The sequence below is a fragment of the Macaca thibetana genome, chromosome 11, assembly GCF_024542745.1.
Source record: "Macaca thibetana thibetana isolate TM-01 chromosome 11, ASM2454274v1, whole genome shotgun sequence".
Classification (NCBI taxonomy): domain Eukaryota; kingdom Metazoa; phylum Chordata; class Mammalia; order Primates; family Cercopithecidae; genus Macaca; species Macaca thibetana.
In genome coordinates, this window is record NC_065588.1 from 65,622,718 (window position 1) to 65,734,923 (window position 112,206).

Sequence of the window (112,206 nt, forward strand, 5' to 3'; positions counted from 1 at the left end):
TAAAAAGAGATGTCGGTGAGTCCTGCCAACCTACGCTGTTTTTTACTTCTTCACACCCTGAGGCACAAAAGGTTGCTTGAATTTGAGTGTTACAGAAATATTTGCAAACACTTCTGCGATCATTAAAATAAAATAAATAAGACAGCCCTGTAAATAAAGCCAAGAGCAATGGCATTGTTTGCATCTTAAATTTGTAGTAATGGGTTTTCACATTTTTTCATTTCCCCTGCCTTTCATAGTAGAAAAATTTAAAAATCTCGTCCCCCCCGCCGTATCAAGAGATGTTAGTACATTTGTTTTGCAGATAGTATGCATGTTAAGAGGCTTTTTTTTTTTCTTTCCCTGCATCCCAGATACAGAATCTGCCTCAGTTATCTGGTGCCTTTCTCATTTTGTGGCTGAGGAATCCTCCCCTCCTCCTTTCCGTCCCCTTTCCCTGTCTGATATGTAACTCTGTGGGACCTCATGCTATCACTGCACGGCGTTTCCCAAGCACCTGCATTTTTCCCGTTGTAAAAACCTCTACTCTTTCTTATTTCCTTAACTAATCTTTTCTATTGCCTATTGCTAATGAGGTATAAGAATCGTTGACTTTTATCCAGTGCCAGACACTGAAATGTTTATCATGCATTATCATTTTGGATTCCTACAATACAGAGATGATTTTGTAACTTGCCAGGGTGAAAAAATAAAAGCAAATAAAAGGAGACAAGCGAAAAGACTCCAGGTCCCCACCCCAACCCCTCCACCCTAGCTCTAGCCTCTGTTGAACTCGCCAGTGATGACAGAATATAGGAATATAGTTTGAGTCCTGTCTTAAATAATTTAAAAATCTTGTTATAGGTAGGTGAGATTTATACACACATGAATTAAAATCAAGCAGCCAACGTTTGTGATGTTGGGTTTGGTATCTTTGACCGTTTTTCTCCCCTGCAAGATGTAGATAACAGCACCAACCCCAAGGAGTTTGGGGATGATTAAATAAGTTAATGCACCCGAAGGGACTTAATAGTGCCTACCACGTAGTAAGCGTTCAATAAGTGTTAACTATTATCATTATTTTTTAAAGGAGGCAGATTGGAGCGTAGAATACACTGAAGGGAGTCGGGAGGCCGGGTGTATGCGCTGGATTCTTGCACGTAAATTCTCAGAGCCTCGGTTTCCTTATTTGTAAAATTAGGTGGCCGGAGTAAAACAACTCGAACAGCAGTTAAAGCAAAGGGTGCAGCAGCAGCCGGGGAACCGAGGAGGCACGGGGCGGAAAGGGTTAGCTAGAGCCCAAAGGCTGATTTCTGGGCGCCGGGCGAGAGAGTCCCCGCCCCGCCTGGAGGCCCTGGCAGCTCCGGGCTGAGAGCAGTTCCGGTGCCAAAACCCTTCCCTCCCCCGCTCCCCCGGAAGTGCTTTTCCAGGATTCAGGCCGGAGAGAGGCCTTGTAGGCACAGCGGCTGAGACTCGATCTGCTCCAAGTAGGGGCTCCAGCCCGGTCGGAGTCTGGGGGTTCGCGCCCGCCGACCCGCGCTCTGCTCCCTCTCAGCACCTGGGCCGACGGTGAGTGGCTAGGGAAACGGACTGGGACGGCCGCGGGCCCGCGTCAGGGCTGGCGTTTTCGTGCCCCTGCTGCCCGCTTCGGGATCCGGGCTGAGGGCTCGGCTGCCGGCGTCCGGGGAAGGGGATTGTCGACCGCCGCGGAGTTCTCCGAGCCAGCTGGACGGGAAGAAGAGGGCTGTGGGTCCATGGGGTGGGCGGGGCGGAGCCAGTAAGGGGGTTCCCAGAGCTGTTGTTGCTGTTGGGACTCGGGAGTGGGGATGGGCTGGGCCTCCGTCCGTCCGACCCCCTCATGTGTGCTCCCCCAAACCTCGCCGCTCCCCAGTTTGGTATTCTGTGTCTGGCCTGGGGTAGTAGCTGGACCTGAGACTCAATCTTGGGCTCAAGTTCCCGACGTTTCGTCTCCTCTGGGTCTGTCCCGGGCTCAGTAATTAACCCGGGTCCCCGGGGTGTCGTCTTTTCACTCCAGGGTGGGGCGCTGCCTCTAAATGCCAGGGATCTTTTGCAGGGCTTTTCGTACAGATTTGCTTCTGGGTTGTCCGGGATCGATTTGGACTGGGCTTGGAAGCGGTTCTGGATACGTAGGTCGCTGTGGCACCAGCATGCTCTGTATCATCTTTACTCACTTGAAAGCTCACTGAAGCTGTTATTGAAGTAAACTTTAAAAAAAAAAAAAAAAAACTTGCTTAAGGAAAATCCGTAGTTTAGACACCCCCCCCCCCCGCCTTTTTTTGCAGACATATTAAAAAAAATAAAGATGCTGTTCTCTTCTCTGCACTGTTAATTCTTTTGGCTATCTGATGTCACAGTTGTATGATGAGTTCATTCAGAGGCTATACGAATTGATTGCAAAGAGTTGGACAATTATTATATCCTTTCTCCCAAAGTTTGTTTACCTTCATATTTGGAACTGTCATATTTCTTAAAGAAAAATTGTTCTTGGATTTTCTTGAGAGATTCCTTACACTGTTAAAATTGTTGCTGCAATGCAGAATTTCACACAGGTGGGCAGAGATGTTTTGTTTGTTTAAACTTACTCCGTGAAGTGTTTACTTCGGATAAACTGAGGATTTCCTAGGGGAGAAAGTGATGTAGGTACGTTTAGTGAACAGAATTTAGGTAATAAACTTTACTGCTGAAAGGTTTATAGGAAATAACGGGTTTTCCACAATAAATGGTGATTTAAGAACTTTTTATAAGGGAATGCAGTTACTGCAGATTATTGCTATTAGCAGATGGCCACTGTTTTTGCAGCGTAAAGTATACACAAATCACCTTCTTGAAACCAGTGACACTATCTGCACCTCTTATCTTGTGTGTAGATTAGGATTTATACTGTAATTTTTTGGGTACTTATGTCATTCTCTTTCCTCCCACCCCTGAAAGGGGAGGTGGTGTCATGAATCAGGAAAAATAGACTGAAGTGACAAGTTCAGTGAGCTTTCCTATGCAAAGGAAAATTTATTTCAAGGTTGTTGATTTTGAAGAGGCAAAGGGTAGATGATTTTTAAAGTCCTTGGAAAAAATTGTGGAGAGATTAGCTGCACAACTTTTCTTTTTCCTTTTCTTTTCTTTACCTTCCTTTTCTTTTTTCTTTTTCGAGACAGCCTCATTCTGCTGCCCAGGCTGCAGCGCAATGGCACCATCATAGCTCACTGCAGCCTCCAACTCCTGGACTCAAGCAATCCTTCTGTCTCAGACTCCTGAGTGGCTAGGGGCACCAACCACCACACCTGGCTAATTTTTTTTTTTTCAGTAGAGCCGAGGTTTCACTATGTTGCCAGGCTGGTCTTGAACTCCTGGGCTCAAGTGACCCTCCCATCTCGGCCTTCCAAAGTGCTGGGGTTACTATTGTGAGCCACCATGCCCAGCCTATTTGCACAACTTTTAAATTTAGATAGAAACTGTAGATTCAACATGTGAAGTACTTAATTATTTAGAGCATAATATTGGAATTGAGAGAATCTGGAAAAATAGTTAAGTTAGGTGTAGTTACAGATTTGCAGGTACGACAGTGTGTTTTGAAGGGAAATATTTCAAGAGATTTAAGAGCAGAGAAAGGTGGGGAAAATCAGATACTGATTGTATTTTTATATTATACAAGTCAATTCAACAGATACTGAGCATTTGCTGTGCATCAAGCTAGTTAGGCAATAAAGGAGCAAATAAAGGTACAGGCATAACAGGTGAGTTTCATGTTTTGGTAATAATTTCTGAAATCATGAAGAGTTGAGTTGTATTCTTTAGGCATACTAAAAATTTTTTTTAAATTGGGACTTAACTTTGGCGATGGGTGTTGAGTGCTTAATGAAAAGTGCTATACTAGGCATTTTAGGATATAAAGATTAAATTTTTGGTTTTTAGAAATTTGAAATCTAGAAGGAGATATGAGATTTGTGTAAACATTTACAACGTAAACATTTGTAAATACTTACGTGGGTGGTTTAAGGTAAAGTTTGGAGTAAATTACACAAAAGAAGAAAGGGTTCATTTTTAGCTTGAGTAATGGAAATTTGTGGAGATAGCTCAGAAGCTACTATTTATTCAGCATTTACTGAACAGACTCAATGCTAGTTGCTGTTTACAACATTTTCTTAGCTTCACAGCAATATGTAAGTAGCTTAATGATGAGGACAGTGAGGCTGAAATATGTTAAGTTACTTGCCTGGGCTATGTGGCTAGCAGTAACAGCCCCAATTTGAATCCAAATCTGTCTGGTGCCAAAACCTGTGTGTTTCTCCTGCATCATGTTGCTTCCCAATAAACTGGTAACCTGAGTTTAATGTTACAGAGAATAAGATTTTTCTAAGACAAAGATTTATGGATTGGGAGTAGGTGGGTGAAGAAGGCCTTTCAAATAAAGAGAATGATGTGAGCAGAAGTGTGGAGGTGGGAAAGTTCGTTGTGTACTTGGAGAAAAGTTAGTGGACCAGATTACCTGGAATATACTGTTCATTTGGGGAATTAGAGATGAGGTTTGAATTTTAAGTTGGGGTGGGATTGTGGAACATGTTTAAGTGCTGCTTTTAGAAGTTTGACATTTGGGGAAAAAAGTTGGACATTTGGGAGGTAATGAGGAGTTACTAAGGTCTAATAGAGTAGTGTGCAGAATTATTTGATGTGGAAAACTGACTCTCAATATAGTATTAATACTGGGCAAGGGCAGTGGTAACAGAATTAGAGCACAGGCTCTGCCGGACTTCAATGTAGTAGGTGGGTGGCGGGGAGGAGGGGATTTTGGGAGCAGGTTTGGAGGAGATGGAAGGTGAAGATTACACTTTCGTTTTTGAGACAGAGTCTCGCTCTATTGCCAGGCTGGAGTGCAGTGGTGTGATCTCGGCTCACTGCAACCTCCGCCTCCTGGGTTCAAGTGATTCTCCTGCCTCAGCTTCCCGAATAGCTAGGACTACAGGTGCTCGCTACCACGCCCAGCTAATTTTTTGTATTTTTAGTAGAGATGGGGTTTCACCATGTTGGCCAGGATGGTCTCGATCTCTTGACCTTGTGATCCGCCCACCTCAGCCTCCCAAAGTGCTGGGATTACAGGTGTGAGCCACCGTGCGTGGCCGAAGATTGCACTTTTTAAGTGTCAGCAATGTTGATGGTGGTACTCTTACTAGAAATATGGGCAAGGAGGTACATAATGAGATCAGTTTTGGATTTGTTGACTTTTTATATACTTGCCAAATGCTGGAAATGTCCAGAGGCTTTTAGAAATGTGGATTTGTGGTTCAGGAGAGAGGTCAGCACTAAGGCATATATTAAACATGGGTTTAGTGAATAATACTAATAGGTGTATTAGTTGAATCTGTGTAAGAAGATGGACGTGCCAAGGGAGAATGTAGAGTGGACAGAAAAAAAAAACCACTTCTGTTTTAAATGGCATGTGTTTTAAACAGAAGGAAATACGCTAAATGATTTATTTTATGCAGTGGGTAAAGAATTTGGTAGTCTGTGTACTGCTTCTTCACACTTTAGGTTCATGTGGAGTAGAAAGAATCTGATCATTAAAAGTCCAATTGAGAAATACAGTTTTCTTGCCCTTGGTAGCAAGAATACTATGCTGTCATTACCCTATTTCAGGGAAGACAAACTACTTCAGACTCATTTCATCCAGAGTGTCAGATTTGGTTACTTAAAAGCTATATTAGGTTGTTTCTTTTGGACATTTGTTTGGCAAGTGGTATATGAGGAGTTGGAAGCAAATCTCTGATACAGTATTTCACTTATTTATGTGTATGCCATTGATTTTAGTTTCAATATCAAGAACCTCTGAATATTCAAAGATAATATTTATATCTCATTAAGGTTGTTAATATTGTTTTTTATAGAAAATGGCATTTAATTACATATTTTTCTTCGAACTCTATTTTAGTTGAGTAGTTTTGGATTATAATGTTTGGATTATATTGGAGGGATAGAATAAGATACTTTTATCCATTATATAATAACACATATGAAAGTTACATATTTTATTTTGGAAACTGTTTAAGAAGTGTAAATTTATAGAATTTCATGTGGTTTTCTGTTTAGGTATTTAAACAGGGGGAACTTGAGTATTAATGTGTGAAAGATTGTAATAGTTTGCGGAATGAGGCTTAGAGTTGTAACTTTTTGAGGGCAAGTTTATTATTTTTAGACTGAGTTACCATGGAAGTGTTTATTTCCTTCTTGAGAATTAATACATTCCTTTTGTTTTTCAGGAATATGTTTTCCACTGTATCACAGGCACTTGGGAATGTCGAAAGAGTCCTGTCTCAGTGTTGTTGGAGGCAGGGGGTTTTGTGTGTGCTTTGTCTGGGCTGTTTGGCTTAGTTTCAGTAAGCCTGGTATTAATGAGGCAAAGGTCAGGAGTTCCATTTAGCTTCGGCCTAAATGATGGCCAGGGAGTACACCCCTCACTCCCTCCAGCTGTCTTGGAAATTCCTTGGTTGTCATTGGTCACAAAGGTGACTAGATGAGGGTGGATCATTATACCATTGGTATCATTGGAAGAATATTAGAGGAAACTTAGAATAATGGCGGGGACCTCTGACTCTAGAATTAGATAGACCCGTGTCAAAATCCTTGGTGTTCGACCTTGGGAGAGTCCCTAAACTTCTCCAAGCTTACATTTCCTCATTATTGAATAGGTTAATATTTGGTTTGGGCATTACGTATCATCACTTCCCTTTTCTAAGTGGGAGCTAGCCACTTAAGCTTGTGGCTCACAAAATGCTGGACTGTGAAGTAGTGTCAGTTCATGACGGAGTTTTCCTTTGAGTGAAAGGAGAATGTAGTTAGCTTTCTTTAAAGCTAAATCTATTGATATTTTTTTTTCTAAAATTGTCTTTTACCATTTTTGATGGACACTTAGTTCTTTTATGAAGTAGTGGTGATTGGTAATTGGTTTTTTAAATGTCGTTGGCAGAATAAAAGTTGGCAATCCTATGCTGGTCACCCTCTCCTTCCTTGTGCCCCTTTTTAAAGATTATGGTTCTGTGAAATCCTAAAATCTTGGCTTAAACAGAATCTGAGGGATTGGAGGAGACTTTTCATCCACATATTTATGCATATTAAAGAAGGTTTGGGGTACATTCTGCCCTTGTGTTAGCCTACAGAGGCTGTATTGTGATTCTCGCCACCATTGAATTTAATTTTGTCAAGATTCACAGTCAATACTTACAACACATTTCAAGGAGCAGTTCAGACTGTTTTCAGTTGAGTTCACACAAGTGGCTCCAAATTACTTGTTTGAGACTGTGTTTCTCAACCAGAGCCTCAGGAGAAAACTGATGAACTGTGGGCGCTGCCTGGGGGTGCTGCTTTAAGTTATTACTCTGTTGATTAGCCAACAAGATAAATAACTCGCCTTTGACATAGTGAAGCTGCAGAAATTGGCTTTCCATTTCACTTCTTCTGCAGGAAAGATAGAGCAAGAAAAGCCTTTTTATTAATATAGCAAGTAAACCTTGTACAAATATCAGTATTCAGAATGCTTTCTAGAGAAAGAATAGTGCAGCACTGTGCATAATGGGTTATGTAAGTGGAGCCACAGAAGTCTTCCTGGGGACACAAACCAATTATTAACATAAGTGCTTATTGAAATTGCATCAGTTTTCTAGATGAGAAGCTTATTGACTCCCTGGTTCACTTGGGTGGGCAGGTGGGTGGGGCATGGGGGTGGGGAACTTAAGATGCAAACCTAGCCTAGGCGACTGTTAAATTAAGGCTTAACATTTGTTTCTTTTGAGTGTTTTTGGTTGGGTAATTTTAAAAGTTGGGAATGCTATAGAAATATTTAAATTCTATTAGAATGCCTAAAGCAAAATGTTCGGATTAAGTTGAAATAGCTTGGACCCTCTGTTAATTTTAAAGAAAACTGAGTTTGCTGCTTTAGATATTAAAATGATATGGGTTTATAGAGTTATGTTGTGTATCATTGTTTCTGGTAAATAAAAAATGTTTAATTCATTTATTTTAACAGTGTTTAAATTTTTCTCTTAAAGTACTTCCAATGGCAGAAATGTGGATGAATAGTACCCTCAGAAGTCTAGGAATGCAGCCCAAAGTGTGCCTGCTGTAAATTGAAGTTTTTGAGGCCTGTAGGGTTTTATATTTTAAAATTTACATAAATGTTGCATTTTGCTATCTTACATGTGTGTAGACAGTATTTTAAAATACTCTCAACTAAAATTGATGCTTCTAAGAGAGAGTGCAGTGTTCATCCTGTGGCTTTTTATATCCCTATGACATGGCTTGTATCACTGGTTAGTAGTACTGTGATTAACTATTTAATAGTAGCCATTTATTCATTTATTTTTAAACCCTGTGTCTGATGGTTTTTGTTGGAACATAGGAGATGGTAAGCAATTTCTGATACTTTCTATGTATTTTTTACAAATAGCAAGCTGTTTTAAATACTACTAAGCAGCTGTAGTTTCATAGAAATAAAATGACTTTTAAGGGGGATTTAATCCATTAAAATTTTTTTTTCTGTGTAAGATTTTAAAATTATCAATGTATTTCTGTCATAATAAAATATGGTAGTACTGTCTAATAGAGCTTTCTGAAATGATGGAAATGTTCTATGTCTATGCTGTTCAATATGGTGGCCCATATATAGCTTCTGAGCACTTAAAATATATCTAGTGTTACAGGAGAACTGAATTTTTAATTGAATTTAATTTTAATTAATTTAAATGTGAATAGCCACATGTGGCTAGTGACTACTGTATTAGTGCAGCTCTGTAAGGTTAGGAAGACAAGAGAGAAGAGAGATCAGACATCTTCATGCCACCTCTCACCTCACATGTAGGCAGATTAGGCACTCAGTAAGTATTTGTTGAATGAAATAATTCATCTTTTTATTGTTTGAATTTTGAAGACCAGTGTTTGTGAAGTATTCTAGATTTTTGGGGAGGAGCAATAGATTTTTGAATTTTTTTCTTCTGTATTGATTTTCAGAATTTACTTTTATTCTTACAAAGACATACATCATTGTGTGTGTGTGTGTGTGTATATATAAAGAATTATATAATGAACTACCATGTATGACCAACCACTTTAAAAAACAGAACACTGCCAGCACCTTTGATGGCCCTTCATGTTTCTCACTACTTGTGATCTCTGACATACTCTTTAAGTAACCACCATCTGAATTTTATATTAATCGTTACCTTGTTTTTCTTTTTAATTTTATATGAATGTCTTTTTTTTTTAACATGTCCCTGTGTTGAAGTTTAGAAGTTAAACTCTATGTAGCTTTATTTTAGTTCTCCCTGACCTTCAACAAATGAGATATTTTTGTTTTAAACACTGTTAACTTTGATTTGCCTATACACTGTATTTACAGATGTCTGCTTATTCTCATTTGCATCTGAGACCTCTGATCTAGGACCATTTTTCTTTGTGTGAAGTACATCTTTTAGAATTTTCCCTAGGGAGGGTGTGTTGGAAAACTTTTTATTTGTTGGAAAATGGCTTTTTCTTAGTCTCATTCCTGAAACTGGTTTTCCTGGATATAGATTCTAGATTAGCAGTTGTTTTTTTCTTTGCTCATTATAGATTTTATTTCATTCTCTTCTGGCTTTTATTGCTGTTGAAAAATATGCAGTGTAATTGACAGTCCTTTATAGTTAATCTGTTGTTTCTTTTTTTCTTTGTTTTGAGACTGAGTCTTGCTCTGTTGCCAGGCTGGAGTGCAGTGGCACGATCTCAGCTCCCTGCAGCCTCTGCCTTCCGGGTTCAAGCGATTCTCCTGTCTCAAGGCCTCCTGAGTAGCTGGGATGACGGGCATGTGCCATCATGCCCAGCTAATTTTTGTATTTTTAGTAGAGACGGGGTTTCACCATGTTGGCCAGGTGGTTTCCATCTCCTGACCTCATCCTCCTCCTGCCTCAGCCTCCCAGAGTGCTGGGATTACAGGTGTGAGCCACCGTGCCCAGCCTAATCTGTTGTTTCTTTATAGCTAGTTTTAGAACCACTTCTTTGTCCTTGGTGATCTGCATTTTCATTTTTATGTTTGGAAGTTGATTTCTTTGTATTTGTCATGCTTGGTATTAACTAGGTTTTGGAATCTGAAGATTAATGTCTTTCAACAATTTTGGAGAAATTTTGGCCTTTTTCTCAAATTTTGTCTTCCACATTTTCTGTCTGGAACTTGTATTTGAAGTATGTTAGATCTTCTTACTCTACTTCTGTGTCTCTTAACATGTCTTTATATTGTCCATTTCTTTATCTTTGTGTATTGTATTGTGTTCTGGATACTTTCCTTGAAGTTAGCTACTTCTCTCTTCAACTATGTTCAACGAGTTTATTGAATTTAAAAATTTTTTGTTTTAACTATTATACCCATTTTTTTCATTAGAGTAAAATACACATAACATAGAATTTACCATTTAACCATTTTTAAGTGTACAGTTCGGTGGCATTAAGTACATTCACATCATTGTGCATCTGTCACCACTACTGATCTCCAGAACTTTTTCATCATCATGAACCAAAATTTGTACCCATTAGACAGTAATTCCTTATTTCCTCTTTTCTCTAGCTCCTGGCAACCACTATTTGAGTTTCTGCCTCTACAGATGTGACTATTCTAAGTACTTCATAGAAGTGGAATCATAAAATATTTGTCTTTTTGTGTCTGCTTTATTTTACTTAGCATGTTTTCTAGGTTAGTCTATGTTATAGCATGTTCATTGAGTTTTATAAATTTATTTATGTTAGAGATGGGGGCTTGCTATATTTCCCAGGCTGGAGTGCAGTGACTCTTCATAGGGGCGATCATAGCACACTACAACCTCAAATTTCTGAACTCAAGTCATCTTCCTGTCTCAGCTTCCCCAGTATCTGGGAGCACAGGCACGTGCCACTGCACCTGGCTGTTGAGTTTCTTAAAATTTCATTTATTATATATTTTTGTTTCTGGATATTTTATTCAGTTCCTTAAGACTATCTAATCATTTTTTTGGGTATTCTTTTTCCTTTTCTTGGTTATATTCTCAGTTTCTTTTATTTCCTAAAAATCTATTAAATATACTTACTTTACATTTTGTGCCTGATAATCCAGTATCTGAAGTCTTTGCAGACGTGATTCTGCTGTTTGTTTCTGCCGGCTGTTGCTTATGGTGCCGTGCCTTCTTGTCTTGTAATTTTTGACTGTGAAGTTCTTAAAATTTTATATTAGTTTTGCAGAGTGATTTTTAGTAGTGCTTAAAAATTTTGTTGTTTAGAGCTTATAAGTAAATGCCTGGAGAATAGTGTGCTATTTTCTTAAACTTTTTATTTTGAAATGATTTCAAACTTACAGGAAAGTTGCAAGAATAGTACAATAGACCTCTGTTATACGCTTTATCCATATTCACTAATTTTTAACATTTTGCCATATTTTTCTTTTTGCATACACACATTTATTTTTTTGTGAACCGTTGAAGAGTAGGTTGTATGCCTTTTACCTCAGGATGTATTTCCTAAGAATAAGGGTATTCTCTTAAGATAATCACAGTACCATCATGAAAGTCCAAATTCCAGAATTTTTTTTTTTTTTTTTGAGATAAGGTCTCTTCCTGTTGTCCAGGCTGGAGTGCAGTGGCATAGTAACAACTCACTGCAACCTCGAACTCCTAGGCTCAAGAGATACTCATGCCTCAGCCTCCTGAGTAGCTGGAACTACAGGCACGCTCAACCATGCCCAGCTAAGTTTTTTAAAGATTTTGTAGAGATGGTGTCTCACTATGTTGACCAGGCTGGTCTCAAACTCTTGGGCTCAAGCTATCCTGTCTCGGCCTCCCAAAGTGCTGGAATTACAGGCATAAGCCACCAAACCTGGCCCAAGAATTTTAACATTGATACAGTACTTTACACTTTACATTCCCATTTTGGTAATTTGATCACGTATTGTATTTTAGTCTCCTTTAATTTGGGAAGAGTTCCTTAGCAGTTCTTTGTCTTTCATGCAATTGAAGAGTATAGGTCATTTATTTTATGGAAGATTTTTCAACTTGGGCTTGTCTGATTTGATCTGATTAGCTTTTTGATTGTAGTCAGGTTATCTTTAGTCAGAATGTTACAAAAGTGATGTTTTCCTCTCAGATTATCACATTTGGAGATACATAATGCCCACTTGCCCTGCCCCTCATTAGTGATTTTAATTTTGGTCAAGATGTTGTCTGGTTCATCTATCTATTCTATAGTTACTATTTTTCCCTTGTAACTAATAAGCAGTCTGCCTAGAGGTATCTTAGTGTTTTATGGTTTTTTTTCCCTTAATGAAAACTTAGTAATAACATACCTTATATTTGTGTAGTGCTGTCTATATATACATGTATAATGTATATGTAATTGTGTATATATAATTGTTGAGAGTTTAAGGCTTGTGTAGAGAGGTTTTTGATACTTTGCATAACTCTAGCTAAGATTTGTCGGATCAAAAAGTCGATAGAGTTGCACATAGCAAAGAAAATTCTGAAGCATTAGGTGACAAAAATTAGGCAGATTTTTTGATACCAGATCATTTCTTTTTATTAAACAATCCTTTAAGATTTGAGTGATTAGAGGAGGTGACTTAAGGTTTTCCTAAGGTAAACTTTTACGTTGATATTATGGGAGTGTTTGTTAATATAATCCTTTGATCTGGTAAATTGGTAGAAGCTGGGCCCGTTTTCCCCTGTAACCCTCTACCTCTCATTCCCAGTTATAGCTGGAGAGACTTGGGCATTGAACCTTGGTTAAAACATGAATTCATCCATTGACTGACTGAGTCAGTAGATAGTTATTGGGAGCCTACTATATATTAGGCATTGTGTTAAAATGTTTAATTAAGACAGATGTGATTGCTGTCATGGAGCACAGTCCAGAGGTAATAAGCTTTTATATCCTTTGTGTGTATAGTCATTTATATATTTAAAGTGAATGTGTGTAAGAAAATATCGTTTATATCTGTTGAAACTGTTTTCTGGCAAGGAAGAAAGTTCCAAGGGCTCTTACTTAATAAATTACATTGTAAGTATAGGCTTTGAGGTTCAAAACTATTCAGTTAAGCATGTTCTGAAAATTGACTGATATTTTCATTTAAATTGAAGCCTTTTATTAAAACCTGACTTAAGTAAATTACATTCAATCTAAAGATGGCCATTTGCTTTCTGTGGGGTTTTGTGAATAGTTAATAGGTTAGTGCCTTGAAAGCTACATGTTACAGGGCTCATTTTACATTCCCACATCTCCCACTCTCAGGAAAGTTTAATGTTATACATGCTAGTGCATGTATTATTTTAATATTTTATTTTGAAATAGACTCACAGGAAGTTGGAAAGTAATAGTCCTGCATACCTTCACTTGGTTTTCCCAATGAAAACATCTTATATAGATGTCATTTATGAACAAAAAAATTGACATCAATACATTACTGTTAATGAGACAACATATGGTATACAGATTTCACCACTTTTCAAACCTGAAGTTCCTTGTGTGTGCATGTGTATATATAGTTCTGTATAATTTTATCCTATGTGTAATTTTATAGAAACAATACCACAATCAAGATACAAAATTGTTGCATCACCATGAAAGAACTCCTTAGCACTACCTCTTTGTAGTTACAATGCCCCGTGCCCCCCAACCACTAGTTTTGTCATTTTGAGAATGTTGCATGAAGTCATGTAGTATGTAATCTTTGGAGATTCATGTTTTAAAAAATGTAATTTGTTTTAATTCAAAAAGTGAAATCTCAGAAAGTTTACAAAAATAGAAAAAAATTCTTAATTCTATCACTAATACAGTCAATTTTGGAGTTTTTATCGCCTTTTTCATATCCATTTTATATCACAGTATATGCTCAATTTTGTTTGCTGCTTTTTACAAACTTTATATTAAGTATTTTCCATGTCACCATCATATTTGGTTTTTGCTATCATAAGAAATGTTGCAAAATATATAAAAAGAAGAAATTAAGCTTAAAAAGAGAAATATTGCAGAAAACACCTTTGAGTATATGGATTTCTTCATATTTCTAGTTATTTCCTTAAGGTAGATTGCCAGGTATGATTTTTGAGTCAAAGGATATGAGAGTTTTTTAGTCTTGAAATGTGGTTAAATTGCTTCTCAAAAGGATAGTATTACTAGTACTGTTTCACTGTATTCTTTTAGATTGGGTATTAGTGCTGCTTTCCCCTTCCCCCAACTTAGTAGGTGAGAAAGGTACTTCACTGTTGTGGTTTTAGAGTGCATTTCTTTAGGTAACAGGTTTTTCATGAAGAGTAAAATTGATTATAATGTCATAATGACATGAACTTTAAAAAATGTGATATTGCTTTTAATTAATTGGAAAAGCTTTTTTTTTTTTTTTTTTTTTTTTTTTTTTGGAGACAGAGTCTCGTTCTGTCGCCCAGGCTAGAGTGCAGTGGCGCGATCTCAGCTCACTGCCAGCCCCGCCTCCCTGGTTCACACCATTCTCTTGCCTCAGCGTCCTAAGTAGCTGGGACTACAGGCGCCTGCCACCACGCCCGGCTGAGTTTTTGTATTTTTAGTAGAGATGGGGTTTCACCATGTTAACCAGGATGGTCTTGATCTCCTGACCTCATGATCCTCCCACCTTGGCCTCCCAGAGTGCTGGGATTACAGGTGTGAGCCACTGCACCCGGCCCGGAAAAGCTTTTTAATATCTGTGCCAGTATTGCACAGTTTTGAGCTAGAGGTTGAATCACCACATCCTTCTCTTTAGCTTACAGGTTTACCTACAAAACGATTGCCAGTTTCTACATTGCTTCTCCATTGCTTTTTATCATTATCTCCTAGTTACTCTCCTCAATTTGGATTCTCGACCTTTCTTCCTGTCTGCTCCCTGTTCAAAGGGCTGCTGCTTCCTCCACTGGTACCACGCCAGCGCCTCATTCATTTTTCCTATGTTGTCAGTTTCAAGTGCCTAGTCATGCTGACATGTTAATACATTACTGTAGCCTTATCTTTATAGTTAAGTATACCCCTGGGAGACTACAGTCTCCTGGAGCTCTCAAGAGTATTGGCCTTGACTTTTTTTGATGGCTGTTTAGGAATTTATATGGCTAATAATGTCTAAAGTCTGTATGTGTAACATACATGAATACAAAAATAACAAAACAATAAGAAAATTGTGCATCTTTTACTTTTCTGTATGTCTTGGGAGACAGCAGTACTGTATTGTTAGAGCAGCAGATCATTATGGTAACAACAGAAGACATTAAAACCTGCCAGGCATGGTGACTTGCACCTGTGGTCCCAGCTACTTGAGAGGCTGAGGTGGAAGGATCACTTGAACCCAGGAGTTCAACACTAGCCTGGGCAACATAGTAAGACCTCATCTTAAACACACACACACACACATACACGCAAACAACTCTTAAAGTAAAACAGAAGGTTTTTTATTTATTTATTTATTTAGAGATGGAGTCTTGCTCTTGTCACCCAGGCTGGAGTGCAGTGGTGCGATCTCGGCTAACTGCAACCTCCACCTCCCAAGTTCAGGCGATTCTCCTGGCTCAGCCTCCTGAGTAGCTGGTATTACAGGTGCCCACCTTCATGCCCGGCTATTTTTTGTATTTTTAGTAGAGATGAGGTTTCACCGTGTTGGCCGGGGTGGTCTGGAGCTCCTGACCTTAGGTAATCCACCCCCCTCGGCCTCCCAAAGTGCTGGGGTTACAGGCATGAGCCACCATGCCTGACCTAAACAGGTTTTAATTGAATACTTACTAAGATTCAGACACTGTACTTAAGTGCATGTTTTCCAGTCTTCACAATAATTCTATAAATTTTGAGGTAACCACATATAAAGATCCTCTATGTGATATATTGAGTAGATACTTGAAAATGTTGGGAATCATAAAAAATAATATTTTTTATTTTAACTAGAATATACATTCCTTCACTTTTTCCCTATAGTGTCAAGGTTTTTGTTTGTGGATGGGTCCTTTGATTAGAGTTCTGGATTGCCTTTTTTGGCATAATCCACTGCCACGCAGCATTATCCATTAAGTATCCTAATAGATTCTCTTTTTTATGGAGAAGAGAGAACATAAGGCACTTTCAGTGTAATACAGGCGTACCTCATTTTTTTTGTGTTTTGCAGATAATTCCTTTTTTTTTTTTTAACAGATTGAAGATTTGTGGCAACCCTGTATTCAGAATTCTGTATCAGTGCCATTTTTCCAGCCAGCATGTACTTACTTCGTGTCTCTGGGTCACATTTTGGTAATTCTCACAGTATTTGAAACTTTTTATCATTATTCTATCTGTTTTGGTGATCTTTGATGTCACTATTGTAATTGTTTTGGAGCACCTCAAACCGTGCCCATATAGGATGGTGAACTTGATCAATAAACGTATGTGTTCTCACTGCTCCACCGAATGGTTGTTTCCGCATCTCTTTCCCTCTCCTCAGGGTTCCCTATTTCCTGTCCTGAGACCCCAAATATTGAAATTAGGCCAGTTAGTCGTATGATGGCCTCTAAGTGTTCAAGTGAAAGGAGGAGTCACACATCTCTCACTTTAAATCAAAAGCTAGAAATGATTAAGGTTAGGGAGGAAGGCATGTTGAAAGAGAAGCATCTTGTGCCAGTTAGGTTGTAAATGCAAAGGCACAAGTTCTTGAAGGAAATGAAAAGTGCTACTCCAGTGAACATCCAGATGATAAGAAGGTGAAAGTCTTATTGCTGGTATGGAGAAAGTTTTAGTGGCCTGAATAGAAGATCAAACCTGCCATAACATTCCCTTAAGCCAAAGCCTCATCCAGAGCAAGGCCCTAATTCTGTTCAATTGTATGCTGAGAGAGGTGAGGAAGCTGCAGAAAAAAGGTCTGAAGCTAGAAGAGGTTGGTTCATGAGGTTTAAGGGAAGAAGCCATCTATATAACATAAAAATGCAAGGGGGAGCAGCAAATGCTGATGTAGAAGCTGCAGCAAGTTACCTAGAATAACTTATTTATTTATCATTTTTCTTAGAATTATGTTTTATTATTATATAGATGAGGGCTTGCTGTATTGCCCAGACTGGTCTCGAACTCCTGGGCTCGCCTCCTTATGCACCAGAACCACAGGCCTGAGCCAACATGCCTCCCCAGAAGAACTAATTTAGATAATTGATGAAGGTGACTACCCTGAACAACAAATTTTTAATGTAGGTGAAACAGATGCCATCTGGCTATTGCAAGATGCCATCTAGGACTTTCATAGCTGGAGAGAAATCTGTGCTTGGTTTGAAAGCTTCAAAGGACAGGCTGACTCTCTACTTAGGGGATAATGCAGCTGGGGACTTGAAGTTAACATTCACCATTCCAGAAGTCCTAGGGCCCCTTAAGAATGATGGTAAATCCAATCTGTGCTTTATAAATAGAACAACAAAGTCTAGATAACAGCACATCTCTTTATAACATGGTTTATTGAATATTTTAAGCCCACTGTTGAGACCTACTGCCCGTAAGAAAAGATTTCTTTGAAAATATTACTACTGACTGACAATGTACATGGTCACTCAAGAGCCGTGATGGGGATGTACAAGATTAATGTTTTCATGCCTACTAACACATCTGTTCTTGTAGTCCATAGATTGAGGAGTAATTTTGACTTTCAAGTCTTACTGTTTAAGAAATACTATTTTGTAACACTATAGGTGCCATAGGTAGTGATTCTTCTGATGGATCTCTGCAAAGTAAATTGAAAACCTTCTGGAAAGGATTCACTATTCCAGATGTCATTAAGAACATCTTAATGTCGACTTTGTGTTTGCCCTTGTGATTTATGGGCGGAGGTAAAAATATCAACAGTAGCAGGCGTTTGGAAGAAATTGATTCCAGCTCTCATAGATGTCTTTGAGAGATTGAAGACTTCGGTGGAGGAAGTAACAGCATATATGGTGAACATTGCAAAAGGATTAGAATTAGAACTGGAGCTTGAGGATGTGACTGAATTGCTGCAATCTCATGGTCAAACTTTAACGGATAAGGAATTGGTTTTTAGGAATGAGCAAATAATAGTTTCTGAGATGGAATCTACTCCTGATGAAGATTTTGGGAACATTGTTAAAGTGGTAACAAAAGATTTAGAATATTATGTAAATTGAGTTGATAAAGCAGTGGCAGGGTTTGAGAGGATTAACGACTCTAATTTTGAAAGAAGTTCTATTGTGGGTAAAACGCAGTAAATTAGCACCACATGCTACAGAGAAACCTTTTGTGAAAGGAAAAGTCATTTGATGCGGCAAGTGATTGTTGCCTTAAGAAATTGCCGCAGCCACCCCAGCCTTTAGCAACCACCACTCTGATCAGTCAGCAGCTGTAACCTTGAGACAAAACCCTACACTAGCAAAAAGATGACCACTTGCTGAAGGCTCAGATGATCATTAGCATTTTTTAGTAATAAAGTATTTTAAAATTTAGGTATGTGTGTTTTTTTTAGCCATAATGCCATTGCACACTTAATGGACTATGGTACAGTGTAAACATAACTTTTGTATGCCCTGGGAAACCAAAAAATTTGTGACTTGCTTTACTGCAAAATTTGCTTTATTGCTGTGGTCTGGAACAGAACCCGCAATATCTTTGAGGTATGCTTGTATATAAAATCCTTCTACGTTTTCATGCTTTTCCTCCTACTTAAAGCTGTTTTGACGTACACCTAATTCCATAATAACTTTAAAAAATACTAGCCGCTGAATCTTTTTGAACTTTTCAACATAATTTTCACAGAAACAACCTCTTTTTCCTCATAATTCAGTTCATATGATCTTACATTACATAATTACAATAACAAGTACAGTTGGTATAAACTGGTTTGGGAACGGACAGCTGGCTCTTATTAAACATTAAGTGCAGAAGGGTAGGGACATGTTAAGAAAGTGGTCTGCTTAGAAGACTACTAGGTATAGGTGATGAGCCTGTGTTGGGCATTAGGGATTGATTTATGGAGGGATTGGAGAGCTTTATTTTTGTAAGTTTGATACAGTAGAAGTCTGTTAAAGAGTTTCTACTGAATTATTATTCCTCTTTCCATTTTATAGATGAAAAAACTGAGGCTTCAGAGAGTTAAGTAACCTTCCCAAGGTCAGGCAGGTGATAATAATGGAGCCCCAGGATTTTTACCTAGATCTGTATAGGTTCAAATATAGCATGTACTCTTAACCTTCTGTGCAGGTGTTTGGTGCCTTTTAGGGAATCTGATTTACTCAGTCAATAGGTAATCTTGAGTGGTCTTCAGGTAGTGTTTGGGATAGAGTTCTGTAAGTTGTCCCACATCTTAGATACTGGCTTCATTTTGCTCCTTGGTTCTTTTTTTGCACCAACTCTGTGTAAGAAAAATGAGGGTACATTCCAGGATAAAAATTAAGCTTATAAGGCTTGGTTAGGTGGCTTCTGCCTATAATCCCAGCCCTTTTGGAGGCTGAGGTGGGAAGATTGCTTGAGCTCACGAGTTCAAGACCAGCCTGGGCAACATGGTGAAATCCCATCTCTACAAAAATACAAAAAATTACCTGGGTGTGGTGGTGTACACCTGTAATTCCAGCTACTCAGGAGGCTAAGGTGGGAGGATTGCATGAGCCCTGGAGGTCAAGGCTGCAGTGAACCATGATCGCACCACTGGATTCCAGCCTGAGTAACCCTGTCTCAGAAAAAAAATTAAGCTTACAATTATTTGTTTTGTATTGACTATGTCTTCGTGAGAGTTATGGCTAAGACCTTTAGTTATAAACTGCTAAGGTCATTCTGAAATGAAAGAATGTAAAGGACAAAAATGGAGTGTGGAGAGCACAGTCATAAACTTTACTCTTCGTCCTGTTAGATTTCCTTAAGTTTGGGATCTGATCAGTCATCTTGATGTCATTACTTATTTCATGAGGTATCAATTGAGCCATTAGGGTTTAAAGAAAAGAAATATATATACACACACATATATAAACATGCATACACACACACACACACACACACATATATTTGTAGTTCTTTGGTATCTTTCTGTCCTTCTCATCTAGCACACACAAATGTTTTTCCTGATTAAACTTAACTGTTTTGTCCGTACTTAGAGCCTGGTGTTTTTAGTTGGCGTTTTGCTTTCCTAGAACATTTGGGAAAAAAATGAAATTACTCTATTTTTCATTAATTTTCAGATGCTGGCATCCAAAAATTTTCTACAAAATAAAATACATTTATTATTATTATTATTATTATTATTATTGAGATGGAGTCTCGCTCTGCCAGCAGGCTGGAGTGCAGTGGCACAATCTCGACTCACTGCAACCTCTGCCTCCTGAGTTCAAGCGATTCTCCTGCCTCAGCCTCCCGAGAAGCTGGGACTACAGGTGCGTGCCACCATGCCCAGCTAATTTTTGTAGTTTTGGTAGAGACAGAGTTTCACCATGTTGGCCAGAAGAGTCTCGATCTCTTGACTTTGTGATCCACCCGCCTCGGCCTCCCAAAGTGCTGGGATTACAGGCGTGAACCACTGCGCCTGGCCAAAATATATTTATTATTTATTGGGTTTTCTGTTTTTATTAATGATGGCTGTAACCCCAACCAGAGCTGCTAATCATCATGTGATAACTGGCATTAGCACATTGAGGTTTTTTTCCCCCCCTATGGCATATCAGACTTTTATATTGTCAAGTAAAACATATTGAGTTTTATTTCCTGTCCAAAAAAGGAATTTGGTTATTTTGGTTGTGTATGAAACTATATTTCAGACAGTATATAAGGGCTGTCAGGCTATTTTTAAATCTCCAAAATAGCTTAAGGAACTACTAGTTCTAACTTAGGTGGTCCTGGACTCACTGTCTTTAAATGAGTTTAAATTTTGTTGTTGTTGTTGTTGTTTATAGTTGTGAATCCTTGACTTTGATATGATTATAATTATCATTAGCAGTACTCATTAATCAAATGTATGAAATACCTAAGTCGCCCTTGAGCTGTAGTAGTTTACCAATAAATATAAAATTACAGTTAAAAATGAAAATTAGCCGGATGTGCTGGCTCACGCCTGTAATCCAGCACTTTGGGAGGCCGAGGCAGGCGGATCATGAGGTCAGGAGTTCGAGACCATCCTGGCCAACATGGTGAAACCCTGTCTCTATTAAAAATACAAAAATTGGCTGGGTGTGTTGGCATGTGCCTGTAGTCCCAGCTACTCAGCAGACTGAGGCAGGAGAATCACTTGAACCTGGGAGGTGGAAATTGCGGTGAGCCGAGACCACGCCATTGCACTCCAGCCTGGGTGACAGAGCAAGACTCCATCTCAAAAAAAAGAAAAGAAAAAGTTGGTGACATTCTTGTCCTTTTTCTTTGTAATTGTCAAGATATGTAAATAACCACATATTCTGAGGTGTTTTTTACATCCTGTTTTCTTAACTATACCTTTTGTGAAGTTTTTGGTTTTTTTTTTTTTTTTTTGGCTTTTTTGGGGGTCATTAGCCTAAATGTTTGAATCTGGCAAATGAATATACTGATTGTTTGATATGCTAGCTAACATCTTTTTTTTGCTGAGGTATGTTCTACACCTCAAGAGATTGTAATTGATTTTGACAACAAACCTTTGGGCTATATAGTTTGATTTTAAAAAAAATAGGTCATCAAGTCTAAAACATACTGATGTAGCAGTATGTTCAGATGGCCAAGTCATAACGTTGTTAACAAGAGACACAGTAAAAGGATTTTAACAAAAAATACACTACTCTTTATAATGTTACCGTTATGTATTTTCCCCATTTCGAGCCGAGATCGCGCCACTACACTCCAGCCTGGGCGACAGAGCGAGACTCCGTCTCAAAAAAAAAAAAAAAAAAAAAAAAAAAAGAATTTGCTTTGTAGTTTTGTAATCAAACAGATTGTTTGAATCTGAGAAAGAAGAGGGGACCTGAGTAGTATTGGCTGCTATCAGATTAATAGTTCTTTATCTAATAGCAAAAATAAAAATCATATTAAATAGCAACATTTAAAAATTAGCTTGAAAAAGAGATGAAGTGTTTCTTTAAATTTCTTGAGTTTTAATGACTAATTGAGGGATTGTAGCATTCAGCTTATTTGGAATTTAAGAGCTAAAAAGAAAAATTCCAATAGAAAAGTACCTTAAAAATGTGTGGGTTTTTTTTTTTTTTTTTTCATTTGAAACTTTTGCCCAAGTTTTTGTCCTCCTTCTCTTGTTTTTAACTGCCTTTTGGATTCAAATGATTTTAGCACTTCTTAGGTTCTTTACAAAATATTTCTGGTGTATGTAGCCATTTGAGATCTAGACCATAACCAGAAATTTCAGCCAGATAGTTTTCTCTTTTGGTGAAGCAGTTTGTAGAGTGCTAACAAAATTGTATTGTATTCAGTGTTATTTCTGTAAACAGATTGCTTAGAGTAAGATACATTCTTCGTTTATTTCTTGACTTCTTATGTTTTGTTTTGGTTGATGCGAAGTTGCCATAGTTATACTTTTCACTAAAGAAGAAATAAGTCCTTTACCTGTGGTTATTGGTAACCTCTAGTAGTCTAGATTTTCAGTCCAAATTAAAAGTGCCTAGAGATAGAAGAGTAGAACTATTTATGGATTAGAAGATCTGAGAGAATGTCCTAAATTCTTTTGCTGTTTTAAAAATTACCCATTTTAACAAAAGTTTAGTATGTGTACATGATCTGAAATTTAAAGATACAAAAGGGCTTATTGTGAAAAGCAAGTCTTTTTTCCTACCTTTCTATCTACTAGGTCCCATACCCCGAGGCAGTTGCTGTTTATAGCACTTTGTCTTCTACATTTATAACCACATTCTTTTTCTTTTTTTTTTTATTTTGAGACAGGATCTCTCTTGCTCTGTCACCCTGGCTGGAGTGCAGTGGTGTAATCTTGGCTCATTGCAGCCTTGACCTCCTGGACTCAAGCGATCCTCCCACCTCAGCCCTTGAAGTAGCTGGGACCACAGGCACAAGCCACCTGCTTGGCTGATTTTTTTGTATTTTTTATGAAGACGAAGTTTTGCCATGTTGCCCAGGCTGCTCTCAAATACCTGAGCTCCAGCAATCTGCCCACCTCGGCCTTTCAAAGTGCTAAGATTAATAGTCGTGAGCCACGACGCCTGGCCCATACATCGCTTTTTAATGGCTATATAGTATCCATCGAACGGAGTGTACTATAAATTCCCTTTTTGGTGGACATTAAGTTTGTTTCTTATTTTTGGTGTGTTTTGGAGACAGGTACCAGGCTAAAGTGCAGTGTCACAATCATAGCTCACCACGGTCTTGAACTCTTGGGCTCAAGCGATCATTCTGACTCAGCCTTCCAAGTACGTAGGACTACAGGTGTACAGGTACATACCTCCATTTAAAATTTTGTTGTAGAGACAGGCACTCACTGTGTTGTCCACGCTGGTCTCAAGCACCTGACCTCAAGGACTCTTATCTTCACTTTCCCAACTGCTGGGTTTACAGGTGTGAGCCACAGTGCTGGGCCTATGTTTGGCTTTTAAAATAATGATTTAATGAATATTGTATACATATTTTGCCCGTGCAAATATATATCAGTACTTTAAAATTAGAAGTAGAATTTCTGTGCCAGTGGATATACATTAGCATTTTTGATAAATATTTCCGAATTGTTCTTCGTGTATTCATTTCTAAAGATAGAATGTTAGTTTTATAAGGTACTCTGCAAAAAATATTACTAGTTTGGTTATATGCTGTTTATAATTAGATTTATTTTCTCTATTTTTATTATGTAGTTGCAAGCACTGATCACTCTTGTACAAACAACTGGCTTTCACTTGTTTACTTCATCAAAAATGTATTATTTTCATTACTAGCAGTCACTGTAATTTTACTTTATGTAGATAACCTGTATCTTGTGAATGAATTGTGTTTAAAAAAGAATTTGGCCAGAGGCTAGGGGTAGAGGAAATGGAGAGTTTAAAACAAGACAGAGAAACAAAAAAAAGTAATTTGGAATTATGAATCTGTATTTCCATTGAGTCATATAAAATGGAGTAACAGGGAAATGGGAAAATAGTTACTAGTTCCACCCAGGGGATCTTGATACCTGTGATTCAGGTGAGTTGAGATGAATCAGGTCTTGAAGGAGATGATGGAAAGGGAAGAAAAGTAGAAATGGCTGTAATTGTCAGGAAGATTTATGGAATCTGAGAAAAGGGAAATGGAATGGAAAAGAAGATTTCTAGGGATAAGACAAAGAACCATCTGTATGTTAAGCATAGTTTATTCCTTTTAAAAAAAATCTCATATTTTTTAGGGGGCAAGTGAGTGGTTACTGTTGAAGTCACTTTAAGGATTGTTTTGGGAGACAGGATAACTTGGCTCCATATGGGTTTTTTTTAGGGATATTCTATTCTTCCCTGAAGTGAAAACATACACGAAAACTCTTACCTTGAAGATAACGTTCTGTTATAGCCCACTTAGTTTAGAGGTATCTAGTGCTGGTCTCACTTGGTAGCAATAATTCTCTATTTGGTTCCATGGTGGAGCAAAACAGACTTGACTGTACAGCCATTGTCCTTCAGATGTGTCTAAATTTCTCAGCCTATTTATGAGCATCAACAAACACTTTGTGCATACTTCTGCCATGGGTTGAATTAGTCTATTTTCCTTTAATTTAGTTTAAAACTAGTAATGGAATTCCTGAGGTTTTGAGAGGAATAGTGTTGGCAAATTAAGTTTTGAAACTAAAGGCATATTAAGATACCAGGCAAAACAGAGAGACTATTGCTTTAGAAAGAGATCTTAAAACTCCGCTGACATTTGCAAAGCCAGTGTCTTATATTTATAAAAGCTTTAGATAGGAACTGCTGTTTTCCTAAAATTGTTGGTTTAAAAATAATTGTTACATTTGTGCATTTTAAAAGTTGCTTCTAACACACTTTGGGTATGTTTGAGCTCAGCCTTTTCAGCAAAGTATTCAGACATTTGGGCATCAGCCCTTTTGGTCTTATTCTGTCTCAGACGATTTATGGATTGTGGATGTCAGGGATTTGATAAGCTCCCATTAAAATTTAATGTGGTTTTAAAAATTGCTTAAAATGCCCTTTGAACCTGTTAAAATGTGCTGCCATCATCTGAATTAAGAGATTTAGCGGCCGGGCATGATGGCTCACGCCTGTAATCCCAGCACTTTGGGAGGCCAACGCGGGTGGATCACCTGAGGTCAGGAGTTTGAGACCAGCCTGACCAACATAGAGAGACCATGCCTCTACTAAAAATACAAAAATTAGCCGGACATGGTGGCACATGCCTGTAATCCCAGCCACTCGGGAGGCTGAGGCAGGAGAATCACTTGAACCCAGCAGGCGGGTGTTGTGATAAGTTGAGATCACACCATTGCATTCCAGCCTGGGCAACAAGAGCGAAACTCCGCCTCAAAAAAACAAAACAGAAAAGAAATTTAGCTGCATATTGCTAAAATGACAAATGATAGTAGTTGTCATTTTGATGTTTGTTTGTTAAGTGTACTTTCATTCCCTTTAGAAAATACTAGCTGCATATACGTAGGATTATGTTGATTTAAAATATGCCTTTTCCCGGATTAAATATCTTTTTTTTTTTTTTTTTTTTTTTTTCGAGATAAGAGTCTCGCTTAGTCGCCCAGGCTGGAGTGCAATGGCGCGATCTCGGCTCACTGCAAGCTCCGCCTCCCGGGTTCACGCCATTCTCCTGCCTCAGCCTCCCGAGTAGCTGGGACTACAGGCGCCCGCCGCCTCGCCCGGCTAATTTTTTGCATTTTTAGTAGAGATGGGGTTTCACCGTGTTAGCCAGGATGGTCTCGATCTCCTGACCTCGTGATCCACCCGCCTCGGCCTCCCAAAGTGCTGGGATTACAGGCGTGAGCCACCGCGCCCGGCCGGATTAAATATCTTTAATACTATTTCGTCTGCATTCCATTAGTATTCAGTTGTGGCCTCAGCTATTTACGTGAATTTTACTCATCAATCCATGAGTTTCTTTGTGTGCCTTCTGTGTGTTAAATCTTTCTTTATGTTTTGTTTTCTTGTTAGGCTTCTTTTCAGAATTTTTCCAGGGCAAGAATTATGTTTTCTTATGTTCGGCAATGTTGCACAATGCAATATATACCTTATTGTAATGGGTAGGTGCTTAGAATTTATTTGTCCATTTGTGGTAGAGGCTGAGGCTACAAAGTCCAATAAGGTAAGGACTCTACAAGTTCCTTAAATTTTGATAGGAGATAAAGAAAATAATTATAGTACCATAATAACTTAAAAATACATCTTTGAGAGGGCCAGAGCTCTGTCTGTGATGGAGATTTTACTCTGAAGAATGGTAACTAACTTTTGTAGAGCGTCTACTCTGTGCCTAGGGTTTCTGTCTCAGTTTTTCCTCCTAGCAGTCTTTCAGTATAAGCACGTATCCATTTTATACATGAAGAAACTGTCTCAGAGAGGTTATATAATTTGCTGTAGTTCATTTAGCTAATGAGTTGTGGAGCTGGAATTCTAACTCACTTCTTTCTTTTAAACTGGGGCTTCTAAATGTTAGCATTATTGACATTTTGAGCCAGATACTTCTTTGTTGTGGGAGACTGTCCTGTGCATTCCTGGCTCTACCTAAGGCCAGAGTGAGTCAAGGAGGCATGTAGGACTTAAAATTTAAGGAGGCATTCACTCTCAGGATCTTGTAAGTGCTGACCATGTGTTTTATCTCACAGCACCTGAGTAAGTTCTCCTGCACTAGCCTGTTGCTTCTAGGTTTTTGTTTTGTTTTGTTTTTGAGATGGAGTTTTGCTCTTGTTGCCCAGGCTGGAGTGCAATGGTGTGCTGTCGGCTTACTGCAACCTCCACCTCCCGGGTTCAAGTGATTCCCCTGTCTCAACCTCCCAAGTAGCTGGGATTACAGACGCCCACCACCACGCCCGGCTACTTTTTAAATTTTTAGTAGAGACGGAGTTTCACCATGTTGGCCGGGCTGATCTTGAACTCCTGACCTCAGAGCCACCTGCCTTGGCCTCCCAAAGTGCTCGGATTACAGGCGTGAGCCACCTCGCCTGGCTACTTCTAGGTTTTAATTCAGTATTCTCTGGTATTGATATGAGGAGTAAATCTCCTACACACTGAAATGTTTCTTGGGAGCTGAAGAACAGTGATGAACAGGAGATTTTCGGCATTTATTGTTTTCCTCATCCCAGAACACATACTTTTGGTCAAAAGTGGCTAATCAGAAATAGCATTTATAAATGCTAAATAAATACTTGCTAAGTATTATAGTGCTTAGAAACTGTAAGTGATGTGTTATGAAACAAACCTATTGCTTCAAATTATTGGAAACTTAAGAGAACAAAACTAAACTTGGAATATACTCAGCTTACTCATGCCTGGTGGGCCTTGCATTTAGCTGCTAGTTTTGGCTTATTTACCATTAGAAATTCCATTGATTGTTTTCTCATGTCTGTGCTTCAATATAATAAATATTTCCTTGTTGTAGGGATATATCCACTAATACCTTTTGATTAACTATGCTGTAGCTTGCATGATAAACACAGTCTAGATTGTTTGGGTAGTTCTCTAGAATGGAGTATTTAAAAAATGGAGACTATAATAAAAATCTAAATTTTAGGGGTATTACAGAATAATGCTTAACAGTTTGGGAGGCTGAGGCAGGAGGATAATCCAAGGCCAGGAGTTTAAGACTGGCTTGGGCAACATAGCGAGACACTGTCTCTACAAAATAGCAACAACAACCAAAACAAAAATTAGCTGACTGCGGTGGTGCACACCTGTAGTTGTAGCTACTTGGGAGGCTCATGAGGGAGGATTGCTTGAGCCTAGGAGATAGAGGCTTTGTGAACTCTGATAGTGCCATTGCACTCCAGCCTGAATGACAGCGAGACTCTCAAAAAAAGAAAAAGGAAAAAAACATAGTGCTTAATTGGAACAACGATTTTTGTAGGCAAATGATAAAGACAACTAATATCTTCTCTAACCAAAAGTTACCTTAGGCAAAAAGCTACAAAGTATAGAGTGTTTCCTACAATAGAGTCAGTGAATTCATAGTATACCAGATTTGGAGGCCAAGTAGTTTAACTTACATTTAGCTTTCTGATAAAACATTAATATTTGACTTATGATAATACTATTTTTTTTCTTTTAAGTTTTAGTGTGTTTTTTTGATAAATGGTCAAAACTCTGTTGTAAAACATATTGTCATGAATTTACACTTAAAGCTTGTAGTCTGGCCGGGCATGGGGGCTCAGGCCTGTAATCCCAGCACTGTGGGAGACTGAGGCGGGCAGATCACGAGGTCAGGAGATGGAGACCATCCTGGCTAACATGGTGAAACCCCATCTCTACTAAAAATACAAAAAATTAGCCGGGCGTGGTGGTGGGCGCCTGTAATCCCAGTTGGGAGGCTGAGGCAAGAGAATCGCTTGAACTGGTGAGGCGGAGGTTGCAGTGAGCTGAGATTGCGCCACTGCACTCCAGTCTGGCAACAGAGCGAGACTCCGTCTCAAAAAAAAAAAAAACAAAAAAACCTAAAAAACCAAAAAGCTTGTAGTCTGGTGAACAAATCCATTGCAATAGAAAGGAGCCTGTGAATGATAAAATATGTGTATCTACATATTTTTGAAGTTTCCAGCTAAAGTCAAAACAGCAACCTAGTTTGGGTTTGGTAGAGCTCTTACAGGCTTCAGATCAGATGTATAAACCAAACGTTTTCACTTACAATAATAGCGTATAACAATTCTAACTTTCGGTTATATGAGTAGTTTTACCATTATTAGGAAACACTCTATACTTTGTAGCTTTTTGCCTATGGTAACTTTTGGTTAGAGAAGATATTAGTTGTCTTTACCACTTGCCTACAAAAATCATTGTTTAGGGCATAACAAATAGGAATCATACATTTATATCTAAGAATATAATTGGATCTAAGTGGCTGAAATTAACAACAATAGGTAACAGAGGACAATTCTGTGTGCTAGATGCTACTCTAAGTTACACACACACTCTTACTCCTTACATCTCCTGCAAGGTTTAGGTGTTATTCCAAATGTATGAATGAGGAAATGAGGAAACAAAGATATAAAATGGATGATATTAAATAAAATTAAAGATAGAATGTTCTAGAGTCAGTTAATTCAACCTAGATTCATTTCTTTATATAACAAATCTTTATTGACTATTGGGCCCTGTTGTCTGTACTGGGGACTGGGGCCATAGCAGTGAACAAAGCAAAGTTCCTGCACTCATGTAGCTTACAGACTGGTGTTTAGAAAGAGACAATAAACAGATAGTAGTAATAAGCACTATGAAGAAAGAGCTGGTGAAAGGGTTGGAATGTGGGGTGAGCTTAGTGCTCTTACCGTCTTAGTTCATTCGGGCTAATACAACAAAATACCTTAGACTGGATAGCTTATACATAACAGAGATTTATTTCTCATAGTTCTAGAGGCTGGGAAGTTCAAGATCAAGTGACCAGTAGATTCAGTGCCTGGTAAAGGCATACTCTCTGCTTCATAGATGACGCCTCTTGCTGTATCCTCACATGGTAGAGGGGGCAAGACAGCTCCCTTCAACCTCTTTTATAAGGGCACCAATCCCATTCATGAGAGCAGAGCCATCTTGACTTCCTCACTTCCCCAAAGGCCCTACTGCTTAATACCGTTGTGTTGGGTATTAGGTTTTAACATTAAATTTTAGGGGGATGCCAACATTCAGACCATAGCAGATGATAAGGAAAGGGGTTTCTCCTGAGGTTGCCTGAAGAGCATGGGAGAGTGAGCCCTGTAGATATTTGGGAGAGAACATTTCACGAGAGGGAAAAGCAAGTGTAAAAGCTCTAGCTGAGCTAATTTGTTTCTTACTGTATTCAAGGAACTGCAGAGAGAACAAGGGGCCCGGCCATTGTAAATACTTTTACTTGGGTGAGATAGAAAGTCCTTGGAGAGTTTTGAGCAGAGTAGTAGTCTGATCTGGTAAGTCTGCTGTGTTCCGCTAGTAGATGTATCAAATGGTAAGGTGATTATGAGAGTTTAACTGTTATTCCAGGAAAAAGATAATTCCACCAATATCTATATCACACCTTGTTTGTTTTTTCAGATTTTTTTGATGTGTACATTAACTTTTATAGTAGCTACTTGCTATCTTCTCTCATGTATTTTTATGTGAGATTTGTCAACTAAAGTGCTATTTTTCTGAATGTAGAGTAGGCCAGTAGCATTATACTATGTGTTTTTAGGATTACAGAGAAGATATAAGTTAGCCCTGATGGGAAGATTGCAGTCTAGTTGGAAAGGAAAGACTAAAATATGCAAAACAATAATTTTATGTTGTGGATCTATTCTATACAAGGAATTAATGTATCAAGGGATAAACGTCTAAGGCACAATGACTGTCCTCAGACTGCTAATAGTCTGGTAGAGGCTGAGACAGAGAATTTCGAACTCTACAAGTTTTGAGATGAGTTGAGTATTAATTCACCTGCCACAAGAGCCATGAGGTGTAGAGCAAGCTTGTCCAACCTGCAGTTCATGCAGCCCACGATGGCTTTGAATACGGCCCAACACAAATTTGTAAACTTTCTTAAACCATTATGAGGGTTTTTGGGTTTTTTTTGGTTGTTTTTTATTTTATTTTATTTTTATTTTTATTTATTTTTTTTAGCTCATCAGCTCTTGTTAGTGTAGTTTATGTGTGGTCAGGACAGTTCTTCTTCCAGTGTGGCCCAGGGAAGCCAAAAGATTGGACACCCCTGGAAAGAATATGAGAAGCAGGGGAAGTCTGGCCTGTGCACGTTTCAGAGAGCTGGTGGAGCTTGAAGAAGTGGAGGATTGGCAGAGGTTATTCAGGGCATGGGAAGCACTGTGAGCCAAGCACATAAAGTCAGGTGTATTTGTGATAGTGGGTAAACCAGCCTTGAGCTGAGATTGTGTGTAGGATTATAAAGGAATAATAACACTATTGTTTATTGAGCTTCTATTATGTACCAGTCCCTTTATTACACACTTGATGCTTATAACAACTTTATGAGGTATTATTAGCCCCCTTTTTACAAATGCTTAGCCAAGGTATCTGGAGGTTAAATTACTTTTCTAGGATGACACAGCTGGTAAATGATGGAAATATTACTTGAGCAGTTTGATTCTAGATACTATGAAAATGCTATTATGATGGTAAAATTGGGGCTAGATAGGTGCCTAAAAGCTGGCAGAGTAGGCAACTCTTATGATTATAGGCAATAGGAAACTATTAAAGATTGTTGACTAGAAGTGCAACCTAGTGAAGACTTTTCAGGAGTATTATTCAGGCAATTGTGTGTATAATGTATTGGACAGTGACCTTTGCAAAGGTCAATTTAGAGGACAGGCGGGAGGATTTAAAGAGAGTTGAACTAGGATGCTTGAATAGGAATTGAGACATAAGTCCAGATGGGACCACTTTTTGGAATGTATTTTTTTCTTGATGATAAAAATATAGAAAACATACAAAGTTACAGGAAAATATGGAGCAGATGGAACTTACTTGTTTCTACCATGTACCATGTAGAAATGACCCCTGTTAATATTTTAGGGCATTCCTTTTCAAATCCGTCCCATCTCATACCTTCCCCTCTGCCCTCCACCCTCCAATTTTGGAGAAAGCGTCCACAAGGCTACATATCTCCTCTCATAGAGTGTGAAAGTTTTTAAGAAACAACATTCTAAAATAATGTGATTTTATTTGCATGCATGATTTTATTTGTGGAACGAATGAGCTGGTAAATTCTGGAATTCAGTGAATGGAGAGGGATATGAATCACAGGTAGCTTCTAGATGTTTAGATTGTGTGAATGGTTATATAGGAGAATTTAGCTAGGTTTTGATGGTGAGGTTGGAGTAGGGTGGGGGTGAGGGGTGACCCCAAAGAAAATGGTGTTGAATTTGATGTGCTGGTACAGTGTCCCGAGTTGGAATCTGGAGCTTAGTTGAGAATTTGGGGTCATCAAATAAGCCGGAAAATGTGGAGAAAAAATTGAGTTTAAAATGGCCACAATTCTGGTCAGAGTAGTGTTTCTGACACTTCAGTTTTTTTGGGGGGCCATTCCAAGATTCAGTTATTTCCTTAATATCTTTAAATGACTCTTTTCCTTAAATACATTTATTTAAAGAGAAATTTTATATCGGTACTGTAAATGGAAAACTAGTATCACTGGCTTTGAATAGTTGGCAATGGCAACATTAAAATAACAACAAAATAATGCTATTAACTTTTAGATAGATGCTGTTACCTGTTAAATTCTCTGAGCCTAAATCTGCCCAGAAAAAAAACCCAAAAAAACAAAACAGTAAATGACATGAAGAGACTAAGATCTTGTAATTAGAAGGCTTGAGGGATTGAAAAGCTATTAGCTTTCTTATGACATGATTGGTTATTATATACATTCTACCTAAAGTGGGTATATATCCCACGCATACTAAAGTGGGGAACACCGAGGTATGGCAGAGGAAGAGGAATTGGCAGTGGGAATAGAGAGGAATTGTTAAAATACTTTCTCAGTGTGTTAGGAAGTTTTATCTAGAATTTTTTTTTTTTTTTTTTTTTTTTGGAGGCGGAGTCTCGCTGTGTTGCCCATGCTGGAGTGCAGTGTCCGGATCTCAGCTCACTGCAAGCTCTGCCTCCCGGGTTTACGCCATTCTCCTGCCTCAGCCTCCTGAGTAGCTGGGACTACAGGTGCCCGCCACCTCGCCCGGCTAGTTTTTGTATTTTTTTTTTTTTTAGTAGAGACGGGGTTTCACTGTGTTAGCCAGGATGGTCTCGATCTCCTGACCTCGTGATCCGCCCGTCTCGGCCTCCCAAAGTGCTGAGATTACAGGCTTGAGCCACCACGCCCGGCCTTTATCTAGAATTTAAATTAGTAAATGAAAATGTGGTCAGGGCGCCTAACAATGATAAGGAAAATACATTCTTAGCTTTCAAATATACTGTCTATTAGAACATTCTTTTGATTATGAGTCTGGTCTTATGATTGAGTCTTAGCAGGCTTATTTAATTCAACGATAATATTTCAGTAGATAAAATTTGTAGATACAGGCTTAAACGTGAATTAGACTGTCATCTTTTTATATATGAACTGTCTATGAAAAGGAAGAATTCCACCCCTTTTTAGATCCTACTTTGAGGAAATGTGATTATATGTAATAGGTATAGGGAATAATTTTGAGGAATAGTTTTGTGAGTCATATACAAAGGTATGAACCAACACTGGTCACAAATGTGAAGTTGTTTTTACTTTTGGTGGATGGGGGAGGAATGAATATATTAATGGTTTACTTGTGTTTTTTGTTATCCTTAAAACGAATTTTGTCCCTTAATTCTGAACACATTTTTTGGAAGTTTTTTGAATTTGTGGTGATTAAATCATTCTACTTTTCTGTGGATTATGCATAATAGTACTTTGTTGTTCTCTACATTATAAAATTAATTTTAAAGAATAAGGGGAATATATGTGTTTTTCCCTGCCTTCTTTTCAATCTGAATTGAGATGGTCCCAATTTAAGATGAACTTTTTCTGTTGCAAAAAGACTTGTTTAGGAATTGCAATCCTTAAAAAAAAAAATCATTAAATTGCTACATATGATGATTACAACCTTCCCCCTCCCCCCTTGAAAGAGTGAGACAAGATATAAATAAGTACACAATGTAATTGCCAGGACACAAGGCTCTGTAATGTACCTGAAGTACAGACTGCTCATGGCACCTAACTGCCATTTGTAACAGTGATTCTGTTGGGGTAGAAAGACATTCGGGACTCCCAACCAACCAGTGAATCATTTCGGAGTGTACCATGTTGAAGTTTGGAATAGAAGTAATTGTTTCTAGCAGAAGAGATGTGTCAAAAGAGAATTAGATATCTCGTGCTGTTACCTGCTCTTGAAAGTGCCAGAAATTGTATTTAGTAGAAGGTATAATTGTTGAAATATTTCTTTTGCATTATATTAGGACTTTTACACTTAATTTTGAGCAACATTCAGTTTAGCATAACAAACAAATTAGATGTACGTGTGATTCACTGTAGAAATATGCTCCACTGCTCATCTGGAGATTTTTCTGGTTCTCAGTTTCTTGAAGCATATCAGGATTCTTGAACTCTGGACGGTGTGGATGGTTATGTGAAAAGAGGTGATGAATTGGCTGTATCACCTGAAAGTAAATTCCCCATCTTAATCGGTTGATGTTGGGATTTCATTATCATATTGTTTATTAAAACATCATTCTATTGTTGTTGATACATTTTCCAGGTTACAAGCATTCTTTACTAGACAGCATTAGTGTAGACATCTGTGGAAGCACCTGTGAAACAACTGTATGGAGAAACAACCTTTTTTTTTTTTTTTTTTTTTTTTTTTTGGGATGGAGCCTCCCTCTGTCACCCAGGCTGGAGTACAGTGGCACGATCTCGGCTCACGGAAACCTCCACCTCCTGGATTTAAGCAAGTCTCCTGCCTCAGCCTCCTGAGTAACTGGGTTTCATGGGCACCCGCCACCACACCTGGCTAATTTCTGTATTTTTAGTGGAGGCAGGGTTTTACCATGTTGGCCAGTCTGGTCTTGAACTCCTGACCTCAAGTGATCTGCCCACCTCGGCCTCCCAAAGTGCTGGTATTACAGGTGTGAACCACTGCACCCGGCCAACACCTATCTTTTGTATTAAAGGGACATCATTTATTAGAATGGACTTTGTTGAATGCAGCTTTTCCAGTTGATAATGAAGTTATTCTAAGAAATCTTATATATAGCACAGTTTACTGTGAATTTTTTTTTTTTTTTTTTTTAATTATTACAGCGATGGGGTCTCACTGGTTGCCCAGGCTGGTGTCAAACTCCTAGGCTCAAGCAGTCTTCCCACCTCAACCTCCCACAGTGCTGGGATTATAGTCATGAGCCACCATACCCAGCCACTGTGATTTCTGGTTGATGGCAGCTTATCCAGCAAATATTTATTGCATGCCTATGTGCCAGATGTTTTTTAAGGTGCTAAGTATTCCACAGAGGAGACATAATCTCTGTTCTGATGGAGCTTTCACTATGATGAGCGAGACGAGCAGCAAGCAAATTAATACATACAGTCTGGTAATTATAAATATGAGGGAAATGAATGCAGTGTGTGGTTTCAAAGCTATGTACCCCATTATGGAGATCTTTATTTAGTTTCCAGGCAAATTTATAGTCTGCCTCTGGTCTTCCTGTTGGAGGTGTTGCTGAAGCTAGAAGGAAATCTACCTATTATCTCAGCAGCAGCAGCAGCAGCTGCCACCACCGCCGCCTACAGCCTTTCCCTCCAAGGAGTCCCTTATTAATTTTGCTACAGAACAAATTACCATAAATTCAGTGGCACCCACAGTTCTATACATCAAAAATCTGGATACAGTGTGGCTAGATTCTCTGCTCAGGATATCACAAGGCTGAAATCAAGGTGTCAGCTGGGATGATTTCTTGTCTATAGGCTCTGGCGAAGAATCCACTTCTAAGCTCATTCAGATTATTGGCAGAACTCAGTTCCTTGCAGCTGTAGGACTGACGTCTTGTTTCTTTGATGGCTGTCAGCTGGGAGCCACTCTCAGCTTATAGATGTTGCCTTTATTCTTTGCCATATGCCCCCCCCTCCATTTTGAAAGCCAGCTGTGGAGAATATCCTTTTTGTCTAATCTCTCACACACCAATCTCTCTGACTTCTGTCTTCTAGACCCACCTTTGAAGGATTTTTGAGGTTAGTTCAGGATTATCCAGCTGGATAATCCCACTTTCTTAAAGTTAGCCTGATCATGAAAGTAAAATCCCATCATATTCATAGTCCTAGAGATTTTACAGGGTGTATAAATCATGGAGCAGGGATTTTGGATCTTAAAATTCTGCCTACTACTGACAGTCCCCATTGCATGGCTGCCAGTAAGTGATGCAGTCGCCTCTTGTGTGTGGTGTGTGAAGAGGAGCGTTAGCAGCTCTCTTTTGTACATCTGTCTATCACCAGAGACCACAAGCTTCTACGTGATGGTAATGGAGATTCTTTTGGGCTGTTGAGAGGAGTTTGGGCAGTAGTTGGTAGGAACCGCCGAAGTTGTGGAACAGTGTTTTTGCACTTACCTCTTCAGTGCTAGGAGTAAGATGGAGAATGATGGCTCGGAGAAGAAAGCAGAGTGGAAGGGTTGGTTCTCATGCCCTACATCACCCCTGGGGTGCAGAGTTTAGTCATTTGATAGAAATGAGAACACCAGTGGTTTTATTTTTTAAATCCCAAATGAAAATTAGTATTAAATTGCTTTTACAGATTTTTAAAATTTGGCTGGGCGCAGGGGCTTATGCTTGTAATCCCAGCACTTTGGGAGGCTGAGGTGGGTGTATCAGTTGAGGTCTGTCACCTAGGGTGAAGTACAGTGGTGTGATCACAGCTTAGTGCAGCCTCAAACCCCTAGACTCAAGTGATCTTCCCACCTCAGCCTCCCTTAGTAGCAGGAACTGAGTACAGGTGCGTGCCACCATGCTAGGCTAATTTGTTTTGTATTGTATTGTATTGTATTGTATTGTATTGTATTGTATTGTATTGTATTGTATTGTATTGTATTGTATTGTATTGTATTTATTTGTATTTGTAGAGATTGAGTCTCAGTATATTGCTTTGGCTGATCTCAAACTTCTGGCCTCCAGCGATCCTCCCAACTTGGCCTCTCAAAAGGCTGGGATAACAGGTGCGAGGCAATGTATTTGGCCTCTTCTGATTTCCTGATTTCCAGTTTTTGTTTCTAAAAACTGAATATCACATGGTACCTCATATTAGCAAATGAGGAAGTGGAAGCAAAGGAAGTGTGAACTTTCTTTCGTAGTAGTCAACTTTTGGCTTAATGTTTTGGAAATATAGTTCTGTGGAACATTTCTCTGCTTTTACAGTGGTGGAATAGTAGGATTCGCTGTGTAACCTTGAAATACCAATTCCATAAAATAAAGGATATACATAATAAGAATCTGTTTAGCAATAGGGTAAGTAAGCACTAAGGTGGTATTCTCATACTAGGGAAAATTTTTGCTTTAATACATCAGCAAATAATGTGTTCCACAAGTTTCGATTTATTGTTTTAGCTATATGGGTGGTCTTACATCTAAAAAAGAATACCACTTAAAAGATTTGTGGTACAGCATATAAGTTCTATTAGACACGGAACTATGTTTCTGCCAATAACTCGACATTTTGAGGACAGATAGCATCTCATTTCCAATTTGAGATTGGGTACAAAAATATCCTAGGGCTGAGAATAGGCATAGTAAATTGCACCAACACAAACCTTTTGTGCATTTGTAGTGGAGGAAAAGTCTACATTGAGTTTGCGTGGAAAAATGTCATAAAAGCTCTCTATGCTTTTAACCAGTAGATTGGACCTCATTTTGTGATGATTACTTTGTATGATTAGTTTCCAACGCAGATTCCAAGAACGTTTCTGCACATGAGTTCCTTGTCTTTTTTCTGTTATTTTCACCTTTGGTTGATTGGAATCCATCCCTGAACACCATTTCTTGTTCCAGAAGTGTTTCATTAGTTTTTCTTCTCTTATTTTTATTTTCATGTTTTCTTTAATGTTTTTATACTAATCTAAAAATTTCTCATAGTGCTTTAAAAAATTAGGAGACAGTAAAGTTGTCTTCAGATGTTTTTTATTTTTACCCAAACACTATTTGAGTTGGCTTGCAAGACATGCTTGTATTGCATAAATTTCTCTTCATGGGGAGGAGTCACTTTGAGCATTAACACTTCTGGGAATTGTTTCAAAATTTAGTTTATTGTCTTAATGTTAATAAGAGTTCCAGAAGTCTGGTTGGGTTTTTTTTTTTTCCCTATATCCCCAAAGACTATATTTGATTTTGTTTTAATTGGGTTCTATAACACTTAATTGGTTTGATCCTGGATCCTTCATAAACTATAATTACTTTTAGTAGTCTCTTGAATTTATCGAGTGTTTTAGAATAGTACTACAAATACAGTTACGCTGATAAATTTGGGAAGTACTGATATGTATTCTCTTTTTTTCCTTTCCTTTTCTCATCTGACCTGATACATATTATTTAAATATATAGCAAAATCTAGAGAGAGAGAGTGCTCATTCTCCCTAATATCCCTTATCTTTTCAAATGCTTCTATAGCATTTGAAAGATTCTTTTAGACCCAGTTCGGTGTCTACTTCTTCTTTCAAGACCTCTGTTATCTTCCCCTCCTCTCAATTTATAATTTCATAGTTTAGTTCTTAGTTATTTCTCTGTTTTGTATTGTTCATGAATTGTTTTAATGTCTTAATATTGGCAGCCTGCTATGGTTTGAATGTTTGTCCCCTCCAAAACTCATGTTGAAACCTAATCCCCAATGTGGCAATATTGAGAGGAAAAGCCTTTAAGAAGTGGTTAGGTCATGAGGACTCTGCCCTCATGAATAGATTAATACATTCATGGATTAATGGATTAATGGGTTATCACGGGAGTAGGACTGGTAGCTTTATAAGAAGAGGAAGAGAGACCAGAGCTAGCACGCTCAGCGCCACCATGTGATGCCCTCTGCTGCCTCAGGACTCTGCAGAGAGACCCCACCAGCCAAGAAGGCTGTCACCAGCTGCGGCCCCTCAACCTTGGGCTTCTCTGCTTCCATAACTGTAAGAAATAAATCTCATATCTTATAAATTGCTCAGTTTTAGATATTCTGTAATAAGCAACAAAAAACACTAAGACACAGCCCTACTACAACATACTTCTTACTCCCTCTCCTCCACTAGTAAATTTCAAACTCTTTGAGTGCAGGAGTCTTGTCTTGTATGCATTTCTTTCTGTCATGTTCCCACACATAATGGGCACTCAGTGATAAATACTTGGCATTTTTTTGGGTTGCTGTATCTCTGACTCTATTTCTGTCCCGTTATATGGGTGTGCAATGTAAATAATAAGACAAATATTATTTTAATGTTTTTAAGCTTTTGTAATAGTTGTTTATTTGCAAGTTTGTTTTATAGTTCACACATGAAATCGAGCAACTCTGTGTTATAGATCAACACAGTCTATTAGTACTGCTGTGAAAGGAAACCAAGGCCTCATAGCTTTTATCTTTGTATGAAAAGAACTTCATTAATTTTTTAAAAATTTAATAGACTGTGATGTAGTTTTAATCTCATGATTTTAATCTTGTGTTTTTAAGCATTTTCCTTTTCTGGATGAGGTTCTTGGTTTTGACTGTGTAGAAGTATGTTAATTAGATTATATTTAGTTGATGAATTTGTGCCCACAAGAATGGGACTTAAAAAGTTGCAGCCGGGCGCGGTGGCTCGGGCCTGTAATCCCAGCACTTTGGGAGGCCCAGGCGGGTGGACCTCACCTGAGGTCGCAAGTTCAAGACCAGCCTGACGAACATGGAGAAACCCTGTCTCTACTAAAAGTACAAAATTAGCCAGGTGTGGTGGGGTACACCTGTAATCCCAGCTACTCAGGTGACTGAGGCAGGAGAATTGCTTGAACTCGGGAGGCGGAGGTTGTGGTGAGCCGAGATTGCGCCATTGCACTTCAGCCTGGGCAACAAGAGTGAAACCCTGTCTCAAAAAAAAAAGTTGCTGCAGTTCTTGCAGATAAGATAATAAGATTGTTTACTGTTTTCTTTTGCATATTTATTACTGTGTGTATTTTTCCGTGAGGTAGCCTTTCAGTTTGTCCATTTGTATCATTTGACATTCAGACTTAAATCAACTCTCCTATCACTGGTGTTCACAAATACTAGTCATTCAAAATGTCAAAATTTGGATTTGACCCAAGAGTTCAAATAATGTAAGCTTTTATAAAATATATCCAAATATCTATTCTTAGGGAGAAAGAAAGAAAATACGGCATTTAAGGAGTGGTTTTAAACAGGCTTTAGAATTGCTATATTCCCAAAGTATTCCTCTAGTGAATGACATATCAGTTAATGAATTGTACTACAAGAAAGGCATTTATTATGATTGACCTCACTATTACTGGAAGTCCTAAGAGTTAACAGAAATTAATAATGATAGTTGAAAAAAATGTATACTCTGTAGACAATTTTAGATCTTTTAAACAAAATCTTCTGGTTACCTTTCTAAATTAAATTTGTATTTATTTTAAAATTAAAGTGATATTTGTACATGTGTGGTTTAAAAAGTCAAATTATATTACAAGGCTTATGAAAACAGCAGTTCCCCATCTCTCTTCACCTCCAATTACCAATCTTTACAAGGCAGTCCGTTTCAGTTCTTTTAGTTATTTGTTCTGATATTTGTCTTCATTTTTCTAAGTCAGTTATTCTGCTTTTTGTTGGGTTTTCATTTTAGGTGGTAGCTACTGACTTCCATCTAAGAAGGATGACGATTAGTTATCTTAATCTCTCTAGTGCCCACAAGCGTTTGTACATACTTCCCTTTTTCTCATCTTCTCTTTATAGGATATCAGATATTGGGGGTAGTTTAGTGTTTATTAAGACTATGCAAATATTTTTCACAACTGAGTCACAAAATTCACTGTAATTATATTTCGGTTTTCCCGATAATTATCCCAGTTTAAAAATTGTTTTCTTGTTACTATTAATTCTTTTACAATTATTTAACAAATCTGAAACAGCTCTTAATATGGTTGGACACATTAATCTGTCATCTCCATTTTCTGCTGGGAGATAGTCTTCTGCATTCTGAGCAGAATTTCACATAATTCTCCTCTTTTTCAGTAAGGCATTTTGTCTTGCTTCAGTTGTGACTTGTGTTCCTAAGATTGGGGTCTCTCATTCACCCTCTCCAGAGGTGCATCTCCAGACTCTTACCAGGGATAGGGAGAAGATCGGTTTTCAGGAGGAGGCCACTTAACAAGAATTTTCAGCCAGTCATATGGTTTCCAGCCCCATCCTGTGTTTTGTCTTCCCTGTCCCTATGATACCTAAATCTTTCCAGCATGAGTCAACTTGCTGCTGCTTTTTTTGTTAAATTATGGTAAAATATAATAACAATATTTACTGTTACAACCATTTTAAAGTGTACAGTTCCCTGGTATTAAGTACATTAGTGTGCAATAATCACCACTATTCATCTCCAGAACTTTTTCATCATCTCCAACTGAGACTCAGCACCCATTAAGCAGTAACTCCCCATTTCCCCCTCCCTAGCTCTTGGCAACCATTATTCTACTTTCTGTCTTTATCAGCTTGCTTCCTGATGGCTTCGCCCTGTCAGGTTTAGGTTTCAACTTTCTTGGTCTTTATAGGTTATTGTTTTCCTTTTCTAGCTTCCAAAATGTTGATGACTCTCATTTGCTGTTGTGTCTTTCCCAATTCTCTTCATCCTTATGGGCTTTATACTTCTAAAAACTCCTATAACTTTTTAAAGCAAGGTCTCAGGAAGAGTCAGTCAGTCATGCTTTACTAAAGATTCACCCTTCCCATCCCGGCCCTCATTCCTTTGTTATTGTTTTCAAATTTAGGTTTCTTTTATTAAGAATTTATTAGGAATTTACAGGTATGCCAAACAAAGGCAGTTTTAATAGCCATGTTAGCTATAAAATTAAGCGTGATAAATGGACTTCTTTGTCACTGGCTTCTATTGTGTTAGTAGGGGTTTGATTGTGCAGATCTGTGGCAATCTCTAGCCCCTTCTCTCCCTCCCTAGCATACCTTATGTGGTGCCAGCTGTCCTAAGCCATATTCTGTGCTTCTACTGTTGTAGCACTTTTCATGGTGATAACCTGACCCATCTGTGGAGAATAATTTTGAGAGAGAAACTTATAGCTAGAGACTTTAAAAGTCTGTTACTCAAGTTGCAATTGAACTGTTTCCTTTCTGTGCAACTTCTCTGAGTGCCCTAGGTAGAGTTAATTACTCCTTCTGTGTCTTGACACTTGTGAATAATTCTATTTTATTCTATCTCCATTACATCTGTCTCTGTACGCTAGAGATCTACTTTACAAGATCTGCTTCTTTCTTCCCTAAACTGTTTTCAAGGTTTGAAAAACACTCATATTCTGATATGGTTCTTGGCCCATGATAGATAATAAATAATTATTTACTAAATAGATAAGTAGTCCATCCAAAGTGATGGAACACCCTATTTTCTGGCAAGCATATTCTCATTGTACCCTTTATCACTAATGTCCACTGAAAGCTGTGCCAGAAACTGTATTTGCTTTTGCTTGTTACTTGGAGTCAATACTGTGTAGTGATTAGGGGTGTGGCCAGAATGTCTTGGTTCAAAGAAACAAGCAAGTTTCTTTATCTTCTGTTTCTTTGCCTGTGAAATAGAGATAATAATACCTAGCATGGAATGTGGTGAACATTAAATTAATACATCTAAAGTGCTAGCTCAATACCCTGCACGTTGTCTTATAGTGAATATGTTTTTCATCTTTATGGGATACCTGCTATAGTAACATTAGTACCCGTGAATAAAAATCAATGAAAAATGAAAAATCTAGCTAGTATGTATAATATTTAGCCCTTTGAAGCTCTTTGAAAATGTTCTGAAATTATCTCCATGGATAGTGTGCCATTTAGATGATAAACTGGGAGAAGTAATATCTTTCAGTGTTACATACCTACTAAAATACTGTATTCTTTAAATATAAGGTATCCAACTCTTTTAAACATTTGGAGATACTTTGAATGGCAGTGCCAATACTTGTGCTTTTTTCTCCCTAAGGAGGGCTTTATGCAGCCCATCGATAAATTTGATATTTGGCATCATTTGTCTTCTCATTTGGGAACCTGCTGTATTTAATTCTCACCTCAGAGACTGTGTGCTAAGGGAAGGGAAACCTCCATCATTCATTAAGCAGTCAATGAATATTTGCTCATGTACTAGATGTTTTGGATACAAGAGAGAATAAGACAGTTGTTTTCCTAAAGGGACCATCATCTCTTCATCATTTCAGTAATAATAAAATCAAATGTTCCGGCTAAATGTAAGCGCACTCTTTGACCCAGAATTCCATTAATAATGTTTTATAAATGGAATAAACATGTATAGAAGTCTAGGTAGAAAGTGTTCATCAAAGTTAATTATAAAAGCAATAAAAATATATCAGTTTTAGTATATTCATTTTATTTCCCACAGTTTCAATTAGAAACGTGATATTACTTAAAGTTTTTTTTTTTTTTTTTTTTTTGAGATGGAGTCTCGCTCTGTCGCCCAGGCTGGAGTGCAGTGGCCGGATCTCAGCTCACTGCAAGCTCCGCCTCCCGGGTTCACGCCATTCTCCTGCCTCAGCCTCCCGAGTAGCTGGGACTACAGGCGTCCGCCACCTCGCCCGGCTAGTTTTTTGTATTTTTTTTTTTAGTAGAGACGGGGTTTCACCGTGTTAGCCAGGATGGTCTCGATCTCCTGACCTCGTGATCCACCCGTCTCGGCCTCCCAAAGTGCTGGGATTACAGGCTTGAGCCACCGCGCCCGGCCTAAAGTTTTGTTTTAAAAAAAACAGAACTGGTGGATTTACATGGGGATGAATAGAGGATTGGGTCAGTCGTTGAATTCTATGATCCATTACAAGAGTGGTAAACTGCTCATATCCTTGTTAGGGCCCCCATTTCTTACTATATGTATGACTGGCTAGTTGTTGAAAATTCTGTAAATCTTATTTCTTTCCTTCCATCTATAAAATGGGCACAGTGTTACTAGTTATATTTGTTTTGAGGATTAAATGAACAATGTATGTAACCTAAAAATAAAAAATATCTCAGTAAGTATTTGCTGCTGTTATTGTTACTGTTTTTCTCTATACTCCTTATCTCCTTAATGAGTTTTCTCTGCAGCTTTTGTTCAGTCAGTCTCAGCCAGGGATGACAGTGTTCTATTTGATCTGACAGCTTCCATTGCTTTGTAACAGGTTTCTGAAGCCTTTGCCAGACTCCACCTAGCTGTCACCTGTTACCTGTGTCTGCCAACTTTGAAGGAAGAGAAATAGCAGTACATGTGTCTTAGGTTTGCTTTCCTTGCTGTAAACCTTTTATCTCCTTATACACACCCTCCCTCCCTGTTCTCTTTTGGGTTTCATGTACTTTGTGTTCTTGCACCTTATTTTAATAGGAATCTGTTAGCTTACCTCTTTTTGGCGGGGGAGGGGAATATTTTGGCTGTTACTGTTATTTCATAGTATAAATTACTCTTTATAACAGGGTGGTTATTCAGAGCTAGCCTTAGGACCTTTTTAGCTCTGCTTCTTCTAGGCTTCTCATAAAACACAAATATAGCTAGTTTGTAAGACTTACTTGCATAAGCCTCATTTAAGAAAGAAGACCTAGATTTTGTGTGAACTTTTTCCTTTTTTTCCCTTGAGTAGAAAGCTCACACTACATTTAGTGTAAGAACCGAATACAGAAGAACTTTTTCCTAAGGGATTATGGTATCTTTATAAGGTGGGTGGATTGTGACCAGAAAAAAATTTTTTTTGTTAAGTGGCATACACTTAAATTCATGGTGTTTAGGTATATGTCCTGAGGGCATGCAGTAAATAACAACTTATATATTATAATTGATGGTTAAGAAATAGCCCTTGATATATATGCAAAAATGATTTTACTTTATAACACATCCCGGACATTACCTAGAAATGAACTTATAGACACTGTAGAAAGTTTTTACTTTCCTTGATGACCTTTTCTGCACTTTTAGGTCTGGAGTATGTATGAATTATCATAAATCAGAACTTTATGTTAAAAAGAATACAAACAGTTGAAATCACTTGTTTTGGATTTAGTGTTTTTTTGTTATTTTAAGTTCAGGAATCAAGCCATATGGTATTCAGTTAACTTTATTTCAGTTACTTTTACTTTGAAGGGCAAAATGCAGATGTCTTAATGACATCATTCAGCTAGGAATCAGAAGATAAGTTCCTTGGGTAAGTTGCTCAACTCTCAAGGCCTCAGCTACTTACTTGTAAGTTGTAATGTAGCTCTGATGCATGAGCATAAACCTTGAAATTCTGTGACTTCTACCCCCTGCCCCCCAAAATCTCTGGCAAAGTTTGGGTTTGTTTTTTTTTTTTAACTTTTTTATACATTGGATGTATATTAACAACAATATACATTTCCAAATTCTTCTTTTTTTTTTCCTTAATTTTAATCTGAAAAGATTTGCTTTTTTAAACTTTTTTTTTTTTTTAGGTTGGCAGTCAACAATCACTTTTTTTTTAAAAAAAAAGCTATGCTTGATTTTATTCATATATATATATGTCCATCCATATATATATATATATATGTCCATCCATATATATATATATATATATTTTTTTTTTTTTATTATTCATTAAAACATAGTTTCAACCCCATATGGTAACTGGCTACTGAGACTAGGGAAACTAGTCCACAAGCTTTAGCCTCGCTACAAACCTTGTATCAACACTTATACTGATGAGTAATAAAATTAACAGATTTGAGCTGTAACATTCTGAACATTGGAAAAAGCATTACTGAACTGTAAATCTGGCAGAGGAAGAGGAGAGTGCATTAGCCTATGACAATGAGGCACTGACTTACTGTGCACTATTTTAACAGAGAAGTGAATAGTTTTGCTATTTAGACATTTTACTGAGTTATTTTTTAAAACAAGAGAGGAATATATATGGTTTTCTGATAATAATAAAAAAGTTTTTGACCTAAAAATGACCCTTGGGGGTGAGGCTCCTCAAATGTAAAGCTCCTGCTGGGAAGAATGCTGGTGGGAATACATAGGTTGGTTTTAGGCATGGTGGAATCATTTGTTACCTCAATGAAAGCTACTCTTTGGATAGAGTTGTTTTCTTGTGATACCATTTCTCCTTGACAGTGTTCCTTTGAAATAAATCTAAAACTGCCTAGAGATTTCTTACTTTTTAAATTAAGAAAATAATTATCCATAATTTATAAAAATAAAATTCCAGGACTTCCCAGGATAAATCCATTGGTTAAAAGCAAGCAATACTTTTTGAGTTCCTTTGAAGAGATGGAAAATTTCTTTTTTTCTGTGTGGGTGAGGCAGGTGAGAATAGATTTCGCCCCTGCGTGATGTCAATCAGAATTTTTGGTTAGTAAAAACCAACTCAAATATGTTTTAAAAGGAAATTGAGTAGAGCTCATTGGCTTATCAAATTGTTGTGAGGGTTGGAGAACAAGATTCGGGGCTAAGCAACCAGAAACAATGCCCCAAATCACATTGCACAATTCCCATGAGGATGCCAGTACCATGTAGAGACAGACGGATGGACACCACAGCTTGTCCCAGCAGCACCTGGCTCTGGATGACTCTCAGTGCTGCCACCGCTGCCCTAGACTTGACCTTGCTGAAACTGCTCCACCATTAGTGTGAGAACAAGCTCCTTCTCTCTGCTTCTGCCTACTAGTTTGCTACTCTGGGATGCACATGTGTGTTTGACAAAATACATATCCTAGATGTATGGGAGATGTGGGAAAGTGTTTAACCTTCTGCAATCATAAGATGGGTGGATGGCCAGGTGCAGTGGCTCATGCCTTTAATCCCAGCACTTTGGGAGGCTGAGGTGGGTGGATCACCAGAGGTCAGGGGTTCTAGACCAGCCTGGCCAACATGGCGAAACCCCATCTCTACTAAAAATACAAAAATTAGCCAAGCGTGTTGGCGTGTGGCTGTAATCCCAGCTGCCTAGGAGGCTGAGGCAGGAGAATCGCTTGAACCCAGGAGGCAGAGGTTGCAGTGAGCTAAATCGTACCACTGCACTCCAGCCTGGGCAACAGAGTGGGACTCCATCTCAAAACAAAAACAAAAACAAAGATGGGTGGAGTTCTCAAGAACTCCAAAATGTGGAACTAGTGTTTTACCTTCTGAAATCATATGGCAGGAGAAGTTCAAGCAGACAAAAAGAATAATAGTTGTTCACTGCACCTGATGTTTCAGGTAGAATGTGAAGCCCTCAATATGTGCCACCATGCTAAATGTTTAACAAGAATTATCTGTGTCATCCTCACAACAAACTTACTACTTTCATTTTAGAAATTAAGAGATAGACCAAGAGCAAGTAACCTGCCCAAGATTGTACAGTTAGTTATAGCAGTGTTGGGATATAAATTCAGAGCTATGACTCCAAAGCCAGTGCTAACTACTTAATTAAACTAACTTTTAATGTTTTTTCTGTCCTGATGTATTTAGCTCAACATTCTGTAAATAAATCTATTAGATTGAACCTACTATGTTTATTAAGATTTCGTGTATGACGTTTATGTGTTTAGGTAGTTTAAGGAAAGCTGAAAGTTTGTGGCTTTGATTTTTTCTATTTTCAACTGATGATTAAATAATTTCTGATTCTTTTTCTCACTTTGTGACTATTTTTGTAATTCACTTTGCCTCAGACTACAATCTGATAAAATGCTTTGTTTCTGAATATCAGTGCTTAGAAATGAGTTACTGAGTGTGAGAGACAGGCTGATACGAAAGGAGAGGGAATATAGAGTGACTGAGACTGAGGGAGGAAGGGAGAAACATCCCTTGCTCTCTCTGTCTGTCTCTCACACACATACACACACCCACACACACCCCATGGAGAGGGAGAAACAAAGACAAATACATATGGAAGAGAGGGAATGCACACACATTACCCTGAAAGCAACATTTTAAATCTTTTGTTCACTCTAATGGTAGGTTGAAAAACAGCTTTTTCCGTTTCTATATCAGGAAAGTGATTGAGGTCTGTCTTTTTTTAAAAAAAAAGTTTGAATCTGTGCTTTCCCTAGAGTAAACAGTAAATCTTAAGCCTCTCTACCAGTTTACATTTTATATTGGTTTATGTATTTCTAGTTTGACCCCCCCCCCCCCCCCCCCCCCCCACACACACACAAAAGGTGTGATATCTAGGAGAAATAAACAAGAACTGTTATTTAACCCGGGAAATATCCAACTTGGTTTGGGCAAGAGGAAATCATAAAGACAAACTCCCATAGTTTCTATGATGTCAATTAAACTGGAGTATTTATTCGTAAACCACATCTCTTGTTAATTATTACTGTAGCACAAGTCTGTCCTACAGATTTTTCTATACTTCCAAAGCAGTACTTCATAATAATGTTATTTTATTCACTTGTGCCTTTAGGACTAAATGGGCAGCTGTATTTTTGTAAAAGTGGGTAGATTAAATGCCCTTCCACACACATGCTTTTGTAGACAGTCTGAATGTGGGCTGGAGATGTGCTTGATGTAAGGTTAAAATCCATGAAATTAAAAGTGATTTGTGTTCTATTTAAATATTAAATTGTCAACATTGAGTATACTATACTTTTTGTCCTTATCTCCATCTGATCTTTCCTAGCATATAACTTTTAATGTGAGAACTGTTATTTCTTTATAATTTGTTTTGTTTTAATCCAGTACTAGCTGTATAAAATGGATTTTTTCATAAAAGAAATTGATGTTATATATTCTTCTATTCTGCCACTTTAAGATTTATGCTTCTTATAGAAACTTTTTAGTGAATCAGTTTTCAAATGAGTGGTAGTCCATTTTTGAAAACAGAGTGTTGGCATATATAGGCTTAGCATCCCTAATCCAAAAATTTAAAATTTGAAATGCTCCAAAATTCAAAGCTTTTTGTGCACCAACATGATGCTACAGTAAAATTTCACATCTGACCTCATGTCATGGGCTCCAGTGAAAACACAGGCACACAACACACAGCTTATTCATCCTCCACAAAGGAAAAAAGACTCTCCCAGCCCTCACAGCTGTAGTTACCTTTTCTGTGTGCAGAATGATGATAGTGCTAAACAACCACAGATTGTCCACATGGGTGGCTGAGATAGCAACACCTTTGCTTTCTGATGGTTCAGTGTATACAAACTTTGTTTCATGCGCAAAGTTATTTAAAATGTTGCATAAAATTACCTTCAGGTTATATGTATAAGGTATATATGAAATGTAAATGAATTTCATGTTTAAACTTGGATCTCATTCCCGAGATATCTCATTATGTATATGCAGATATTCCAAAATCTGAAAAAAATCTGAAATTCAAAACACTTCTGGTTTCAAGCATTTTGGATAAGGGATACTCAACCTGTACTTTTTTTTTTTTTTTTTTAATCTTTAGGGGCATTTGCCAGTGGTGAATCTAATAATCTAGATAAGAAATGGTGTGTGAGGCCAGAGTAGTGATCCACTGAGCCTAGACTGTCCTAAAGAGCCACACCAAGGAAACAGATTTCTTATTGGAATTCTGCCATTCCTAAAGGGCACATAGGCCATTTGTAATTTCCTTTAACTCAGAATTCATGCTTTTATTTAAACTCTTCAGCATTGCTGTCGGTTCTGATTAATATATAATACATGTATGTTAGACATGTATTAAGCTAAAATGTCCTGTAGATTTGTTGGAATGTGTAATTCTGGGGGAAAAAACATTTATGTTACGAACTTCTTTCCTTGCTTATAAGGTGCTTCATTTTCTTTACCTGTAAAATATAAAATGATTTCACAGGTATTTCCCCCCACTCTAAAAATATGCTGTAATATGGCAAATTTATAGGGCTTGTCTTTTTTGCCCTTCTTCTTAGCATTTTCTTCCTATATTGCATTTATATACAAAATATTAAGCACTTTTTTATGTATAAGGAAGGAGGCACAAGTTAGGGAGGATCACTGAATTCATTTGGCTTATCTTAACTAAAAGTTTTGTGGATTTCATGAGAAACACTATTTCATAGCAGTAGTTGAAAGAAAACAGGTATGGCTTGTCTTGAGTGCTTTGAGGTATGGATTTATTGAAGACCTCTTCATGAGACATGAATTCTACTTCTCAATTTGTTGGAAACTGGTTGAAGACATTAGTCATTCCTTCTTTCATTGTCCTTTGTACAATTCCCACTTATGAGAAAATACCTTAGAGTTTAGTTGTGGGAAAAATTATCTCTATATCCTGTACACAGCTGAAAAATATTTAGAACCTACCAAAACTACTGACAAATGAAGATAGTGTTTTTCTTCTGGCAGATAAATGCAGATTTTTTTTTTTAATTGTAACTATTTTTGGCCAGGGGGCTCACGCCTATAATCCTAGCACTTTGGGAGGCTGAGATGGGCAGATTGCTTGAGCTCAGGAGTTTGACACCAGCCTGGGCAACATGGTGAAACCCTATCTCTATGAAAACATAGAAAAAATATAATTAGCTAGGTGTGGTTGCGCATGCCTGTAGTCCCAGCAACTTTGAGGGCTGAGGCAAGAGGATCGCTTGAACCCAGGAAGTCGAGGCTGTAGTGAGCAGAGATGGTGTCACTGCACTCCAGCCTAGTTGACAAAGTAAAACCCTGTCTTTAAAAAAAAAAAAAAAAATTGTAGGCCAAGCGTGGTGTCTCATGCCTGTAATCCCAGCACTTTGGGAGGCTGAGGCGGGCAGATCACCTGAGGTCTGGAGCTCGAGACCAGCCTGACCAACATGGAGAAACCATGTCTCTACTAAAAATACCAAAGTAGCCAGGTGTGGTGGTGCTTGCCTGTAATCCCAGCTACTTGGGAGGCTGAGGTAGGAGAATCTCTTGAACCCAGGAGGCAGATCGTGCCATTGCACTCTAGCCTTGGCAACAAGAACAAAACTCCGTCTCAAAAAAAAAAAAAAAAAACAGTTGTAACTGTTTTTTATTGACTTCTGTTTTTGAAGTTATGGACTATTGCCTAGAAAATAAAGGGGCCAAGGTGTGTTTTGTACAAATTGCATCCACTTCTGAGGAAGTTAATGGACGGGGTGACAGGCTCTGGGACCCACAGATATGAAGATACCATCTTCAAGAAGAGGCTGTCAAATACTGAGGTCTTTTGGGGTTCACGTAAGTCAGTTCCCTGGGATCGTATAAAAGGCAAACCTGCTTTAATACCAAGCTGCTCTTCATAGTAAATATTTTGTGTATTACATTAAAATTCATGAAAAATAATAAAGTCACAGACTCTGATGACGTTTACATTTGTATGCATCTCTTATGCATAATGTTGAAGACATAGAAGAAAACTCACTCTGAAAGTTTTATTTTTTTTAACTTTTTTTTTTTTTTTGAGACAGGGTCTCGCTCTGCTGCCCAGGCTGGAGTGCAGTGGCCGATCTCAGCTCACTGCAAGCTCCACCTCCCAGGTTTACGCCATTCTCCTGCCTCAGCCTCTCGAGTAGCTAGGACTACAGGCGCCCGCCACCTCGCCCGGCTAAGTTTTTGTATTTTTTAGTAGAGACGGGGTTTCACTGTGTTAGCCAGGATGGTCTCAATCTCCTGACCTCATGATCCGCCCGTCTCGGCCTCCCAAAGTGCTGGGATTACAGGCTTGAGCCACTGCGCCCGGCCATTTTTTTTTAACTTAGTTCAGGGATACATGTGCAAGTTTGTTATATTGGTAAACTTGTGTCACGGGGTTTGTTGTACAGATGATTTCATCATGCAAGTACTAAACCTAGTACCCAATAGTTATTTTTTTCTGCTCCTCTCCCTCCTCCCACCCTCCACCCTCTGGGAGGCCACAGTGTCTGTTGTTTCCCTCTTTGTGTCCATGTGTACTCACCATTTAGCTCTCACTTATAAGCGAGAACATGGGTATTTGCTTTTCTGTTCCTGTGTTAGTTTGCTTAGGATAATGACCTCCAGCTCCACCTTTTGTTGCTGCAAAGGACGTGATCTTGATCTTTGTTATGACAGCTTAGTATTCCATGTTGTATATGTACCACATTTTCATTATCCAGTCTACTATTAAAGGGCATTTGGGTTGATTCTATGTCTTTGCTATTGTGAATAGTGTTGCAGTGATCATATATGTGCATATGTCTTTATGACAGAACGATTTATGTTCCTTTGGGTGTATACCCGGTAATGGGATTGCTGGAGTGAATGGTAGTTCTGTTTTTAGCTCTTTGAGGAATCACCACACTGCTTTCCACAATGGTTGAACTAATTTACACTCCCACCAACTGTATAGAAGCATTCCCTTTTTTCTGTAACCTTGCCAGCACGTTATTTCTTGACTTCTTAATAGTAGTCATTCTGACTGGTGTGAGATGGTATCTATCTCATTGTGGTTTTGATTTGCATTTTTCTAGTGATGAGTGATACTGAGCTTTTTTTCATATGCTTGTTGGCCACATTTATTTCTTCTTTTGAAACGTGTTCGTGTGCTTTGCCCACTTTTTAATGGGGTTGTTTTTCTCTTGAAAATTTGTTTAAGTTCCTTATAGATGCTGGATATCACAGCTTTGTCAGACGCATAGTTTGCAAATATTTTCTCTCATTCTGTAGGTTGTCTCTTTTCCTCTATTGTTAGGTGTTTCGTTTTTGTTTGTTTGTTTGTTTGCTGGGCAGAAGCCCTTTAATGTAATTAGATCCCGTATGTCAATTTTTACTTTTGTTGCAATTGCTTTTGGCATCTTCATCATGAAATCTTTGCCAGTTCCTATGTCCACAATGGTATTACCTAGGTTGCCTTCTGGGGTTTTTATAGTTTGGGGTTTTACATTTAAGTCTGTAATCCCTCTTGAGTTGGTTTTTGTAGATGGTGTTGGAAAGGGATCCAGTTTCAGTCTTCTGCGTATGGCTATCCAGTTATCCCAGCACCATTTGTTGATTAGGGAGTCCTTTTCCTATTGTTTGTTTTTGTCAAGTTTGTTGAAGAGCAGATGGTTGCAGTTGTGCGGCCATATTTTTTTGCTTTCTCTTCTGTTCCAGTTGTCATACATGTATGCCTGTTTTTGTACCAGTACCATGCTGTTTGGGTTACTGTAGCCCTATGGTGTAATTTAAAGTCAGGTAGCATGATGGCTCCTGTTTTGTTCTTTTTTCTTAGGACACATTGGATATTTGGGCTTTTTTTGTGGTGGTGGTTCCGTATGAATTAAAAAATATTTTTTCTAGTTCCGTAAAGAATATCATTGGTAGTTTATAAATTGCTTTGGGCAGTGTGGCCATTTTAACGATATTGATTCCTCCTATCCATGAGCATGGAATGTTTTCCCATTTGTTTGTGTCATCTCTGATTTCTTTGAGCAGTATTTTGTAATTCTTGTTGTAGAGCTCTTTTACCCTCCTGGTTAGCTGTATTCCTAGGTTTTTTTTTTCTTTTTTCTTTTTTTTTTTGGTGGCAATTGTGAATAGGATTGTGTTCCTGATTTGGCTCTTAGCATGGCTGTTGTTGGTGTATAGGAATGCTAGTAATTTTAGTACAGCTATTTTGTATCCTGAAACTGCTGAAGTTGTTTATCAGATCTAGGAGCTTTTGGGCTGAGACTGTAGACTTTTCTAGATATAGAGTCATGTTGTCTACAAACAAGGATAGTTTGACTTCCTCACCTCCTATTTGAATGCTCTTTATTTCTTTCTCTTGCCCAATTGCTCTGGCCAGGACTTCCAATACTGTGTTGAATAGAAGTGGTGACAGAGGGCATCTTTGTTTTGTGCTGGTTTTTAAGGGGAATGCTTCCAGCTTTTGCCCATTCAGTATGATGTTGGCTGTGGGTTTGTCATAGATCGCTCTTACTATTTTGAGGTATGTTCCTTCAGTACCTAGTTTGTTGAGAGTTTTTAACGTGAAGGGTGTTGAATTTTATTGAGAGCCTTTTCTGCATCTGTTGAATTGATCATGTGGTTTTTGTCTTTAGTTCTGTTTACGTGATGAATCACATTTATTAATTTATGTGTGTTGAACCAAACTTGCATCCCAGGGATAAAGCCTACTTGACTGTAGTGGATTCACTTTTTGGTGTGCTGCTGGATTTGGCTTGCTAGTATTTTGTTGAGGATTTTTGCATCTATGTTTATCAAGGATATTGGCCTGAAGTTTTCTTTTGTGTGTGTGTGTGTCTGCCAGGTTTTAGTAGCAGGATGATGCTCACCTCATAGAATGTGTTAAGGAGGAGTCCCTCCTCCTCAGTTTTTTTGGAATAGTTTCAGTACAGATGGTACCAGCTCTTCTCTTACTCATTTCTTCTAGATTTTCTAGTTTGTGTGCATGGAGGTGTTCATAGTAGTCTCTGATGGTTACTTGTATATCCGTGGGGTCAGTGATAACATTGTCTTTGTCATTTCTCATTGTGTTTATTTGTATCTTCTCTCTTCTTTTATTAGTCTAGCTAGCAGTCTATTAATTTTTTTCAAAAAGCCAACTCCTGGGTTTGTTGATCTTTTTTTTGAATGGTTTCTTGTGTCTCAGTCTATTTTGGTTGAGCTCTGATTTTGGTTATTTCTTCTGCTAGCTTTGGAGTTGGTTTGCTCTTGCTTCTCTAGTTCTTTTTGTTGTAATTTTAGGTTGTGTAAGGTCTTTCTGACTTTTTTATGTGAGCCTTTTGTGCTATAAATTTCCCTCTTCATGCCGCCTTAGCTATGTCTGAAATTCTGGCTGTATCTTTGTCCTCATTAGTTTCAAATAATTTCTTGACTCCTGCTTTAATTTTCATTGTATACCCCAAAGTTATTAAGGAGTGGGTTAATTTCCATGTAATGAAGGTTTTGAGCAATTTTCTTCATCTTGAGTTCTATTTTTATTATGCTGTGGTGCAAAAAGGGGGTTGGTATGATTTTGGTTCTTCCACATTTGCTGAGGATTGTTTATGTTCAATTGTGTAGTTGATTTTAGAGTATGTGCCGTGTGGCGATAAGAAGAATGTATATTCTGTTGTTTTGGGGTGGAGAGTTCTGTAGATGCGTATCAGGTTCATTTGTTCCGGTATTGAGTTCAGGTCCTGAATATCTTTGTTAATATTCCTCCTCAAAGATCTGTCTGATACTGTCAGTGGAGTGTTAAAGCCTCACACTTATTATTGCATGGGAGTCCAAGTCTTTTTGAAGATCTCTTAAGAACTTGCTTTATGAATCTGGGTGCTCCTGTTTTGGGTGTATATGTATTTAGGATAGTTACGTATTCTTGTTGAATTGAACCTTTTACCATTATGTAATGCCCTTGTCTTTTTTGATCTTTGTTGGTTTAAGGTTTGTTTTGTCTGAAATTAGGATTGCAACCCCTGCTTTTTCTGTCCATTTCCCTGGTAGATTTTTCTCCACTCCTTTATTTTGAGTCCATGGGTGTCACTGCATGTGAGATGGGTCTCTTGAGGACAGCATACCACTGAGTCTTGCTGCTTTATCCAGTTTGTCACTCTGAGCCTTTTAATTGGGGTGGTTAGCCTATTAACATTGCAGGTTAGTATTGATAGTGTGAGTTTGATCCTGTCATCATGATGTTAACTTGTTATGCTGACTTGTTTGTGTGGTTGCTCTGTAGTGTCACTGGTCTATGTACTTCAGCTTGTTTTTGTAGTGACTGGTAAGGGTCTTGCCTTTCCATATTTAGTACTTCTTTCAGCAGCTCTTGTAAAGCAGGTCTGGTGGTAACAAATTCCTTCAGCATTTGTTTGTCTGAAAAGGATCTTATTTCTCCTTCATTTATGAAGCTTGGTTTGGCCGGATATTAAATTCCAGTGCTCCAGTAATGCTGGTCACCACACTCCAATGGGCAAGTGCCAGCCAAAGCACTTCATAGGGTGGTGGCAGCAGGCTTGGTCCTTGTACTCGTTTGCACGTGCCAACAGCAATGGCAGTGTGGACACGTGGGCTGTGGCAGGGTACTAGCCAGTGCCAGGGTGCCAGCCTCCATGCAGGCATTTGCAGCAGCCGGGCGGCATCATGGCTAGAGGAGGGCTGTAGTCAGCCATCTTGGAGAGTCCTCCACGCTGGAAGTTTTTACCTTGATGCTCTAAATCGAATCACAATGTTAAGATGTCATATTGTTTTTTACTTAAAAAAAATGCATTTTGTGTCATGGCCTAGAATGTGTGTAGCATGTTTTTATACAAGCCACAAGTATTTAAATATGCATTATTCATACTGTGTGTGAGTATTCAAGAGGAAGGAAGGAAAGGAGATAAAGATGAGACAAACACTGACTATAGAGAGACTGTGTGTATATGATAAAGTTTCAAGAAACAATACATATTTGTATGCTCTGTGATCTGCATTTCCTTAAAATACAAAACAAAACAAGCAAATGCCACAGGTGATAACCCCCAACATTGATTTCAAAACCATACAGACCATCCCATTATCTTTATATGTTCCTAATTCTAGGTCTGCACACAAAGTCTTTGTTACTGAGAAAGGAACACTAAAATCCTAAGGCTTAAAAAAATAAAGTTGTATTGTTTATAAGTGGTATCTTGAGAACGCATGTCATCTCTTTCCTCTCCTTCATCTTTATTAACCATCAGTGCAGTGGAGACTGTGAGGGAGATTTTTTTTTTAACACCATAAACTCAACTAAGTGGTATGTGTTTTTTTAAAAGAATGTTGTTTTTTGCTGATAATCCCCAGATCACAAAGATTTAGAAGACTAGCATATGTATTTAGTCCTTTGGGAAACTTTATTTATTTTGATTTTAATTTTATTTTTTGAGATGGAGTTTTGCTCTTGTTGCTCAGGCTGGAGTGCAGTGGTGTAATCCCGACTCACTGCAACTTCCACCCCCTGGGTTCAAGCGATTCTCCTGCCTCAGCCTCCCAAGTAGCTAGGATTACAGGCATGCACCACCACACCTGGCTAATTTTGTAGTTTTAGTAGAGATGGGGTTTCACCATGTTTGTCAGCTGGTCTCCAACTCCTGACCTCAGGTGATCTGCTGACCTTAGCCTCCCAAAGTGCTGGGATTACTGGTGTGAGCCCTGGCGCCTGGCCCATCCTTTGGGAAACTTTAAATTGATCAATCTGTTTCTCTGTGTAAATCAGTAAGTTGCATTGATGTTTAAATGGCGTGTTTTTTAATCATGGAGATAGTTCTAAGTAATTTTCACTTTTTCCAAATAACTTAGGACATTAGTATAATAAGGCTACATTTCCTGGGTAATGTGTCCTGATAAGAAATTACCTTGATTTTCATTTTTAAATACAGTGGATATATTGCTTCCGCTGTGTGATAGGCAGTAGTTCAATCTAATAACAACCAATTACGCTTACGATTCAGAAAGAAAATATTCCTATGCAATATTTTCTCATTAATGACACTTATAAAATCAGATTCTATTGAGTATGAAGAACTAAAGCCAATTAGTGTTATCTGATAATGTCAAGAATGTGTTCCACATGAGAGGATTTTTCAGAAAAAGAAAATTAGGAAAATTAATAAAACTAATAATTTTATTATAAATTCTAAAAATTACTTTAAAGATAATTTAACAGATACGTGTGTGTATGTAGATAGATGAGAGAGAAAAATATTTCAGATACTCAGAAAAGTGTAGAAACTTTTTTTTTTTGAGACGGAGTCTCCGTCGCCCAGGCTGGAGTGCAGTGGCGTCTCGGCTCACTGCAACCTCTGCCTCCCAGGTTCAAGCCACTCTCCTGCCTCAGCCTTCTGAGTAGTTGGGGCTACAGGCGCGTGCCACCACGCCCGGCTAATTTTTGGTATTTTTAGTAGAGATAGGGTTTCACCATGTTATCCAGGATGGTCTCGATCTCCTGACCTCGTGATCCGCCTGCCTCGGCCTCCCAAAGTGTTGGGATTACAGGCGTGAGCCACCGCGTCCGGCCAGTGCAGAAACTTTTGATGAACACCTGTGTGGCCACCCTGTCGAACCCTGACATTTTTTTCCCTGACTTTTCTAAGTGTATGGAATAACAATCAGTCATTTAAAAGTGATTTGAAAACCAATTATTGTGCTGTGCTCTGGCCAGCTTATTTTTACTCAGTTCTTTTGACCTAAGCGTGGCACATTCTTTGGATTCACCCCTTAATGCCCTGAAGAATTCCTTAATGCCACAGGTTTACTCTTAATGTATAGCAGTGAATCTTTCTTCATTTGTCCTCCTGTCTGAAGCAAGAATGGAGCAAAGTTTTTTTTTTAAATGATTTTTTTTTTCTGTTTTTGAAGAGACAAGGTCTAGGTACATCGTCCAAGCTGGACTCTAACTCTTGGGCTCAAAGAATCCTCCTGCCTCAGCCTCCCAAGTAACTGAGATTCTTGTTGCAAGTCACCATGCCTGGCTTTGAGCAAATTTTTTATATAAATAGCCTGGATTTACCTGTTTTTCCTATGGCACAAATAAGGGATGTGTCATTAATAACTGTATTCCAGGTTACTACAGATTATAATAGTGAACAAGACAAACTGGGATTTGGAATCCTGAGGCTATCTCTGATTTAGACAAGTTAGGTAACCACCGTGTGCTTTAACTTTTTTGATTGGGAAATTCTGAGAATTCACTAATGTATATATGGCATATAGAAGTTGCTCAGTAAAAGTTTTTAATATTACTAGCCTTCTTTCAAGTGGTTGAACTTGCTAAAAGTCTGATTTCTAAATGAGTGGGAGCATTTCGGTACAAAAATATTCAAGGGTTCTCTCCAGCTTTCCAAACAAAGCAGATTTGAACATTAAATTTCATCATCCAACTGTTGGAACCCCTGCTAATTGTTTTCATTGTACTCTTGGTTTATTTTTGTTTTGTTTTGTTTTGTTTTTCTGAGACAGAGTCTCGCTCTGTTGCCCAGGCTGGAGTGCAGTGGCGCGATCTCGGCTCACTGCAAGCTCCACCTCCCGGGTTCACGCCATTCTCCTGCCTCAGCCTCCCAAGTAGCTGGGACTACAGGCGCCTGCCATCACGCCTGGCTAATTTTTTGTATTTTTAGTAGAGACGGGGTTTCACTGTGTTAGCCAGGATGGTCTCGATCTCCTGACCTTGTGATCCGCTCGCCTCGGCCTCCCAAAGTGTCTTGGTTTATTTTTATACCTAAGGTCTGATAGGCACATAACAAATGCTTTATGTACCTTAAAGTAAGTGAAAATAGATTGTTCAGATGAAAGGTATGTGGATAAGTCAGTTTTGCAGCAATTCTAGAGAACTCTTGCCAGAACTGTATCTTTGTTTTGGTTTTCAGGGACTGTTAAATGTGATCACTGAGTCAGACTTGCTGTTTTCTCTGTCCCCTGGCTATCTCTCTTAAGACCCTGAAATTTGCCAGCCATAGAATATTTAAAAGGCAGAGGAGGGCTTAGTCTAGGGGGAGTTTGTTTATTTAAAGAAAAAATAATTAAGTTTAAACATCCTACCATGTCATAGCTAGTTTAGTCATGTTAAGAGTTAGTGAGTTCTTTTGATTCCTTCCTGGTGGTCTTGATACCTAAAGGTAACAGACAAATTTGAAGCAGTTAAACTTCCTGAGATTACTTGGAACCTTACAATGTAATCCCAAACAGAAATCCCTAACGAAGTGGAAGAAAAGGAAATGCCATTTATTTTGCTGGTTTCTGTTTTTTAATGGGACTCTTAATTCAGATCTTCTACCACTCTATTCTAGAGTTATGGTACAGATGATTTAAAAACAAAACAACCGTTTAAAAAAAACACGCTGTGATAGATACATCTTCATTATTTCTTTGAAGTCAGGAACGTAAGAATCTTTTAAAAGGAACAGTGTAGCTCTACAGATGTTTAGACACAAAGAAAGATCTAAAAATTGATTATGTTATGTTTGAAGATTACCATCTCCCAAATTTATAATTTACCATTCCTTGCAAATTCTTTGCCAGATAAGGAAAACTAAGACAGCTATTTTGGGCTTGCCCGGGACACTGGGGTAGATTTCTTTGATGAGATGACTTATAAAAACAAAGTCCTAAAGGAAGAGGAGAAATAAGTGAGACAGAGAGAGAGAGAGAGAGAGAGAGAGAGAGAGATTGATTTGTTGTTACTGGCAGAGGGAAAAAAAGTCCTGAGACCCTGAAGTGAGAAGATGCTTGATAAGTTTAAGGAAAGGAAAGAGGCTGGTATGGCTTGAATGGGGTGAATAAGGGAGAGAGTGGTAGATGAGGTCAGAGAGATGGGGTGGGGGATAGCAGATCATGGTCTTTATGGGCCTTTGTAAGGACTTTGACTTTCAGACTACTGAGCTGGACTCAATTGGAGGATTTGATTAGAAGAATGACATGATCTGACTTTCTTTTGAAAATGGCTAATCTCACTGACTTGTTGAGGTGAGCAAGAGAGAGGCTGGGAGATCAGACAGGGAACTATTATACTAATGTTTATGCAAAATACTGTGACTTGGACCATGGTACTAAGAGTGGAAGTGGTAATAATATGAATATCTTTTGAAACTGGAGCTCCTAGGATGAACACTACATGGGTAGTGACATTTTAAAATACTAGAAGGTAAGCTGGGCATGGTGGCTCATGCCTGTAATCCCAGCACTTAGGGAAGCAGAGGCAGGTAGATCACTTGAAGCCAGAAGTTCGAGACCAGCCTGGTCAACAAGGTGAAACCTCGTCTCTACTAAAAATACAAAAGTTAGCCAGACATGGTGGCATGTGCCTGTAATCCCATCTACTCGGGAGGCTAAGACAGGAGAATTGCTTGAACCCAGGAGGCAGAGGTTGCAGTGAGCCAAGATTGCGTCATCACACTCCAGCCTAGGCAACAGAGCGAGACCCTGTCTCAAACATAAATAAATAAATAAATAAATAAATAGTACTGGAAGGTTAAATATTTCATCAATTTAAGTTTAAAAATTCATCAGTTTATTAATCATTTCAGTAAATCCTTATGAATGCTTAAAGCATGGAATTCATTGTTTTAGGTGCTTGAAAAATACCAGTAGGCTGGGTGTGGCAGCTCACGCCTGTAATTCCAGCACTTTGGGAGGCAGAGGCAGGCGGATCACCTGAGGTCAGGAGTTCAAGACCAGCCTGGCCAACGTGGTGAATCCCTGTCTCTACTAAAAATACAAAAATTAGCCAGACGTGGTGGAGCGTGCCTGTAGTCCCAACTGCTAGGCAGGCGGTTGGATTGCTTGAACCTGGGAGGCGGAGGTTGCAGTGAGCTGCGATCTCGTCACTGCACTCCAGCTTGAGCAACAGAGTGAGACTGTCTCAAAAGAAAAAAAAAAACAGTAAATAAAACCAAGAAAAACCCCTTCTGTGGTTTACATTCTAGTTATAGGGGAAAGTTGACAATAAAAATAATAATTGCTTATAACAATTAATGATAATAATTGTTTATAATAAATAAGCAATTTGTTGTGTTCAGAATGTACTATATTAGGGCTCCCATATATTTTCTATCACCCCCCGCTCCCCAGTCTCAGCCCTGTTGTTAATGTTTTCTTATGAGAAGGTTGCTCAATAAGTGCTTTGAGGCTGGGCATGGTGGCTCACACCTGTAATCCCAGCATTTTGGGAGGCTGAGGCAGGAGGATTGCTTGAGTGCAGGAGTTCAAGACTAGCCTGGGCAGTGTAGTAAGACCCTGTCTCTGCAAATAATAATTTAAAAAATTGGCTGGGCATGTGGCATGCACCTGTGGTCCCAGCTACTCAGAAGGTTGAGGTGGGAGGATTGCCTGAGCCCAGGAGATTGAGGCTGCAGTGAGGTGTGATGGTGCCTCTGCGCTTCAGCCTGAGCAACAGAATGAGACCCTATCTCAAAGGGGAAAAAATGCTTTGAAAGTTCTTTCTGGTCACTACAATTTAGATAATTGTCCTTAAAGAGTTTTGTTATAATATATTCAAGAGTAGCATTCTTAATAACTTAACCTATATTTCAGAAATGACCATTAAGAAGTAGATGCCCAGATGCAAAAGTGATGAAACAGTCCATTTGTCATAAAGTAAGATGCAGCTGTGGCGTGTCAACCAGCTTGGTAAGTGTGGCCAAATCTTTTTTTTTTTTTTTAAACTTTATAGTTATCTACTTTGAAAATCATTTAATTAAAAAATATGGTAGACAGGCTGGGCATGCTTGCTCATACCTGTAATCCCAACACTTTTGGAGTCTGAGGCAGGTGGATCGCCTGAGGTCAGGAATTCAAGACCAGCCTGGCCTACCTGGTGAAACCCTGTCTCTACTAAAAATATAAAAATTAGCCAGGGGTATTGGCACGTGCCTGTAATTTTAGCTACTTGGGAGGCTGAGGCGTGAGAATGGAGGTGGAGGCTGCAGTGAGCTGAGACTGTGCCACTGCACCCAGCCTGGGCAACAGAGTGAGACTCTGTCTCAAAAAAAAAAAAAAAAAAAAAAAAGTAGACATTAAAGTTACCTTGTATTTTTGGTTTTACTTTGTAGTACAGATTCTACCATACAGCTCTAAGAAGTGTACTTCTGTGGTGTATCTTACAACATAATTTTGATTGGTACGCTTCTTGCATATTTTTAAAAATTAAATTTATTTCGTATGTTTCTTCCTGGGATTAAAAGTATACCTTTCAGTATGGGGTTTCTTATTGGAGTGGTGAAAATATTCTGGAATAAGATGATGTGGTCATGGTTACAAAACTTTGTGTATATATTTAAAAAAAACACTGTTCAAAGAAATGCTTTTTACCTTATGTGAATTACACCTAAAAAAAAAAAAGTACCCTTCAGAACATCAAGTCTTAGAGGAAAACCTATTTGACTTAACAACTGTTTTAGAATATAAAAATTGCCACATATCATCAGGTACCTAGCAAAATGACTTGATATTTAGCAAGTAGAATAAGTGTTTTTGTAATAAAAGTAATAAATTTTATATATTTTTTAATAACACGTACTTTTGTTATTAGAGACCAACTGTCTCTCAGGCTTTCATAATATCAAATGTCATAGCATAATATTCTGAATGTACTATGTTAGCATTTTGTAAGTTTTCATTTTTAATAGACTGTCTTGAAACTAACATTTCAACTTTCTACCTGAAATTTTTTTAGGAACAAAATTGTATCTATTTTTCTCAGAAGAGAATTCCACAAGGTAAGAAATTGTAAATATAGTAATAAAATCAATATAGTTGAGTAAGGCTTAATTGCTCTTGATTTTTAAAAATTTGCTTCCATGTATTTATTTAATACCTTTTCTTTATCATAGGATTCTCACTAATTTATTAGCTACTGTTTTACTATGTCAGAATTTTAGTCCCTTTCTCCAATTTCTTTAATTTTGAGTCTTTTGTATGGCATAGTAATTTTATTATTCTTATTTTGATATATTACCACACTGCATAAATAGAATAGATAGTATTCTCATTTTACAAATGAGGAAACCAGTATTAGGATTGGCTTTGGGTTCTTTTACTAATCTTATACTGCCACCCAGCTGATACTTTCCTATATATAAAAGGTGTAATTACTAGGATAGTCTTAACTTGAAAGAAGTGCTTTCTAACTAGGAAGAACCTCATAGCCTGAGAAGTTTAAAAAACACACATATACAGACAAAAATATAAGCCATGAATACTGTAGGCCATAGTCAAAGGAACATTTATTAATATGAATTTCGTCCACCTCTGTTATATAGAAAAGTATTTCATAAGTATTTCCAATTTAGAATGAATGCCATAAATTTAAGTTACCTAGGTTTTTTTTTGTTTTGTTTTTTGTTTTTTTTGAGATGGCATTTTGCTCTTGTTGCCCAGGCTGGAGTGCAATGGCACGATCTCAGCTCACCACAGCCTCTGCCTCCTGGTTTCAAATGATTTTTCTGCCTTAGCCTCCTGAGTAGCTGGGATTACAGGCATGCACCACCATGCCTGGCTAGTTTTGTATTTTTAGTAGAGACGGGGTTTCTCCAGTTTGGTCAGGCTGTTCTCGAACTCCCAACCTCAGGTGTTCTGCCTGGCTTGGCCTCCCAAAGTGCTGGGATTACAGGTGTGAGCCACCGCGCCTGGCTGTATTTCTAGTTTTGAGCATACCTGTCTACTTAAAGGTTATGTGTCTAGTTTTGATGGGTGGGAAATTAGAATTTCATCAAGGGGATGAAATGAACAATTTGATCTTGTGTTTTTCAGAATATAGTAATCCCCTCCCCACCAAATTATTTGTTTGTAGTGTGAAAATCAGGTATACTGGATTATAAACCAGTATCTTCTGTCCCAAAAGGCTTAATTTGGTTCAGACCATGCTTTACTGTTAGAGGCAGAGATTTAGATTGTTTTTGAGTAATCCAGTCCTATTCTAGGTCACTTTAGGTCTGAAGGGTCTTCAGATAATAGTAGTAACCACTTGGCTTATACCTAGCTCACATTTAAGCCTGTGGAAAGACTAAGAGATTTCACATGTAGGTGGTGGAATACGGAAATGCAGATTGATAGTCTACTTGAAGTTATGGGACTTTGAAGTTTAGCAGTGTTTTTGTTGTTCAAAAATAGACTATGATATTAAAAAGATGTGGGTCTTCTGACCCTGATTTCTTATTGTGTATTAGGACTTGAGGTGTTACAGTTCATTTTAACTGAGGTTGAACGTAATACACAAAAATGTGGATCGTTTTATAGTTTTATAAAAGAACAGTTATTTTAGATACCTTTTTGTTTCACGTTCCACTCTTAGAATTCCTTATTAGCTGGCTTGATTTTATTTTTTCAGCTACGTGCTTTTAGATTGAAAAACAAAAAAACAAAATTCAGAATAGGTTGAAACTCAACACAAATTGCTGCCACGTAACAAAAGTGCTGATCAAGTTAAATCAACCCCTGTAATGTGTATTGAAAGGAAAACCTCTCCTCTCTCCCCCAATTTGAAGAACAAGCATTTTCCCTGCCAAGAAGTACTGACTTTAAATGGACCAGCTGTCCATATTAGGAGTACAGGGTTGCTAAGGTGACCATGGCTGTTTGGAGAAGAATGCAGCTGAGAGGGCAAGTTCTCGATGTGTGAGCTGAGGGAAGGAATGTGGTGTGATTGTACATCATTCCTCCTAATCACATGCTCACAAAGTGCTGTGTGGGCAGCATGTAGAAACTACAAGTCTGAGTGCCGGAGCTTGTGTGTGGTTAAAATCATTTTGTTTTCATGTAAGCCACAGGCTTACAGTTTAGATGAAAAAGGTCTGTCTTATATGTATGTGTGTGTTTGGGGTTGAAGTTGGGGACGGTGCTTTGATGGCAGATGAGATGGGAATGTGTCTATTTTGCTGGATGGATACATATTTTTTAATATTTTTAAAATAATTATTTATCTTGGAATAAATGTCATCTTTCCAGTTCATCCTTTTCAGTCATATATACAGTATTAATAGTCCCCAAGTAAATGATGTGTTCCTTGTAGTTGTGTATTTCTTTGGCACTGTAATTTCAGAATTATTTGGAGATTCCTAAAAATGTGTTGTCTACTCGTTCCATTTCTTCTTTTTTAAAAACTGAGTGTTTTTTCCTCAAGGCATCCAAAGTTAGGTTCTGGGCCTATCTGACAAATAAGTAGCCAATTTGGTAAAAATAATGATTCAAGGACAGTGAGAAGGGTCAAACTAACATCCCATTTACCTGAGATGCTGTTAAGATTTTACTATGGGCAACATTACTAATACTTGAAATGAGATCTAGATATAGGCGTTGATGTAGATACTTAAATGAAATGTGTTATTTTTGTTTTTTATCCTTTTTTCTTAATTCCTACAATGATGTGTTGATCTTAAATGAGGGCATAAATGTGATGTATTTAAGATATGAAGTAGTTGGAACAGTGGCAGCCCTGTATTACATGAGCATCATATTGTTTTTCACAACCAGATAGTCTCTTTGCTTTGAAATGATTGCTGTTTAAGTGATTAATTTATAAAATATGGAGGGAAAGGAAAGGATTAAAATAATTTGACCTGCTGGGCTCAAGCAATCCTCCCACCTAGAATGTGGCTAATTTTTGTAAATGTTCCATGTGTATTTAGAAAGAATGCAAATTTTTCATTTATTAAGTACAGTGTTATATTTATGTCTAAGAACTTGTTAATTGTTCTATTCATATCTTCTCGGTTTTGTTTTGGATTCAGGTTTAGTTTTATTTGGGGACTGATTTGTCAGTTTCTCTAGTAAGAAAGACATGGTAATTAATGTCTCTCACCATGACTGTAGGTTTGTCAGTTTCTCCTTATAGATGTGTTAATTTTTGCTTTATTTATTTTGAATGTATGCTATTTTTTTTTTTTTTTTTTTTGAGAGGGAGTCTCACGCTGTTGCCCAGGCTGGAGTGCAGTGGCCGGATCTCAGCTCACTGCAAGCTCCGCCTCCCGGGTTTGTGCCATTCTCCTGCCTCAGCCTCCCGAGTAGCTGGGACTACAGGCGCCCGCCACCTTGCCCGGCTATTTTTTTGTATTTTTTTAGTAGAGACGGGGTTTCACTGTGTTAGCCAGGATGGTCTCGATCTCTTGACCTCGTGATCCGCCCGTCTCGGCCTCCCAAAGTGCTGGGATTACAGGCTTGAGCCACCGCGCCCGGCCGACTGTATGCTATTAAGTACATTAATAAGCCAAAATAATGAAACAATTTAGGATTAGAATTGTTTTATCTTTTTGTTAAATCAAATTTTTTATCATTATGAAAGGGCCCTCTATCTAAACACACTTTTAGCCTTACATTTTTTTAAAAATTGTTATTATTGCTGTTTTCTTGGATTAATATAGCTAGTGTAGTTTTCTTTTGGTTAGTGTAGTATTTTCATTCTTTTTTTTTTGAAACGATGTCTCACTCTGTCACCCAGGCTGGAGTTCAGTGGCGCAATCTCAGCTCACTGCAACCTCCATCTCCTAGGTTCAAGGAATTCTTGTGCCTCAACATCCTGAGTCGCTGGGATTACATACACGCACCACCATGCCTGGCTAATTTCTCTTTTTTTAGTAGAGATGGGGTTTCCCATGTTGGCCAGGTCAGTCTCGAATTCCTGACCTCAGGTGATCACCCACCTCAGCCTCCCAAAGTGCTGGGATTACAGGAGGCATGAGCCACCGCACCTGGCCAGTATTTTCATTCTTTAGTTTTTCATGTATTTTCGTTGGAGTTTTGTAAATAGAATAAGATTCAGTTTTATTTTTGTTCTGAATGACAGTCTTTATTTTTTAACTGGAGAATTTCAGTCAATTGTGTTGCTGATAGATTTAGATTTTTTTTTTTTAACTTTTTTTTTCTTTTTTTGAGACAAGATCTCGCTCTGTTGCGCAGGCTGGAGTGCAGTGGCACGATCATGGCTTACTCTAGCCTCTATCTGCTGCTGTCAACGATCCTCCCACCTCAGCCCCTCAGGTAGCTGGGATCACAGGCATGCGCCACTATGCTGGGCTGATTTTTTAATTTTTTAGAGATGGTATCCTACTATGTTGCCTAAGTTGGTCTTGAATTCCTGGACTCAAGCGTTCCTCCTGCCTCAGCCTCCCAGAGTGTTGGAATTACAGATGTAAGCCACCATGCCCAGCTCTGATTTACATATATTTCTGTCCCCTTCTGTGGTTTTTCTGTTTATCCAATTCTTCCTCTCATTCTTGCCAGTCTTTTGTATTGAGTTAGACATATATGTTTGTCTCATTCCATCTCCTCTCCATACCTTGCATGCATGTATATTTGTTTATAATTAATATATTATTTATTCTTTTAGTGCTTGCTCTGGCTATTTTAACATGCTTTTCTTAGAAAAGTCCAAATTAGTATCTTTAATCTATTCCTGAATAATGTAGTAACTTAGTACTCTCTGGTTGTCTTCCTCTCAACCTGTAACATTGTTGTCTGTTATCTTAGTTTTGGCATATTCTTCTTATGCATACATACAGAATTTTAGACAAATTACTGTTTTAGGTAGTAAACCTTTGTTTAAATTTGTTTACCTAATTACTGTTTTCTTGGCTCATTGTTCCTTTTTGGATCTGAGACCTTTCGTCTATGATAATTTTTTTTCTACCTGAAGTATGTTCTTTAGAATTTCTTTCAGTGAAGATCCTTTGGTGAAAAAGACACTTTTTTCTTTGTCTAAAGATGTCTTATTTCAACTTCATTCTTGAAAGGTAGTTTCTCTGTGTGTAGAATTCTGTTTTCTCATCATATTGAAGACATTATTCCAGTCCTTTGACTGCCAGTATTGCTGTTGAGAAGTCTTAATTGCCCTTCCTTTGTAAGTAATCACCCTTTTATTTGGCTGTCTTAAGCCTTTTTTTCCTTCCCATTTAGTGTTTTGCAGTTTTGTATAATGTATTGAGGCATTATTTTTTTCATTTCCTCATTTTATTTTTTGTAATCCCACTTGGGATTCTTTGGGAGTTCCTGGATCTGAGGATAATAATCTCTTTGAATAATTGTGGAAAATTCTTAACCATTATCTCTTTGAATAATGCCTCTTATTTTCTCCTTCTATAACTCTAATTAGACATATAGTCTATTTTTCATGTTATGCCTTTTTGTCCTTTTTCGTCTCCACAAACTCATTTAAGAGCAGCTTATAGTTATAAATTCTTGCAGGAGATTTTCTTCTTTTTACCAGCGTCAAGGTCAAGCAGGCAAGTTTACTTGCTGTCACCTTCTACAAGGTAGGTTTGCTGCTCATTCATTTGTACTTTGTGGATTTGGGGATTTGCAACTGTATGCAAGGCAGTCTTGGACTATATAGTCTGTCTCCCGCAGTCTGCAGTTTTCTAAGCAGCATGATGAAATTACCTTAAAGTCAAGAGCCGCCTTTTGTAGCTTTTTACATTTGTGCCAGATTAGGAAAACATTTAATAATAAAATTTTAAAAATATGTATATAAAGCATTGTAGATTCCAGCAGTAGAGTCAGTCTGGACATCTAACCTACCATGTTGCTAGAAATAGAGTCCCTTGATCCATTTCAAATAACATACAACTTAGGTAAGGTTTGTATGAGAAACATAATACAGAATTCTAATCAGCCATCTCCCATTAACAAAAAAAGGCCCTGGCCTTACGTTTGGTAAATTCATACCTTTTTATATGTTTAAGCTAAAATAAAATGTTTAAGGTAAGGGGTGTGTGTGAGGGTGGTATGTGTGTTTTAATTTCCTGCATTATCCAACTAACTTCATGTCCATTTGAATTAAGATGGATTCTACTGAACTTCCTCTTTTATTCCTGACATTATACATTTGTCACCTTTTTCTCTTTGCAACAAAAATGACATGTGTTAAGTTTATATTTTTAAAAATTTAGGTTCCCTTATATTATTCAGATGCATTATTTTCAAAACACATTCATAAAAAGTGATAATACCCTATCTATAATTGTATAATCTTTCAACTTCATGGTCTTAGTCTATTCTCCATGAGTTTATTTCTATATTTTGTTATGCAGATTCCTCACAAAATAACATAAAATTTAGTTACACAGAGGCCCTCCTAGATGCAATGACACCCGATAGCAAGAGCACACCAAGAACCCAAATCTTGGTTTCTAATACTAGTTGATTATCCTTATCCTTATTCTAAATGCTTGGGATCAGATGTGTTTTGGATTTCAGGGTGTTTTGTTTTGTTTTGAGACAGAGTCTCACTCTATTGCCCAGGCTGGAGTGCAGTGGCATGATCTCAGCTCACTGCAACTTCTGCCTCAGCCTCCCAAGTAGCTGGGATCACAGGAACACACCACCATGCCTGGCTAATTTTTTGTATTTTTAGTAGTGATGGGGTTTCATCATGCTGGCCAGGCTGTTCTTGAACTCCTGGCTGTTCTTGAACTCCAGGCTGTTCTTGGCCTCCCAAAGTGCTGGGATTACAAGCATGGGCACCGTGCCTGCTTGAATTTCAGGGTTTTTTTTGGATTTCTAAGTATTTGCATATACATAATGAGATATCTTGGGGATGGGACTCAAGTCTAAACACGAAATTCATTTATGTTTCATATATGCCTTATACACATAGCCTGAAGGTGATTTATACAATATTTTAAATAATTTTGTGCACGCATCATGTGAAGTCGGGTGTGAAATTTTCCACCTGTGGTGTCATGTTGGTGCTCAAAAATTCTCAGATTTTCCAATTAGGGATGCTGAATCTGTACTCTTCTCCTTAAGGACCAGGGTTCCTTGGAAAAATGGCTCGATCTAGGACTAGGGCAAGAAACAGACGTCTAAGATCCACTTTGGGAGGCTGAGGCGGGCAAATTACAAGGTCAGGAGTTCAAGACCAGCCTGGCCAACATGGTGGAACCCCATCTCTACTAAAAATACAAAAAATTACCTGGGCAGGGTGGCGGGCACCTGTAATCCCAGCTACTCGGGAGGCTGAGACAGGAGAGTCACTTGAACTCAGGAGGTGGAGGTTGCAGGGAGCCAAGATCGTGCCACTACACTCCAGCCTGGGTGACAGTGTGAGACTCTGTCTCAAAAAATAATAAAAAGATAGACAAGATCAGCTTAGAACATCTTGTAGTGCCAAAAAAAAAGTAAAGAAGGGCTTTAACAAAAAACCCACAAAATGGGACTATGTCAAAGGGGCATAGGAGTCTTAAAAGAGCTCACAATGATCAAAGTTGGAATAATTTGAAGAAGAAAATAAGTAAAGTATAAAGTAGTATTGGATTATAACCCAGAGTATAAAATGAATATCCACGGGCTGATACTGATATGAATAAGTGATTGAATGAATGAATGAATGAATAAATAAATAAATAAATAAATAAATAAATAAATAAATGGAGAAGAGACAAATCTCCTGTACAGAAGATCTCCAAATAATTTGTCAATACTCCACCTTCATCATGGTGAGACACAATTCCCTAATCCTTAAGTGTGGGCTGTGCATGCCTTCCTTCCAAGAAGTTCAGTACTTCTTCCAAGAAGTACAGAAGAGTTCAGGGAGAAGTAACTTCACAGTGGAGAAATCTGACAGCCAGGTAGGTTGTCAGGGGTAACATCAACAGTGATAAGTCATGTTGATAATATGTTTTAAGGGCTTTGTTGTGATAAAAATGGCACTTTATCTCTGTGATCCTCCTCCCCAAATCCCATACTCCCAGTCTAATTATGAGAAAAGTGTCAAATTCCAAGAGAGGAGAAGGCGTTTTCCAAAATATTTTACCAGTGCTCCTGAAAATGGTCAGGATAATCAAAAACAAGAAAAATCTGAAAAACTGTTACTGCCAAGAGGATCCTTAAGAGACATGATGACTAAATGTAATGAAGTTTGTTTTTTAAAAAAACTACAAAACTGAGTCCCTCAAGTATTTTTTTAAACCTAGAAGTCACCTACTTTGCAACTTTCATTTGATTTTAGATCACATCCCACTCTTGAATGCGTGTTTCCCCTGGAGCAACCCTCGTTTTAAAAAATTTAGTAAAAGAGGATATCAGATAACCAGTTCTTACAAACAGGCCCAACGTTTATTATGTTGCATTTGCTGCCATCTGAAGGCCTACTCACACAAACGGTAGAAAGTTGTGTTTATTAAAATCTTAACTTCTTTAATATTTCAAATTTTTAAACTTCACAGTAACCAAAATTCTTATGAAAATTATACAAAATACCTTAGAATGTATAATTTAGCTGTTTTTGTTTTAAAGGAAGTGTGTGTATATGTGTGTATTTGGCCTACTCTGTAAAAATAAAGAATATAGCATTAATGTTATTAGGCCCAGTTAGTCTGTATTCTAGTATAGTTACTGGTACAAAAGTAACACTGGGCCAGGTGCAGTGGCTCACACCTGTAATCCTAGTACTTTAGGAAGCTGAGGGAGGTGGATCTCTTGAGTCCGGGAGTTTGAGACCAACCTGGGCAACATGACAAAACTCCTTCACTATTAAAAATACAAAAAGTAGTCCGGGCGTGGTGGCTCACACCTGTAATCCCAGCACTTTGGGAGGCCGAGGTGGGCGGATCACCTGAGGTCAGGAGTACGAGACCAGCCTGACCAACATGGAGAAACCCCGTCTCTACTAAAAATACAAAATTAGCTGGGCATGGTGGCACATGCCAGTAATCCCAGCTACTCGGGAGGCTGAGGCAAGAGAATTGCTTGAACCTGGGAGGAGGAGGATGGGGTGAGCCGAGATCATGCCATTGCACTCCAACCTGGGCAACAAGAGCGAAACTCCATCTCAAAAAAAATAAATAAATAAAAAATAAAACATACAAAAATACAAAAATTAGCCAGGTGCGGTGGCATGTGTTTGTAGTCCCAGCTACTCAGGAGACTGAGGCAGGATGATCATTGAACCCTCGTGGTGGAGGTTGCAGTGAGCCAAGATTGTACCACTGCACTCCAGCCTGGGTGACAAGGTGAGACCCTGTCTCAAAAAAAAAAAAGTAACACTGTATTATTGTTAATTCAGGGGAAGTGGTTTTGATATAAATTTAGTAACTTTATGTAAAAAGTCTTATGCTTTGATGTAATTCTAACACATTTTTTTATAATTTAAAGAGATTGGTTTCAAATAAGTTATTTCTCCATTTTCAGAATTTTTCCTCACACACTCGAAAGATGATTTGATTATCTTTTTATTATTAAAGCAGGTGTTATCAGGGCCATATATTAGAAGCATTTATTGCCTCTAAAACCAGATGTAGATGGCGGGGGAGTATGTTCTGAATATTTTTCTTTACTGACGGACATACTTAGTATAACAAACATATTAATTTGCAGCATTCTAATTAAAAAGTGAAAATGTGCATGCTGTCAGACCCAATCGTAAACAGGTTCAGCCTTATCAACTAGAGGAATTTAAAACCTTACTTTATGATACCTTTACCTTTGATTTATAGTTGGTTGTTCGTATCCATAGGTTGCACACCTGCAAATTCAATCAGCCACGGATTGAAATTATTTGAAATAGAAAGCAGTTTAAAAAATTACAAAATACAGCATAACAACTGTTTAGATAGCATTTGTATTGTAAGTAATCTAGAGGTTATTAAAGTATACAGGAAAAAAGTATACAGAAAAAAGACTAGCTCTGAAATTCTTTATTTTTTCAAACAGATTTTTGAATGAATCAGGGTATGTAAAGAAAAAATATTTAAACTAATATTGTTTGTAGCTAAACCATTATTTCATTGGTCTGTGATGTTCCAAACTTGTACTTTCAACCATATGTAACCATATTTCTGTTTTCACTGAAATAACTCAGATCAAAGATGTTGGTGTTGGAATTGCATATGGCAGGTAGTTCAAATATATTCAAAGTAAATTCTAGTTAATATTAAGTACCTTTTAATGTTAGAAAATGAAAGAGCTTAGGAAAAGTTGTAGGATGAGAAATTCAACATAAACAATTGCTTTACTCTTAGAGTATCTTCACCTTCACCTAGGCTCATCCCAAGACTGCAAAATGTCAAAGAGTGACCTAGCTTGGAGGAGATAGTGTGGCTTGGATAATGACTCTTAGGCGGTTGACTTACCCAGGTAGAGTCTTCAGGAGTTACATCTGCTATAATAACTATAATCCAAATGACAGTTTTTGAATCTATAGTACAAAAAGGAAAACATCTGGTGCTACCTCAGTCTTACGAGTATACTTGCTCACTTTGATAACAACATGGTAACATTGCTTCTAAAAGAAATTTTGTGATACTGTTTCTTAAATTTCAAATTATTTTTCTTGAGATAGCTGTCAGTGTACAGACAAATCTAAGTGATAATTTTGAGCCCCATTTTTGCAAGTCATCTCAATAAGTAACTATTAAGTAACATATGTTAATAAGTAAAAATGTAAAAGCATTTGGTTGTAGTTTTATTGATATGTTTGTACATTGCAGAAATTCAGGAACAAATTTTATGAATAAGAATGTTGCTATTTTTAAACAATATCTGATATTATTCATTCAACTAAAACTTATTAAGCATTTAATATCTGTCTGGCACTCTTCAGGCACTGAGGATATTTCAGTGAACAAAACAAAATCTTTGCCACTGTGGAGTTTACGTTTTGTGGCGGCAGTGGAGTGAAGATAGAGAATAAAAAACAAGTCAATATGTAGTATGCCACTTGGTGGTAAGGTATTTTGAGAACAATGTAGTAGGGAAAGAGGAAAAGGTGTATCATCATAGGCTAGTGGGTAAGGGCTTATCTATTTCATATGTAGAGTGCTCAGGAAAATTCTTTAATAAATTGATTTGTGAACAAAAACCTGAAGCAAGTGAAGGAGGAAACTATGCTGATATCTGGTAGAAGAGCATTCCAGGTACAAGGAACAGTAGTTGCAAAGGACCTGAGATAGGGACATACTTAGTGTATTCTAGAAACAGCAAGGAGGCCGTTGTGGCTGGAGCAGAGTATGGAGAGTGAAGAATTTTAAAGTACATGATCAGTAGTGGAATGGGAGAGGCAGAAAATGTTAGGATCTCATAGAGACCATTGAAAAGTCCTTAATTTTTATTTTCAGAGGAATAGGGGGAGCCATTGCAGGATTTTGTCAGGAAAAGTTGTGAACCACATTGAAGTGGACAAAAAAATGGCAAATGGGTGTCCTGTCTAGCTCAGCCATTGAGTTTATCTCTGGCTCATTTTGTGGGCAGGGCAGGGGCGGAGTAGGAAGGCTTTTTTTTTTTTAGAGTACTGGAACTTAACAGAAAACTTCTTAAAAATGCGATTGAATCATAAATATTGATGTTAAAATCCTCAACAAAATACTAGTGAAACCAAATTCAGCAGCATATCAGTGAGATTATATACCATGATCAAGTGGGACTTATTCCTGGAATGCATAGATGGTTCAACATATGAAAATTGTTCAATGTAATGTATGCATTAAAAGTATGAATGGGAGAAAACCACATGATTGTGTCAATTGATGCAGAAAAAACATTTGACAAAATTCAGCATCCTTTCATAATTAAAAAAGAAAAACACTAAAATTAGAAATAAAAGGAACCAGGTGTGGTGGCTCATGCCTGTAATTTTAGCACTTTGGGAGACTAAGGTGGGTGAGTCACTTGAGATTAGGAGTTTGATACCAGCCTGGCCAACATGGTGAAATCCCATCTCTACTAAAAATGTAAAAATTAGCTGGGCCTGGTGGCGTGCACCTGTGATCCCAGTTACTCAGGAGGCTGAGGCAGGAGAATCACTTGAACCTAGGAGGAGGGGGTTGCAGTGAGCCAAGATCATGCCACTGCACTCCAGCCTGACTCCATCTTGAAAAAAAATAAATAAATAAAAAATAAAAGGAAACTACTTCAACATAGTAAAAGCTGTATATGAAAAATACAGTGAATGTCATATTCAGTGGTGAAAGACTGAAAAGAGATTTTCCTCTGAGATCAGGAACAAGGCAAGGATTCCCACTTTCACCAATTCTATTAAATATTGTAATGGGTATTCTAGCCAGAGCAATTAGGCAAGAAAAAGAAAAGCCATCCAAATTGGAAAGAAGTAAAGTAATCTCTGTTTACAGATGATACGATCTTATATGTAGAAAACCCTAAAGCGTTAGCAGTTTCATCTAACAATGAACAATACTAAAAGGAAATTAAGAAAACAATTTTGTTTACAATAGCATCAAAAAGAATAAAATACGAATTAACCAAAGAAGTGAAAGATTTTTACAGCAAAAACTATAAAACATTGCTCAAAGAAATTAAATAAATGAAAAACTTCTGCTTTTCATGGATTGGAAGCCTTCATATTGTTAAGATATGAATACTAAAAATAATCTACAGAATCAGTGCAATTCCTATCTAAACCGCAATGATGATTTTTGCAAAATTAGAAAAGCCCATCCTACAATTCATGTGGAATATCAAGGGACTGTCAATAGCTAAAACAATCTTGAAAAAGAAGAACAAAGCTGTTGATTCACACTTCCTGATTTCAAAACTTACTACAAAGCTACAGTAATCAAACAGCATGGTATTGGCATAAATTTAGGCAGACATATAGCCCAATGGAATAGAATAGAGAACCCAGAAATAGACTGGCGTGGTGGCTCACACCTGTAATCCCAGCAGTTTGGGAGGCCAAGGCGGGTGAATCTCGAGGTCAGGAGTTCGAGACCAGCCTGGCCAAGATGGTGAAACCCTATCTCTACTAAAAATACAAAAAATTAGCTGGGCGTCGTGGTGGAGGCCTGTAATCCCAGCTATTTGGGAGGCTGAGCAGGAGAATTGCTTGAACCTAGGAGACGGAGGTTGTAGTGAGCCGAGATCGTGCCACTGCACTCCAGCCTGGGTGACAGTGCGAAACCGCGTCTCAAAAAAAAAAAAAAACAAAACAAAAAACCCAGAAATAAACACTTGCATATATGGGCAAATAATTTTTGACAAGGGTACCAAGACTATTCAGTGGGAAACGGACAGTCTCTTCAACAAGTGATGCTGGAAAAACTGGGTATCTACATACAAAATAATGGAGTTGGACCTTCATCTAGCACTATATACAAAAATTAACTTAAAATGAATCAAAAGTGTACAACTGTTGTAAGGAAATGTAGGGCAAATGCTTCATGACATTGAATTTGGCAGTGGTGTCTTGGATGTAACACCAAAGGCACAAACAATACAAGAAAAAACTTTTGAAACTCAAAACCAAAAACTAATTTAAAAATGGGCCAAGGACTTGAATAGACATTACACCAAAGAAGATATACAAAGGCCAGTAAGCATATGAAAAGGTGTTTAACGTCACCAATTATTAGAGAAATGCAAATAAGAAATACAGTGAGATACTACCCTCATACTCATATTACCCTCACACTACTCTTTTCTTTTTTTGAGACAGAGTTTCGCTGTATTGCTCAGGCTGGAGCGCAGTGGTATGATCTCAGCTCACTGCAACTTCCGCCTCCCAGATTCAAGTGATTCTTACATCTCAGCCTCCCAAGTAGCTGGGACTATAGGTGTGCACCACCACACCTGGCTAATTTTTGTATTTTTAGTAGAGACAGGGTTTCGCTGTGTTACCCAGGCTGGTCTCAAACTCCTGGCCTCAAGTGATCCACTCACCTTGGCCTCCCAAAGTGCTGGGATTACAGGTATGTGCCACCATGCCTGGTTAATTTTTGTATTTTTAGTATTTTTAGTAGAGATAGGGTTTTACCCTGTTGTCCAGGCTTGTCTCAAACTCCTGGCCTCAAGATTCGCCTACTTCAGCCTCCCAAAGTGCTGGGATTACAGGTGTGAGCCACTGCACCTGGCCACAAATGGCTATTATTTTTTTAAAAAATAGTAACAAATGTTGGTGAGGACGTGGAAAAATTGGAAACCTTATGCACTGTTGGTGAGAATATAAAATGGTACAGTTTTGTGGTCCTCAAAAAATTAAAAACAGAATTACCATATGATGCAGCAATTCAACTTCTGAGTATATCCAAAAGAACCAAAGGCAGGGTCTTAAGGTATTTGTACACCCATATCTATTTGTACACAGTAGCCAAAAGGTGGAAGCAACCCAAGTGTTCATTGACAGATGAATGGGTAAGTAAAATGTGGTATGTAGATGCAGTGGAATATCATTCAGCCTTAAAAAGGAAGGAAATTCTGTAATATGCTACGTCATGGATGAACCTTGAAGACATTACGCTAAGTGAAATAAGCCAGTCACACAAAGACAAATGCTATGTGATTCTACTTATGTGAAGGAGGTAGTATAGTCAAAATTAGAGAGAAAGTAGAATGGTTGTTGTCAGGGGATGGGAGGAGGAGGGAGTTACTGTTTAACAGCTGTGGAGTTTCAGTTTTACAAGATGAAAAGAAGCCTAGGCAACATAGTGAGACCTTGCCTCTACAAAACATTAAAAAGTTAACCGCACATGGTGGGATGTGCCAGTGGTCCTAGCTAATTGAGAGGCTGAGAAGGGAGAATCCCTTGTGCAGTCAAGGCTGCAGTGAGCTATGGTCACATCACTGCCCTCCCGCCTAGTTGATAGAGTGAGACCCTGTCTCGAAAAGAAAAAAAGAGTTACAGAGATGGATGATGGATAGTTAAGATGGTAAATTTTATGTGTATTTTACCACAATAAAAAAGTAGAAAATGCAAGTAAATCTTATTCATGAAAATAAATATAAATTATCCCCAGTAGAATGCAGTTGATATTACCTGTGAATATACCTGTTTTGCATCTATTTGTAAATTTCTTTCAGAACTCCTTATTCCCTATGTATGTGTAGTTGTTGGAATGTTCCTCTGAACCAGTTGTAACGTCTTACTAATTCTATTATTAATGAGTTAAATTATATCTTTGACATATGTTTGTTTTACTGTTTTTTGAGTTATGATTTTTGCCATTTTCAGAAAAATATCCATTAATACTTTTTTTTTTTTTTTTTTTGAGTCAGGATCTTGTTTTCTCACCCAGGCTAGAGTACAATGGTGCAGTCATGGCTTACTGCAGCCTCCGACTTCTGGGCTCAAGGGATCCTTCCATCTCAGCCTCCTAATAAGTAGCTAGGACTACAGGTGCATACCACCATATCTGGCTAAGTTGTTTTTTTATTTTTTAGAGATAGGTTCTTGTGCTGTTGCCCAGGCTGGTTTTAAACTCCTGGTCTCAAGTGATCCACCCACCACAGCCTCCCAAGTTGCTGGAATTACAGGTGTAAGCCACTGCACCAAGCTCCTGTATTAATACTTTTTAACAATTAATCTGGTTGCTCTCGTGAGAAAAGACTAGAGCAGGACAATCAGAGGCAAAGACCAATTAGAAGGTAGTTGGGAAAAATTCATAAAGAAATGTTGGTAACTTGGACCAGAGAAGAAATAGTGGAAATGTTAAGCAATGGTTGAACTTGGACATATTTTGAAGACAGATCTGAAAGGATTGATGGATTGGATATGGGATGTGAGAGAGTAAGGTGTGAAGGGTGACTGCAAGATTTTTGGATATTAATAAAATAAGTAATTCCTTCTCTCAAACATTTTTAGGTTGGTAATTTTTATTTTCAATTCTTAGTTGGTTTGACTAAGAAATGTAAAAGCTGGTGATCATGGCTCTTTTCTCATAAGGTATCTTTTCCACTGATTATAGTGTAATATATAATTACTGTATTGAAAACATCAATAACAACTGCTTTAAGTCAGGGTTCTGGCAGGAACCCTGTAATGGAAAAGAATTTAATAAAGGGATTATTTACACATTATGGGCAGGTTAAAGGAAATCAGCACGTGATGTTAGCCAGGTTTGCTAGGAACACCGGGCTGCTAGGAACAGCTCTTAACACTCCTAGGTGTCTAAAAAGGGAAAGAGAGAGGAAGTGATTACCTGAGTCAGCAAGAGCTGTAAGTATGTGAGAGAGCTGCCTAACAGGGGCCATTACTAGAAGAACCTCCGTAAGGAAGGGAACCACAGCCAATCTGGTCTGCTGGTGCCTCCATGCAAGTGAGGCTCCTAGGGCGCAGAGGAGAGTAGAGAAGGTTAGAGAGCGGCTTTGAAGGGTCAAATGGAAAATATACAGCATTGCAGATAACTTTTAAGCCCTACCTTAAAACAAACAAATACACGTATGTGCTTCAAGTTTAAAAATATAGCAAAGAGAGAAATGAAGAACATAATTATTTAGTGGTAGAAAATTATGAAAACTCAGTTGGGTAGATTTTAATGATATTAAATAGAATTAGTACAGCTAAAAATCAACCATAAAATTTGGTGAAGACTTTAGAGGTTTTATATCATATTAAATGTTTTACTTTGGACTTACAAAGTTAAAAATGCTTTTTATCTTTTTTACGTGTTTTACTTAAAGTTAATTGAATATAATATTTTATAACTTCAGAAATAATAACTTAAGAAATATGCTTTATATTTCTTAAGTATTTTAAAGCTGTTTTGTTGTGTCTTTTTGTTCCCTTTAATGTAAAGTAGTTCAGATTTAGTTTAGTCCTTGAAATTTATTTCAGTTGAAAGAAAACTCAAATCACGTCTTTGTTGTTGTTAATTTTGTGTATTTAATTCATTTTGTTTTTAGAGACAACATCACACTTGAGTTTTTAGAGAAAAATCATCACAACTTTGTTGTTGTTAATTTTGTGTATTTAATTCATTTTGTTTTTAGAGACAACATCATACTTCTTAACCAGTAATGGACTCGACTGAAACACTGTCTGCGATTGGTAACTCAGCATTTAAAGGGAGCTCAGTTATTTGTTGGGTAGATAGAACTTTGTTCCATTTGCATAGACTTTTGTTGTTTGGTCCGTCTCCTATTTCAGGAGCAAATCAAGCCTATTATTCCATAAGATGGAAATTTGAAGACAGTTGTCTGTCTCTGTTCTGCTCTTCCATATTGCTAAATATTTTCTTCTCCACACTGGTTTCTACAGTCTTACCTTATTGATTTGACAATGTTCTTTCAGTCCCAACTCACCTTGCCTCAGTCTTCCCCTAGGCTTCTGTGATACCACACTCTTGGGGGTTTTCCTCTTGTTTCTTGGAGAGTGAATGTCCAGTCTCCTTGTGGGCTTTTTTTCACTCTTTTTTTTTTTTTCACAATTCCTTTAAATGTTGGTGTTTCTGAGCTGCTGCAGGTCTTACTTTTCTTCGCACTGGGCAGTCTTAACTGTCCCTATGCTTGGATCTGTAAGCTGATGACTCCCAAATCTCTCTCCCATCTCCACTTAATTCAGTCCTCATGGTTATTGGCATGCAACAACCACTTCCGAACCTGTAAAAACCATATAAAGTGTAGGGAATGTTGGTAGGAAGTATTTTTAACTTAACCTGTGAGGAAATATAGATTCAGAGAGGTTAAGTAAGAACTCAGATCTCTCTAGTGTTCAAGTACATATTTTCACTAAGTCTAAAACGACAGGCTTTGTTTTTAGCATTCTAAATTTCTCTAGAAGACATTATCTCCAATATTGCCAACCTGGGCGATGGGGCAAGACCTGTCCCAAAACAAGCAAAACCACCAAAGCCTTTCATTTTAAATTCTAATGTAGTGTTTAAAGTACATTGAGATAGCAGAGATATTGTATGCCATTTGTCAATTATATGAGAATTAAAACCTCACCTGAGCCATACTGTACTTTCTGTTTAGAAGGATGAATCATTTCTGGGAATTCAATTTTGTAATTTACGTGTGGAAAATTTAAAACTATAAGGCTTCAACATGAGTATTTTATGTACATAATTATAGGAAACCAATATTATTTGTAGCTAACTGTTGAATTAAGTTCGAAGACTTTTTAATTATTCAAAGTCTTTTTAAAAAGATTAAAGTACGCAGCTTTTCAGCCAGTATTAGTGAAGAAACATTTTGAGAGTATGACGGAATAAGACATCTTCTTAGAAATTTCAGCTGTTTTTTTTTTTGAGATTTGTTTTCTTCACATTTGTCTTTTAAAAAAAAAAAGAAGAAGAAGAAAGAAATATTTTCAAAGTTGCTTTCAAATCCCAGCACTTTGGGAGGCCAAGGCGGGAGTATTGCGTGGGGCTAGGAGTTCTAGACCCCTTGGGCAACATTGCTAGACCGTGTCTCTACAAAACATTTAAAAAATTAGCTGCGTGTGGTGGTGCACGCCTGTAATCCAAACTACTTTGGGAGGCTGACGCGGGAGGATCACTTGAGTCCAAGAGGTTAAGGCTGCAGTGAGCTTTGATCGCCCCACTACACTCCAGCCTGGGCAATGGAGCAAGACCCTGTCTTAAAACAAACAAACAAACAAAACTACCAAATTATATGTTATTGTAGTTGTTTTCAGAGGGATGAGCTCAAGTGTAATTATGAATGTGGCTCTTCAGAATTACCTTCACCATGGATGATTGGTACGTGTTTAAGTTAAGACCCAGGTAAATCTGAAGGAAAGCAAACCATGAAACCTTTAGAGGAAGGGTGCATATTGTCTTTGTTAATGTGGTAGAGCAGAAAACTGAACATTCTAAATTTGACTTCTAGTAAAATTTTGATTAATTTATTCACCTTCATTTCCCCATTGAAAAATGGAGAAAATAGTTCCCAGCAGGCTGCATTATGAGATTGTTTTTTAGATCAATATTTAGCAAGGGCTCAAAAGAACATCACATCAGTCTTGGATGCTCTGAAATCCTACCACTTGATTGTAACTATCTTCACCATCTGGGAAGGAGCAAAGAAAAGACAATCCAAACAACTTTGCATTTCTGTTATTTGTAGTGTGTTGATAGTTCTTTCATTGACTGTATGACATATTTTATTGATCCTAAGAGACATTTTCCAGTTTTATTCACTAAAATTTGGGTGTGTCTTACAATTAGTGGCATATTATAGTTAAATTGACTTTTTTTCTTTCTCAGTGGTATATAAAATATCAGTCTTAAAATCAATCATGTCTCAGCTTTGATGAAAAACAGGATATATGTCTATTAATTTTCAAAGTAACAACAATAACAGTATAGTGGCCACCATACCTGAGGATCACTTTTTTGGTAGGTAACGTCTACTGTCTTAAACACAACCAGGAACTGGAAAGTAAGAAACAAAGGCTTCTGATGCTTAAAATCACTGTTACAGAACTCATGAAGTAAAGGCCAGGTACTTTAACTTACAAGACCCCTTTGCCTCTGAGTGTAGTGTCTTACTTTGTACGTCATTGAGTTAATCCTAGATACCTTATTACAGAGTCCACAAGGATTCAAAAGAGTAAACTGTGGGAGGCTGAGGTGGGCAGATCACCCGAGGTCAGGAGTTCGAGATCAGCCTGGACAACATGGTGAAATCCTGTCTCTACTAAAAATACAAAACTTAGCCGGGCATGGTGGCGCACACCTGTAATTCCAGCTACTCGGGAGGCTGAGGCGGGAGAATTGCTTGAACCCTGGAGGTGGAGGTTGCGGTGAGCCAAGATCGTGCCATTGCACTACAGCCTGGGCGGCAGAGCAAGACTCCATCTCAAAAAAAAAAAAAAAAAAAAGTAAAAAGGAATGCATATAAATGTTTATTAAGTGGTGGTTCTAGGACTTACTATACTTTCTGCTGAGAATGAGTGTCCCATAAACAAACAATTACAAATTATTTTTAAAAAGCAACACGAAACTCAGAACAGGCCACTTAGAGCGATTTTTTTTTTTGAGACGGAATCTCAGTCTCACTCTGTTGCCCAGGCTGGAGTGCAGTGGCACAATCTCAGCTCACTGCAACCTCTGCCTCCCAGGTACACAAGACTGTCCTGCCTCAGCCTCTCGAGTAGCTGGGATTACAGGCGCCCACCACCACGCCCTGCTAATTTTTTGTATTTTCATTAGAGACAGGGTTTCACTGTGTTAGCCAGGATGGTCTTGAACTGCTTACCTCGTGATCCACCTGCCTCGGCCTCCCAAAGTTCTGGGATTATAGGCGTGAGCCACCGCGCCTGACCCACTTAGAGTTATTTTAGGAGCTTGCAACCTAACATATGTAAGTTATGCTGATTACAGCTTAGAAGAAATTTCTTATCAAAATGTAATCTGATTCCACTAGCACTTTCTTTAAGGGACAATATGATTGTACCTTTAAATTTTGATTGGAGAATATTTATTGTTGATTAAATTTTCCCTTATGGCTTAATGGAGTTACTAGAACATAGTTTTCCTTAAAAGTATCAGGAAAAAAAAAAAAAAAGCTTGTGGGAGGCATCTGTTACACATCTGAAATAGGATTTGATTCTGTAATTTCAGTGGTCTCTAGACCTGGATAATTCTACCCATGTTGCTAGATGGCACCAGGGTGCCATTTTTAGGCCTTAGGGCTAAGGAATGGGCGTAGGTGGTAGGAAAATGTTAGAGAGGAAAGAAGTAGGGAAGAAAAACTTTGGGACCATATTGTGGTACTGAAAACTGTCTCTAGGAGTTCTCAGTGGGCAGTTGTGTACCAGGTGTCCAGCTGCATTATTTGTGTTTGAAGTAAACCCAGGCTGTGTATCTCCGTGAATTCTTAGTATTGGGTGCTTTTCAAGACATTCATTCCCCTAAGATGTGAATTTTGAGCATAGCTTGTTGGCCTCAGGCACTTTAACCTGAGAGTAGATGTTAAGTTCTGCTCTTTGGCAGGTTTCCAGCATTTACTAATTAGTTTCCCTACTTAAATGCTCCTGGCAGTTTCCCTTGGCCACTGTGTTCTTCAGAGTCTGCCCAAACGTGTTTTGTATGTAGTCTGCCTTTGGGCTCTGCTTAGACACTTACAGCTTTTGTTTCTAAAGAACTCTTCAGTAAGTATTGATTTGTATTTTCTTTAGTTAATAAATCATTGATTATAAAAGCAATTCACACACTAGAAAACATAAAAAGAAAAAATCCTTTTCATTCTACCACCAAATGAATCAGTGTTAACATTTTAGGGTGTGTTCATCTAGTTTTTTGTGTGTGTGTGGGTTTATGTATTTTATGTGGAGGTAGGAGAGAGAAAAATTGGTGTAAAATGTTATTTTTTAATAATGCAAATCCTTTCAAGTTTGCTACTGGATGTGAAGAGCAACTTTTAAAATAAAATTTTTTAGAATAATTTTAGAATGTTAAGTTGTAAAGATAGTTCCCATATGCCCTTCACCTCGCTTCCCCTAGTGTTAACATCTTATGTAACCGTGGCATATGTGTCAAAACTAAGAAATTAATACTAGTACAATACTATTAATTACAGACTATTTACATTTCTTCTGTTTTTCTACTGATGTTCTTTTTCTGTTCCAAGATCCAACCTAGGGATACATATTGCATCTAGTGGTTTGTTACTGTTTTGAGACAGTGTCTCACTCTGTCGCCCAGGCTAGAGTGCAGTGGCGTGATCACAGCTCACTGCACTGTTGGCCTCCTGGGCTCAAGCGATCCTCCCACCTCAGCCTCCCGAGTAGCTGGGATTACAGGCATTTGCCACCATGCCCTGCTATTTTTTTTTTATTTTTTGTAGAGACAGGGTCTCACTAAATTGCCCAGGCTGATCTTGAATTCCCAGGCTCAGGCAGTCCTCCCTACTCGGCCTCCTAAAGTGCTGGGATTATAGGTGTGAACCACATGCTCCGCCCAGCTTTTTTTTTTTAATAATAGTTTTTTACCTTTTTTCTTCTCTTTTTTTTTTTTTTTTTTGAGACAGAGTCTTGTTCTTGTTCTGTTGCCCAGACTGGAGTGCAGTGGTGTGAACTCAGCTCACTGCAACCTCTGCCTCCCAGGCTCAAACAATTCTCCTACCTCAGCCTCCCGAGTAGCTGGGATTACAGGCATGTGCCACCACCCCTGGCTAATTTTTATGTTTTTAGTATAGATGGGGTTTCATCATGTTGACCAGGCTGGTCTCAAACTCCTAACCTAAGGTGATCTGCCTGCCTCGGCCTCCCAAAGTGCTGGATTACAGGCATGAGCCACTGCGCCCAGCCCTTTTTTCTTATACTTAATTTTATATCATGAACATTTTGTCTTTGTCATTAAATAGTTTTTGAACAATACTTATTTTAAGAGCTCTATAAAAGTTAATCACAGGGATAGATGTGCTCTGATGCAAACTTTTCTGGTAAACTTTTTGTTGTTGGCATTTCGTGAGGGGGCATGTTACAAAACGTATATACAATTGACCCTTTAACAACACAGGGTTTGAACCGTATGGCTCCACTTATAGGTGGATTTTGTCAACCAGAAAGTGTTTGTGGGATGCAAAATTTCCATATACAAAGGGCTGACTTTTCATATACACAGATTCCACAGGGACGACTGTGGCACTTGAGTGTGCACGTGTTTTGGTCCATACAGAGGCCCTGGAACCAATACCCAGATACACAAAGGGATGACTATACACAACAAACATTTTTATTAGTGGGATACTTGAATCAGGTGTGTTAGATTGTAACAATTACTTTGAATGCACTGCTCTAGAAGTAGAGAATAAATAGGCAAATTTAGTTTTCTTTGAGAGTATATTTATCAATATTAGGTTGATTTAAATGCAGAAACATTTAAATGAGCTATTTGTGAAACAGTTTGTTTTGGGGGGTTAGAGTTGCTTGGCATTTGGCATAGCTTCTTTTGATCAGTGTGTATGTGGCGGGGGGTGATGTACACATGGTATACACATTTCATGTACACATAGTCAATATTAGACTTTAAAACAAAATTAGAGACGATGTCTTGCTATGTTGCACAGGCTGGTCTCAAAGTCCTGGCATCAAGCAGTCCTCTTGCCTCAGTCTTCCAAAGTGCTGGGATTGCAGGTGTAAGCCACCACACCTGGCCCATATTTAGGCTTTTAATATGAGTCTAGTAACATCATATCCACCTGAGTTTGGAAGTACAGATTTATAGTAAATTGTACTTATACATTTCTATATTCAGTTTTGAAAAATACCTTTTAATTTACCTTTCTTTCTTTCTTTCTTTCTTTCTTTCTTTCTTTCTTTCTTTCTTTCTTTTTCTTTCTTTCTTTCTTTCTTTCTTTCTTTCTTTCTCTTCTCTCTTCTCTCTTCTCTCTTCTCTCTTCTCTTCTCTCTTCTCTTCTCTTCTCTTTTCTTTCCTTCCTCCCTCCCTCCCTCCCTCCCTCCCTCCCTCTCTTTCTCTTGTCTTGTCTTGTCTTGTCTTCTCTTGTCTTCTCTTGTCTTGTCTTCTCTTTTTTTTTTTTTTTTTTTTTTTTTGTCTCGCTCTGTTACCAAGCCTGGAGTGCAATGGCATGATCTCAGCTCACTGCAGCCTCCACCTCCCAGGGTCAAGCGATTCACACGTCTCAGCCCTCTGAGTAGCTGAGACTACAGGCATGTACCATCGCACCTGGCTCATTTTTGTATGGAGACGGGGTTTAATTGTGTTGGTCAGACTGGTCTTGAACTTCTGACCTCAAGTGATCTGCCTGCCTTGACCAAAGTGCTGGGATTACAGGCATGAGCCTCCGTGACTAGCTTTTATTTACTTTTCTGTTATCCATCATTAGTGTTTATTTAGTTATAGGTTAAAGCTATTATATATAAAAAGTGAAGATGCCTAGGGATTTTCTTACATGTCTTTTAGTGTTTTATTGATGTTTATGGTTTGAATAATATTAGTTTGTGTATTTAACATGAAGCTTGAAATTAGAGTGACTTGCCTTTAAATTTTGTTGTTTTAAAAAATAAAGCCATAAAGCCAAATGCTTTTTAAGAACCGTTAGGTATACCATATTAAGGAAAATATTGTAAAATTCATACTTGTGGGTTTACCTCCTACGGTTGCTCAGTTTAGTAAAAACTTCATTGCCTATAATCATGAGTGTAATAGAAAAAACTGAATTGATTTTAAGTTACTCAGTGATTACATTAAGAACAACTTGGCATTTATTTGGGAAATAACAATTCCTTTGAATTTCACAGTATTTTTTAGTAAATGGATATTGGGTTAAAGATTTTGTATGATATGTGTTTTTCATAAGTTAAGTATTATGCTAGAGTTCTGTCCCTGCTAAGGGATTACTGTTTATTAGTAAATTTCTAAACTAGAGATTTATTATGAAGGTTAAGTAACCCTTTATTAATTTGACACAGTTGTAAGATTAATACGTAGAAGTTATCACTGAGCTAAAGAATAAAAACATGGAATTTTGATCTACAATGTTTACAGAAAACTGAATGCTCTAACTCTATGAGATCAAATCTATTCATTCAGATTTTCAGAGTTAATGATAATCGTTTTCTAGAGAGTGCCTCTACTTTCTTACTGCTGCCTTAAAAGCACACACCTTTGCTTTCTATGGTGCGATCTGTGACTTTTTAGTGGAGAGAGCTATGGGATTGCTCATATAGAATGTTCATCCTTTTGATGTTGCTAGAGGATGGTATTTGATTTCCCTGTATATGTTTTTATACTGCAGTATAAGGCACTAAACTAAGAGTTTTTTTTTTTTTTTTTTTTTTTTTTTGAGACGGAGTCTCGCTCTGTCTAGGCTGGAGTGCAGTGGCCGTATCTCAGCTCACTGCAAGCTCCGCCTCCTGAGTTTACGCCATTCTCCTGCCTCAGCCTCTCGAGTAGCTGGGACTACAGGCGCCCGCCACCACTCCCAGCTAGTTTTTTGTATTTTTTAGTAGAGACGGGGTTTCACCGTGTTAGCCAGGATGGTCTCAATCTCCTGACCTCGTGATCCGCCCGTCTCTGCCTCCCAAAGTGCTGGGATTACAGGCTTGAGCCAATGCGCCCGGCCTTCTTTGAGAGTTCTGAAGGTTGGGGTGTGTGTGTGTGTGTGTGTGTGTGTGTGTGTGTGTGCGCGTGCGCGCGCGCGCGCGCGCTAGGATTGTTGCCCTTAGTACTGATTACCTTGTTAATTAGCTGAGACTGAGTGACTCATCTGCTGGGTTTGCACATATCTTAGAGCAGACATTATGGGCGCTCCAATTTAATTGTCTAAATTTCCTCACCAGTGTCTCTTGCTATAGATATGTACCAAGATTAAGGATGACTCCAGGATTGAGTTATGACCAACACTACTAAAGGTGGAGATATAGTATTTTGTATCATCTTCCATTTTAGCTTTTTCTTTTTTAAAAAAAGCTAGTTTTTTTAGCAAACTATTTTAGTAATACTTTCTTAGTATTTGCCAAATACCCACACAAAATTGTTTTATATATGTGTGTGTGTTGTTTTATATGTATACATACACACACAAACACGCATACGCATAAACAAATGAATCTCTCTCTATATATATTCTTGGATTTCTGTTCCTAAAAAACAAAATACATGATTAAAAGGGACTTTGAGATTCAATGTGAGATTTGGGGTTAAAGTGTGTGAGTTTTCGGGGTCTAGAAGGGAAGAGAGAATCTGAGGTTCAGGTCATTGTTCGGTGACACTGCAAGTCCAGTTGCTATCAGGGGAAATGTTTATAGATGGATGTTGTGCCTTGAAGGTTAGAATTTGGACATGACACACAGTAAAACACTATTAATTTTATTCTTACTAATTTTAAGTTAAATTATTCTTGAAAGTAATGTCAGTTTTCTGTCCCCATGGGAAAGTATTCTGGTAGGACATTAGTGGTTTATGTAAGATTTTAAGGGGAAATGTGAATTACCCTCAGTAGTACAAACTGACCCTCGGTGAAATGGCCATGTGCCTTCTTTCCTACCTATCTCCTAATATTTTCCCATGCACACCCTACATTCCAACTCTAAGGAACTACCGGGTGCTCCTGGAGGAGGCCCTGTTCTTTTAGGTTTGGGGGGGTTTTACATGTTTTCTTCTTGATCTGGATTGCCCCTGCCCTAGCTAACTCCCATCCATCTTTCAGGACTCAATGTAGGGACCAGCTTTCCCTGGGAGCCTTTTTTGATGCTTCTTTCTGTCTTTCCTTCTGCTATGTATTGAATGTTCTGATAGCACCAGCACATGGGTCTGCAATTCTGCCACATATTCATTTTCTTGTCTGTCTCTCTCACTAGACAGTAAGCTCCTTGGAGTCAGGAAATGTGTCCTTTATCTTTATTTCTAACACTTAACTCAGTGCCTGACACACAGAATAGGTGCTCAGAAAATACTTGGTAAAATGCCTCAGTGTGTGGATAGGGAAATGAATTCATTGTTTAATTTTCTCTTTAATATTGATAGTTGCTTAAAAATCATTTTTATCTACTACATAACCTTTTGTTAGCTTAATTCAAGCAACTATGTCTGAAATAAATGCTGCTTTAGGCTGGGCACAGTGGCTCACACCTGTAATCCTAGCACTTTGGGAGGCTGAAGTGGGAGGATTGCTTGAGCCCAGAAGTTCGAGACCAGCCTGGGCAACATAGTGAGACCCATCTTAAAAGAAATGCCACTTTATTAATATTTGAAATTTATCCACAGAAAAGTGAATTGATGACAGTTTAAATATACATAAGCATATGCTTAATCTTTCTTGATCATACTGGTTTTACTTGTCTTTGATAGAGAAATGAGAGGAATCTGGTTTAAACTGCAGTTCAGGGAATTTTGATTAGATATAATTGCGAGAAATTAAAGTACCAGATATTGAAGTGATTTGTAAGTAATGTAATTGATTTTTTTCAAGAGTTAAAAAGGGGGTGAGTGGAGGGTTACGTATTATGAAGCAGTTCATCAACTTTGTCCTCAGATTTAAAAAAAGGAAGAAAGATCTATTTAAGAATGTGCAAATACAACCATATTCATGGATGGATGCTTAAAAATAGTCATGTACCTTTGTAGTTTTGTGTATAGGTGTGTACTTTAAATTTTCACCTAGCAAGGGAACTGTTGCAGATGTCCTGGCTTTTGACATAATGGTTCTGATTTAAGGCAACTAGTAGAATGTACTGAGAATCTCTCCTCGTTAGCTTTTTTTTTTTTAACTGCTCTTTTTCAGAATAATATAAATAATCCAGAAATCTTTGTCAGTGTTAAGAATTAACAGAAAATTAATGTGTATGTTACAAGACCTACCCAATGGTTAAAAAAAGAAAAAACAACAGCCAGACCATGGACACAACATGGTTTTTGAATGCTATCCTCTTGATTGTTTTAATGTAATGAAACATGGCAGTTTACTGTGCCCAAAATTTAGTTGGCTATGCTTCTAACTATAGACATTCTTTCCTGGTTGCATTTGAACAAAATTACTGTAGTATTACTGTAGTATAAGCCAAATTCCCCCTCATTGCTAGTGAACCAAAAGAGCACATATAGCTTCCTAAGCACCAAATTTATAATCATACTTGTGAATAGAGTTCAGTGTTCTCTTTACATGTCATTCTGCAAGAATCATATTTGGAATAATTTAGGACAGCTTTACTAAATTTATTAATGTAATACTTGTTATAAGTATGTGCTTAAGTTCTAGATTTTCTGTGCTTACAGTGCAAAAGGCTTCTTTGTGAAATAAGAGACAGAATTTTACTTGTAATGATGATATAATAATGCCTTGTCTTTTAAAATGCTATTAATTTTCTAAATGTCTTTATATCCAGAGATTTTTTTGGTTTTTCATAGTAGCTCTATGAAGTGGGTGTCCTAATCTTATAAATGAGGGAATGTTGACACAGAAAGGTTGACTGATGGTCAAAGGCATGCAGCATTGTATAATAACAAAGTACTGTTATTTCCACAGCTGACATTTACTAGTGCATACTACATGCTAAACATTGTTTTTAAGATTTTTGCGTGTATTAATTAATAACTGCTTGGGCTTTGGTATCAGATCAAAATTTAAGTCTAGCTCTTCTGATCAGTTCTTGACCTTGGGAAAGCTACCTAACCTTTTTAAGGCTTGGTTTCCTTATTTGGAACGCAGAAATAATGGTAATATGTACCTTATTGGTTGTTTGGATTAAATGAGGTAATCCAAATGACCCTATGTGTGGCATACAGTAAGGTAAATTAGTTCACTGTAGAAAAATGGGGTGGTGATAGACAGCATTTAGTGTAATTTTTAGCCTCTTGGTAAAATTGCATTTTTTTTTTACTAAGTGTCACAGTCAGTGCAGTTATATATACCTATTTTATAGAAAAATACTGATGTTACAACAATAAGATTATAGTTCCATGTAGTGCCTATAACCACCTTTTCCCTTACTGCCTCCTAATTATCTTTTAGTTCTTAGTCTTCCAACAATGGGGAGAAACCAAGAGGGGTAAGAAGTCATAGAGTGTCTGAGGCATCCAGTGGACACCCATGGTCCATTGGGTTATGTTCATTCCAGGAGTACTTTGGTATGTCAGTTGCTTAGAACTCAGAATGTGTTTTCTTGTAAAAAGTATTCTTCTAAATGAGGCACAAAAAATCTTGACTCCCCGATACAACTGACATGCTGGATATTTGCACTGAAAAACAGTAAAAGCAAGCAAAAACTCTATAATACATTGGCAGCATTAATCAAAATAATTAAAGAATAAAATTGAATAAATATTGATTCTCAAGAGATTAAAATAATTTCTGGAGATTCATGTGGGGACTCTTTAATATTTTTAAGAGCTTAATGAGTTGGTACACTGATTCTTTAATATGTTTAACTTCATTTCAAAGCTTGTGACTTTTCATTGGTAGTTAATAGGTAGATCACTATCATTTCTCTTAATTTTATGTGCAGTCATTAAATTCATTGCAGGATAAGGGTTGGAGAATGCTTATAAGTGGAATGAAGAATGAGAGGAATAGAGATGTTTCTGACTTAATTGGCCAAAATCCCTTAGAATACATTTTAGAAGAGATGGGCAAAGAGAGTATATATTCACCTAAAAGAATTGGTTTATGGTAGAATTAGTTCAGCCCTGGGCAGTTTTCCAAGCCAGAGACAAAGCGTGGTGTATATTTGAGCTCCTGGAGAAAAGAAAGGGATAGTAAAGAAGAGGGACTGGATTGCTGCCCACCTTAAAGTGAGGTGTAGCAGCATCTCCAAGGGGTGTGAGCCAACACCTGGCATGCTGATTTTATATATGAAATTGAAGTTCAGAGTTGAAATTGTTGCATTTGAAGTTCAGAGTTGAAATTGTTGACTGTCTGTGAGTACGTGGTTTTAGAAATGTTCATTTTGGCTATCAATTATATTTGTTCTCTAGTTAGTATGTAGATTAAAATGACACTATTCCCATAACCCCTAATAAAATGCTGATACAGAGTAGGTATTCAGTAAATATTAGTGTCCCTGTTTGAGTAAGTTTGATTTTTTTGTGCTGTGAAGGGTAAATTGACCAGAAATTTTTCAAAAATATATTGAAATCTCTTGTAAATCTAGACTGTAATTTATCACTGTAATTTCACTGTTCTGTGATTCTGTGGCATGCTTGTTCATACCGTCCATTTTCTGATTTGCTGACTTGTCTGAACTGGTTTTGGAGGGGTCTTGTGGAATAGGAAGATATGGAGGGTGGATTTTGAAGACAGCTCTTCAAGAGGAATTATGGTGAGTGAGGTTTAGGAAAAGTCACTGGGGACGGAGAATTAGTCTGCTACTGGCTAAAATGGGTTTTTAGAGCTGGAATGGAACCTAAGAGGTGGTTTAACCTAACCCCTCATTTTACAGCTGTGGAGATAAGTATAGAGAAGTGAGTTGTGCAAGTATTATAGCTGTAGTAGAGAAGCCAGAAACATCATAGAACTTAGACTATCACATTTTTATCATCTTTTTCTTCTGAAAAAGAGTGGTAGCATGTGAATATTATATTACTTTTTAAAATTGATGTTATATATTAAATACTTTTTATTCAATCTTTTAGACTTTTGAGTTTGTTTAAATAGATTAACTGAACTAACCGTGCTGCCAGAAAGCTCATAAGGAATATTATTCTTTAGAAATGAGAAATGCTCAATGTTTTTCTTCTGTTTTTAGGTTAAGTCAGCAAACAAAGAAAACATGGTATTTTGAAGTATGATTAAACTCCTGATGCTGCAGCAGAGGCTAAGAATATTAATGGCCAGATCTAGGTAAGTTTAAGTTTATTTATTTTTTACATCACTAAGCCTGCATTTACAATTATTTTTAGTTTTTATTTTAAATACAGATGAGGTCCCGCTATGTTGCCCAGGCAGTTTCTAACTCTTGAGCTCACACGATTCGCCACCTCAGCTTCCCAAAGTGTTAGGATTACAGGCGTGAGCCACCACACCTGGCCTATAATTTTTTAATGAGAGAATTTAATAATGTTTTCTTGAACTGCAATCATTTTGCTTCCTGATTGCTGACACCACCCCCTGACTCCCAAAGAACGAAGATAAATGGCTTTTATTAACTAAGACGTGTTTACTAATTTAAAGTATTCAGCAAACTTGTTACAGCATTGCTCTTCCCAAACAAAAGCTATCTTTTACTTTATTTGATTTTAGTTTAGTTTAGTTTAGTTTAGTTTCTGAGACAGAGTCTTGCTTCGTCGCCCAGGCTTGGAGTGCAGTGGCATGATCATAGCTCACTGCAGCCTCCACCACCTGGGCTTAAATGATCCTTCCACCTCAACCTCCCGAGTAGCTGGGACTACAGGTGTGTGCCACTATGCCCAGCTAATTTTCTATTTTTTATAGAGACAGAGTCTCACTGTGTTTCCCAGGCTGGTCTTGAACTCATGGACTTAATTAAGCAGTCCTCCCACCTCAGCCTCCCAAAGTGTTGGGATTACAGGTGTGAGCCACCACCCCCGCCTACCTTTTGTTTTTAAATGTACCCTACTTGCTTTTGTATGTTGCTGTCTTGAGGGAGCATAATAAAATCATTTGTGTTTTTGCTGAGTTACGAACTTGGAGGAGTGTATACAAATGAGATCACATGGTTGTTCCTCAAGTGTTTACAATATTAGTGCATATTATTAGGTGTCACATAGCTCAGATGTAGTCTTCAAATATTAATCTGGTGGTCATAAATGCAGAATATCTAGTATCTAGCCTTTTCCCTTGCCTAAGAATTTGTGGTTTAGGGGAAAGAATCAGAGATGTGGATGAAAACTTCACATTAAAGAAGTCTCCTTTCAGGAATTGGAAGATTGGCCACAACTGCCTGTGTTCCAGCTGTGTCTATCCCTCACTCACGCTAAGCCTATTCTTTAGCCTTACTGAGGCCACCTGTTTTTTTGTTTTGTTTTGAGTCTTTGCCCCATTTTCTATTTTGTTGGCTCTCTTCTTTCTTTACTTCTTTCCTGACTGGATGTGATGATCTGTCACTTCAAACCCCTGTAGTATTGCCAACATCCTTTAGTAACCTCGCCCTCTTACCCTCTGACCCTGGGTCAGTTGAACTGTCTATCCTGTGGACTGCTGAGCACAGCTAGCAAAACAGCATAATCTTGCCTCTGCAGCCTCTGCTGAGCTCTCATCTCAGCCTACTTAATAATCCTGCTCTCTTTTCTTGGGTAGCTCCTCGGTGACTAATCCTGCCATTCTCAAGTCCCTCATTCTGCAAGCCTTGCCTTCTCTTTTATAGAAGAAATGTAGGGTGATAAATGTTATCTACTTCAGTCTCTTTTTTATATTCCACCCACCCTTATGTCTTTCCTCTCTCCTCAGAGAATGAAGTATTCCTCCTTCTCTGGGTAAACCTCTCAATCTGGGCCCTGGAACTCGTCTGTAGTATCCCCCTCTGTTTTGATCCATCAATTAGCCCTTCTCTTTTCTTTGTTTTTACTATGTTTTTAAACTTTCTTGACCTACTGATTATAAGCCTGCATAAATCTGTGTCATCTTAAAATACATAACTCAAGTAATATATCCTCTTTTGAATATATTCACACCCTAGCCTTCTCTATTCTTTATTTTCTCAACCAGTTCTTGAAAGACCAATTTCTATCCTCTAGGAGCTACCTCTTTATCTTCCACTTGCTCATTGCAGTTTGGCATCTGTCTCTGCCATGGATGGTGCTCTCCTGCTTGATGCTTGCTTAGTTTGTACTATTCTGATCTTTTTTTTTTTCCCCTTCACTGGCTTCTCTCTACTCCTGTATTTAAACACATTTGTATTTCCCCAGAATTTCAACCATAGACCAGTCTTCATACTATCCTTGCGCTAGTGTTCAAGAGTTAAAATACTACATTTGTTCTAATGTTTTACCTTCTCCCTCAAACACATACTCATGTACTTAACTATTGCACTTGGCCGTTCCCTGGGCTCTCAGTTGAACATATCTGAACAAATCGTTATCACTTCCTCTTGAAGACTACAGTTTTTTGTATCTCAGGTAATAGAACCTCAGCACCCTTCGTCTGCCATGCTGGAAGCTGCTTCTTTTTTCCATTATATCAAGTCAGTTATTGGTGCTACTGACTTTTCCTCTTAAATGTTCCTTAAATTTATTATTTTCTTCTTCATTCCTACCATTGCTGCTCTTGTTTTAGGTTTTTATCATATTTCATTTTTTAATAATCCCAAACTGATTTCCTTTCCTCTGATCTAAACACCTACTTAAATTTATCGTACATATGGTTATATTTAAAATGCACTTCTGACCATCTCACTTTTCTACTTAAAATACATCAGTGGTTTTCCATCATGTGTAGGATAAATTCCTTTCTCTTTGGCATGACCTACAAGGCTTTCGTATCACATATTAGAGATTTCATTAATTGTTGTATTGAACTCAAGCATTCAGTGTGGATACAGTCCCCAGGTAGGTTGCACTACCACTCATATAAATCATGTATCACATACTGGTGGAGGTACATTCTGAGAAATGTGTCATTAGACACTTTTGTCACTGCACAAATGTCATAGAGTGTACTTACACAAACCTAGATGGTATAGCCTACTATGCACCTAGGATATATGGTATAGTCTGTAGCTCCTACTCTACAAATCTGAGCAACATTACTGTACTGAATACTATAGGCAGTTGTAGCACAATGGTAAGTATCTGCATTTCTAAACATAGAGAAGGTACAGTAAGAAAACTATGAAAGAGAAAAAATGGTACACCTGTACAAGGCACTTGCCATGAATGAAGGTTACAGGACTGGAAGTTGCTCTTGGGTGAGTTGGTTAGTGGGTGGTAAGTGAATGTGAAGGCCTAGAATGTTATTATACACTACTGTAGACTTTATAAAACTGTACACTTAGGCTACACTGTTTAAAATTTTTTTTCTTCAATAATAAATTAGCTTACTATAACTTTTACTTTATAAACTTTTTAATTTTTTGAAACTTTTTGACTCTCTTGTAATAATACTTAGCTTAAAACACATACGTTCTACAGCTGTACAAAAGTATTTTTTCTTTTTATCCTTTTTTCTGTTTTAAAATTTTTAATTTTTTTAACCTTTGAAACTTCTGTGAAAAACTAAGGCAAAGACACAAATACACACATTAGCATGAGCCTATACAGGGTCAGAATCATCCATATCACTGTCTTCTGCTTCTACATCTTGTCCCACTGGAAAGTCTTCAGGGGCAATAACGTGGAGCTGTCATCTCCTAGGAAAACTGCACCTTCTTCTGGAATACCTCCTGAAGGACTTGCCTGAGGCTGTTTTACAGTTAATTTTTTTTTAATAAGTAGAAGGAGTATACTCTGAAATAATAGATATATAGTATAGTAAATAAATAAACCAATTACATAGTCATTTATCATTATCAAGTGTTACATACTGTACATAACTGAATGTGCTATACTTTTATACACTGGTAGTGCAGTAGGTTTTTTTTAATACCAGCATTATCTCAAACACATGAATAATGTGTTGCACTGTGATGCTGTGATAGCTATAGTGTCAGTAGGTGAGAGGAATTTTTCAGCTCCCTTGTAATCTTAGGGAACCACTGTCATACATGTAGTCTGTTGCTGACCAAAAATTGTTTTGTGGCTCATGACTGTATATCCCTGCCAGCATGAGAGGTTCTACCTTAACAGGTAGCTTATGAAGATGCCAAATGGAAGGATGATTTTCCCGTTCCTTGTGAGAAAAAAAAAGTTGAAAAACATTCCTTTGGAGGATCATCTTTTGAGGCAAAAGCCGTACTGTAGTAATCTTTTAGCTCTTTATATTTCACAAGGAGGTTGGGGAGAATGAATATGTAATTTCAAGAAGACTTTTAAAAAATGTCTGTATCAATTATCCCTTAAAAATTTTTATATTACTCATCCTATAATTTATTAATATTAAACATTTACTTTTTTAAAAAAATTAAATGTTTATAGAATATGTGCCATGTCTGAGGCAGGAGAATCTCTTGAACCCCGGGGGGCGGAGATTGCAGTGAGCCAAGATCACACCATAGCACTCCAGCCGGGGCAACAAGAGCAAAACTCCATCTCAAAAAAAAAGTATGTGCCATGTCAGTTGGTATGCTTAGTGCCCTGGAAAATGAGCAAGGCAAGATTTCCTATCTTTAAAGAGATCCCAGCAAAGTGGATGGTGCAGAAAGATAAACACTGCAACAGAGTGTGATAAAGGCAATGATAGAGTTTATGCCATTCTATTGTGGGAACGCTAGAGGCAGGCTAGCTTCAAGTTCATTGAAAGATCAAGTCTCAAATCTAGGGAACATGTCCCTAACTTATTCAGGCTGCTTCATGGTTGGGTCCCATTTGTTCTCCAGTCTACCCTGTAGTCCAGTCTTACTGAACACCTCACTTTCTCCTGAATGTGGTATGACATTTCATGACTTTTGTCTGTCTCAGGTGCTTATTTCTCTTTACTTTGCTTAGCACATTGTTTCTACTCTCCTTTTAAATCCCAGCTCAAATAGTGCTTCCTTCCCTGCCTAACCCAGAAAGTTAGTTGCTCCCTTTCCTGTGCCCACAGTACTCTACTCATATCCTAATACAAGGTTTATCGCAGTGCATTCTCTATTTACCTGTCTCTCCCTCCCCCACCCCACCACCCCCATGACACTCACAGCTCTTCGAAGACAAAGATGGTGACTTACGTGTCCTTGTACTGTGATACCTAGCTGGCATATTAGTTAAAGCAAAAATACCAAATATCATGAGTCTTAATTAACTTTACTATTATATGTTATCATATACACTTTTGGTTTATACACTAGTACACTTTTTCATCTTTTTAATACTTAAACCTGCTAGGGATCCTTCACATTTGTTTAATACAGTCCATTTAAATCACAAAGGTCCTATAGCACCTACTATATGCTAGGTATTGTGTTAGGTACTAGGAATGTAAAAATGAGTAAGGTTCATCCCTGCTGGCAAGAGGCTCACAATGGAGGAAAGAAGACAGATAAACAGACACTAGCCACAATTTCTACTCAGTACAAAGTGGGATAGATGCTATGATACTAGGAAGCCCAGGGTGCTTTGGGGTAGCATATGCATGACGGTCATACATAGTAAGTATAACTTGCCTAGTTGCTTGGAGTCAGGGAAAGCATCCTAGAGGAACTGCACTTTGAGTTGAATCTTGAGAAAGGAAAGAAGCAGAAAGGGAGCAGCTTGGAAGGATGTGAGAGACCAAGATGCTCTGGGGAAACCACACCTTGTTTATTCTGACGGGACTAAGAATAGGGCTTGAAACAGAGCAGGGAGAGTCTAGACTGGATCTGTAGACAGGGATCACATTGCATCTGATCGGATCTGTCATACTGAAGAGTTTATACTGTTAAACTGAAGATAGTAGAGAGCCACTGAATAATTTTCAACAAGCTTCAATCAAATTTATGTTTGTAATGTTTTGTAGCTTCTGTGCTTCCTTCCCTCCTCCTTTTTTCATATATTGTCATACTCTATCTGATTATTTCCCTTCCTTGTAAGTGATGCTTTGGCATTTTCTTTATCTGCTTAGTTGGAGTGTTCTTAAACACTCAATGTCAGGTGTATAACCACTTCTCTCTCCTTCTATGGGAAAGGAGTATTAAATAGACATGCTGTATCAGTTTTGCCAGTATTCTGTGTGTTACTTTACTGCTTAATTTTAAGTTGTCTTTCCCCCTTACCAATGAACTATTCGAAATTTGATTTTGTTTTAATTACCAATGAACTCTTGTCTTGTGGAGACATAAAAGATACTACAATGAGTAACAACAGTCAAAATACCTGCCAAGCCAGAAGTTTACCATCCTTTCAGTGATTTTTTATTTAAAGAAGAACAAGCCAGGCCTGGCACTCCTGTAGTCCCAGCTACTCAGGAGGCTGAGGTGGGAGGATCACTTGAGCCCAGGAGTTTGAGCCCAGCCTTGGGCAACATAATGTCTGCCTGCCTGCTTGTCTGTCTCTGTCTCTGTCTCTCTGTTTCTCTCTCTCTCTTTAAAGAAGGATGTGAAATTCCTGATAAGCCACAAAGGGTTAATTTCATTAACTCTTGAACACAAGTTAATTATTTAAATAATATATATGAGACCTTAAGTTGGTTTGTTTTTTAGATGATTTTAGAATAGGTGACCTTTGCAAATGTAACTAGAAATTTGAGATTTGTGTGACAGTATTAATGCCTCACAAAATTTATTCTCATTATTACTGAGTAAAATCAACTAGCTAGCTGTATAAAATCTAGCTGCAGCCATATACCTTGTTGGACTTAATTTTCTGCATCAGAATGTTTGTGTTAGATTATTTCTAAAGTCTTTTTCTGTTTACAGTTGTTGTATCCTTCATCTAATACATTTTCCAAATCATTTTTCATGTAGTGCACACATGGTCTTCTGAAGAAGCCATGGGTAGCTGTTGTAGCTGTCCAGATAAAGACACTGTCCCAGATAACCATCGGAACAAGTTTAAGGTCAGTAAAACTGGTTGAGTTATATATCTTACTGCCTAGTTGGGTGTTCTTTATTTCACTTAACATATCTTAGGCTGGGTGTGGTGACTCACGCCTATAATCCCAGCACTTTGGGAGGCCGAGACAGGCGGATCACGAGGTCAGGAGATTGAGACCATCCTGGCCAACATGGTGAAAACCCGTCTCTACTAAAAATACAAAAAAAATTAGCCGGGCCTAGTGGCGGGTGCCTGTAGTCCCAGCTACTCGGGAGGCTGAGGGATGAGAAAGGCGTGAACCCGGGAGGCAGAGCTTGCAGTGAGCCGAGATCATGCCACTGCACTGCAGCCCGGGCGACAGAGCGAGACTCTGTCTCAAGAAAAAAAAAAAAAAAATCTTATTCCTGGCATTCATCGCCAAACCCTTCTATTTCCCTTTCTTTCCACCCTGTCTTTCTTGATTTAATAAACAATGACAACATTTTCTTACAGTATGGAATTTTTTTTTTAGTTTTCCTTTGGTCCTCTGTATCTAATTAGCCACACTGTTGTGGTAACACTGTTTTTAAAATGCCATTTTACAGGGTGCCTTTTCAATCTCATCACTATCTTTCAGTTATTATTTTAATGCATGCCTGTGGGATTTCTTAACTGGACTCTACCTCAAGTCACCCTCTGATTCATCCTGTAGTTACCATCAAATTAATCTTCTTTCATCATTTGCTAACCTGTTTGCTAAAACTTCTGTGGTGTTATTTTATCTATAGGCTAAATGCTCCTATAGCTGTTTTGTGTCTGATAGTCTGACCTCGATCTGTTATAAAGAGTAGCCTTGATCACACAAACCTAGGTATAAGTCTGTTACTTTATAAGCTTTGTGACCTTGGGCAGGTTACATTATTACTGAGTCTTAGTTCCATTTTTGTACAATGTAGTCTAGGATTGTTATGAGGGTTAAATGAGAAAAATACATATAAAGCTCTTCTCCCACTCCCGGGGAATAGTAACTTCTCCCTAAATGTTATCTACTGCTCTAGTCTTTGGACGTTTTCTGAAGCTCAGCAGTACTAAACCTTTCCTTATATGAACTCTGTGCCAATCTATTTTGGTCTCTTTGAAAGGTACTTTTTTGTTCTGCTTTAACATTGTGTTTTTATGATGTCCCCTTTATCTCCTGACCCACTAGATTTCCCCCCTGATTTTATTTTCTGTGTCAATTTATTTATACTAGTGGTCCAGCTAAAGGCCCTCCTCCTCTTACATGAAGGTGTCTCAACAACCTTAGGCCACATTTCCTGCCTTCTGCAGCTGCTGTTGCATTCATTTGTCAATTAATCATACACTGTTTTGTGTTTGTATGTTTTGTTTCCCCAGTGGAAATGTAAATTTCTTACAGATCTGAACTGGGTGTTACACAGCTACATAGTCCATGCCTGACACACACATTGGTTGATGAATGAACTAACAAATTACAAATAACTAATTAGCAACAATGCGTTTTCCTGACGAATTGTTGAAATATTTGCACGACTGTCACCTTTTTTTTTTTTTTTAGGTCATTAATGTGGATGATGATGGGAATGAGTTAGGTTCTGGCATAATGGAACTTACAGACACAGAACTGATTTTATACACCCGCAAACGTGACTCAGTAAAATGGCACTACCTCTGCCTGCGACGCTATGGCTATGACTCGAATCTCTTTTCTTTTGAAAGTGGTCGAAGGTGTCAAACTGGACAAGGTAGAATCTTTGTTTTTTTTTTTCCAATTATTTGAAATATTATTCTTTCAGCTATTCTGTATATAAAGATTAATATTTTTCTTATGAAAATCCCAAAATAAGCAGATTGTTAAGAAAAGATATAGTATACTATATATTCATTTATCAAGTGTTTATTAAGCACATTGTCTATGTGAGAAGTTTTGGCTCGTGTTACCTTTAAGATTTTTCAGTAAATGATTGGGCCTGCTAAATTGACTAAATGTCTTTATCATTGATTTTTTTACTACCTATTACTTGAATGGCCTTGACAAGTTACAGGACTTCTGTTGAATGTTAAATTTCTTCTCTATAACAGGGAAATGGTAATACCTATCTTATAATTATTGTAATAATTAAACAAGATAGCAATTGGAAAACACCTAGGGACTTTCCAAGGGGCCTGTTACATGGCAGATGATCACCTTGGAGTAGTGAGTTGGGCTCCCCCTGCTGTTTAGAAACAGACGAGCCTTAAGTGTGCAGGTCTTGATTTCATCAGCTTTGTTTTGGGCCATCTCCCTTAGATGAATGAAAATTATTCTGTGAACTTTTGGCGGGGGCTTGTTTTGAAACAGGGAATAATCATTAATTTATCAGATATTTATTTTAAAGGGATTTCTTACTCTTGGCGCATAGAATGCTTACTTTACAATTCTGCTCTTTGTCAAGTGTTCCCATAGTTTTTCCAAAGGTATGTTAACTATTTTTCCCTTTTGGTTTATATTTGTAGGAATCTTTGCCTTTAAGTGTGCCCGTGCAGAAGAATTATTTAACATGTTGCAAGAGATTATGCAAAATAATAGTATAAATGTGGTGGAAGAGCCAGTTGTAGAAAGGAATAATCATCAGACAGAATTGGAAGTCCCTAGAACACCTCGAACACCTACAAGTAGGTACCCATTTTCCCTCTCACATTTTGAATAACAGACATTTAGTTGTAAGATACAGATTATGGATATTTAGTCAATAACACACTATAAATCACCATTGGATAACAGAAGTATAATAGTTGTCAGTTTTTAAAAACAGCTGTAGGCCGGGCACGGTTGTTCATGCCTGTAATCCCAGCACTTTGGGAGGCTGAGGTGGGCAGATCATGAGGTCAGGAGATCGAGAGCATCCTGGCTAACACGGTGAAACCCCGTCTCTACTAAAAAAATACAAAAAAATTAGCCGGGCGTGGTGACGGATGCCTGTAGTCCCAGCTACTCGGGAGGCTGAGGCAGGAGAATGGCATGAACCCGGGAGGTGGAGCCTGCAGTGAGCAGAGATCGCGCCACTACACTCCAGCCTGGGCGACAGAGCAAGACTCCATCTCAAAAAAAAAAAAAAAAAGCTGTAGTTCTATGTACTTCAAATATTTTAAAAATGAAAACATTTAGTATTTCATATTATCTAAAATATAGAGTGGGAGTAATACTATTTGTGCTCTGATTTCTGCTGTCTTGGCAGAAAGACCTCTTATAATCCTCTCAGTACAGATTCGATTCTTAATCATTTTTATTCTCTCTGCCCCCACCCCCCTTTTCTTTAAACCAATAAAAAAAAAACTCAGCTCCAGGATTTGCTGCTCAGAACTTACCTAATGGATATCCCCGATATCCCTCATTTGGAGATGCTTCATCCCATCCTTCAAGCAGACATCCTTCTGTGGGAAGTGCTCGCCTGCCTTCAGTAGGGGAAGAATCTACACATCCTTTGCTTGTGGCTGAGGAACAAGTAAGCATATGCTCCGGTGTAACAGCAATAATGATTGTTCAGAGTCAGGGTACCACTGTGCTAAAACTAGACGATTTTATTCAGCTTGAAGTTTATCTGTTTGTAAATTACTTTTGTAGTGAACAATCAGAGGAAATAGCATATATTTGCTGGCTTATGCTCAAATATATGCAGGCATTCAGGGGAACTTAGCATTACAGTAGCTTGTGGGTTCACAGAAGAGGTACATCTATAGATTAAAAAAGGCATAACTAATGGTCAGTTCCCATTATAAGAACGTCCAATGGATTAAGAGTTTATGCTGCTTTTCGTATTTTAGCCGTTACAGTCAGTGAACTACTAGTAGGAAGGTAGATTTTGCTGTTAATGTTACGGAGTTATTTAGTGTTCCCGACTATTCTAGTTTTCATGTGTGGAATGAAGTATCTGGTTGGAACCTCTGTATTAATTAGTTATACTTATGTTTTGTAAACCATATGTCATATTAAAAAGTTTTTAGTGTTTTTAAAATCAGTTTCTTTGTGTTCTGTACATAATGAGTTCTTATTTACCGTAATTACGTGAGTCTTTCTGTGTCGCGCAAGCTGGAGTACAGTGGCGTGATCTCAGCTCACTGCAACCTCCACCTCCCGGGTTCAAGCAGTTCTTCTGCCTCAGCCTCCCAGGTAGCTGGGATTACAGGCGCAGGCCACCACACCCGGCTAATTGTTTCGTATTTTTAGTAGAGACAGGGTTTCACTGTGTTGGCCAGGCTAGTTTTGAACTCTTGACCTCAAGTGATCCACCTGCTCCAGCCTCCCAAAGTGTTGAGATTACAGGCGTGAGCCACTGCGCCCGGCCCTTCTAAATATTTTTATATTATCTCCCCAAAATACCATTAAGCTTTTCTAAATAGTGATAATTTCTTACTAGGTGGCATTTATTTTATATCTATGCATTTTACAGAACTCTTATTAAATCTAGTAGAGTTTATCTTATATAGTCAGATCATCAGTAAATAAGGATAAATTTATCTCTTTTCAAAGTTGTTATTTATTTCTGGATCATATTTTAATGCTTTGAGAACCTCTACAACAGCAGCAAAATGATAATCCCTATTTTGTTCCTGATTTTTATTTTTTGCATAATTATCATGTTTAACAATCAAATATAATGTTGCATGTTACTTTATCTTTTGAGATGGAGCCTCACTCTGTTGCCCAGACTGATATGTAGTGGTGCAATCTCGGCTCACTGCAACCTCTGCCTCCCGGGTTCAAGTGATTTGCGTGCCTCGGCCTCCAGAGTAGCTGGGATTACAGGCGCTCACCACCATGCCCAGCTAATTTTTGTATTTTTAGTAGGGACGGGGTTTCACCACGTTGGCCAGGCTGGTCTCGAACTCCTAACCTCAAGTGATCCACCCGCTTCAGTGTCCCAGAGTGCTGGGATTACAGGCGTGGGCCATTGCACCCAGCCTGCATGTTATTTTAAAGTCGTTACTCTTTTATCAAATTAGGAAGACATTTCTACATTTATTCTCTCTTTCCACCTTTTTATTAATAAAAAAATAGTTGCAAAAGTTTTGAAGTAAGAGTACATTTGGAGAGAAAGTTAATAAAATTAACTGATGTGGTCAGGCTTTTTTTCAGTTTTGTTTTTTTAAGTAAATTCACTTTCTGTTTTGTTTTAGGTACATACCTATGTCAACACTACAGGTGTGCAAGAAGAGCGGAAAAACCGCACAAGTGTGCATGTTCCATTGGAGGCGAGGGTTTCTAACGCTGAAAGCAACACACCAAAAGAAGAACCAAGTAGTATTGAGGACAGGGATCCTCAGATTCTTCTTGAACCTGAAGGAGTCAAATTTGTTTTAGGGCCAACGCCTGTTCAAAAGCAATTAATGGAAAAAGAGAAATTGGAGCAACTTGGAAGAGATCAAGTTAGTGGAAGTGGAGCAAATAACACAGAATGGGACACTGGCTATGACAGTGATGAACGAAGAGATGCACCCTCTGTTAACAAACTGGTGTATGAAAATATAAATGGGCTATCTATCCCTAGTGCCTCAGGGGTCAGGAGAGGTCGTCTGACATCCACCAGTACCTCAGATACCCAGAATATCAACAACTCAGCTCAGAGAAGAACTGCATTATTAAACTATGAAAATCTACCATCTTTGCCTCCTGTTTGGGAAGCCCGCAAGCTAAGTAGGGATGAAGATGACAATTTAGGACCAAAGACCCCATCTCTAAATGGCTACCATAATAATCTAGATCCAATGCATAACTATGTAAATACAGAGAATGTAACAGTGCCGGCAAGTGCTCACAAAATAGAATATTCAAGGCGTCGGGACTGTACACCTACAGTCTTTAACTTTGATATCAGACGCCCAAGTTTAGAACACAGGCAGCTTAATTACATACAGGTTGACTTGGAAGGTGGCAGTGACTCTGACAACCCTCAGACTCCAAAAACGCCTACGACTCCCCTTCCACAAACCCCTACCAGGCGCACAGAGCTGTATGCCGTGATAGACATCGAGAGAACTGCTGCTATGTCAAATTTGCAGAAAGCACTGCCACGAGATGATGGTACATCTAGGAAAACTAGACACAATAGTACTGATCTGCCCATGTGAGCCTGGAAAGCATTATGTTGTTTGCACCTTTGTGAAGTTTTTAAAAATGAAGATGCAAGTACTTCATTTTCATTTCTAAATACTAACTCCTTTTATAGACTGATAAAATTTTTTTCTGAGTATTTCATGTGCATCTTTAACTAAAGGGAATTAATGTAGAGCAGGTACTCCTTAAAGAACACTAATTTCATTATATACTACTCGTTGTACAGCAGCATTCCTGTTTTCACAGTGCCTATTTAAAATGAGAGTTGAAGTGAATGACATGCTGGTTGATTTTTATCAATATTCTGGACTTAACGCGTATCTTTCATGTCTAAGTCATAGTTGGCTTTTAAAACTTTTTATAAAGCCTCTTGACAATGTGCATTGCTAACAGATAACTATAGGCTTTGAAAGTAATGCTCGTAGATTCAGTGTTCACAGTATGTGGCCTCCAGCATGTAACATGAGGAATCCTTTATTTCATTAATTAAAGGCTTTTTTACTTGAGCCAAAACATATGTAAAGGAAACAAGTACCACACCTCCTCTTACACCAGTCAGCTCCTTTGTCTTCAGTGTTACTAGAAAGCAGCCTGTGTCCATGAGTATGGTTTGCTGTTGGTGCACTGAAAGGCAAGAAGGAGACAAGATTTTCTATTTACTCATCTCATGATGTCATTTGAAGGGCATGTCCACATATCTTACTCAGAATTATAATAGGCTCAAGAATCAGTCTCAGGTCACTTTACCCAAAAACATTTGAAAATCTGAACCACAATCTCTTGAAAGTTTTTCTCCTATAGATTATTGACAAAACATTGTTTTCTGGAGGCATTTGTGCCATTAGGTTTCCATTTATCTTCAGTTTTTTCTTTGGTGTTTGGGATGTGTTATTTTGTTGCTTTATGTCCTTTTCAATTTAAAATGTTTGAGTTTGTATATAGTTTTGAAATTGGATTATGTGTTCATTGTTGTTTAGTTTGCATTTTTGTCAAATTATGGTTTTGAAGGTTCATTTGGAACTTACTGTTATTCTATAACAGGGTTGCCCTTGTCCAGTATTTATTTATATGCTGTTTACTTTTCAAGTTGATAAAAAATTCTCTCAATTCTAAATTTACTTGTGTCCATAGGTGATCTCTTTAGCAACTGAGAAAAAAAGGAAGATACTTTTAACATGCAAAGTTCCCTCAAGGTGTACCGTGTTTTCTCTGTGGGCACTCTTCCCCAGCACTTTAGCAGTAATTCCCCCAGCTACACGCTGCAGTTGTACTCTGCCCACTCTAGTGTTCCTCAGCTCTGCTGTCCTTTTACTTGTAGCGGGATCTTTGATTATCCTTTGATTTCCATGAAATATTAATATTGTTGCCAGCATAGCAGGTACAGTGGAAGTCTTGTAGCAATGAGATTGTATCATAATTTAGCATTAAAATGAATTAAAATTTATATAAACTGAAGAGTCTCCATATGTCAAACTCTTGGAAAATCAAAGATGTTCCAATTTCCTAAACACTAGAGAATATGAGAGAAGGTAGAGTGGAAAAAGGTTAGGTAACCTTGCAAAATATTTTACTATTTCCTCTAAATATGAGGAAGTTTGAGATTATGATCTGGATCTACCAGATATAACTAAGGTTAATTTAGCATGAAAAAGTTTTAGTCATATTAGCATCCAACCTATTCAGTAAATAACCGAATCATAGGACAGTGATGGATTAGGAGAACAATAGAGTGGGATCATTATAAAGAAAATAAATTATTAAAGGTGTCTTTATCGTTTTCAGTGCCATTTTAGTGTCTTTATTATAAATCAATATCAGTGTATTTTATCATTCTATGTGCATAGCAGAATTTTCTTTTCCCCCTTTTGTTCCCTTGTGAACTTGGTGCTTATTAAAGTGTTCACTGTTCCCTTAAAAGAGAGCAGTGGTATAGGTGTGCAGTTTCCGTGATGCAGGTTCCATTTTTAATACATTGTTCCACTATCCTTTCTTCTGAGTAAATTGCTAATTGTGCCAAATTTATGTAATAGTTTTTGTAATGTGGAATAAGAATTATGATGGAACCAATGCACATAGTTTTTTCTGAAACAACCAGTCAAGGCAGAACATTAATCTCCAAATGAAAGGGCTGATCTATTTATTCATTTTGGAGGTTGGATACTTTATTCTTTCCGTCATCCTTTTCATTGTTTCCTCCGGATTCTAATTAGTTTTTATTTTTTTAGATAACTCCAATATAATTATTACAGTTTATGCTTTAAATACTGTGTGCTTTAAAAATGAAAATGGGACCAATTTGCTAAGAATTTGATTTTAGGTACTATAAGAGTATTAGGAAGATATATACAACTGGTGTTAATTTCTAGATGTCTTCTAGAAATCACTTGTGTTCCTATTTAATAAAAGGTAATTTAGAATACTACTTGTCCTTTGCAGTAGTTTAGTAATGGGCATTAAGCTGTGTCCTGGAAGGATGTACCTATTACTAGGTGCATTTTAGAATGAAATATTAATATTTTATTAGCATATAATTATGGCCATATATCTCAGATTTTCTGAGGCAGATCTAATTTTAGATAATTCTGTTGGTAGACCATGTGATCCTTCTTTTTGGTTTTGGAAATATAATCATTGTTAATGTTTTCCCTCCAAATAGAATACTGTTTTATCCATATAAATCATAACAGCATCTATCCCATGCCAGGGTTGGAAACTGATATTGGTATTACTTGTGTTTTTTCTTAATGTGTTTTATTTCCCAGTTTCATCTTATTTTAAAAATGAAAATATGGTGCCTTCCCTCCCTCCAGGAAGACTGGCAAATAGTTCCTTTTATTTACTGCTGCTGTGGAGTGATGAGATATGCACTTTACTCTTGAAGATTCAGCAAAAAGCTTTTCACTTCCCAGTATATCCAGAATACATCACATCTGGGACTTAGGAAAATTTGCCAAGCAATCTTTGTTTTTATAGATACTAATGTTGACCCTCTCCACCGTTCAATGTTATAAATAGAACAAGTCAAGCTAGTGTTTGTTAATCTCCTTCCCCTCCCCAAAACTGTGGCACAGCATATAAAAATGTACCTCAATAATGTTCTATTAAAAATGGGACAGGGGCCTTATGTTTTCATAATTTCCCAACAATGTGCCACCATATTTTTGCCTCAAGGTAAAGGTTTTAACAGATGAAAAAGTACTTCCCAATTCCCCCTGTGCTATTCCTAACCTATAATGCCCAAATGTTTTGTGCAATGTGTAGTGTGTGTGTATAAATACATATATTCTTGAAGTAGACATACCATCAGAGACATCATTCACAAGTAACTGATGTATTGGCATCTCATTCATATTTCTGATGTGTGAGGTATATGGTACAATTACCTTTTCCTTGATGTTTGCCAAATTTGAATAAAGGCATTGGTACGAAATTACAGAATGTAAAGAAAATGTTTTTGGCTTGAAAAATTAACAAATATTTTATGACATACCACAGTATACTCTGCCCAAACCAGCCCCCTATCTATCTTTCCTGTTCTTTACATCCCTGTTCCCCATCCCTACTTCCTCATTTTTTTGGGGTATAACACAGTTCTTTTGTAGCATCATTATAATTGCAGTTCTATGGCAATTGGACAATTATAGCATGGAAACAGACTGGTATTAATAGTACAGTAGTCACCAGTGTGCCACATTTGCATTAGTAATGCAAAATATACATTTTATAAAGGACAAACTTTGTGTTATGTTTTATTTTCATTACATTGTATAATATTGTAAGATTATTGTATGTCCTCATTTGCATTATAAATGTTTTTTTCCTACGTAAAGGCATAAATATAGCAACTTTGTATAAAGGTAGCTTATTAGATTTTTAATTTTTTCTTTTATAAAAAATTGTCTAACAGTGGGACTACCATTGCCAAATTGTATATGAAATATGAATTTTACCCCCATGGTTAATTTCTTTTATAAACATTCCATATTTCTCTAATAAAGGACATAAGTGATACTGTACTATGCATAAATTGTATCTTAATGCTGTTTCAGATCAGCATTTTAAATTTTGATTTGCATTTTTAATATTGGCAAAACGTAACCACTGTTAATTAAAATAAAACCTTGTATATGTAACAACATAATTTGCCCTCTATCCCTTCCCACCCTTTGTTCTCTATTTCTCCCTATCAGTGCCAACTTCATACATTTTGTAGCATGGCAATAAAATATAACTTTTACACTGAGGCCGAGTGTGGCTTTTTGGAGGAAGTGGGGATGGGACGATTGCCCTCTAGTTGTCTTTTGCATATGACTGTTTTTGCATATAAGCCATGTCATCAGGCATGAAAAGTTCTCTCATATATGACGTAAACATGCTTTTAAGGACAAGTGTGTGAATGTGCTTTTTAAGCTTAATTTTTGTCAAGACAAATAACTAATTTTTTTATCTTTGGAGAAGTCAGAGTTCTTTAAGTACAATCAAACGTTTATTAACTGGAGTACTTAGAATAAGCTAGTAATTGAATTCAGTTCAACAAGGGCTAAGCAACACATTTTTTAAAATCCTTATTTATTGTAGAGTATTATACTGTCCTACAAATTATGTAAAATATGGTTTAATATTAGATGACTTTGGAATTTGCAATGCCTTACTGTTGTCATTCTAGCATAAATATCCATGATGAGGTACTCAAGTTGATACTGGAAGCTGAGCTGATCATACACGGACCTGAAGCATTCATGAAAAGCTGCTTTGTTGAATAAAGTCTGATTGGAGTTCTTTTCATGCTCACTTTCCCCTTACTGCCCAAAGTAGATTGCAATAAAACCCCAATAAAACGTGTGGTTGGATATCTACTTAAAGTTTTATTGTATTTATATTTCACATACTACTTGAAACTTCATGACGTTTTCTTTCCTAGTCTCATATCAGTGCCTCTGTTTTCAAAATGAACATATCATCAAAATGAAATTGTAACTATTTGACAGGCTCTCTCACAGTTTTATCTGTGTGATCATTCCAAATAGTAGTTCTCAGCTCTGGGACTTCAAACCTGTTTTTAGCCACTGAGTGACATTGCAAAGCCTTAGTTGAGTACAGGTCAAGATGGAAATTATTTAAATAATGAAGGAGATGGACATGTCCACAAATGATTGATGTAACTGGCATGATAAAGACACAAAGGAAGGGCATCCAACTCAGCCTAGGGGTGCAGGTTTTCAAGCAAAGCTGCTTGGAGGGGGTGATCCCTGGGGTGTTTTGTTTAAAGTCTTTGTAGCTTAAGAGAGGATGTCTTAGGGAGAAGGGATAGCATGTGCAAAGGCACAGAGGTATAGAAAGATCATGACATTCAGTGGTTGCAAGAGGTTGCAAATGACTAAGAGCATGGAGAGCAAAGGCAGGCTTGGGGGATACAGAAGAAAGGACAAATGAGAAACAGATCACAGAATCCTAAGGAGCTTTTGTTTAGGTGACAGAACTTGAAGGATTTTAAACACCAGAAAAATAATAGTTTAGACAGATTACTCTGACAACATGGATATCTGAAGGGCACAGTATTTTATTTTTATTTTTATTTTTATTTTTTATTTTTTGAGACAGTCGCTCTGTCGCCCAGGTTGGATGGAGTGCAGTGGCGCAGTCTCGGCTCACTGCAAACTCTGCCTCCCAGGTTCATGCCATTCTCCTAGCTCTGCCTCCCAAGTAGCTGGAACTATGGTATTTTAATAAAGCAGGGACTGGTTAAGAGGCTTTTTCAGAAATGGAGCCAGATCTGATAAATGTGTATTCAAAGGCATTGCTAAAGGACTGTTGTTTACTGCTGTGCAACAAACCACCCTAAAATTTAATGGCTTAAAGCAGCAATCATTTTATATCTCAAGTTGCTATAGATCAGGATGGGCAGGGCACAGCAGAGATGACTCATCTCATATGATGTCTGGAGGCCTGGCTTCCTCACATGTTTTGTGCCTCAGCTAGTATGGTTCAAGCAGCTGAGGGCTGGCTGGACCAGTTCCACTAGGTCATGTCTGGAACTTCTAGCTATCAGCTGTGTTCCTTAGTTTTCCTCCATGTAGTCTTGGGTTTTTCTTCATGTGGTCTTCTTACATGGCAGCTTAGGGTTCCCAAGAGCACAAAAGTAGAAGCTGCTAGGCTTTCTTGAGGCCTAAGCCCAGAACTGGCACAATGTCAATTCTGTTCTATTTTGTTGAATTATAGTGGCTCATATAAAAGCATGAACATCAAAAGTGTAGTTTATGCAGGGCCACCAATGTAATAGAGGGCCTAAAGGAGGAAGAATTAACACCTCTGATTGATAAGTGGAAATGATAGAAATGGAGGGGTCAAAGATGACCCCCAGTTGTCTGGTTTGGGTGACTGAGATGGTTGATGGTGTCAGTTCACTGAGATTTAAAATATATTTGGGGGCTGGGCATGGTGGCTCACTCCTGTAACCCCAACACTTTGGGAGGCTGAGGAGGGTGGATCACTTCAGCCCAGAAGTTTGAGACCAGCCTGGGCAACATGGTGAAAAC

General features: G+C 37.9%; 1 protein-coding gene across 5 annotated transcripts; it reads left to right on the top strand.

Annotated features, from left to right (window-relative positions):
* The first annotated feature begins 1,397 nt into the window (after positions 1–1,397).
* FRS2 (fibroblast growth factor receptor substrate 2) lies at positions 1,398–110,526 on the top strand. Of its 5 annotated transcripts, XM_050750107.1 has the most exons (10): positions 1,398–1,548; positions 16,153–16,248; positions 61,508–61,603; positions 62,649–62,691; positions 92,784–92,878; positions 99,510–99,601; positions 101,135–101,321; positions 102,073–102,231; positions 102,898–103,061; positions 104,734–110,526. In XM_050750107.1, exons 6-10 carry the CDS (start codon positions 99,536–99,538, stop codon positions 105,682–105,684), a joined length of 1,527 nt encoding a protein of 508 aa, XP_050606064.1. In that variant the 5' UTR covers positions 1,398–1,548; positions 16,153–16,248; positions 61,508–61,603; positions 62,649–62,691; positions 92,784–92,878; positions 99,510–99,535; the 3' UTR covers positions 105,685–110,526. The 5 variants fall into 5 exon arrangements, with proteins under 5 accessions (XP_050606064.1, XP_050606063.1, XP_050606065.1 ...); XM_050750106.1 differs by lacking the exon at positions 16,153–16,248; XM_050750108.1 differs by lacking the exons at positions 1,398–1,548; positions 16,153–16,248 and adding an exon at positions 16,257–23,324.
* Positions 110,527–112,206: the final 1,680 nt, after the last annotated feature.

Bases quoted from the DNA above. Each gene is read 5' to 3' on its own strand.
- FRS2 (XM_050750107.1), top strand. From the start codon at position 99,536: ATGGGTAGCTGTTGTAGCTGTCCAGATAAAGACACTGTCCCAGATAAC. The intron at 99,602-101,134 runs GTCAGTAAAACT...TTTTTTTTTTAG, and splicing joins ACCATCGGAACAAGTTTAAG to GTCATTAATGTGGATGATGA. The intron at 103,062-104,733 runs GTAAGCATATGC...GTTTTGTTTTAG, and splicing joins TGCTTGTGGCTGAGGAACAA to GTACATACCTATGTCAACAC.